Source organism: Lepisosteus oculatus, chromosome 14, assembly GCF_040954835.1.
Source record: "Lepisosteus oculatus isolate fLepOcu1 chromosome 14, fLepOcu1.hap2, whole genome shotgun sequence".
In the NCBI taxonomy this organism is placed as follows: Eukaryota; Metazoa; Chordata; class Actinopteri; order Semionotiformes; family Lepisosteidae; genus Lepisosteus; species Lepisosteus oculatus.
This window is the reverse complement of record NC_090709.1, coordinates 26522839-26657199: the sequence shown is the minus strand read 5'-3', so window position 1 is coordinate 26657199 and position 134361 is coordinate 26522839. Positions and strand designations below refer to the sequence as shown.

At 45.0% G+C, this 134361-nt stretch overlaps 1 protein-coding gene, 18 non-coding genes and 2 pseudogenes across 19 annotated transcripts; 2 read left to right on the top strand and 19 right to left on the bottom strand.

Moving 5' to 3' along the window:
- Positions 1 to 10454: 10454 nt before the first annotated feature.
- On the bottom strand, positions 10455 to 10526 carry trnat-cgu (transfer RNA threonine (anticodon CGU)). The gene has a single exon. It is a non-coding gene; the product is annotated as a tRNA-Thr (tRNA).
- A 2436-nt stretch (positions 10527 to 12962) lies between these two features.
- Positions 12963 to 13035, bottom strand: trnak-uuu (transfer RNA lysine (anticodon UUU)). Its single transcript has one exon. It is a non-coding gene; the product is annotated as a tRNA-Lys (tRNA).
- Positions 13036 to 24642: 11607 nt separating this feature from the next.
- Positions 24643 to 24714, bottom strand: trnaw-cca (transfer RNA tryptophan (anticodon CCA)). Its single transcript has one exon. It is a non-coding gene; the product is annotated as a tRNA-Trp (tRNA).
- A 1440-nt stretch (positions 24715 to 26154) lies between these two features.
- Positions 26155 to 26228, bottom strand: trnan-guu (transfer RNA asparagine (anticodon GUU)). Its single transcript has one exon. It is a non-coding gene; the product is annotated as a tRNA-Asn (tRNA).
- A 1609-nt stretch (positions 26229 to 27837) lies between these two features.
- Positions 27838 to 27909, bottom strand: trnaw-cca (transfer RNA tryptophan (anticodon CCA)). Its single transcript has one exon. It is a non-coding gene; the product is annotated as a tRNA-Trp (tRNA).
- A 6753-nt stretch (positions 27910 to 34662) lies between these two features.
- trnaw-cca (transfer RNA tryptophan (anticodon CCA)) lies at positions 34663 to 34734 on the top strand. The gene has a single exon. It is a non-coding gene; the product is annotated as a tRNA-Trp (tRNA).
- Positions 34735 to 54514: 19780 nt separating this feature from the next.
- trnan-guu (transfer RNA asparagine (anticodon GUU)) lies at positions 54515 to 54588 on the bottom strand. The gene has a single exon. It is a non-coding gene; the product is annotated as a tRNA-Asn (tRNA).
- A 12196-nt stretch (positions 54589 to 66784) lies between these two features.
- On the bottom strand, positions 66785 to 66857 carry trnaf-gaa (transfer RNA phenylalanine (anticodon GAA)). The gene has a single exon. It is a non-coding gene; the product is annotated as a tRNA-Phe (tRNA).
- A 1727-nt stretch (positions 66858 to 68584) lies between these two features.
- On the bottom strand, positions 68585 to 68657 carry trnav-cac (transfer RNA valine (anticodon CAC)). The gene has a single exon. It is a non-coding gene; the product is annotated as a tRNA-Val (tRNA).
- A 447-nt stretch (positions 68658 to 69104) lies between these two features.
- On the bottom strand, positions 69105 to 69176 carry trnae-uuc (transfer RNA glutamic acid (anticodon UUC)). The gene has a single exon. It is a non-coding gene; the product is annotated as a tRNA-Glu (tRNA).
- A 477-nt stretch (positions 69177 to 69653) lies between these two features.
- On the bottom strand, positions 69654 to 69726 carry trnaf-gaa (transfer RNA phenylalanine (anticodon GAA)). The gene has a single exon. It is a non-coding gene; the product is annotated as a tRNA-Phe (tRNA).
- Positions 69727 to 89113: 19387 nt separating this feature from the next.
- LOC138244216 (5S ribosomal RNA) lies at positions 89114 to 89232 on the bottom strand. The gene has a single exon (XR_011192829.1). It is a non-coding gene; the product is annotated as a 5S ribosomal RNA (ribosomal RNA).
- A 537-nt stretch (positions 89233 to 89769) lies between these two features.
- On the bottom strand, positions 89770 to 89888 carry LOC138216752 (5S ribosomal RNA). Its single transcript, XR_011180464.1, has one exon. It is a non-coding gene; the product is annotated as a 5S ribosomal RNA (ribosomal RNA).
- A 537-nt stretch (positions 89889 to 90425) lies between these two features.
- Positions 90426 to 90544, bottom strand: LOC138217472 (5S ribosomal RNA). Its single transcript, XR_011181184.1, has one exon. It is a non-coding gene; the product is annotated as a 5S ribosomal RNA (ribosomal RNA).
- Positions 90545 to 91081: 537 nt separating this feature from the next.
- Positions 91082 to 91200, bottom strand: LOC138244215 (5S ribosomal RNA). Its single transcript, XR_011192828.1, has one exon. It is a non-coding gene; the product is annotated as a 5S ribosomal RNA (ribosomal RNA).
- Positions 91201 to 91737: 537 nt separating this feature from the next.
- LOC138217471 (5S ribosomal RNA) lies at positions 91738 to 91856 on the bottom strand. Its single transcript, XR_011181183.1, has one exon. It is a non-coding gene; the product is annotated as a 5S ribosomal RNA (ribosomal RNA).
- Positions 91857 to 92393: 537 nt separating this feature from the next.
- LOC138219036 (5S ribosomal RNA) lies at positions 92394 to 92507 on the bottom strand (annotated as a pseudogene).
- Positions 92508 to 93989: 1482 nt separating this feature from the next.
- Positions 93990 to 94154, top strand: LOC138243532 (U1 spliceosomal RNA). Its single transcript, XR_011192187.1, has one exon. It is a non-coding gene; the product is annotated as a U1 spliceosomal RNA (small nuclear RNA).
- Positions 94155 to 94753: 599 nt separating this feature from the next.
- On the bottom strand, positions 94754 to 94872 carry LOC138245254 (5S ribosomal RNA). The gene has a single exon (XR_011193865.1). It is a non-coding gene; the product is annotated as a 5S ribosomal RNA (ribosomal RNA).
- A 6765-nt stretch (positions 94873 to 101637) lies between these two features.
- On the bottom strand, positions 101638 to 101746 carry LOC138219211 (5S ribosomal RNA; annotated as a pseudogene).
- A 1674-nt stretch (positions 101747 to 103420) lies between these two features.
- On the bottom strand, positions 103421 to 104523 carry LOC138242536 (zinc finger protein 211-like). The gene has a single exon (XM_069198069.1). The coding sequence runs from the start codon at positions 104521 to 104523 to the stop codon at positions 103714 to 103716; it is 810 nt and encodes a 269-aa protein (XP_069054170.1). The 3' UTR covers positions 103421 to 103713.
- Positions 104524 to 134361: the final 29838 nt, after the last annotated feature.

Here is a 134361-nt window from a genome sequence, read left to right as displayed (position 1 = left end):
TTGGACACACCGCTCTGAGACATCTGCGTTCAGTAAGCGTTTAACCTGAGCTCAGAGCAAATTGCCTCTTTTACATAGCAGCCCCGACACTGAGAAACGAAGAGAACTGGCTTTTATCTGGCATTTCCATGTCCAATGCGTTTGACATCTCCCAAGGGCGACAGAGTTCTTTTGCCACACTATTTCTTCTTCTTTTTTATTTCTGTACGCTTTGATAAAAAACGAGAAATCATGCAAGGGAAAAATGTCTTTTTTTTCATAGAGAAAACGTGCACCAGGAAATGTTGTGTTGAGAAGAAATGATTTAACATGATACGTGACCTAATTTATCGGAGCAATTGCTCAACCAGCAAGGTCTGGAGAGGTTGGAGAGTCTGGTGGATGTGATAATTATACGGTGTTGTGAAAGAAAACAGTCTTTCTTTGAATTCTCAGTCAATCGGAATTTCAGTGCGAAACATAAACCCCTTGTCTGATTTAAAGAGATTATATTTTAAAACTCATAAAAAATCAGAAAACACGTTTCTCACTTTGAAATTTTAGACGGAGCGGTGCATTACTAGTAGCGACGCTGAGCATCCTATGGGGGAATTCAGGTCATGTGAAATGCCAGCGGTTTAATAAACAACGCGTCTGGTTTCGGATCATAAGATTGTAGGTTCGACTTCTACCTGGCTCGTGTAAATTTTTTTCAAGCTCCTCAGTAATAATGTATATTATGTAATGAACCGCACCTGAAAGCAAACGTTGGGTCTGTTTCCTTTGTTTTCCAGCATGAAATAGCAAATCGTTACAAAAAGCAGCTGCTAATGTCCAATAGCGGTTTTTTTTTTTCAAATTACATTTTCAGGCTTCAGACACTTTTTAATAAAACAAAAGTGTCCGGAAACACATTAACTTTCAGGTTTGCTTGAACCTGTATTAAAAAAAGTTATCTGAAACTTCCGGGATTCCATTATCTGATGTAGCTGTCTCTAAAGTTGGACGTGATGTTAAGCAGATGTGAACTGTGCCTTTTCACTTAAAAAAAAAAACAAAGTTCTTTTTTTCCCCTTCACTCCAATGCTGGAGACTGTAAGCCTGTGTGAGCTCCACACTGCGTGTCCTGTACTGCTCTATTTTGTTTAGATTATCTATGTGGTGTACAGATAGAACTCAACTGCATGGTGTGAATTCCGTGTTCAGGACCAGCAGAACCTGAAAAAGTAACAGCTGACCTCGACATGATTTGAACACACAGCCTCCTGATCTGGCGTCAGACACGCTACCATTGGGCCATGAAGTCACGGCTGTCTGTGCCTTTGAATTCCCCAAAGGAGACAAATGAGCTTCACAAAGAAAAATCTGTGAAGAGCGCAGCTCTTCCGAAGAGAGTCTTTTCTTCCCAGACCACATTTTATTCTTCCTGCGCAGCTCTTGTGTAGGTGTTGTTCTCAATTACAGATCCAGGAACACTGATTGTTTTTTCTATTTTTTTAAATTAAGTACCCCATGGTGCAACGGTAGCACGTCTGACTCTAAATCCCCAAGTTCATTTTCAAAGTATATCGGAGTCAACTGATACTGATCAGGTTCTGCTGCTACTGAACCCGCAGTCTTCACCTTAAAGTTCAATTCCCCAAGCCTTTTGACCTTATATGTCCATCCCTTCTCGTCAAAACTCGTATTTTCACAGGGTACCCTTCAGAAATCGCAGTATAGAATGAAAAAACTCCAGTAGATCTCGGCCGCTGTTGGTGATTTTCCTTTTAAAATAAATGAATCTCTGTAAATTTTACGGAGTGTATCACTTTCACTGAGACCGAGAAGTATTAAGCTGTACATGCGTCTTTGTGGCTCAGTTGTTAACAAAAAGGGTGGTGGTTTGAGCCCCTCCAGGGACGCTATGAGCCTTTTAATGTACACACCCTCCTCACTTCATTTCTCCACGGCCGGTCTTGTATCGCTAACAAATACAGAGCCCGTAGGAGGCAGTAAGCTCGCATATTTTTTTTCTTATAAAATATACTTTATTCCGAAAAAAACACATCTCAAAAAGAAAACATCTCACACATGTCCATTCTGCCCCACACCGCCTTCGCGAAGGGGCAGCTCCAGAACACGTGCTCCTGAGTCTCCTCGACGAAACACGTGTCCCGGGGGCAATGCGGGTTCCTGGTAAGCGAGTGTCTGTAGAGGACCTCTCTGGTAGCCAGTCTCTTGTGTACGGCCATCCAGTTGAGGTCCTTCAGTTCGTTGTCCAGTTCTTTAGGCTGCGTCCTTTCCCAGACTTGTCTGGGAACTTGCAGCCTTTCGTCGGCGACCAGATGCCCCCTCACCTCTTTGTACAGAGCTCTGTGGTTGGTGCAGAGCTCTGGCCGTCTCGTGGCCTCGTACCTCCTGCTCCACTTGACAGCGTGGGTGTAGAACTTTGGTCGCCTCTCTGCCTTGGGCCCAGTGTTTGACCACTGGACCAAGTGCCTCATCGGGATGGAGAGCCACAGCCTGACAAAGTACTGGTACTTGTGGCCGATGGGCTCCCGCAGCACCCGACAGAGGTTGCAGTAAAAGATGCAGTCGAGTTTCAGGGGGAAATGTGGGACATCTCGACCCCCTTTCTCGACCGGCTGACACATCCGGTTTCTCGTGATGTACTCGTACCTGCCGCCCCAGACGAAGTCGAAGATCATCCCTTGCAGCGCTCGTCTGAATCTAGCCGGCAGCGGGTACACCACCGCCAGGTAAACCAAAGCCGGCAGGACGTCTGCTTTCAACACCATCACTTTCCCTGTGTAGGACAGCGACCGCGTTTTCCACAGACCCAGCTTGGCGTTCACCCTGGAGATCCTCTCGGTCCAGTTGTTGGTCTCGTTGTCCCGGCTCTGGAAGGAAACCCCCAGTATTCTGAGGGGCTCCGTGCAGAGCTCGAGACCCTCCGGCGCCATCGTCCTGTGCTTCCAGGGCCCGAAGAACTTCAGTTTGCTCTTTCGGCGGTAGAGCTTCGACACCGAGGCTCTGGAGTATTGCTCCATGACCTGCAGGGCCCTCCTCAACCCCCTGTCTGACATCAGGAACAGCGTTGTGTCGTCGGCGTACTGGGAGATCTTCAGGGTTTCCCCCGCGCCTCCCGGTATCTCCAGGCCGTCGATGATGGGGTCCCGTTTCACCGCCTCTGCTAAGGGCTCTGTGAAGAGAACATAGAGAAGGGGTGAAAGGGGGCAGCCCTGTCGTACTCTGGATTCCTGGGGAATGAAATCCCCCAGGATTCCGTTCACGTTCACTCTGCTGCCCACGTCAGAGTACAGAATCTGAATCCAGCGGCTGAAACTCTCTCCGAAACCGAAGCGTTCCAGCACCCTGAACAGATAGCTGTGGTTCACTCTGTCGAAGGCTTTCTCCTGGTCCAGGCTGACCACCATCATGGGTACGTTCCGGTCCTCGGCCCAGGCGATGGCGTCTCTGGTCAGCTGGAGGTTCCAGCTGACGGATCGCCCCTCCACACGTCTGGTCGCTGTGGATGATGTGGGGGAGGGTGGTTCTCAGTCTGCCGGTCAGGAGCTTGGACAGGATCTTTACGTCCACGCAGAGCATCGTGATCGGCCTCCAGTTTTTGAGGTCGGCGGCGTCTCCTCCCTTGAAGAGCAGGGAGATGATGCCCTCCCTCATGGTGTCTCCGAGTTTCCCCCGGCGGAAGATCTCCTGCACCACTTCCACCAGATCTGCCGCCAGGGTGTCCCAGAAGCAGGTGTAGAATTCCTTGGGGAGTCCGTCCGGCCCCGGCACCTTGCCATTCTCCATGGACAAGAACGCCGCCTTCAGCTCCTCGGCCGTTATCGGACCCTCCAAGTCCTCCCTCACCTCCTCCGGTACTCGTGCCTTCAGCCCCTCCAGAAAAGCATCGCCTGCCTCCACCTCCGTCTGCTTTTCTGAAAAGAGCTCCGTGTAGAAAGCGGTGGCTGCTTCTACTTTGTCGCTCTCGTCCAGCACTTCCTCTCCATCTCCCCGTCTCAGGCTGTGGATCACCCTCTTTTTCTGGGCTCCCCGGACCTGGTTGAAGAAATAGGAGGAACAGGTTTCATTATTTTCATAATGCTCCCTTTGTGCCTTGACCAGGAAAGCCTTGGCTTTCTCGGTGTGCAGTTTGCGGAGCCTCTCCTTCAGGTCCCGTGCCCGGGCTGAATTGAAGGCTCCTCCCCCGTTAGCCGAGCTGTACTCCTCCTCGAGTTGCCTCTGGAGACGTGCAGCTTCAGTCCTCTCCCTGGCCGCCTTCCGTCTGCAGTACGTCTGCGCCAGGGTTCGGGTCCCGTCCTTCACCGACTCCCACCATTCCACCACGGAGCTGTAGCCGTCTCTCAGATCAACCCAGCTCGCGTAGTCTTTCCGGAACAGTGCCCTGAAGTCGTCTTCCTCCAGTATCTCCCAGTTCAGCTTCCAGTACCCACGACCGAATGCCGGCAGGCTGGTGTTAGCCACCACCGTCAAGCGACCGTGGTCGGAATACCACGCCGGGGACACCGTCGCCGATTCCAGGGAGCAGGTCGTGTGCAGGAAGATGTAGTCCAGGCGGGTGCACACTCCCAGGGAGTTTTTCCAGGTCGTTCCGGCGTCGTTAGGGCGGCACCGTCTGAAGCCGTCTACCAGGGAGAACTGCTTGAGTAGCGACTCCAGCTCTGCCGAGCTAGCGTCGCTCCCCTTCTCCCGGTCGACGTTGAAGTCCCCGCCGAGCACCATCTGTCTGTTGGTGGTGCAGCAGCTGGCCAGGTCAGCAAACACTTCCTTCAGGATAGAGGGTTCTGTTGGAGCATAGACGTTAATTGCTCTCAACTTCTGCCCCCTCCAGTCGATGTCTGCGACCAGGATCTGGCCCTGCACCACCGAGAAGGAGGAAACCAGCGTCATCTCTGGGTTTCCGAGGAGAATTCCCACTCTGGAAGAGTGGACCCCTCCTACGCTCCAGCATGATTCTCCCTTCGTCCATTCCCTGGTGAATGTCAGCTTGTCGCTTTCATCCTTCAGGTGGACCTCCTGTAAGAAACAAACTGAGAAAGACTTTGAGGCCAGATCATGAAAGACTCCCCGTCTTTTCACGGGGTCTCTCAGCCCTCTCACGTTAGTTGTTAGGAAGGTTAGTTTCACAGTCATGGTTAAACTAGTGAAAGTTAAACCTCCTCTCTGTACTTACAGTTGAAACTTGGGAGTCTACATCTGGGCACTGTTTAGCCTAGATGTAACTCCTCTCGTTCGGGTCCTGGGGGGAATATGCTGGGCTCCCTCCAGGTTTCGCTGGGGACTGAAATGTAAACATGCTGGACAGGTCCAGCCCTACCATCAGTCCGGGCTCCAGGCCGGCTTCGAAATAATCCTCGTCGTCCTCGAGGATACTCTCCGCCACCGCTTCGGGAAGGCTCCTTTCTTCCCTTTCTCCGGGAGTTTCGGGGGCCTCAAGTTTCTCCTGGGCCTCGGGGGAAGGGGGCTCCAATTTCTGGGCTGCCTCTTCCTGTTGTTCCTGGGCCTCGGGGGAGGGGGTTCCAACTTCCTGTGATGCCTCTTCCTGTTGTCCCTGGGCCTCGGGGGAGGGGGTTACCTCTTCCTGGGCTGCCTCCTCCTTTTGTCCGTGGGACTCGGGGGAGGGGGGTTCCGTTTCCTGGGGAGCCTCCTCCGGTTGTTCCTGGGCCTCGAGGGAAGAAAGTTCTGTTTCCTCTAGGACGAGGAAACGGTTTTCCCTTACCACTCTTTTTTTCTGTCCTTCCGAAAGTGGGTCCACCCTGGGTCTCTTCTCCCGCTATCGCTTTCCCTTTTTGCTGGGAGTTATCCAGGACCCTTACTCCGGTCGGCCGTCTTGTCCCTCTTCCTGGCGGCCATCTTGTGGCACCGATGCGGCTGGGGGTGTGGCCTCGGCAGTTTCGGTTCTCAGCGGGGGAGGTGCGGGTTCTTTGTTCTCAGCCCTCTCCCTTTGTCTGGAGACCGGTTTCTGCCTGCCGGCTTCCACCACCTGCGCAAACGAAGGTTTGCTTACCTTACATTGGCGAAGGAGGTGTCCCTCGGCGCCGCATCCGTCGCACTTTTTGGCTGCCCGGCAGGTTTTTGCCAGGTGCCCGTCCTCATTGCAGTTGTGACATCTGATGATGTCACATGTGTTTGTCTTGTGGCCGGACTGTCTGCACTTGCTGCAAAAATCCGGCATCTTGGGGTAGTAGAGGTACCCCCTGTCGGCTCCGATGTTGAAGCGAGCCGGGGGGTGCTGGAAACCGTCAACGCCCTCTGGGTCCTCCTTCAGGAGGACTCGGTACTGGCGTTTGCCGTACCAGACGCCTTTGTCCCTGATCTCTGTCGGTTTTCCCACCACGGTTACATACCTCCCTAGGTACGCTGTTACCCGTTCCGCTGGTACGTAGGGATTGTATGTGCAAACCGTGATGGTCCTCTGATTCGTCTTCCTCATCGGCTCCGGCCTGTAATCAGAGAAACCAGGGTGCTTACCTTTCTCCCTGATCAGTCTCGTTGCCTTTTCGTACGATGCATCCGTAGCCATTTAGGCCTCCATGTATCTCTCTGCCTTGTTGTCCTGGAGGCAGTAGAGATCTCCGGCCACCAACTGCAAGATTCCTCGCAGGAAGGTCATAAAGAAGGCCTTTGCAGTCGGCATCGGCTCCGTCTTCTTTGTCCAGTGGAACCGGATCAATGTCCTCTTGTCTGCCATCTTTGAGGGAGAAAAAAAAAAGGAGGGAAAGAGAGAGAGCAAAGGGAGCAGCGAGGGAGCCCTGGCCTTTGTCCTTGTGGGCAAAGCCCAGCTAGGTGCAGGCGCAGGAGGAGAGAGAGAGAGGAGAGCGGAAAGTGCTTCCGGGTCTCAAGGAAGAAAGCAAGCACCGCGGGCAGGCCACGTGTACCTGCTCCCAGCCAAGAGGCCAAGGAGGCAGAGAGAGAGAGAGCGAGAGAGAGAGGGAGCGGATAGCGCTTCCGAGCCTCGAGGTGGAAAGCAAGCACCGCGGGCAGGCCACGTGTACCTGCTCCCAGCCAAGAGGCCAAGGAGGCAGAGAGAGAGAGAGCGAGAGAGAGAGGGAACGGATAGCGCTTCCGAGCCTCGAGGTGGAAAGCAAGCACCGCGGGCAGGCCACGTGTACCTACTCCCAGCCAAGAGGCCAAGGAGGCAGAGAGAGAGGCAGAGAGAGAGGGAGAGAGAGAGAGCGAGAGAGAGAGGGAGCGGATAGCGCTTCCGAGTCTCGAGGAAGAAAGCAAGCACCGCGGGCAGGCCACGTGTACCCACTTCCAGGCAAGAGGCCAAGGAGGCGGAGCAAGAGAAAGGGGGAGGGGAGAGGAGAGGAGAGAGCAGAGAGAGAGAACGTTGATGCCGGATTCCACCCAGCTCAGCTGCTGCTTGGCCTTAACCCCCTAGGCTCAACCTAGAGCGATACCAGCTCAAGCACTCTTCAGAATCTTCGATCGCCTTCTAGACCTTTGGAAAGACAAGAACTGCGGGCATGCCACTTGAACTTGATCTTAGCCAAAAGGCCGAGAAGGCATAGGTTTCTTTACGGCATTCCTGAACTCTTTGCACTAATGAGCCCGGGCCTTTTTCCCGTCTCGCCGCTACGCATATGGGTCTTTTTCCGCTCTCCTACTCCCCATGGCTAGTCCCTTTGGACGTCCGTGACAGGTGCCCCTTTGGAATAGTTTTCAGAAAATGTGAGAAAAGGAAAGTTATGTACAGTAAGCTCTCACACACAGCTCTCAAACACAGCATTAGAGATTGGAATCTGATTGTAAAAAAAAACTGCCCGTCTCCTTGGCATTTAACGTTGCTGTTGTTTTTATTTTACATATTGTTAGCATTTTAATGAATTGTTAAAAGATTTATACACAAATCGCTAAATACAAAACGAAAAAAACCCAACTGTATGCAATTGACCATTCATATTCCTGAATTTTAAATCCCTGTGTTTATCTGTGTCCAAGTGCCTGGTGCAGCTATTTTGAAAGCATACCTCAAGGAGGACTTTACACGCAGTCTGGGGTATTTAGCTTGTACTGTGTGCCCTGTTTGCCTTTGTAAGCATTTGTTTAAAAAATAAGTTCACAATACGATAAAAACAGAGAAAGCACAAACTTAATAATATAACGATTCAAAATCAAAACCAAATCATATGAAGAAAAATCATATGACCAAATCATAAAGAAAAAGAGTCAATTTCCGCCTGCACTGATATCCCTTCAAATGTTTTAGAAGAACTCTTGATGTTAATAGAGTAGAAGCCTGCATTTCTTCTACTAAACGAGACTATGGGGAGTGAGTATTTTGATGTCGAACTGGGATTTAAATAAAGAGGAACACTACACTACATTGGGCTACGCGTGTGACAAAACGTTTATTTTAGACCTCTCGATAGCTCAGTTGCTAGCTCTTAAAACTGTAGAAAAAACAGCGAGTATGTCTTATGTCCCTGGTCTGAATCCAGTTTGAAGGATGGTGTTTTCTTGTTCCTTAATCAAAAAGTGAAAATTGCGAATTTGTCTTTCACTTTGACGTTCACCCGAAAGCTCAGTATACAAAGAAGTAGAGGCTCCTGTTCTGAATAATTCCGCTCTGAGACACCTGCGTTAGGTTAGCGCTGAGTCGGCTGGCTGAGCATGTTGCCTCCTTTACATTCAATAGGAGCCCCGACACTAAGAGAAACGTACAGAAATGGGTTTTATCGGGAACTTTTCATGTCCAATGCACTTGACATCTCCCACGGGCGACAAAGTTCATTTAGGACACCTTTCTTTCTTTCTTCTTTCAGCAGGAGTACAATAATGGCAACAACATGTTTGGAGTTCGGCATTTCATTTAGTCTGCGGAAACATCGTATCGGAATGAACTACCTGAGATAAAAGAGTAATTGCGGCTTCAGATCGTTTTTACAGAGCATTGCGTTGTTCTGTTCATGCTGACTACACGCTTTAGATATGTCATTTACTGCAAGCGTTGCTTTTCCAGGTTTTTCTGAAATTCCTCGCATTTGAGCCAGCACTAAAATATTTCATTCCCGTCGCTGAATACATCGTGGAAACGGTATTTGCAACGGAATGCTGTCACACATGAAACCTTTTTGTTATTCGGTTCTGAAGTTTGAAAATGAAAATAAAACGGGGGTCACCTCATAGGCTTGAAAGAAGTCCAAGCAGCATAAAAACCCATGAATTCTCACAAATTGCATTGTGCTGCAACTTTCTTCTGCTGCTGTTATAAATCAGCCTTAAACATTTGAATGCATACCTTACTGCTGCTAATCACATTCACATGTTTATGAAGCTTTTTTCTGTCCGTTATGTTTTTGCTAAGCAGTTTCTCCGTTTTCCTCGTACTGTGATTGTCAGCGAGCACAACAAGACTGAAACAGTGTAAAAGCAGGCAAAAAAGACAGGGTAAAACGCCTGACTGTCGGGAGTGGGATTTGAACCCCTGCCTCTATTTGGAGAGTGAAACACAAAGCTTAAAAGACACGAAGCTGTGAATTTGCTGTTTTAAACTGCTCGACTATCCTGAAAAAATGTGTGCTGATTGCACCAGTCGCATCCAATTTTCTGTAACTTTAGGATGATTGATACGACTGGACAAACACAATTTGTGGCGTTTAGCATGACATGGAAAACGGTACCAGAGCATTCGGGTCCGGACTACCAGACTCAGAAACAGTTTTTACCCCGCACTATCAAACTATTAAACTCCCAGCCTCTCTCACTCTCTCCTCACTTCTCACCTATGATCTGAACCTCACGGTGCCTTCTTTCTTACCAAAAACCCAAACACACATTGAAAATCTACCTCTACCATACATGTCAAAAGCTCACTCCCCATCATTTCTATCCCTTTATTTCATTCTTTTGATGCATGTTTTTGCACATAACCTGTTACCTTTTTGTTGTTTTGCACGCTGCCTGTTGTTTTTTGCACATCGGCTGTTGTCTCTGTCTTTCTTTTGTTATACAATTGTATTGTTGTTGTGTTTTCTTCTTTGTACTACTTATGTCCGAGAGCTTGCTAAATAGCATTTCGTTATACCATATACCTGTGTATGAGTATAATGAAAATAAACTTGAACTTGAACTTTAAACTTGAACTTGAACTTGACATAGTCTTGCAGGCAGTATATTATTTTATCGTTTACTCGTTTAAAAAAACACGGTCTTCTCGTTTCTAAGTCAGATTTTTAGTGCTTTCGAACGTTCCTTCCAACCTGGACTGACAGCTCACCCGATCTGTTTGTGATCAGACCATGGAGTCGGGGGCTGTACAAAGCGCACGTTCCTTCCCAATGCTGAGGCGATCATTCAGAAGATGGGTGTGAAGAGAAACAAGCTTTGTCGACTAAAAAACAAGGCAGGATATGCAAGAATACTAATCACTGGCGAAAGTTATGTTCTCTTACTATTGAGATCCCTACATTGCGAGTTTTTTTAAGACTTTGAAACTAAAGAAAAGCGGTGACAAATGAAACAGGCACGGGTGGGGTTTGAACCCACGCTCTTTGGTTTACGAGACCGACGCCTTACCACTTGGCCACCGCGCCTTCGAGTAAGCATGGGAATAAGGTTGTTCAAATTATTTTTTTCTGAATCTGGTTTACATCGCCAAATGTAAACCGGAGGCAGCAACAACAATAAAAAGGATACTTGTCCTTAAACTTGGACGTGATGTTCTGCAGACATGTGCACAATGTCCTGTTTTCTTGCAGTGTAGACATTTTGCTGTTCACGATCCGCATTCATCTGCTTTGTGCGTTGTTAGTCCGCACCTGTAACATGTAATGTCAGCCGTCCCCTGTTCTTCTATTTCTCTAGCATGACTGTGTCCTGCTGCTCGGCTTTTGTTTGTAAAGTTTGAGCGAGTGCCCCGTTCAGTGTCACTTTGTCACTGTGGTCAGAAAGCATTCTTGATTCTGCTTGAGCTGCTTCATGAATTCTAGCGACTGTAAGAGCTCTTTTTAAAGTCAGCCCTTCCTCCTGCAGCAATTTATAGTCTCTTATGTGCACATTTTTCCACAAGTTGATCTCTTAACATGTCAGTTTCCAATACTCCAAAGTCACAAATTTAGCCAGTTCTCTTAGTGCAGTCACAAAAGCATCAACAGATTCGTCCTGAGACTAAGTTCTCTGCCTAAATTTATGCCGTTCCAAAACCACATTTCTCCGCGGTGTAAAGGAAGCGTCTAAGGCAGCTACAGTCTTTTTCTCCAGGGAGGTTGGCAAAAATCCGCTGCACGGAAGCCCCGATACAGTGCAGTAATGTAGCACGTCTCACGGCATCCTCAGCTTCTGTAGATCCACCGGCTATTTAAAAAAAATCTGTACGACTCCATCCATATCTTGTATTCCGTATACAAATCCGGAGCTCCGAGGTTCAGTAGAAGCGGTGGAAAAAGCCGGGCATAAGCAAAGCTTCTCGGCGCGGCGGCCATATCTTCCAATGCGCAAGCTAAACGAAAAGTCCGAAAATTCAGAAGTTCGTTTCTACCAGCAAGAGAACTAAAATCTGCAGTGTTCTGCTCGCTTTGAGTCCGTCAAGCACTCATCTCTCGTCGCCGTAAATGTTGTGTATCTTAATAAAGAGATGTTTTTATATTATTTTAACTATTTTGTTAACTACACAGATCACGCCCTTACACCATATATTCCCGCCTTCTACTCTCTCGTTCTGTTGTCTCGCGATGTCTACTCACTATACTACATTTAGCATGACTTCTTGTTGCAGTTGAGCTCAAAGCTGGAGATGATCTCCATATTTTACCGCAGTAACTAGTCCGAAACGTAGTACACAGTACACACTTTTTAAGTGAACTCAGGTTGTTAAAAAATTAAACCAGTGCCCTGTCACAGAAACGTACCCCAGTCTCCCGCGCAACAAGCGGGGGTACTCAGCACTATACTAACGAGGAGCGCTTGTCTGCAGCTGAGCATCAGCTCGGTTTACTGTCAGCAGTCATTTCCTCATTTCCAAATACTTTTTCACCTGCTCTCAGCTTTTAAAGACGGTCATAAACGCTCAAGAAGTAATTCATGTCAGTTTGAAGTCTGTTTCTGTTGTCTCAGCTCTTGATAAAGAAAAGCCGTGCGTGGGAGACTCCCTCTCTGAAGAAGTTTGCCGTCACCCTGCGAGGGAGAAGAGCCATCAATCACCGAGGCAACCACTGAGACAGTTAACATTAAACACGTGAAATGCGAGATGTTGTGATTTTTTTTCCAGCTTAAGGCTTCTATCGTTTCTACTCTAACGAGAAAGACCTCTTTATTAGAAGTGAGATTTTAACAAACGTCTCCAGGGTTAACTGCGACCTGAACGCAACGCCTCAGACCACCAGCCATCTTGCCTGTGGTACTTAGAGCAGCGCTCATTAAAAATGATCAGAAACCGAAAGCGCTTCTTATGCGGATCAGTATATTCCGATACCACTGGTTCTGCAGAAGAAATAAGAAAAGCCGAACTCAAAGCAGTGTGTTGCCATTACGGGTATTCTGTCTGCAGCTGCTTTAAGATCTACTCACACCGTGTTGCCATTAAGGCTACCTAGTTAAAAAAAAAACTTATCGTCATCTTTTTGAACGTGATTATTAGACACCCGTTAAATCTCCACCGAGGTTTCTTGAGAGATCGTTCAGCGAGCGAGTATTAAAACACTACGTCGCTTCCAACCTCTGCTGTCACTGTAAACTCGGACGTGATGTTCTGCAGATGTGCAGTGTGCCTTTCCTCTTGTCGTATTCAAGAGTACTCACTGTGTGAGTTCCTCACTGCGTGTTCTGTGCTCTACTGTGATTTAATTTAGATGATTACGTGGAGTAGAGTGACAAGATCTACTTGAACATTTTCGGTTTGTGAAATGAAACACTAAATACACTACTGTAAATACAAGTAATGGACATTTAAAATAACCACAGTAAAGCTAGAAGAGTGAAAGATAAAAGACTATTCAGAATGACATTCACAATAGAATTAAAAACGGCACAGCCGCCCGAACAGGGACTTGAACCCTGGGCCCTCAGATTAAAAGTCTGATGCTCTACCGACTGAGCTATCCGGGCTCTGAAAAGACGCCGACACTGTCGGGATCCTCGGAAGTCACGTGTCTCTTGTGCCGAAGAGCAGTCATACCTGACCCGTCTGGAATGACCACTGACAGACTTTATCATGAAGCGACGGCACCACTCCCAGTAGAATGAGTGAGAAATACAGCATGACATGGGTAGTTAAGGGGCTCCCACAATCCATCTTTCCTCACATTACTGATTTTTTTCAATAGCATTTTGACCTTTTTTCACATTCAGATTTTTTTCACATTTAATAAAATCTTTTAATCAACAACATTAAAAAGAAAACAAATGGAACATTTTTTGGAACAATAATTAAAAAAAAAACTTTCAATGCCTTGGTTGTATACGTTTATAAAGGGAGTTGCAACATTGCTGAAATGTAAAGAGCATTTCTGTAGAGAAAACAGCATTTTTTCTGCCTTGATGTTAAGCTTAGGGAGCCTGTCTTTTGGAAATTCTATTTTATAACACCTTGCACAGCCTCCCGGCAGACTAACAAATATTTTTTTGGAGAAATTGGCTCACACACCGGAAGACACTAACGTTTATTTACGTTAGAGTATGTAAAACTCAGGCTTTAACAGATGTTCATGATGTTTCACACGGGGTGTTACCTGTTGTAGTGTTTCAAAAGATGTGTTAGCGGACCACAAATTATCTTGAAAAGATTTGGGTTTGTACTGGCTGGGATTCAAACCCGACTCAATTATTTGGAAGGCGCCTGTACCACCAACGCACTTCCGAGAAGCACCTGCAAATTATCACAATCCTCTCTCTCACCTACAAAGTTATGGAGACACAACTAATGAAAACTAATTTTATTCACTCAAGGCTCCACTTTTGTTGTGATGTCATTTTAATTAATATTAGCTTTGATAAGGTGTCGTTTTTGCCTCTTAAAGTTAAAGTCTGCTCCTTTCTTCCTGGTATAGAAATAACATGTTCCATCTTTGTTTAAAAACACCACTAAAAGTAAATTATTCAGCTCTAACGCCTGTGTGCATTGACAAGACATCTCAAAAGGACTTATCAAATAAGAACACGATCCTTCCCGTTACCATTCCTGTGGCTGGGGCATTGTTTCACCCTTTTATTTTCTTCTACATTACTTGCAGACAGGGCTTTATCACTTGAGTTGTACAGAACAAGTGTGCATCGGTCCATGAAAATCAACCGTAGTGCTGTTTTTCTATGCATAGTTTAATCAAGAGCACTTAAAAGATGCAAAAAGCTTTCAAATAAAACAGAATTGAAAGACAGTCGAGTAAGGAGGTAGAAAAAAAGCACTTCTGGGAATTAACCACCGTCGCACGTGTGACTGGATACAAAAATAATAGATTAATTTGTTCCCAGTCTCTTGAAGCTTTAATGCGATTATTTTTCCTTCCTTATTTCTTCATTCCCATGAATTTACTCTGTAGTAGAGGAAACGCGAAAGTGGGAAACTGCAGGCATTCTTCGTGAGTGGTGGATTGTGATCAGTGAGCATCTGGACAAGTCTGTTCCATTACCTTTTCCATCGGGGATGTAGCTCAGTGGTAGAGCGCATGCTTCGCATGTACAGATGCAGCCATTCAAAATGCGCGGGGGATACTGCATTATTTTGCGGTACGCTGTACGCAGTCTACCGCAAGCTACTGGTAAATACCACGAGTTACCGTAAATTCTCCTATAATATGACAAGCAAAATAATAGTATCCGGAATTTCGGCAAGGTGGAGCTAATAAAGCTCAACCTCTCATGTTTGAGCTGTGGCCATTAAAGTCTTTAAAGAAGATATTACTAATAGTATTAATAATGAATGACCTTGGACAAGCTGTAAGTGTAAACTCAAAGTATTGCCCTGGTCAACGTTCTTTTTTTCATTGACCGTCTTGTTAAAAGTAACACCACAGCATTTCGCAATCACGCATTTGTTTCCAATCATGCAAAGTACAGTAATTTTTGAGAATCTCCGATTCACCATGCCTTTCACATGCTCATAAAAGAGATTGATTTAGGAACGTAAACATATTACAGTATGAAAACTGTACTGTATACAGTATGTATATGTATATTTAATGTCTTAACTGTGGCCGTTTAAGTATTGAATATTCATATCTAATTTTACCACTGAAGGGAAATCTTAGTAGCTGAGCATAAAAAGAATAGGAGCATACTGCAACGCGTGTGAAGGCCATAAACGATATTAATTTTGGAACATAAACATACAGTACATGGCTGGTCTCGGTACTTTAAAGAAAACATTCACGAAACATGGTTTCATTATGACCAGAATCGGTCTTGAGATATTTTTAACTTGATTTACAGTATTTGAGAGGTATGTCTTAACACCGATACTACAGTGCGTAAATACTGCTCACGTATATGTTTCTAGGTTTATATTATGTATTTCATACGGTCAAATTACTTTTGAGCAACTAATAAGAAGCGCAAAACGGTATGCATTTTAGTTTCATTTTGTGCTGGGACTCTGCTTTTAACAATGTCACCGTGCATTGATTAGAGATATCAAGTACATACAAGTCATTTTTTAAATGTTGTAGTTCGTCTTGTAAAAATGTTACGAGTACATCATCTATCAACAATTACACAGGTTCTGTTTCCATATTGCGGATTTTGCGGATTTTAGATTTCACGTTGTGAATATATGATTTGGGCAAACAGAGCCGCAAAGAAGTACATTATGGGTTGTTGGTTTTTTTTTTGCAGTTTTATCTAGAACAAGCGATGCTTAAACCTTTGTCTGATTCTTGTGAAACTATCCACACGACAGTTACAGTACCTAGGAGTTGACTTCAGTGATGTCACTGATGGGATGTTTCTAAAAATCCATCCTCTGTAAAGCGTCTTCTCTAGTTGTCCTGCATATGTATTCGCTAATGAAGCTGTGTGTTCTGAGCCTGGATCTCTACATTTCTGTATGAACCAGCTTAGAGGGCTAAAGACAGCTTGTGTTTAAATTGAGTGTAAGGCAATTTATGCTTCTGAAGTCATGGTCAGCATTTATTATTGTACTGTGCTGTAAACTTGTTTTGTGCCTAGTCACATTATTTTATAGTGTTTTTATAGCGTTATTAAATCCGGTGGTGCTGTGTGTTAGTTTCCTGACTCCCATGTCACATGGTCTGTGATTGAATCCCTTGGAACTATGACTTTATTTTTTAACAAACATTTCTTTGAAAAAATGAAACGTTTACCTTGGTCAGAGATTAAGGTCGCTGCCTTTCATCTAAAACCCTACTTGAATCCTTCTAAACTAAAAATCAGTGTTAGTGAGTTAAATAAAGAGGTATCCAGGTAACAGTGAAACGGGCAGACAGTCTGGGGAGATCGCCCGTTTTCCATGTAAATAGTTCCCTGGTTCTGCACCCCTTGGTGTTTCTCTCGCTCTCTCTCGGGTCACCTGATCATTAGCTCGAAAGATTTGAGTGCTTTGTGTATATTCTAATGGTAGTGGGGGCAGGGTGTGTGGGAACAGGTTTGGTTGAAATTGCATTGGAGATCTATGTTCTTCACACCTGAAACATTTTCTCTGAAAGCATTTTCTTCGCAGTTTAGCCGATCTTGTTACAGCATGTTACAGTTTACTATTATTAACCATATTAATTTTAAGTGCTTAATGCCATTTTTTGACCAGGCACGAATATTCTTAAGTCCATATCTTTGCAAGGGAATCAGTGCGAATTGCAATACTAATTAAATGACCGCAGGCACTTTCCACCCCCTCTGCCAGCAGGAACATTCCTATTCTTAGCTCAGCAGCTCATTACAAACCGGGTTTTTTTACACAGCAATACAGCTTTGCGTTGTGAATCTGTTTTTCCAAAGAAAGTGGAATACAGTGATACTACCTGCTATACAGATACATATGTTTAGATATTTAGACCCTTAAATTAATATCATTATTAATAATAATGATTATAATGATAATAATGATAATCGGCCAGTGAAAGCTCTCTTGTCCTTCACATCAATGCCTGAAACATTTTTTTCATAATGTCGACATACACAGTCGTGTAACTGACAGTTTGAGGTAGCCTATCGTGTAAATTTCGCTTTGTTGCTGATAGGTTAAGATTTCGAAACTCTGCCCCAAAGTCATGTGACTGATTTTTCGCCCTGTTTCGTTGGTCAAACGCAATGATCACAAGCACCACCATGGTAACTGAGATGTATAGTTTTTAATTCCGTTTGAATTATAACTGTACGTACTGTCTTCATATTTGGCCAGGGCTTTAAAGAGAAGGAGCGCCAAAAAATATTGGTGCCGTCGTCTCCGCTTTAAAGGTACCCCCTTGCTGGAAGAATTTGACCTCGGAACGTTTGCCCAGCGTAGTTATAGTGGACATAAAAACAAGAGTTTGCTGGCATTATATAATTATGCGAATTACACAAATATAATTATATCTTATTAATTTCTTGAGATACGCGATTCTTTTAATACAGTCTTTGCTGTGCTCTAGAGGATCCTTGTGATAGTCGAGCTCTAGTTGAATGATAAGTGTCGCAGTTTAAATAAATTTTGTAGTTGGCAATTATGAAACACTCTGTTAAAAGCAAGGGAGTTTTTATGTCCGTTGCAGTTCTTTTGAAACTGAACTTGTTTGAATTGACTGAGCTCCGTGCTGTACCACACAATGTCTGTTTTTTTTGTGCTGTCCTACTGTACTTCCTACTTTGAAAATACCTGTGAAACCGGTTTAATTCATCACAGCCAGCCCTCCCGCAGAGAGGGGGGTTGTACTTGTTAATGTCTTAGCACAAAGCAGAAACTTCTTGGAAAGATTACAGATTTTAATCGTCTTTTTTCTGAACCAGGGAAAATCTGATCATGTTTCTCTATAACAATAATAAAAAACTTTATTTTACATATCACCTTTAAAAGTGGCATCTCAAAATAATACAGTAGATGTAAACCACAGATTACAAAGTAAATACCCAGACAAAAGCAAACACGTTTTTAATAAGATGCTTTTATTCGTTCATAATCCGACGATCTCAGGAAGACTAATGGGGGTCTGGCTTTTTTTCTGGAAAACCATAACTCTGGTCTTGTCCAGATTGACTGTCAGCGCCCAGGTCTGACAGTGCTGCTCCAGCCTCTGTTCTGTGGGCGACAGCAGGACCAGTTCCTCTGCAAAGAGGAGGAACTCGATTTCTGTAATTAATGCTGATCAGTAAATCAGGGGATGACAAAACAGTTATTGCGCCCGGCTCCTCAATGGGCTTTGACGTGCTAATGCGTTGGTTTAACAGTCCGGGTGTGGCAATGTTTTTTTATTATTGTTATAGAGAAACATGATCAGATTTTCCCCCTGTTCAGAAAAAAAGATCTGAAGTACTGTACTGTATACTAGTTTGTCACTCTTCTCATCCCCTCTTTGCTAAATGGCTTTTGAATCGAGTCACATGAAGACAGAGGTGAAACAGCCCTGTCGCAGTACACAAATATAATTATATCTTATTAATTTCTTGAGATACGTGATTCTTTTGATACAGTCTTTGCTGTGCTCTAGAGGATCCTTGTGATATTTCGAGCTCTTGGTGAATGATAAGTGTCGCAGTTTAAATCATTTTCGTAATTAGAAATTATGGAACGCTCTGTTAAAAGCAAGGGAGTTTTTATGTCCGCTGCAGTTTTTTTGCAACATGAATATAATTATATCGTTATTAATTTCTTGAGATACGCGATTCCATATTATATTCCCTTTTAATCAAATTCTAAAAGTATGCTTGTTGTCTCCGGTATCACGTTAGTTAAAGTCTTCGATGCTTAAAATGTTTAGGGAGAAATGGAATACTGGTGTGTATGTCTTCTTTAAAGTACCGAGACCAGCCATATACTGTATGTTTAAGTTCCAAAATTAATATCGTTTATGGACTTCACACGCGTTGCAATATGCTCCTATTCTTTTTATGCTCAGGCACTAAGATTTCCCTTCAGAGGTAAAATTCCATATAAATATTAAATACTACAATGGACACAGTAAAGACGTTTACTGTAAATCTTTCTACGACAGACCAACGGACCACGAGTGCCCCTGTCAGTCAACCAATCACATACCGCGGTACCCCGCGTCATCTTGTGTCACGATGCGCGACGCCGTAGCCAATTACCTCCAGTACGTGTCTGTACCGCGCACTTTGAATGGCTGCATCTGTAGATGAATATTTTTGGCACAGCTGTTACAACAAACAGGCAAATAAACTTTTTTTATTATTCCATTCGAGCTGTAGTTTTGAAAATGTTTTTTTCCATTCATTAAATAATACAAAACACAAACCCACCATAAACGTCTGACCATTGTTATTCCTGAATTATAAGCTCGTACCCACGTACTGCGAAATTCGTGCAAGAGTCACAGCTGGTAGGCAGTTCAACGAATATGATGCTTTTCAGGGGCCGAGTATTAGACACGTGTTATCGTGCGGAGCTTAGTCTTCCTCTAACGCAGTCTTTGCCTCGGACCACCCCTCTTGGCACATTAGCCCTTTAATTTTCGATTTTCTGTATAGAACACCGAATATCTTGAGGAAGTCTGTCAAGCAATGACTGCTGGATAATTGAGGTGAAAACATTGGTTCAAAATCAACATCCTCTGCTATTGCCGTTGATTCTTTGAGAGTTTCTTCAAGTTCTTCATTTGACCTTCAATATTGAGGGATATTGAGCATAATACCGTACTATTTGTAGCTTTCTTTTGATCGCCCGTTTTATTAAAATGCCAGCCTCTTTTACAATTATTTAGATGTTTGGCAAGGTGTAATAGCCCCCCTCGCATCCTCAGCTAAAATATTTCAAAAGTACAACAAAATTACATTATATTGAACAGCATTTATGTTAACATTTATATTCAAATTAAAGTAAATATACGAAAATATTAAAATACAACTTCGGCGATCTGTCGTTTTTGCTTGTCAAGTTCTCAAACAATTTTGCGTTGTATTTTAAATTACTTTAGCTGAAGATGCAACGGGAGCATAAGTGAATTCTCCCGCCACCCACTGGAACATATAATTCCATGGGTGAATACTAACTTTCTCGCAAGTTGCCAATATCGGAAATTATTGGAAATTCCCGGTAATGTTGACTCTGGTACTCAATTGTTTACTACTACAAATATCAAAATAGTTCAGGTTTTGCGGAACAATTAAATTTTTGCGGTGATGATGTTTACTATAGGAAGAAGTGCGTCCCTGGGTGGGATCAAAAAACCCACCTTGGGGTTAATAGCTAAACACGCTAACCGATTGCACCACAGAAATGCTTACACCTTGATTTTTTTCATTTACATACTTTTGGTGAACAAAAAAATTCACTCGCATTTCATCTTTCGCAAGCTATATGATTTAAAAAAAACAAGTTGTTCTTCAAAGGAAATGAATAAACGCATTAAACCAAATCAAGACCTCTTTGAGTGTTCCAAATTACATGTTCTGTAAAACAAGACAGGAAAAAAAGGTACCGCTGGAATTCGGATCCAGGATCTCCTCTTTATGAAATAGGTGTTTTAACCAGCTTTACCACAGCACCGGCAGAACACTATTCTTATACAGGTGGGTACCCACCCTCAAACCTTTGTTCTCCCGCTACTTTACCTTTGAATACTGCCCTGTCTCTCTCACACCTGAAGAAGGCTCCACGGCCGAAACGTTGTGTTCTCTTTCTTCTTTTTTTCAGCATGGAATAAACCTATTACCTATTCTTATACAGCCGCTTGGACACACCGCTCTGAGACATCTGAGGTCGATGTGCTGAGCCTGGTCGCCGAGCAAAATCATGCCCGGGGGGGGCAGCTTTCATGATGTGGTTGCCGAGTGGTTAAGGTGATGGACTGCTAATCCGTTGTGCTTTGTACGCGTGGGTTCGAATCCCATCCTTGTCGGTTTATGTCTTCGACTTGTGATCTGTTTCTAAGTTGTACTTGCTTTCTTTAGCTACTGTAGTAGAGCAGTAATATTTCTAGCATTGGCTGAACATGGCTTACAGCTGTTAGGAATCCCTGGTGGGAAGATACACGGATCCTGTGCAGACGCAGGCACGGGTGATAGATGAGGCAGGCGAACAAACCAAAACGAGAGGCAAGGTCGTAGTCAAAAGGCGAAAGGCAAGTCGTAATCCAGGAAGTTCTCCGGTAGCAGGCAGTCCGAGGCGAGAGGCGTGGTGCAAAGTCGAAAAGGCAGAAGGGGAATCCAAAATCCAGAATAAACGAGGTACGGGGAAAAACGCCAGGTAGAGCTCTCAAGGAGTAGACTCAATACCGAGCAGAGGGAAGCAGGTGAAGATGGTTTAAATAGCAGTGCGCACCGCACAGTGAGTGTGCGCAGGTGGTTTAACTCGTACGGCGGTGTTTGTTAATAATCACCCGCTGCTGGGGCTGATTAGCTCGCTTACGCTTTGGTCTTGACTGCCTGGTGGTCGTGATAACAGCAGTAGCTGACAGATATAGTCTCTTAATATTTAGGTTAAATTTATGCTTTGTACTGCTTTCACCTGATATTAATAGTAGTCCTGATGAACGATTTAGGGACATGGCGCATCTTGAAAATGTTCTTGTTAATTTCAGTTTGGAAAAAATGCACTCACCAGAACCAGAAACTGGTCGTATCTGCAAAATGCGCAATGCAATAGCATGTCCTGTCTTGCTATGAGTCCTTATCTGTTACAGGAGGCGTTGTAGGACTTTTTAAGCTCAGAAAAAGCTATCAATTCATCTTACATTTCTACTCCATCAATATTAGCAATGTTATCTTTACTAAGCTCTAAATAAATGCAAATTTTAAAATACATTTTAAAATAAATGCTATTCCATATATTGTAACTTTTTGGTATTTAGAATTTTTATCTGAGGATGCAAGGGAAAGTATTATACAAATGTGAAAGAGGGTTGTATTTTAATACAATTTTCCATCAAAAGAAAACCAAAATCCGTATGATATTACCGTCAATATCCCTCGATACATTATTTTAAACCAGACATAATGAAAGACGTAGTAACTAGACACACCTACAAAACACATGAATAGTAGCGGCTCTGAACTCAATGTGGTGCTGGATGGGAATGCAATACAAACGCCAATGGCACAATGGATAATGTGTCTGATTACGGATCAGAAGACTGTAGGTTTGTACTCCTTCCTGGTTCGTGAAAAAGCTTTTAAACCACACTACTCAACACTGACATCGTAGGGTGTGCGGTCCTACACAACCTTACTATCGACTGGATGAGTCTTCTGTTCAATCTCCGATTCTTTCCGCACATTCCTGCTATTTCACCACCGTTATTGTAGGACAACAGCCACAGACACGAGAAGATACACTATTCCGAACAAATGTCTTAAAAAATCACGTTGACAATACGTTTTTTGTTTCTTTAAGGTAACCTAACTTTTGCCTGTAAAGTTCACATTATTTTCTGTAGCCGCAAATCCCCAATATTTCTGCTGTCTCCTGAGAAACACAAGCATGGAGTCAAATCATATTAAATAACACAACACATCTATTAATTTAATACCCAGATGTGACAGAACACATGTAAGACTTACACACAGCCTTTATTTTGCGATAGTGAATTTGCAGGTATCCTGGGGAGGGAAGAGAACTGATATTAAGGAAATACATATTTAAAGGGGATATACGTCTTAAATGTGTTTTGTCACATCTGGGTGTTAACTGAATATTTTTTTAGCATTATTTGTTGTGTTTTGACTCTATACTTGTGTTTCTCAGGAGACAGCAGAAATATTGATGTTTACATTTATATTCACATTCCCGTTGATATTGACTTAGGTACTCAACTATTTACTTGTAGTTTGACTCGTGTCAAAAGTTGAAAATCTTTGCAAACATCAAGATGGCTAAGGACGTGCAAAGAAACTCAATCACATTTAGAGAAGGTAATGTTTAGATCGGATTAATTCGAAGTGTGTCTCTGGGTGCGTTTGATCTACGAACGTTGTGTTTAACTGAAGCACACCCTGACTGAGTGTGCCATAGAAACTGACACATGTCGTATTTTTCTACATTCACAGATTTTTGGCTAAAGTAAAAAAAAATCGTTGTCATTTTCTTCCCAGCTGGCAGTAATTCTTTTGCACTGATAACAAAGATAAGCATTTTAGCTTTCGCAATGTGTGGAGTTCTTGAAAAACAAGTTGTGCCAAAAACGAAATAAACACCTCCATTAAACTTAATGCAGAAGCATGTTGTCTATAACAGTAAACGATGCAAGAAGACAGGAAGAAAGGCACCGCTGGGATTTAAACCCAGGATCTCGTGTTTATTAAAGAGGCGCTTTAACCATCTAAGCCACGACACCGGCAGAACTCTCTTCTTTTACTGCCACTTGGACACACCGCTCTGAGACACCTGCGTTTAGTAAGCACTGAGTCCGCCGGCTGAGCAAGCTGCCTCCTTTACACGGAACAGGAGCCCTGACCGTAAGAGAAATGAAGAGATATGGCTTTTATCGGGCACTTTTCATGTCCAATGCACTTGACATCTCCCAAGGGGGACAGAGTTCATTAACGACACTTTTCCTTTCTTTCTTCTTTCTGTACACTTTGATGAAACAAAACGAGAAATCATGTAAGGGAAAATGTCTTTTTTCATGGAGAAAACATGCACCGGAAAATGTTGTGTTTAGAAGAAGTGAGTTAACATGAAAAGTGACCTAATTTACCAGAGCAAATGCTCACCAAGCAAGATCTGCTTTACTACTAGAGAGAAGTAGAGTGAAAGACGTGATCATTTCACGCCGCTGTGGAACGAAACGCTTTTGTCTTGGAATTCTAAATCAATTAGAAATTCAGAGCGACACATAAAGGCTTTGTCTGCTTAAAAGTGATGATTTTTTAAAACTAAAAAAAAATGTAGAAAACACGTTTCTCACTTAGAAATTTAAGATGGGGGTGGGGTATTACTAGTAACGGCACTGAACTCACCATGGTGCAATTAATTTACGTGACGGGCTAGTGGTTTAATGGATAACGCGTCTGATTTCGGTTTATAAGATTGTCGATTCGACTTCTACCGGGGTTGTGTGATTCAAATCAGGCTCCTCAGAAATAGATGTCTGTTATGTAAATGAACCCCACCTGAAAGCAAACGTTGGGTCTGGGTTCCTTTCTTTCCTGCATGAAATAGCAAATCGTTACAAAAACAAAAACACCAACTAATGTCCAATAGTCCAATAGTTAGTCATTTAAGTAAACATGAATATACTGTAAGGTCTTGGTACATGGGAGTGGATTTCAACCACAATTAAAAGAAGGGCAAATTATAATTACAGGCTTCAGACACTTTTTCATACAAAAGTGACCAAACACTCCCTAACTTTCAGGTTTGCTTGAACCTGTAACAGAAAAGCGGTTTGAAACTTCCATTCTCTGATGTCACTGTCTCTAAAGTCGGACGTGATGTTTCGCGGATGTGCAGTGTGCCTTTTCTCTTGTCGTGTTCAAGATGAAATGCTGCATAAGCTCCTGACTGGGTGTTCTGTACTGTTCAGATTACCTAGGTGGTGTACAGCTAAAACCCAACTGCATGGTGTGAATTCCAGGTTTGGCACCAGCAGCACCTGCAAACACATCAGCTGACCTCGACATGATTTGAACACGCGACCTTCTGATCTGGAGTCAGACGCGCTACCGTTGCGCCACGAGGTCACTTGCGACACGTGCTTTTAATTCACCCAAAGAGAAATATCAGCGTCCCTGAAAAAGATTGTTTTCATTCTCTCCTGTGAGGAGCGCCGCTCTTCCAACGAGGGTCTCTTCATCCCAGACCACAGATTATTCCTCCCGCCCGGCTCTCTCACGGAGAGCAGACACACTGTCTCCACTAATGTGTTTACTACATCTATAGATCTGACCCCCTACAGCCCCGATATTCCTGGACAGGATATTTACCACCAGCCTGGTGAACTTCTCATCTTGACCTCTCCCAGGAGGAGCACAATTAACACAGAATCCTCTCTCCATTTAGCAAATAACACAAAAAACTGTTTACCTGTCAAGACAGAAAACCAGGCTGCTCCAGGTGAGGCTTAAACTCACAACCTCGGCATGAGTCCACTGAATATGTCATTTTACATGGCCTGAACCAGGAAAGAGATTGGAAGTCAAGAAGTTATGGTTTTGTTTTAATACTTGCCTACTCTTTTAATTTTTCGGTCAAATCTTTTATTTGGGAGTACTTTAAATGGATGTTAATCTTTGTCCCAATGCACGATTCTGGGCCATGGTGTATCTTGAATAATGTTCTTATAGGCTTCAGTTTGGAAAAGTGCGGTCTTCAGAAGCTACTGAAACCGCTAATGGTTTCATAACACTTAATGCAAAAGCAACGTTCGGGTTTGAAAAATAATATTTCTTGCTATGAATACAAACACTGTTACAGGAGGCGTGTTAGGGCTATTTTAGCTTAGATCATCAATTCATCTTACATTTCTTCTCCATCTATATCAACAGCGTCATCGCTACTGAGCGCTAAAGGCAGGTCCTGGCAATACAATCTTCTTTAGAAAACATTTTTAAAACTATTTCCACTACCATACATAAAGTAAAAGATACCGATTGCACACAACTCATAAAATCTCTTTTCCAGGGACGTTGTAGCTAGATGCAAATTCCAATCGAAAATGTATCAGCTTTAAAATTTTCTTTTGGATCCACAGGACGATCAGCATGAGACTCAAAATATACCTGTGTTTGATTGTACAGCATAGATTGTACAGCATTTATGTTTACATTTATGTTACAATTAAGGTAAATATATCAAAATATCAACATCCAACTTCACAGTGCTAAGGTACTGTAACAGTGCTTGTCAAATTCTCAAACAAATCTGCGTTGTATTTCTAAACTCTTTTAGCAGAGGACGCAACAGGAGTATAAATGATATCTCCTGCAAGCCATTCAAAGATACTTTTCCAAGAGTGAATATGGATTTCTGGGGAGTTGCGGTGTTGATCACTATTGGACTTCCCCGGTCTCAAGTGTTGTTGTTGGACACGGGCAAAAGACTCGCATTTTCTGCAAATATAAAGAGGGTTAAGGTTTCAGCTTTAGCGGAGACAGTGTTTACATTGACAATAATAAGAAGATCGTCCCTGGGTGGGTTTAAACCACCAACCTTTCAGTTAACAGCCGAACGCGCTCGCCAATTGCGCCACAGAGACTGATGAGAGAAGCTTTTCTCCATTCGCACCTTTCCGGTCAAAAAATAAACATTGCTTGCATTTTCTTGCCAGTTGGCAATATTCCTACTGCTCTGATAGCAAAGAATTACATTTCATTTTTCACAAGCTGTATGAATTTCTTGAAAAACAAGTTGTTGCAGAAAGGAAATAAATTCATGCTTTAAACTAAATCAAGCCCTATGTGGTTGTCCAAGATGGTAGTTTCTGCACAAAAAGACAGGAAGAAAGGCACAGCTGGGATGTGGAGCTAGGATCTCCAGTCAACGAGACAGGTACTTAAACCACCTCAGCTACGGTGCCGGCAGAATTCTCCTCTTTTATAGCCGCTTGGACACACCGCTCTGAGCCATCTGCATTCAGTAAGCCCTGAGTCTGCTGGCTGAGCAAGCTGCCTCCTTTACACGGAACAGGAGTCCTGACCGTAAGAGAAATGAAGAGAAATGGCTTTTATTGGGCACTTTTCATGTCCAATGCGCTTGACATCTTCCAAGGAGGACAGAGTTCATTAACGACACTTTTCCTTTCTTTCTTCTTTCTGTACACTTTGATGAAACAAAACGAGAAATCATGTAAGGAAAAATGTCTTTTTTCATGGAGAAAACATGCACCGGGAAATGTTGTGTTTAGAAGAAGTGAGTTAACATGAAAAATGACCTAAGTTACTGGAGCAAATGCTCACCTAGCAAGATCTGCTTTACCACTAGAGAGAAGTAGAGTGAAAGACGTGATCATTTCACGCCGTTGTGGAACGAAACGCTTTTGTCTTGGAATTCTAAATCAATTAGAAATTCAGAGCGACACATAAAGGCTTTGTCTGCTTAAAAGTGATGATTTTTTAAAACTAAAAAAAAAATGTAGAAAACACGTTTCTCACTTAGAAATTTAAGATGGGGGTGGGGTATTACTAGTAGCGGAACTGAACTCACCATGGTGCAATTAATTTACGTGATGGGCTAGTGGTTTAATGGATAACGCGTCTGATTTCGGTTTATAAGATTGTCGATTCGACTTCTACCGGGGTTTTGTGATTCAAATCAGGCTCCTCAGAAATAGATGTACGTTATGTAAATGAACCGCACCTGAAAGCAAACGTTGGGTCTGGGTTCCTTTCTTTCCTGCATGAAATAGCAAATCGTTACAAAAAAAAAACACCAACTAATGTCCAATAGTCCAAAAGTTAGTCATTTAAGTAAACATGAATATACTGTAAGGTCTTGGTACATGGGAGTGGATTTCAACCACAATTAAAAAAGGGCAAATTATAATTACAGGCTTCAGACACTTTGTCATACAAAAGTGACCAAACACTCCCTAACTTTCAGGTTTGCTTGAACCTGTAACAAAAAAGCAGTCTGAAACTTCCATTCTCTGATGTTACTGTCTCTAAAGCCAGACGTGATGTTTCACAGATGTGCAGTGTACCTTTTCTCTTGTCGTGTTCAAGATGACCTGCTGCATAAGCTCCTATCTGGGTGTTCTGTACTGCACTGTTATTTCATTCAGATTACCTATGTGGTGTACAGAGAAAACCTGACTGCATGGTATAATTTCCAGGTTCAGCACCAGCAGCACCTGCAAACACACCAGCTGACCTCGATGTGATTTGAACACACAACCTTCTGATCTGGAGTCAGACGCGCTACCGTTGCGCCACGCGGTCACTCGTGACAAGTCCTTTTAATTCCCCCAAAGAGAATAACAGTAATGCTAGAATAACTAGTATTAAAACTAATAATACTACTGTTAATTCTCTAACAGTAACACTATAATTATAAATAATATTTACATGAATATTAACATTAAAACTAAAACTATCAGTAGCGCTATCATCATTAATACTCACATGAACACTAGCATTAAAACAACCAGTTGTACTCTCATTAATATTGATATGAATACACTAGTATTAGTATTTGTTGCTACCCATGACGTTACATCGCTCTTTGTGATGAACGAGATACACCTAGACGCGCACAGTGACGTGGCGCCTGTCCCCGTGGTTACCATACTTATGATTTATAAACACGGGAAAAAATACATGTAAACTGTTACTTACAGTGCCTTGCGAAAGTATTCGGCCCTCTTGAACTTTTTAACCTTTTGCCACATTTCAGGCTTCAAACATAAAGATATAAATTTTTTATTTTATGTGAAGAATCACCAACAAGTGGGACACAATTGTGAAGTGGAACGAAATCTATTGGATTTTTGAAACTTTTTTAACTAATAAAAAAATGAAAAGTGGGGCGTGCAAAATTATTCGGCCCCCTTGCGTTAATACTTTGTAGAGCCACCTTTTGCTGCGATTACAGCTGCAAGTCGCTTGGGGTATGTCTCTATCAGTTTTGCACATCGAGAGACTGAAATTCTTGCCCATTCTTCCTTGCAAAACAGCTCGAGCTCAGTGAGGTTGGATGGAGAGCGTTTGTGAACAGCAGTTTTCAGCTCTTTCCACAGATTCTCGATTGGATTCAGGTCTGGACTTTGACTTGGCCATTCAAACACCTGGATACGTTTATTTGTGAACCATTCCTTTGTAGATTTTGCTGTATGTTTGGGATCATTGTCTTGTTGGAAGATAAATCTCCGTCCCAGTTTCAGGTCTTTTGCAGACTCCAACAGGTTTTCATTCAGAATGGTCCTGTATTTGGCTGCATCCATCTTCCCCTCAATTTTAACCATCTTCCCTGTCCCTGCTGAAGAAAAGCAGGCCCAAACCATGATGCTGCCACCACCATGTTTGACAGTGGGGATGGTGTATTGAGGGTGATGAGCTGTGTTGCTTTTACGCCAAACATATCGTTTTGCATTGTGGCCAAAAAGTTCGATTTTGGTTTCATCTGACCAGAGCACCTTCTTCCACATGTTTGGGGTGTCTCCCAGGTGGCTTGTGGCAAACTTTAGACGAGACTTTTTATGGATATCTTTGAGAAATGGCTTTCTTCTTGCCACTCTTCCATAAAGGCCAGATTTGTGCAGTGTAAGACTGATTGTTGTCCTATGGACAGACTCTCCCACCTCAGCTGTAGTTCTCTGCAGTTCATCCAGAGTGATCATGGGCCTCTTGGCTGCATCTCTGATCAGTCTTCTCCTTGTCTGAGCTGAAAGTTTAGAGGGACGGCCAGGTCTTGGTAGATTTGCAGTGGTCTGATACTCCTTCCATTTCAAGATGATCGCTTGCACAGTGCTCCTTGGGATGTTTGAAGCTTGGGAAATCTTTTTGTATCCAAATCCGGCTTTAAACTTCTCCACAACAGTATTACGGACCTGCCTGGTGTGTTCCTTGGTCTTCATGATGCTCTCTGCGCTTTCAACAGAACCTTGAGACTATCACAGAGCAGGTGCATTTATACAGAGACTTGATTACACACAGGTGGATTCTATTTATCACCATCAGTCATTTAGGAAAACATTGGATCATTCAGAGATCCTCGCTGAACTTCTGGAGTGAGTTTGCTGCACTGAAAGTAAAGGGGCCGAATAATTTTGCACGCCCCACTTTTCATTTTTTTATTAGTTAAAAAAGTTTCAAAAATCCAATAGATTTCGTTCCACTTCACAATTGTGTCCCACTTGTTGGTGATTCTTCACATAAAATAAAAAATTTATATCTTTATGTTTGAAGCTTGAAATGTGGCAAAAGGTTGAAAAGTTCAAGGGGGCCGAATACTTTCGCAAGGCACTGTACATACATTTATCAACTTGGAATATATTTTTTTAGCTCTAGGATACAGTTACCTAAATAATAATAAGAATAATCATTGTTTAATTTCGGTTTGAACATTTTTTACACTAAACACACTGTGGTAATTGATCGATACAGTCTTTATTGACTGTTTTCTAGATATTTAAAACAGGATCAAAAACAGAAAAAGAACCAGTACTCACCAATCGGTGAAGTTAATCGTTTATTCTACGGTTTTTCAATTGAATTAATTGGTTTTCGATAGATAAATGATCAATAACTCTCCTCCGTGCGCACCCTCCCGCGGTCTTGCTCTCTGATCCAGGTGCTCAGGCTGGTGTCTGTGACATTACAGCGCTCTTTCTAACAGAGCAGAGCGCGTCTCCGCTGGAGGAGACTCCTGTCCGGAGCCTGGGGGGCTTTTCTTACAGATATAACATCCCCCCCAAAAAAGAATACACCGGGCTGTGAAGAGAAGCAAATCATAACAGTTGTAAAAGGAGAGTGACAAACCAAGGAATGAAATTCATTAAACAGGAAAAAAAATAGTTTACTTCGCAGATGAATGTGTTACAAGGCGTACCTGTGTGGAGCAGTAGAGAACGAGTACAAGTCCCTGTAATAAGTGCATTTAAATGTTTTAAACGAATCATCAGAGTATAGAAGCCAGGAGGATCAGGAACCTGATCCTGGAGGTTAAAATGTGTATCCTGGTTTTATTTCCAGCCTGCTCTCAGTTCCATAGGTAGTCTGATTATTTAAATTAAATGTATAACTGTTACAATAATTCATCTAATTGTAAATTTATAAGACTGTGAGACACCTGTGAGAGACATATGAGAGCTGGTGATTCCCTGGGCTGGTGTGGAATCACACACAGACAGGTCTTCTTCTGTGTGATCTGAGTCCCACTGCTGAGAGCTACAGACTGGTCAACTGGTCACTACTGTAGACACGGTCATTGGCCCATCGGCTACTAATAATCAATATACAGTGTACTGACCAGAGTGTCACTACTTGTGTTTATTACATTAAAAGATAATTCCACACTCACGTGTGTTAGAAAACATTTATAAAACATGTTTGGAGATTGACATACAGTAAAGAAAGTAATACTGAAGGGCTGGAGGTCCTGGAAAGGGTTAATAGAAGCTTCTTGCTTCTGACCTGGAACAGAGTCCGCAGCTGACAGATCAGTGAGTCTTGAGCCCAGTTCACAGAGAGGAGAACCAGGAGCTCTTCTCTGTCTCTAAGTGGCTGTGAGGAAGGAGAAAATGGGGAGATGTGACCTGAGTCCAGGCTGTTCCAGGATTGTCTGAACGTCCTCTGGTTCTGGATTGACGGATAAAAAGAAGTATGGAGCTTCTGTCCGATTGTCTCTGAGCTGTGAATCAGACTGAGAAGAGAATAATGATTTATTATTCTGCCTCTGATAATTTTTCTGTTTGCCAAGTGGTGTTACATCCCCTTCAGAAACTCTGCACAGACTGTCAGAGTGAGAGAAAAGTAGAGAGATGGACAGATAAGAGCACACGCGGTGAGAGATACATATGTCTTGATTTACTTTGAACCAAGTGTTCATTTCCTTTGTGGAACAAGTTGTTTCTGAACTTCAAGAAATTCATACAACTTCTGAAAGATAAAATATAAGTCTTGCTAATCAGGACAGAAGAAATACCGCAAGAAAATATCAGTGATTTTTCTCCTTTTAACGAAAAGTGGAGAAAAACAACGGCAGTGCATCTCCGTCATCTTAATTTAGCTTAATACAAGTATTCACTTCCTTTTCTGTGGATTACAGACTGCGAAAGATGAAATAAAGTTATTGGTTATTCATGGTCAGTGCAGAAGATATACTGCCGGCTGGCAGGAAAATGTCAGTATTTTATAATTCTTTAATTACAAACGTGTGAATGGCAAAAAGCAACGGGAGTGTGTCTCTCTGCAGCTATTAAATGAAGGGCTGGTGGTTCAAACCCACTAAGGGACGAGCTTCAGACTGTTCCGCTGTAACCATAACCTCTGCTAAAACTTGATGGGATTTCTTCGCAAGCCCTCCTGAAATTTGCAGGAAATATGGATTTTACTCGTGTGGAACTACAAGTAAACAATTAAGTACCTGTCAATGTCCAAGAAAACCATTTTCACGTGTGGAATTTTATCTTCAACTGGCTGTCAGGAGAATTCATTTATACACCCGTTGTATCCTTAGCAAAAATATTTTAAAATTAGAACACAGATTTGTTGGAGAACTTGACAATCCTTGACAATCATTATTAAATGAGCATTATACAATTGTGTGTTGATATTTTGTATATGTACCTTAATTGTAATAAAATTAAACATAATTGCTTTGATATGGATGTTCATTTGAAGGATTTGAGGAAACTATCAAGGATCTCAGAACAACCAAAGATACATTTGGGCATCTGCTATTGGTAAAGATTAAAGAGTACTGTAAGTGTGAAGCTTGCACACACACGAGAGAAAAATCAGTTTTAATGTACTTCATTAAACTGATGGTGTGCTTATCAATCGTGCATAAAATGTACATAGCTGAGGATGGTTTCAATCAGTCGATTTCTGGATTAAGGGCCCAGCACGGTTCCGCTGCACCACTCTGCTAACAGATGTCTTAGTGTGATTCAACACAACTACTCTATCTTTGCTTTCTAAAAGTGTGCCCGAGATGGAAAAGTCTAAATGGTAAACGCAGACGTCACTTTGAGCTCTTGGTCTTTTATAGTACAAATCATCACACGCTGCCTTACATGGCGTGTCTTCAAGATCGTTGTGAACCAAACCTTCTGCCAAACTGAATCTTTCGTCGTTAATTCCCAAATCTTCAATGAGAATCAGTGAAACGAAAACCAAGCCCATGTACACACTCGCGTCCTAGCGTGAAAGAAAAATGATGTAAGCATTTGAGAAATAACGAGAGTAGTCTGAACATCTCCAGCCTGTCAACTGCTCTACAAAGAGATCGCTCCCTCTACACCCACTTTATAACGCTGAAAATGATTCAGGAAGCACAGCAAAGTTCTAGAACCAGCGAATGCATCTGCATACATAAAATGTCAATTTTTCAAAAGTAAAATCTTCAGCTTTGAAAGATTGTCATCTATATATTTTCGTTTTTCTCTTTTTTACATAACACGCTTTCGAGAAACAAACTGTCTTGTAATGAAGGCTGCATTAGAAAATGTGTATCTAGCTTTGTTAAATTAAAATCGGCACATCCCAGTGGACAAAAGATGTAGAATATATGGCTATTAAACGCATACTTTAGACGTATAAATGTGCTCTGTAACTGGTCTAGAATGAAATTCAAATATACATATATCATTATACGTCAATTAGACATCTATGATTATATGTTTATTATACATAAATGGCTGGAGTTATATTATACGGATAAATTTAGAGGACTAATATACATATATAGTTAAAGGCCTATTATACATCAAATAAATATTTTATAGGTGTAGAAACTAGTAAATAAAGCCAATGATTTGTTTTAGAAATGTATTCTTAAAATATACAATTATTCACACCTGAAAAATATGTAGTTCAAATTATACATTATATACAATATTGTAATCAACAAATGGCTAATCATCATAAAAACACAACTAGTAAACTTCAGTTACAAATTCTAGTAACATGGCAATATATATAGTAATGACAAACAAACTAATCACATGATCCCGCTAAAATTTAACTCAAAACCACATTTCGATTCAAATATAAATTTTAACATTTACAACTTCTATATTTCCACGAAAATATAATTAATGCAGCACAAACGCTACTTTCTAAAAAAGACAGAATGAAACTGTTTGTTTTTGTGTTTCATGGTGATCCTCCTCTCGATACTAATGAAATGTTTAATATGATCCCTCGAGAAACAAAAAGGAGTCCATTTCCGCCTGGAATGATTGATGCCCCGTGGTACACTACGAGTTGCGTAAGGCTCTGTAACGCGCAGATGAGAAACTAACCTCTGCTTCTTCATTATATACACAGAGAGCTATATATGCGAACCTACGGGCTCTGTATTTGTTAGCGGTACAAGACCGGACGTGGAGAAATGAAGTGAGGAGGGTGTGTACATTAAAAGGCTCATATCGTCCCTGGAAGGGCTCAAACCACCACCCTTTTGGTTAACAACCAAACCACAAAGACGCATGTACAGCTTAACACTTCTCGGTCTCAGTGAAAGTGATACTCCGTAAAATTTCCAGAGATTCATTTATTTTTAAAGGAAAATCACCAACAGCGGCCGAGATCTACTGGAGTTTTTTCATTCTATACTGCGATTTATGAAGGGTACCCTGTGAAAATACGAGTTTTGACGAGACGGGATGGACATATAAGGTCAAAAAGCTTGGGGAATTGAACTTTAAGGTGAAGACTGCGGGTTCAGTAGCAGCAGAACCTGATCAGTATCAGTTGACTCCGATATACTTTGAAAATGAACTTGGGGATTTAGAGTCAGACGTGCTACCGTTGCACCTTGGGGTACTTAATTTAAAAAAATAGAAAAAACAATCAGTGTTCCTGGATCTGTAATTGAGAACAACACCTGCACAAGAGCTGCGCAGGAAGAATAAAATGTGGTCTGGGAAGAAGAGACTCTCTTTGGAAGAGCTGCGCTCTTCATAGGAGATTTTTTTTTTGTGAAGCTGATTTGTCTCCTTTGGGGAATTCAAAGGTATGGACAGCCGTGACTTCGTGGCGCAACGGTAGCGCGTCTGACTCCAGATCAGAAGGCTGCGTGTTCAAATCACGTCGAGGTCAGCTGTTACTTTTTCAGGTTCTGCTGGTCCTGAACACGGAATTCACACAATGCAGTTGAGTTCTATCTGTACACCACATAGATAATCTAAACAAAATAGAGCAGTACAGGACACGCAGTGTGGAGCTCACACAGGCTTACAGTCCCCAGCATTGGAGTGAGGAGGAAAAAAAGAACTTTGTTTTTTTTTTAAGAGAAAAGGCACAGTTCACATCTGCTTAACATCACGTCCAACTTTAGAGACAGCTACATCAGATAATGGAATCACAGAAGTTTCAGATAACTTTTTTTTTAATACAGGTTCAAGCAAACCTGAAAGTTAATGAGTTTCCGGACACTTTTGTTTTATTAAAAAGTGTCTGAAGCCTGAAAATGTAATTTGAAAAAAAAAAACCGCTGTTGGACATTAGCAGGTGCTTTTTGTAACGATTTGCTATTTCATGCTGGAAAACAAAGGAAACAGACCCAACGTTTGCTTTCAGGTGCGGTTCATTACATAATATACATCTATTACTGAGGAGCTATAATAAAATTTACACGAGCCAGGTAGAAGTCGAACCTATAATCTTATGATCCGAAATCAGACGCGTTGTTTATTAAACCGCTGGCATTTCACATGACTTGAATTTCCCCATAGTGTGCTCAGCGCCTTCTCTTTTTCTGATTTTTTATGAGTTTTAAAATATAATCTCTTTAAATCAGACAAGGGGTTTATGTTTCGCACTGAAATTCCGATTGACTGAGAATTCAAAGAAAGACTGTTTTCTTCCACAACACCGTATAATTATCACATCCACCAGACTCCCCAACCTCTCCAGACCTTGCTGGGTGAGCAATTGCTCTGATAAATTAGGTCACGTATCATGTTAAATCATTTCTTCTCAACACAACATTTCCTGGTGCACGTTTTCTCTATGAAAAAAAAAGACATTTTTCCCTTGCACGATTTCTCGTTTTTTATCAAAGCGTACAGAAATAAAAAAGAAGAAGAAATAGTGTCGCAAAAGAACTCTGTCGCCCTTGGGAGATGTCAAACGCATTGGACATGAAAATGCCAGATAAAAGCCAGTTCTCTTCGTTTCTCAGTGTCGGGGCTGCTATGTAAAAGAGGCAATTTGCTCTGAGCGCAGGTTCAGCGCTTACTGAACGCAGATGTCTCAGAGCGGTGTGTCCAAGTGGCTGTAAAAGGTGATGGGTGTCCTGTCACCGTAGCCTAGTTGGATAAAGCGCTTCTCTATTAACCAAAAGAACCGAGATTCAAATCCCAGCCGTGTCTTTCTTCCTATCTTGTAGTACAGAACGTATCATTTCGGGCAATCACAAAGGGCTTAATTTCGTTAAATGCAGGTGTTCATTTTCTTTCTGGAAAACTTTTTTTCCGTTTTTGATGAAATTCACACAGCTTGCGAAAAATGAAATTCAATTCTTGGTTATCAGTGCAGAAGAAATATTACCGGCTGGCAAAATAAACGGTAAGATTATTATTTTTTAACCGAAAACTTGTGATTCGATAGAAGAATCCGCCAGTCAGTCTCTGTGGCGCAATCGGTTAGCGCGTTCGGCTGTTAACTGAAAGGTTGGTGGTTCGAGTCCACCCAGCGATAGGATTCTTCTGCAATGTAAATGTTGTCTGAAATCAATTGGATTTCTCGGCGAAACCATAACCATTTTAATATTTGCAGGAAATGCGAGTGTTTAACACGTGTCAGGGTCACCGGGAAATGTCCAATAATGCCCAACATTGCAACTCCCCAGAAAACCATATTCACTCAAAAAAAATTATCGTTGAATCTTCATTTATACTCCAGTTGAATCCTCTGCTGAAATATTTTAAAAATACAATGCAGGTTTGTTTGAGAACTTGACAAGCATTGTTACGATAGCACTGTGCAGTTGGATTTTGATATTTTGACATATTTACCTTAATTTTAAACATAAATACTATACAGTCTATTGTAATTTTAAAATAAATTAGCCGAGGATGCAAAGGGGTGAAAGGGAAAGGTCAGAAGGTATAGTAAAAACAAGGTTAGGATTGGTGGAGGTGGTAGGGGTGTTGATGGTTTTTCTCTGTAGAGGATGATTGAGTTTTTTATCCTTCTCTGAAGTGAGAAATTGGAAGAGTTGGGAGTTGAGGGATCTGATGAGGTTAGTTATAAAAGGAAGTTGATGTGGAGCTGTTAGCCGTAAAACTTCCTAACGTCTTTAAACTGCAGTAAGCAAAGATAAAGGAAATTATCTTTGCTTACTGCCCTGTCTTTCTCACACCTGAAGAAGGCTCTACGGCCAACACGTTATGTTTCCTTTCTTCTCTTTTCAGCATGGAATAATCCTTTACTTTTTCCTTTGCAGCCTACGCATGCTGACACAGCTACCCACCTGATATATAACATTCCTATAATCACAACTATGAATGTCCAATGTGGGTATTTTTTCCATTATTATTTATTTTGGCATTGAAGCATATTTTATGTAATACAGAAGTGTCATAATCACTGAAAAACATATTTTTTCATTTAGAAAGAATTAAAAAAATATAAATCACTATGAATTACATTTAGCCTGTTCTGATCTAGGTTTTCTATATACTTTAACATGCCATGTTCAGAATGTCACAACGCAGAAATGCAACAGTGAAGTTTTGTCATTACAAATGTTCGTGGTGAGTGATTTTGTCTCTCTTACCTTAGTGTCAGTGTTTTGGTAATGAGGAAGGAGGGAAAAAGTAATTCAGCAGAAGGGGTGCTATTTTGTTGACTATAAATCCTCACATGCCATGTTCAGAGGGTCATATTAAAAAAAGGTACAGTAAATTTTCTTATAGTTCATGATTTTCATAATTTGTTACATTGTGTCTCACACCTTTGTGTCAGAATACTGAGATGTTTTTTTTTTAAACAGGGGCCATCGCAATACAACAGAAAGAGCAATTAGCTTTTCCCTATGAATTCTCTCATGCCATATTCAGAAGGTCATATCTTAAAAATGGTACAGCAACATTTCCTGAAGTTCAGGATTTTGAGAGTCTGTTACATTGTGTCTCACACCTCATTGGCAGAATTGTGAGACAATTTTATAATCAGGAGGGAGGGTCATAGCAATACGCAGAAAGTGTCATCACCCTTTGCTCATCCTCCGTTAACCATATATTCTCATATGCCATGTTCTAAATGTCCCATTGTAAACTGCTATAATAACATTTCTTGCAAAATGCAAGATTTTAAGACTTTGAGAATTCACGTTTTGCCTTTGTCTTATTTACTTGTTGTCTAACATGCCAGTTTGTGTTATTGTGAGTTTTGAAAATTGGTTTTCGATTTTCTGAAATGTGTTTCATACAAAAATGCAATTTGGATAATCATTACTTACATATTCCCCTTTACTGAGGATATGTGCAGTAATCCACTCGGATTAGTATTTTTAAAAATGACTATAGAGAGCCATCTACAGGCGAAAGGCGGCATAACATCACAGCAGCAGCACTGGAACGAAAAACGCGAATAAGAAGCTGGCGAATAAGCAGCCAACTTCAGCCTCGTTAATACAATAGGATTGGGTGAGGTAGAAAAATATTTCTTCCTCTGAATCCTAACATTTTTGTAGGTGTTCTAGGACTTCTCGTTTCAGATAAAGCTGCCAATACATCACTTATTTCTACTCCATCAATATCAGCAGTGTTATCAGTACTGAGCCCTAAGTGTGGGTCCTGTCATCATAGAAAAACTTGAACGTATCAACTGCATTCACCTGAAAAAATCTGATAAAATTGAAAAATACATCGGAAACAAATTTACAGATCCAGAAGAGACTCATCATGAGACTCAAAACAGACCTGTTTTTAATTCTTTCCAGGAGGAAAGATTATTCAGATGCAAACATGGGTCCAAAATCAATGTACTCACCTATCTGTGTTGCTTCTTCAAATCCTTCAACTGAACGTCGGTATTAAGGGATGATATCATACAAATTTTGGTTTTCTTTTAAAGCACTTTTTAAAAAAAATATGAGCCTCTATTATAGTTGTCTTGGATGTTTCGCAAGGTATAATAGACCCCCTTGTGCCCTCTGCTAAAATATTATAAAATACAACAATCTTTATATATATATAGAACAGCATTTATGGTTACATCTATATTAAAATTAAGATAAATATACAAAAGTATTGAAATACAAATGTACAGTCCTAACATAATCATGCTGTCCAACTGTCTTTTTTGCTTTTCAAGTTCTCCAACAAATCTGTATTGTAATTTTAAATATTTTAACTAAGGGTGCAACGAGAGTATAAATGAATTCTCCCGCCAGCCATTTGAAGGTCAAAGTCCATGGCTGAATATGATTCCCTTGAATGCTGGCCATGACTGGTCATTCCCAGTGATAATGACTAATGTACTCACTTGTTTACTTGTAGTTTGACACACAAAACAACTGCATTTCCTGCAAATATCAAGTGGATTAAGGTTTTACTAAGGAATCCAATTAAGTAGAATAATGAGAAATGGGCTCGAACCACTAACCTTTCAATTAACAGCTCCCAGAGACTCACGTGCAACCCTTTTCTCCATTTGCAAGCTTTTGGTAAAAAAAAAAGACTTTATTCTTGCCGGCCTGTAATATTTGTTTTGCACTGATAAGCAAGATCTGTGTTTCATCTTTCGCAAGCTGTATGAATTTCATGAAAAGCAAGTTGTTCTAGAAAGAAAATGAAAACTTGCATTTAACAAAATCAAGCCGCACGTGATCATCCATAGTGATACATTCTATAAGACAAGACAGGAAGAGAGGCACCACTGGGATTTGAACTCAAGATCTCCTGTTTAATAGGAAAACGCATTAACTAAATCAGCCAAAGTGCTGTCAGAGTATTAACATCATGTCTGATGTCAGTGATTGCAGCTGACGAGGAGGATCGCTGGAGGACAGTTCACTGTGAACAAGTCAGCCTGCATAATGAGGGGAAGAGACCAGCCTCTGTGATGCACTATAGAGTTACACTAACCTTCTGCCCTACTGTTCTCTGCTGCATTCTACCCTAGCAGATAAATATTGGTTTCCATGCGTGTAAGGTTTCTTTTTTTTGTCAAATATTTTCAAGCATATTTTTGCTGTTGAAAATAAGTTGTTTGTGGTTTTGAGTGTTGTGTTCCTCTTCCTTTAGTGTCACCCAAAGTGATACATTGTGCTTCGGCAATTCTTCGGGCTATAGTGTTTAGAGGAGTTCAGTTGAATTAGTTTGCATAGATAAAGTATTTATTTTCCTTTTAATCCTTTAAAGCATATTACATTGTCAATACATTGTATCTTTCTTCCTACTAATTGTCATCATTTTTTTTCTGGCTTGATCTCGTAATCAGATATTTCAGAATCTTCCTTAAAAACTAGTAAAAGAAGTGGGACACATTCATGCACACTAAAAAATATGAAAGGGTAGCAGGACACAGTAACCACAAAACATCTTGTAGATTATGAATGTGCCTAAAATATTTCAGTACTTTAGAGGGTTCTGCCATTTTAGATGTTGTACTGTGCCTGTCTGATTTATCAAACGTGTCATTTAAATCTCACATCATTTCTATATCAGTCTCAGGGCCTTGCAGTAAAGATTGCAATTCATCCCAAAATGCCAAGTTTCCCACTGTTGATACGTACAAAGAAATTAATGTACATTTTCCCCCAAAATCAACCAATTTAAAAATCAAATGCATCCCTCCTCATCTGCAGTTGGAGAGAATAATGTCAGAATAAATACAGGTTTAAAAGTCAGGAGCATTGATAGTCCTATTTAAAAATTTTGCTAAAATGCTCACAATATATTAAAAAGTTCTATAAAATGCAAAAATAATTAAAACATATTAAAACAAGGTAAAAAGAAATGATACAGTTATAAAGATCAGGAATTATCAATTTGAAGTTACAAACCACTTACAATATGCCAAAAATGGCAAGAATATGTAAAACAGGTGTATATTTTTTAAAAAAACAAGTTAAAATAAATACTAAATACTTTTAAAATTCAGGAATGTGATTGGTCAGATGCTTACGATGAGTGTTGTTGGTGTTTCGTGTGATTTAGCGAATTGAAAAAATATTCCATTTTAAAACGGCAGTAGCTCGTATGAAAAAAATAGTTCGTAAGTATCTTTGTTGTAACAGCTGCGCCAGAACTAGTGTATTCATATTCAGCAGAAAAATACCTGAACTTGACTGGTTTATATTCAGTTATGTGCGTTGGGAACAAAAGGGAGACTTACTGTACGTGGATTTTATTAGGTTTTAGGAATCAGAAAATGTATTTTTACACGTTTATGCCTACGAGCAAAAATAACTTCCTGCTTTCAGCACTTTTATTGTTTCTGCTTGTAACCTCGAACAGAGAAACCCAGTACTGACTCTGGGATTTAAGAGGCATGTATGAAGACAGTAAAGGTGAGTTTGTTGTTTTTTTTCCCCCGCTGAAGAGTATGAAGGCGGTGTGACGAGTCTGGAGGGAGGAGACGCGCATTCCGCACGGGGAGCGCAGAGCAATGAGTTTCACCTGCAGCTCGCCGAGTCCTGTCCTATATAACCGCTGAGCCCGGACACACAGAGTCTCCAGCCAGTGTTGGAGACGCACTATGTTAATAGTTTTTTTTAAGAAGAAGTCGGTGTTCTTTCGCTATTATTAGTATTATAATTGTTATTATTATTATTGAATTATTTGAGTTAGTGGTTACTGTGCTAGACCGGCGCGAATACCGCTTCTGTTTCTTTTCTCTGCTCAAACACTGCTGGGCAAAGCTTAAATTAAAACCCTTTTTCTGAAACATTGAGTGTGAGGGGTAACAGGTGGAGGTAGTCCGTATCGAGGTCACCGGGGGAGGTACTCCTGTCTCCCCAGGTGACACTTTTTATATTTGAGATAACGTTTGTTTGAAACCGCTCTACAAATTTTCTCACATGCACGTATTCTCCAATATCACCACAACAAAACCATAAAGTTTGTTTCCACAGACATGACACTACTATGCAATAAACCAATAAATTAATGAACTAGCAGAATCCCAATAAAAACACCTGGCCAGCCCAGCGTGTCAGTATCAGTTTCTTATCAGTGCTCCTTTTTTTCCACACCAGAAGTTAACTGAGGTTTTGTTTTCATTGCATAACAGCAGATAAAGGCTCTCTAGCAGTGTCTAAAGGTTTTTATAGCAATTGCAATGGTTTTTATTCTTATTTTCATGATTTTGTATTAATTTATTAATGTCATTCCAGGTCCAGTCTTCACAAAACATGATGTAGAATTTTTTCTAATTGATCAATTTGTCCCAGATTTTTATCCAATCTAGTAGTTACCTAGAACAAGGTTTTCAAATCATTCCCAGGCCCTTGACATGCATATAGTTGAAAAATATGACCTCTGAAGACCAAAAAAACATGTTCACCAGCTGTTTTTTTTTCATATGTTTGTCTGCTGAGTGGGCACATTAAGAAATTTGACTATTCACACTCAAAGCCAAGGGGGCTAGCTTCAATTTAAGACCTGAACCAGGCTCCTGCTATGTTCTGCTGCAGAGATATAACAAATGTTTAAGGGGGAGGAAATTCCAGGCAGACATTGTCTAAATATGTCAATGTTGTTAAGTGTTTGAAGCCCAAATAAAGGGCTGTTTTGGATGAAAGCAGTAGATTGGGTCTGATCAAGCTCGTTACTGACCTCACTCACGCAAACTCCATACACGGTATTCGGGACTACGTGCGGTAAAGAGAAGAGTGCCCCCTTCTGATATATCAAGAATACACATAACTATGGAAGCCCGTCTCACCAGGGAGTGAAAAAAACCGTGCTATGGTATCTCATATTTGCAACTTCGAAATTATCCCCATTTAACTGTCTGCCCTTCTCTTATTGTAAGGGATTTGGTTTCTAGGGCTTGTACCCCTGCCACTCCCACCCTAGTTCATGCCTCACTGTATAGGCTCGAACCCAGGTCTTGCCCACTAAGCTAAAGACCTTCGAGTAAAAAAAGAATTGTACCAGAATTGTTTTGGATAGATTTGTGAAATGTTATTGTTAAATACATAACTCACCAGAGCTGTTTTTTAAACAAAATAAATAAAAAAGCAATAGGGCTGGAGTTTATAGACTGTGATTCAAATACGAGAGTAGGAGAGGAGGGGACTAGTTCAGGAGCACAACCGGCCCTCCCCTGCCCAATTCCACAGCAGGCTCTGTTGTACCCCAATGTGGAGTTCAGCTATTGATCACTCAGCTGAGAGATGAGCCCTGGGAATATGGGGCAAATACAGGAGATACACATGACTCGAGAGAGAGTTTTTATCCCTAAGGGATAACTTGTTTTACAATGGCAGACAATATAATGAAACAAAACCTCTGTTCTGCTGCTCCAGGCTGGTTCCACTGGGAACAAGTGGATCTAGGAGCTCATGAACAGCAATTGGCCCAGAGGGCAAAAGATGTAGAATATAAGTCTATTAAACGAATACCTTAGACGTATAAATGTGGTCCGTAATTTGTCTAGAATGAAATTCTAATATACGTATATTGTTATACGTCAATTATACATCTATGATTATATGTTCATTATATATAAATGGTTGGAGTTCTATTATACAGATAACTTTAGAGGACTATTATACATCAAAGAGATTTTAAATCAAGGCATAAATCAAGCCAATGACTTAGTGTAGGAATTTGTTAATTTTCAGAATAATCAAACACCTGAAAAATATGTAGTTCAAATTATACATGATATACAATATTGTAATCAACAAAGGCTAATTATAAAAAGACACAACTAGTGAACTTTAGCTACAAATTCTTGTAACATGGCAATATAAATAGTAAAGACAAACACAAACTAATTACCTGAACATGCTAATATTTAAGTCAAAAACACATTTCAATTCAGATGTAAATTTTGAAACGTATAACTTCTATATTTCCAAGAAAATATGATTACAATGTGAAGTTAAGACCAATTTTTACTGTTCACCATTTGCAAAGCCCTCTCTTATTGTCCTAACAGTTAGAACCAGCAACTTATCATTTTCAGTGTCCATACTTCCAGGCCCCCTGCCTTGCGTACGCAATCTTCAAACAAAGCATTTTGTGCTCCTTTATTTCATTTTCTGTTGTTGTTGGGTGGGACTTCAGCACTGCAGCTAGGAGAAAATTTTATAATATTAGTACTCAAATAAATTATGATTAATCTCAAGAAAGAACCATTAAGGTTTACTAAGCTCAAAGCTTAATCAGTGTATTAAGTTTAGCTTGCATCATAATAATGGACCAATAGTCTGTCCTAATTAAAGAGTACCCAAAGTTTGAAAGTACAACATAAAATAAGAGTACCTTTAATTACTCTATAAAGATTTGTCTCTCCCAGGCCCCTCTTTTGTCGTTGATCTTTCCAGTTTATGCCAGCGAAGTTGAATTCCATCATCAGTTCATTTGTCATTTGTCTGAAAAACAAATTCTCACTGAGCTTAGATGTTTTTCAAGTGAGTTTCCAGTCAATGTTTTTTTACTCAAATATTTAGGATCAAATGTACTACTGTAATCCTTATACTTTAAAAGACAGTTTTGCAGCTTTACACCTTGCAAATTCAGTGCTTAGCACATAGGTATCTATAAACTAAATTTTGTGCATATTTTAACTTGATCAAAGTAAAAATGTAATGTAAAAACATCTTAAAAATCAATAAGCAATACCTTGACAACACTGTGAACACTCCCTCTGACATCACTGCCACCTACTCTCCAAAGTTGGTTTATTTGGAAATAATATATTTGAAATAATATTAGAAGTTTTTTTACTACTGGATCTTCATCAATCAACTAATCAGACATACACATTACCCATGACTACTCAATGGAACTAACACATTTTTACATATTAACTGCACTTTTCTGCAGTATTTGCTTAGAATACAAAGTCACCATATTTCAAAGTTAAATTGTAGTAACGTTTTAGAACATAGAACATTATGTAAAACACTTTATTTTGGCATTAAAAGATAAGTAATATTATACATTATAAACTAAAAATAAGAAAGTATGCCAGAGATGGATCCTATTAATCAAATGTAGGCTGTCAAATTATGACCCATCTGTAACCTAGAATACTAGTGAATATTTTCTACACCAGAGAGAATATACAGTAATATCATACCAGCAGCAAGGACTCACTCGTGTGTACAGAACTCATCCATTGTGCTCAGCCTCTTGATGTGGAACTGGGAGTCTAACGGTTCTGTACACCTTCCCACACATCTCAGTTCATCTCTGATCTCCATCAGGAGACCCAATACCCACTTCTGAAGTCATTCACATTTTGTATCAACATTTGAAAGGAATTGGATCAGGATTTTCTTATACTATTGTTATATTAGCATTACTGTAGTGTTGCTAATGTGCTACATGCAATTTATAATCTTACAAGTTCCCACATTTGTAGTTGATTTTATGTGGTCTTCTCTTTCAAACTATTTTATGTGCCATTTATTGCTTATTAAAATACTATTTTTAATCAAAATAATATTAAGTAAGACCTGTAAGTAGTATAAAGCGACGCCTTTCGTCAAACTTTTTGACAGATACCATGCCCCCTTTTTCAGCCAATGGGAGGCTGTGGTGGGCGGATGTCCAGCCCCCTTTTCAACCAATGGTGTGTTGTTATGGTCAGCTGTCCCTCCCTCCACCCGAGCCAATGGTGTGTCATTGTGGAGCGGATGTCCCGCCTTCCCCCACTGAGCAGTCCTGAGCCTCAAGGTCCAAATACCCGCCACCGCATTCCCCTCGAAAAAGCACATATTAGTGACGAGGGTTGGAAGGCGATCATGTCTGCCACGGGGTTGAGCGCGCTCTATTATAACCCTAAGGAAGCGGGGAGTTACGGCAGCGTGGGGAGTCTGTTGAGGGCCATGACTTCCCCAGGTGTGAGCGCCACGTGTGGCGGCGTGTGAGCTTTAAGAGAAACAGGATGCTGGTACCTGAAATGGACTGGCAGTGGCAGGCCGACTTGGTGAACATGAGAGACTACAGTGAGTTCAACGATGGTTTGGCGACGTATATATACGTATAGACGTAATTTTGCCGTAAATATACGTATATTCGACGAATCAATGCCCACTGGGAAGACCCTTTTGACAGTCTTTAAAAGCTTATGCTTTCTCTTCAGGGTCCCAAACTGCTAAGCAGATAACGGTATGTTCCCTTTCAAGGTGTTCAAGGTGATTTTAGCTATTGCCTGTACAAGATCACCTGAAGCCCCACAGAGAATAGGTTTCCGCTGACTGGGGCTGGCTTTCACCAGAAAATGTAAGAGTCAGGTTTCACTGAACTCGTGAAGACATGTCGACGGACCGAATGTGTTTTTTTTTTACTGAGTCTATGGTTGCAAGATCACTGACTTTAATTTTTTTTTTTAAATACATAAGACGTGGGTACATCTGGGGGGGAAAGACTTGTTCGCAAGCGATAGTCTTCTGGGGTGTCGGCATTTAAATCCACCAACAAGTAACCGAAAGGTTTTTTAGTAGCGTCATTGAACGCTTCCAAATAAAATTTGGCTTTACCAGGGTACATCTGCCGGGACAGGGTTATAATCTGTAGTTTATCTCTAGGGTTTTTAAACAGCACCATGGAATTTGTATCTAACGCTACGGTTCTACTTTTCCGGCTTTGACAAAACACATTTTGGATGATATACATGATCATATACATGATGCTGAGGTTTCGGTGGTGTACGTATTTGGTTAAAGCTTTTTCTATCTCATTATTTTCACACGCAGACTCCATCAAATCATCAACTATAATCAAATTTACTCTACCCGGTGGCAGTAGCTGGTCGTCGGAAAACGACGTCGGTAGTCCTTCTATAAACTGAATGTATGGAAATTTCACAAGCAACTCAGCGGATAGAGGTTGCCAGCAGCTGTAACACCAGACTATGTTTTCGGGTTTACGAGTCATAACGGTATCACCGTTCTCCAAGAGCTGTTTTATAAAATAACTTTTACCGCAATTCGAGGGTCTGGACAAAATGCTTGAAAAAGGGTGTTTTAACCTGACATCCATCGTGTTAATATCCGTAGGGCAATGATGTCAAATTTTCTTGCAGCACCCGCTTGTCGTACACCACCTTTTGGGTTTTCTTTAAGGTCCGGCTCTCAATGTGCCAATCCTTTTTAACACGCACGATCATCGGCTGTTGAATAGAAATGTTTAAATTCCCGGCACTCAGCATAAGGGTTAACGCCATAGTCAAAAACCAAGTCCCGCAGACTCTCAAAGTTAACATTTTCACCATTATTACGCTCAATGTGAACAGGCTTTCCCACCAGACAGCTTGTACCCATACGACTTGGGCCCTGTTGATACAAACTTGATGTGTTGTCCAGCATCGATTTCGCTGGTCAGCTCATGATATGGCGTAAATAAGTACCTGAACAATTAATCGGGGTTTCTCACAATGGTGGTCTGTGGTAAATTGTCTCTTTGTCTGTACTTCCCCCCACAAACTGTTCAAGGCAATTTTTGAAAGCTGTCTTTTGGCCGGATTCTTTTTAATGTTGCCGGGGTCCAGCCGGACACCCTCTTTTTCATAATATTCGCTGATATATCTTTGTTGTTTCGCAACATCCGTACACCACTCTGGAAACCCCGAAGCTCCCTGTTTCCCTTTCAGATGCAGTTTGATGTAGTCGGTAAAAAGATCGTGTGAGGCCTTTTCGAAATGCCTAATTTCGTACATTTTACACACTCTATACCCCAGATCTAAGGCCATCTGTAATTCCGGGGTGCACCAGACACCAGTCAAGGCGCGATCTTCATCACTGTGCTCACAGGGGGTGGTCTGTTTTGTTTCACCACATGTACGACAGTGTTGACAGTTTTTTGTCAATTTTGGTTGGAAGAACTGGAAAGTACAAACGTCTGGGTGGGTAAACTTTCACCTTCACTAAACCGAAATACCGTTTTAAATCTCCAAAGTTGTTATATATTATTCGGGGGTGCCCCAGTGGGTATTTTTTATTTTTTAGTTTTGTTCACGGATACAGACTGGTGAAATCATAGTAATGAATTTTTTCACCGGGCTGCGCTGTGTAATACAAACAAATCGCATTTGTTCTCCCCCCAAAAAGCGACTCATGCGGTTGCAGAGGCTCTGGTAACTGCGCAGCTGTTAGAAATTTACCCAAGTCTCCATTTTCAACAAGCATGTCTCTGAACTCTTGCTCCCACGAAACACGCACGTTAAAACCTCATTTGAGAAAATTAATTTTAACCATCGTCTTTCTGTACAACCAACCAAAAGTAGTGTTTGTCAGCGGATTAAAATCGTTTTCACAATAACAAACGCTACAACCGTGAAAAAAACAACCGTTGAACTCAAAGGCTGTCGGCACTCCGTCAATTACAGCATAACCATCCACAAAATATGGGCCAACCTTGAACTCACCGGCCGTGGTTAACGCGTGTTGGATTTTAACGGGCTCTGTGTGTTCGATGTACATAAGCCATTGAATGCTGGGTGTAGAAAATCATTTTTGCTGCCGGTGGTAATTTTCATGGGGTAGCAACGCAATCGTCTCTTCCTGTAAAAACATAAGTCTGAACATAGCCATGCAGACACTAGCGATGGTCACAAACTGAAAGGGGTCGATGCACACAACGCAGGCGGCCCCTGACTCAGTCACGCGTGTCTGTCTGGTCATATTCATGACCTCGTCCCGAAACCTGATACAGCCTTCTCTTAGAATTGCCACATCCAACTGGCAGTAACGTTTCAACTCTCTGTAAGTTAAACACACTTCCCCTGCATTGTTCTTACCAAACCAAAAACTCGGCTTTCTTGCTCGGCAGCACGTAGTTAACGCCGTAAAGTTCTGGCGGCGGCATCGGTCCGACATAATTTTGGTTTTCTGAAGTGTTCATCAAGTGTGGAAAATTCCCCTTAGCCCCAGGGAACCCCATGGCGGCCGGCAGTTTGCTTAATTTCATAGGTAGAACGTTTAAAGAATCGACAAATCTGATGTTCAGAGCTTTTTACAGTCATACACATTATCTTGCCACCCTGATTAATTAGTTCAACGTCCATCTTTTCAGCTAACAACTGTCTGATTACTAGGTAATTGTCATATCCCTTGCCATTGTGCGATATGAACGTATGGTTTTCAAAACGTCTATCAATAAATTTACACACAAAATCCTTTAGACAAGTTTCACCATAAAATTCCCAGCTTCGTTTATTGTCAATATGAAGGGCGTGGACGTAATTTGGTATGTGTGTCCCCGTTTCTTGCTTGCATTCAAAGTCGAAAAAAATGTACTTGTTTGAAATTTAGGGGTTGTCCAAAGGCGGTATGTAGCACAAATGTGTGTCTAGGGTGTCGATCACGTTGTTACAACGCGAGCAGTTTCTCTTTACATTTGGGACTTGCGAGGTTATAAACCCCACATTTCTCACAAAAGACCCTGCGCTCACACTTACTCACACCCGTCGCAGCATTCCGCAAGTGTCTCGCCAAACACTGAGAGCTACGACAAAAGACCTTACAGGCCGGGCAATTCTGAATTTCGGCATCAATTTTGCAACAGTGGGGATCTAAACAGGTTTTACAAGCTTTAACACAGGCATGTGCGTTCTTGTGGCTATACGCCGCATGGCAGTTAGTGCAAAAATACGCCGCCCCCACAAAAGCTTTAATATTTAAAACCCCATAAAAATGCTCTTCATGCAGTAGAACAAAAAGTATTTTAGAAATTTGGTGGTGTGGGCCACGTTGTAAAATATTTCCAATCACCCTGGTCGTGGTACAAAATTTTAATGACCACCTTTAAATGTTTTTCAAAAGCGGTAATGTCTGACAAACTAATTTTCCGATTCTCTGGAAAACCCAACTCTTTGTGCATTCGTTTAGCGCCCTGTAACATTTCCCCATCGGTACAACCCTCATTCAACAAACCGTACACACACCCGGCGAAACACAGATTACCGTCCGTGTAATGTAAGTCGATAAGGTGCGCTTTTTTCTGAGCAATTACCCGGCTGTACAGAACGGATTTAAATCTTCGGCGGGCACCCCCCTGCATATTCCTAACTATCGTCACCACTAAGCGGTGGCTGTCATCGGTGAGAACCTCTGTGTGGCTCTGTAAGAGGTCCGAGATGTGGCTTAAAAAATCGGCAGCATTTAATTCTCCGGGATGTCTCCTGCGTGAGAACAAGGGCTTGTTAAAACCACCCGCAGTCAAACGCAGCTATACAAAATCATTTGCCCCGATGTTTGGAGAAAGTTCATCCAATATTCTCTGGACTGCACCATGCACAGCGTCTATAGCCTGTACATACGAGGTTATTCTGTCGAGATTAACAAAACGAAATTCTTCATGGTGCTCTGTTGCTCTAAAATTATTATAAGACCTGTTATAACTATGTATACGCTCCAGGAAAACTAAGGGGTCTCTATTCGCCCCTGCACCGCCACTAACCTGATTCAGATCGTTCAGTACAACCGGTTCTCGGTTACCGACATCCTGTTCTGCTACAACAACCTCGGGCCTTAAGTTATTTTCTACCACGGCATTCTCATTGTGTGGTTCGGGCGGCCCTTGGGAAATCTGATGCCTCTCTCTGAATCTTTGACGACGCAACAAACATGCTTTTGCCAGTTTAATTCTTTTATTTATGTACAAATGCTTGCTGTTGGCAAGTGCTCGGTCTTTTAAACACTTTTTAGACCGCATGTTTAGTCATTTATCACCGGGGTTTTGCACCAATGAAGCATGAAATATCATCATCATGGTCTGAAATCCTGAGCTTAGAGCGGCATCTTCTGTAGAAATTATATCTAAGAGGTTAGCGATGAAAACCTGGATCTGTTTTGGAAACAAGGTCTGTACACCGGCTAAAACCGCTCTTAGATGCTCTAAAGCTCGTTTTTTGGCCACCTCATTACTGATCGCCGTTGATAGTGACTGTGTAATACCGCGCACTGAATCTAGCACATCACCCAACACCAAGTCTTTAGGCGCGTTATGATTTTTCTCCGCAGGCTTGACACGTCTGGCTTTGGTCAGGGTCTAAACAGCCGTCTCCGATGCAGTCACCACCTTAGGGTCCAACGTTTCCGCCACATTTGTTTCGCCGCTCGTCGATACAGCGGCTGTGTGAAAAAATAAAAGATTTTTTATTACCACGCCAATAATCCACATCTCAAAATCAGAAAACTACACGGTGTTAAAAATAAAAGACTTTTCAACACAACAATCAATGAAATCTAAACTGTTAAAATCAGAAAACTACGATAACTATGATAAAAACGCCACACATGTGGTGCATCCTTACACACAGGGCTGCAGGTGAACGGAACAAGTTACACGGACATGTTGTTACACCGGTTTCCTTTACGGCTGTGGTGGCGCTACTGGGTCAAGCGGCGTGGTTAACGGCCTATAGACCCGCGCACAGACCAGTCGCTTTTAACTTTAAAAGCTAAGCAGTTTTAAAATAAGGTTTTTTAACACTCCCAAACAGAAAACAACACTGGGGGGTTCTACAGTGTGTATTCCAAAATACAGCGTCTTTTGCACAGAACCTGTGGTAACACCATCCCGCTGATTACGCAGGCAAATTTTTTTGCCCTGCTAGATCAGATCGCCCAGTGTGGTTCGCATGGCTTTAGACACGGGGAGCGGAAGGGGTTTATGAATGCTTTTTCAGATGCCGCAAAGTTTCTCAGCAATGTTGGGGTGGTGGTTACGTGTACCGAACTAATTTTCCGCACCAACATTTAATTGTTGAATGCAAACAGGAGCCAGTAACGCGTGTGTGCTGCGTTGTTTCAGTGTTTGAAAACCCCCACTTGAAATAAAGCGGTTCACATTTCACATACTTGCAAACTGGAGTCTGTAACTTGTGTAAAAAGTGCTGCTGCGCTGTTTCTGTGTTTGAAAACCCCCTGTTGAAATAAAGCGGTTCACATTTCACATGGTGTTTGTCCTGCGAATTCTTTCCGTGAGACTTTACGCAGTCAGTGTGTGTGTGTGTGCTTGCACCCCTGCTGCTTTTGAGACTCAGCTTGTGCAGCGTATAAGCAGCCTGGCCGGACAACCACTCGGCCACCCGGCCACGGCTAGCTAGCGCCGCTCACACCCCGGGATCTCGCAGCCCGCACCAGACTCCCTGCGCCGCCGTAACTACCCGATTTCCTAGGGTTATAATAGAGCGCACTCAACCCCACGGCAGACATGGTCCCCTTACAAACCAATACACACTTTCACACACCTAAAGCGAGGGATGCACTGCCTTGGGGCTTTGGGACCCTGAGGCTCCGGACCGACCGGCTGGGGGGGAGGCGGGAGTTCCAACAACGACACACCATTGGCTCCTGAGGGGGTGGGACATGCACAAATAACAACACGCCATTGGCTGGCAAGGGGGCGGGACAGCCAACCACCGCAGACTACCATTGGCTGGAAAAGGGGGCGTGGTACCTGTCAAAAGTTTGACGAAAGGTGTCGCTTTATACTACTAACAGGTCTGTTTTGAGTCTCATGATGATTCTCTTCTGGATCTGAAAAAAAACAAGCAAATTTGTTTCCGATGTATTTTTCAATTTTATCAGATTTTTTCAGGTGAATGCAGTCGATACATTCAAGTTTTTATATGATGACAGGACCTACACTTAGGGCTCAGTACTGATAACACTGCTGATATTGATAGAGTCGAAATAAGTGATGTATTGGCAGCTTTATCTGAGGCGAGAAGTCCTAGAACACCTACAAAAATGTTTGGATTCAGAGGAAGAAATATTTTTCTACCTCACCCAATCCTATTGCATTACCGAGGCTGAAGTTGGCTGCTTATTCGCCAGTTTCTTATTCGCGTTTTTTGTTCCACCTTAAATGCTGCTGCTGTGATGTTATGCCGCCTTTCGCCTGTAGATGGCTCTCTATAGTCATTTTTAAAAATACTAATCCGAGTGGATTACTGCACATATCCTCAGTAAAGGGGAATATGTAAGTAATGATTATCCAAATTGCATTTTTATATGAAACACATTTCAGAAAATCGAAAACCAATTTTCAAAACTCACAATAACACAAACTGGCATGTTAGACAACAAGTAAATAAGACAAAGGCAAAACGTGAAGTCTCAAAATCTTGCATTTTGCAAGAAATGTTATTATAGCAGTTTACAATGGGACATTTAGAACATGGCATATGAGAATATATGGTTAACGGAGGATGAGCAAAGGGTGATGACACTTTCTGCTTATTGCTATGACCCTCCCTCCTGATTATAAAATCGTCTCACAATTCTGCCACTGAGGTGTGAGACACAATGTAACAGACTCTCAAAATCCTGAACTTCAGGAAATGTTGCTGTACCATTTTTAAAATATGACCCTCTGAATATGGTATGAGAGAATTCATAGGGAAAAGCTAATTGCTCTTTCTGTTGTATTGCGATGGCCCCCGTTTAGAAAAAAACATCTCAGAATTCTGACACAAAGGTGTGAGACACAATGTAACAAATTATGAAAATCATGAAGTATAAGAAAATTTACTGTACCTTTTTTTAATATGACCCTCTGAAAATGGCATGTGAGGATTTATAGTCAACAAAATAGCACCCCTTCTGCTGAATTACTTTTTCCCTCCTTACTCGTTACCAAAACATCTTAGTATTCTGACACTAAGGTAAGAGAAGATTTGTAATTACAAAACTTCTGTTGCATTTCTGCGTTGTGACATTCTGAACATGGCATGGTAAAGTATATAGAAAACCTAGATCAGAACAGGTTAAATGTAATTCATAGTGATTTATATTTTTTAAATTCTTTCTAAATGAAAAAATGTTTTTCAGTGATTATGACACTTCGGTATTACATAAAATATGCTTCAATGCCAAAATAAATAATAATGGAAAAAATACCCACAGTGGACATTCATAGTTGCGATTATAGGAATGTTATATATCAGGTGAGTAGCTGTGTCAGCATGCGTAGGCTGCAAATGAACAAGTAAAAGGTTATTCCATGCTGAAAAGAGAAGAAAGGAAACATAACATGTTGGCCGTGGAGCCTTCTTCAGGTGTGAGAAAGACAGGTCAGTAAACAAAGATAATTTTCTTTATCTTTGCTTACTGCAGTTTATCTTTGATGACAACATCAAAGATGTTAGGAAGTTTTACAGCTAACAGCTCCACATCAACTTCCTTTTATAACTAACCTCATCAGATCCTTCAACTCCCAACTCTTCCAATTTCTCACTTCAGAGAAGGATAAAAAACTCAATCATCCTCTACAGAGAAAAACCATCAACACCCCTACCACCTCCACCAATCCTAACCTCGTTTTTACTATACCCTCTGACCTTTCCCTTTCACCCTTTTGCATCCTCGGCTCACATATTTTAAAATTACAATAGACTGTATAGTATTTGTTTTAAATTAAGGTAAATATGTCAAAATATCAAAATCCAACTGCACAGTGCTATCTTAACAATGCTTGTCAAGTCTCAAACAAACCTGCATTGTATTTTTAAAATATTTCAGCAGAGGATTCAACTGGAGTATAAATGAAGATTCGACGATAATTTGTTTTGGGTGAATATGGTTTTCTGGGGAGTTGCAATGTTGGGCATTATTGGACATTTCTCGGTGACCCTGACACGTGTTAAACACTCGCATTTCCTGCAAATATTAAAATGGTTATGGTTTCGCTGAAAAATCCAATCGACTAAAGACAACGTTTACATCGCAAAAGAACCCCGTCCCTGGGTGGACTCGAACCACCAACCTTTCGGTTAACAGCCGAACGCGCTAACCGATTGCGCCACAGAGACTGACTGGTGTGTTCTTTTCTCGAATCAGAAGTTTTCGGTTACAAAAAATCTCTTACCTTTTATTTTTCCAGATGGTAATATTTCTTCTGCACTGTTAAAGAATTGAATTTCATTTATCGCAAGCTGTGTGAATTTAAAAAAAAACAAGTTTTCCAGAAAGGAAATGAACACATGCATTTAACGAAATCAAGCCCTTTGTGATTGCCCGAAATGGTACGTTCTGTACTGCAAGATAGGAAGAAAGACACGGCTGGGATTTGAATCTCGGTTCTTTTGTTTAATAGAGAAGCGCTTTAACCAACTAGGCTACGGTGACAGGACACCCATCACCTTTTACAGCCACTTGGACACACCGCTCTGAGACATCTGCGTTCAGTAAGCGCTGAGCCTGCTCTCAGACCAAATTGCCTCTTTTACATAGCAGCCCCGACACTGAGAAACGAAGAGAACTGGCTTTTATCCGGCATTTTTCATGTCCAATGCGTTTGACATCTCCCAAGGGCGACAGAGTTCTTTTGCGACACTATTTCTTCTTCTTTTTTATTTCTGTACGCTTTGATAAAAAACGAGAAATCGTGCAAGGGAAAAATGTCTTTTTTTTCATGGAGAAAACGTGCACCAGGAAATGTTCTGTTGAGAAGAAATGATTTAACATGATACGTGACCTAATTTATCGGAGCAATTGCTCAACCAGCAAGGTCTGGAGAGTTTGGTGGATGTGATAATTATACGGTGTTGTGGAAGAAAACAGTCTTTCTTTGAATTCTCAGTCAATCGGAATTTCAGTGCGAAACATAAACCCCTTGTCTGATTTAAAGAGATTATATTTTAAAACTCATAAAAAATCAGAAAACACATGTTTCTCACTTTGAAATTTTAGACGGAGCGGTGCATAACTAGTAGCGACGCTGAGCACCCTATGGGGGAATTCAGGTCATGTGAAATGCCACCGGTTTAATAAACAACGCGTCTGGTTTCGGATCATAAGATTGTAGGTTCGACTTCTACCTGGCTCGTGTAAATTTTATTCAAGCTCCTCAGTAATAATGTATATTATGTAATGAACCGCACCTGAAAGCAAACGTTGGGTCTGTTTCCTTTGTTTTCCAGCATGAAATAGCAAATCGTTACTAAAAGCAGCTGCTAATGTCCAATAGCGGTTTTTTTTTTCAAATTACATTTTCAGGCTTCAGACACTTTTTAATAAAACAAAGGTGTCCGGAAACACATTAACTTTCAGGTTTGCTTGAACCTGTATTAAAAAAAGTTATCTGAAACTTCCGGGATTCCATTATCTGATGTAGCTGTCTCTAAAGTTGGACGTGATGTTAAGCAGATGTGAACTGTGCCTTTTCACTTAAAAAAAAAACAGTTCTTTTTTTCCCCCTTCACTCCAATGCTGGAGACTGTAAGCCTGTGTGAGCTCCACACTGCGTGTCCTGTACTGCTCTATTTTGTTTAGATTATCTATGTGGTGTACAGATAGAACTCAACTGCATGGTGTGAATTCCGTGTTCAGGACCAGCAGAACCTGAAAAAGTAACAGCTGACCTCGACATGATTTGAACACACAGCCTCCTGATCTGGCATCAGACACGCTACCATTGGGCCATGAAGTCACGGCTGTCTGTGCCTTTGAATTCCCCAAAGGAGACAAATCAGCTTCACAAAGAAAAATCTGTGAAGAGCGCAGCTCTTCCAAAGAGTCTTTTCTTCCCAGACCACATTTTATTCTTCATGCGCAGCTCTTGTGTAGGTGTTGTTCTCAATTACAGATCCAGGAACACTGATTGTTTTTTCTATTTTTTTAAATTAAGTACCCCATGGTGCAACGGTAGCACGTCTGACTCTAAATCCCCAAGTTCATTTTCAAAGTATATCGGAGTCAATTGATACTGATCAGGTTCTGCTGCTACTGAACCCGCAGTCTTCACCTTAAAGTTCAATTCCCCAAGCCTTTTGACCTTATATGTCCATCCCTTCTCGTCAAAACTCGTATTTTCACAGGGTACCCTTCAGAAATCGCAGTATAGAATGAAAAAAACTCCAGTAGATCTCGGCCGCTGTTAGTGATTTTCCTTTTAAAATAAATGAATCTCTGGAAATTTTACGGAGTGTATCACTTTCACTGAGACCTAGAAGTGTTAAGTTGTACATGCGTCTTTGTGGCTCAGTTGTTAACAAAAAGGGTGGTGGTTTGAGCCCTTCCAGGGACGCTATGAGCCTTTTAATGTACACACCCTCCTCACTTCATTTCTCCACGGCCGGTCTTGTATCGCTAACAAATACAGAGCCCGTAGGAGGCAGTAAGCTCGCATATTTTTTTTCTTATAAAATATACTTTATTCTGAAAAAAACACATCTCAAAAAGAAAACATCTCACACATCATCACTTCACATAATTAAAACAACGGCGGAACGGCGGTGATTGTCCGTTATCAATCTTTGCAAGGGTGGGCGGATTTGCGCTATTATGAGAGTCCCTCCAAACCCTACCGTTTGCTGTAAACCATTAATCCCTGTACAGGGTCCATAGGCCTTTCCAGCGCTCCTTTGCCGTGGGGAAACCCCATTTAGCAATGTCGCGCTTCATCCTTCTCCTGAGGTCCGCCAGGATCCTCTCCTCCAGCTCTCTCGCTCCCCACTCGATGTTGTGCCGGATGAGATTGTTCCTTGCGTCCCACAGGCCTTTTTTTGTGAGGGTCAGCAGAAGCCATATCAGGAACTGCGTCCCTCTGTCCAGTCCGGTAGGTGCCAGCCCCAGCAGAATATACTGGTAACTGAGCACCGCAACCCGTCCCCAGGAGTTGCATGGTGCTGTCCATTCTGCCCCACACCGCCTTGGCGAAGGGGCAGCTCCAGAACACGTGCTCCTGAGTCTCCTCGACGAAACACGTGTCCCGGGGGCAATGCGGGTTCCTGGTAAGCAAGTGTCTGTAGAGGACCTCTCTGGTAGCCAGTCTCTTGTGTACGGCCATCCAGTTGAGGTCCTTCAGTTCGTTGTCCAGTTCTTTAGGCTGCATCCTTTCCCAGACTTGTCTGGGAACTTGCAGCCTTTCGTCAGTGACCAGATGCCCCCTCACCTCTTTGTACAGAGCTCCACTTGACAGCGTGGGTGTAGAACTTTGGTAGCCTCTCTGCCTTGGGCCCAGTGTTTGACCACTGGACCAAGTGCCTCATCGGGATGGAGAGCCACAGCCTGACAAAGTACTGGTACTTGTGGCCGATGGGCTCCCGCAGCGCCCGGCAGAGGTTGCAGTAAAAGATGCAGTCGAGTTTCAGGGGGAAATGTGGGACATCTCGACCCCCTTCCTCGACCGGCTGACACATCCGGTTTCTCGTGATGAACTCGTACCTGCCGCCCCAGACGAAGCCACCCTGGCGATCCTCTCGGTCCAGTTGTTGGTCTCGTTGTCCCGGCTCTGGAAGGAAACCCCCAGTATTCTGAGGGGCTCCATGCAGAGCTCGAGACCGTCCGGTGCCGTCGTCCTGTGCTTCCAGGGCCCGAAGAACTTCAGTTTGCTCTTTCGGCGGTTGAGCTTCGACCCCGAGGCTCTGGAGTATTGCTCCATGACCTGCAGGGCCCTCCTCAACCCCCTGTCCGACCTCAGGAACAGCGTCGTGTCGTCGGCGTACTGGTAGATCTTCAGGGTTTCCCCCGTGCCTCCCGGTATCTCCAGGCCGTCGATGACGGGGTCCCGTTTCACCGCCTCTGCTAAGGGCTCTGTGAAGAGAACATAGAGAAGGGGTGAAAGGGGGCAGCCCTGTCGTACTCTGGATTCCTGGGGAATGAAATCCCCCAGGTTTCCGTTCACGTTCACTCTGCTGCCCACGTCAGAGTACAGAATCTGAATCCGGCGGCTGAAACTCTCTCTGAAACCGAAGCGTTCCAGCACCCTGAACAGATAGCTGTGGTTCACTCTGTCGAAGGCTTTCTCCTGGTCCAGGCTGACCACCATCATGGGCACGTTCCGGTCCTCGGCCCAGGCGATGGCGTCTCTGGTCAGCTGGAGGTTCCAGCTGACGGATCGCCCCTCCACCCCACACGTCTGGTCGCTGTGGATGATGTGGGGGAGGGCGGTTCTCAGTCTGCCGGTCAGGAGCTTGGACAGGATCTTTACGTCCACGCAGAGCATCGTGATCGGCCTCCAGTTTTTGAGGTCGGCGGCGTCTCCTCCCTTGAAGAGCAGGGAGATGACGCCCTCCCTCATGGTGTCTCCGAGTTTCCCCCGGCGGAAGATCTCCTGCGCCACTTCCACCAGATCTGCCGCCAGGGTGTCCCAGAAGCAGGTGTAGAATTCCTTGGGGAGTCCGTCCGGCCCCGGCACCTTGCACCTTGCCATTCTCCATGGACAAGAACGCCTGACAGAATTGCTGTTTTTTATGCATGCTAAGTTTCTGATTCCTCACTCTGTTTCATGTGTAGAGATGGATAAGACTTTATTGATCCCAAAGGGAAATGGACGTACATGTTCATGAACATGTTTGCATGTTCTTTTGTAATATACACTTTTTGTGATTTTTTTGTATATCTAAGCAAGTGTTCCTGCATCCCTCTTCTGCACTATGTATAGTCATGGCTTTTTTCTGTTTGCTTATTTCAAAGTAACACCTGCTCCATTTCTAAAACTTTTTGCTCTTGTGCATTTTTGTATTTTTTACACCTCTAGCACTTTAACGTCCTGAATTTATATTTGCCTTAATTTGTAGGACGAATTTTAGTTTTAGCCTTAAAAAGCTTCAGTTTTCACTATCTTTTGTTTCTTGTCCTTCAACTGTTATTATTGATCACCGAAGTATTGTACTTGACATGACTTCATTCACCCTTTCCTGAACGTCTGTGAGTGGCAGAGATAGTGCTGTCTCTGGTGCGATCTTTTGCAGCTGACATTTCACTGTTTTAAACGAATAAGAAATTAAATTGCTCATAAATCACTTATTCTAAATAAACATAGCGTAATTGCTCTCTGAAAATGTTTTCTTGTTCATTTTGGAGACCTTGATCGAAACTGATTTTAGATGTCAGAAAGGATTTATTTTCTCTGTGTGTTTCTGTGTGCGTATTTCCTACATTGTTTTGTCGAGATTTTAACTTAATATTTAGGCTCAGATTTCAACTATAAATCTCACACTAATTACTAGCGGTAAATACTGATGTTTTGCTCCCTCTTACCACAAAAATCTATATGTATTGTATCTGGGATGACCTAATTTTTGTACGTGTACCTACTGTGATTCGGAAACGGAACGGTTAAAGATGGCGACAAGTCAGGCACTCAGAGGGAGGGGGAGGGGGGGTGCGTCTTCCTGTCTCCATAACTAAAATGCCAAATAGGAGTGGCTTAAGCGATGTACACAGTCATGTAACTGACAGTTTGAGGTAGCCTATCGTATAGATTTCGCTTTGTTGCTGATAGATTAAGCTTTCGAAACTCAGCCCCAAAGTCATGTGACTGATTTTTCACCCTTCATTGGTTAAACGCAATGATCACATGCACCACCATGGTAACTGGGATGTGTAGTTTTTAATTCAGTTTGAATTATAACTGTACGTACTGTCTTCATATTTGGCAAGGGCTTTAAAGAGAGGGCGCTCCAAAAATTTTCGATGCCGTCGTCCTGGAAGAATTTGACCTCAGAACGTTTGACTAGCCTACTGTATGCTCCTAAATTAATATCATTTATGACCTTCTATCTATCTATATACCTTCTTCTGCTCCTCTTCTTTTTATGCTCAGCTACTAAAATTTCCCTTTAGCGGTAAAATTTCCTATAAATATTCAATACTAAGCGGATTAAAATGTGCACAGTAAAGAGATTAAATTATTAAATCTTTTCACTACCGACTAATGCACCATGAGTGCCTGTCGGTACCGTGCATTTTGAATGGCTGCATCTGTATAATAAAGTTTATTATTATTATTATTATTATTATAATAAAGGGCTTGTCTTCTTGTCCTGTGTTTTCAGGCTCAGAGGCCAGTGTTCTCCCTGATGCTGGGGAAAGGGCACCTCTTGAACAGCAGCACAGTGAGGAGGAGGAGTGGAGCTCCAGTCTGATGCAGGAGACAGAGATCACTGCTGCAGAAGGGAAAGAGACACTCAGTGAGCAGCACACAGAGAGCAGACAGAGTGTGGAGGATCTGGACTCTGTGCCCATGATGAAGACGGAGCCTGAGAGTGGGACACCTGGACTCTTAGTATGTGATGCTTTTACAGAGAAGATTAATAATCAGGACACGAACAATATGTCACAAGGTTGTAATGAACTTTACTGTGTCTCTGTACAAGAGCTCAAAGAAGAACTGAGTGAGTTTAATCTTACAGATAAGGACATGGAGCCCCAGTTGATTGACCCCGCAGAGCTGAAGAAGGAGCCCCAGGTGATTCAGACTGCTGAGCTGCACACTGAAGGACACTGCAGAGCACGAGACCCTCCGGCGCCGTCGTCCTGTACTTCCAGGGCCCGAAGAACTTCAGTTTGCTCTTTTGGCGGTTGAGTTTCGACCCCGAGGCTCTGGAGTATTGCTCCATGACCTGCAGGGCCCTCCTCAACCCCCTGTCCGACCTCAGGAACAGCGTCGTGTCGTCGGCGTACTGGGAGATCTTCTGGGTTTCCCCCGCGCCTCCCGGTATCTCCAGGGTCCCGTCACACCGTCTCTGCTAAGGGCTCTTGAAGAGCAGGGAGATGATGCCCTCCCTCATGGTGTCTCCGAGTTTCACCCAGCGGAAAATCTCCTGCGCCACTTCCACCAGATCTGCCGCCAGGGTGTCCCAGAAGCAGGTGTAGAATTCCTTGGGGATTCCGTCCGGCCCTGGCACCTTGCCATTCTCCATGGACAAGAGCGCCGCCTTCAGCTCCTCGGCCGCGATCGGACCCTCCAAGTCCTCCCTCACCTCCTCAGGTACTCGTGCCTTCAGCTCCTCCAGAAAAGCATCGCCTGCCTCCACCTCCGTCTGCTTTTCTGAAAAGAGCTCCGTGTAGAAAGCGGTGGCCGCTTCTACCTTGTCGCTCTCGTCCAGCACTTCCTCTCCATCTCCCCGTCTCAGGCCGTGGATCACCCTCTTTTTCTGGGCTCCTCGGACCTGAATGAGTTTGCGGAGCCTCTCCTTCAGGTCCCGTGCCCGGGCTGAATTGAAGGCTCCTCCCCCGTTAGCCGAGCTGTACTCCTCCTCTAGTTGTCTCTGGAGTCGTGCAGCTTCCTTCCTCTCCCTGGCCGCCTTCCGTCTGCAGTACGTCTGCGCCAGGGTTCGGGTCCTGTCTTTCACTGACTCCCACCATTCCACCACGGAGCTGTAGCCGTCTCTCAGATCGCCCCAGCTCGCGTAGTCTTTCCGGAACAGTGCCCTGAAGTCGTCTTCCTCCAGTATCTCCCGGTTCAGCTTCCAGTACCCACGACCAAATGCCGGCAGGCTGGTGTTAGCCACCACCGTCAAGCGCTCGTGGTCGGAATACCACGCCGGGGACACCGTCGCCGACTCCAGGGAGCAGGTCGTGTGCAGGAAGATGTAGTCCAGGCGGCTGCACACTCCCCGGGAGTTTTTCCAGGTTGTTCCGGCGTCGTTAGGGCGACACCGTCTGAAGCCGTCTACTAGGGAGAACTGCTTAAGTAGCGATTCCAGCTCTGCCGAGCTAGCGTCGCTCCCCTTCTCCCGGTCGACGTTGAAGTCCCCGCCAAGCACCACCTGTCTGTTGGTGGTGCAGCAGCTGGCCAGGTCAGCAAACACTTCCTTCAGGATAGAGGGTTCTGTTGGAGCATAGACGTTAATTGCTCTCAACTTCTGCCCCCTCCAGTCGATGTGTGCGACCAGGATCCGGCCCTGCACCACCGGGAAGGAGGAAACCAGCGTCATCTCTGGGTTTCCGAGGAGGATTCCCACTCCGGAAGAGTGGACCCCTCCTACACTCCAGCATGATTCTCCCTTCATCCATTCCCTGGTGAATGTCAGCTTGTCGCTTTCATCCTTCAGGTGGACCTCCTGTAAGAAACAAACTGAGAGGCCAGATCATGAAAGACTCCCCGTCTTTTCAACGGGTCTATTAGCCCTCTCACGTTAGTTGTTAGAAAGGTAAGTTTCACAATCATGATTAAACAAGTGAAAGTTGAACCTCCTCTCTTTGTGCTTACAGTGGAAAACTTGGGAGTCTACATCTGGGCACTGTTTAGCCTAGATGTAGCTCCTCTTGTCTGGGTCCTGGGGGGAATATGCTGGGCTCCCTCCAGGTCTCGCTGGGGACTGAAAGGTAAACATGCTGGACAGGTCCAGCCCTACCATCAGTCCCGGCTCCAGGGCGGCTTCAAAGTAATCCTCGTCTTCCTCGAGGATACTCTCCGCCACCGCTTTGGGAAGGGTTTTTTCTTCCCTTTCTCCAGGAGTTTCGGGGACCTCCAGTTGCTCCTGGGCCTCGGGGGAAGGGGGCTCCACTTCCTGGGCTGCCTCTTCCTGTTGTTCCTGGGCCTCGGGGGAGGGGGTTCCGACATCCTGGGCTGCCTCTTCCTGTTGTCCCTGGGCCTCGGGGGAGGGGGTTACCTCTTCCTGGGCTGCCTCCTCCTGTTGTCCGTGGGACTCGGGGGAGGGGGGTTCTGTTTCCTGGGCTGTCACTTCCTGTCGTCTTTGGGCCTTGGGGGGGAGGGTTTCCATTTCCTGGGCTGCCTCCTCCGGTTGTTACTGGGCCTCGGGGGAAGAAAGTTCCGTTTCCTCTAGGACGAGGAAACGGTTCTCCCTTACCACTCTTTTCTTTTGTCCTTCCGAAGGTGGATCCGCCCTGAATCTCTTCTCCCGCTTTCTCTTTCCCTTCTTGCTGGGAGTTATTAGGGCCCTTTCTCCGGTCGGCCATTTTGTCCGTCGTCCTGGCAGCCATCTTGTGGCACTGGTGCAGCTGGGGGTGTGGCCTCGGCAGTTTCGGTTCTCTGCGGGGGAGGTGCGGGTTCTTTGTTCTCACCTCTCTCCCTTTGTCTTGAGACCGGTTTCTGCCCGCCGGCTTCCACCACCTGCGCAAATGAAGGTTTGCTTACCTTGCATTGGTGAAGGAGGTGCCCCTCTTTGTTACAGTTGTGACATCTGACGATGTCACACGTGTTCTCCTTGTGGCATCCTGGGGTAGTAAAGGTACCCCCTGTCGGCTCCGATGTTGAAGCGGGCCGGGGGGTGCTGGAAACCGTCGACGCCCTCTGGGTCCTCTTTCAGGAGGACTCGGTACTGGCGTTTGCCATACCAGACGCCGCAACTGTCCCTGATCTCCGTCGGTTTGCCCACCACAGTTACATACCTCCCTAGGTACGCTGTTACCAGTTCCATTGGTTCATAGGGGTTGTATGTGAGGACTGTGATGGTCCTCTGGTTTGTCTTCCTCATAGGCTCCGGCCTGAAATCAGAGAAACCGGGGTGCTTACCTTTTTCTCTGATCATTTTCGTTGCCTTTTCATATGAGGCGTCCGTGGCCATGTAGGCCTCCATGTATCTCTCTGCCTTGTTGTCTTGCAGGCAGTAGAGATCTCCGGCCACCAACTGCAGGATCCCTCTCAGGAAGGTAATGAAAAAGGATTTCACAGTTGGCATCGTCTCTGTTTTCTTGGTCCAGTGGAACCGGATCAGTGTCTTCTTGTCTGCCATCTGGAAAGGAGAAAAAAGAAAAAGGAGAGAAAGAGAGAGAGCAAGGTCCTGTGGAGAGGAGGGTTTAGCTGCTAAAGGAGCAGCGAGGGAGCCCTGGCCTTTGTCCTTGTGGGCAAAGCCCAGCTAGGTGCAGGCGCAGGAGGAGAGAGAGAGAGGGAGCGGATAATGCTTCCGAGTCTCCAGGAAGAAACTAAGAACTGCGGGCAGGCCACGAGTACCTACTCCCCGCCAAGAGGCCAAGGAGGCAGAGAGAGAGAGAAGAAGCGGATAGCGCTTCCGAGTCTCGAGGAAGAAAGCAAGCACTGCGGGCAGGCCACGAGTACCTACTCCCAGCCAAGAGGCCAAGGAGGCGGAGCAAGAGAAAGGGGGAGGGGAGAGGAGAGAGCAGAGAGAGAGAACGTTGCTGCCGGATCCCACCCAGCTCAGCTGCTGCTTGGCCTTAACCCCCTAGGCTCAACCTAGGGCGATACCAGCTCAAGCACTCTTCAGGATCTTCGATCGCCTTCTAGAACTTTGGAAAGACAGGAACTGCGGGCATGCCACTTGAACTTGATCTTAGCCAAAAGGCCGATAAAATTGGATTCCAGCTCACTGGCCCTGCAAAACTTAGTTCAAGACTTAAAACTCTCAGACACATATAGATGTATATATCCCACAACAGCAGGATATACATGGTCAGGGAGGAATAGCAGCTCCAGAACTGACTATTGCTTTGCCTCAGAGAGAGTGAAAGTTGTTGGGGTCACTCTTCAGCCTGTCTTCTTCTCAGATCATCAAGCTTTAGGGTGTAGAGTGGAACTCCAGGGCGGGACTTTCTTTGGCCCAGGCTTCTGGAAACTCAACACAAAGCTGCTAGAGAATGACGGGGTAGTATCCTGCTACAAGGAGAAACTATCACAGTGGCTGTCCTTGCAGTGTCTGTATGGGTCAGTAGGAGGATGGTGGGAGGAGGTGAAGGTGAGGACGAGGGTCTTTTTCATGGCTGAGGGAAGGAAGGCTGCCAGACGGAGAGGAGTGTTAGCCAGGAAACAGAGGCAGCTGCAGCGTCTCTACACGATGCTGCACAGTGGCTTCGATGTGCTCGAGGATATCACCCTTTTAAAAAAGGATGTCTGGAGCATAGCGGAAGAAAGTAGTCGAGGAGTGCTGTTAAGAAGCTGAGTGCAGTTCTTGGAAGAAAATGAGAAGTGTACTCGCTTCTTTTTCAGGAAAGTGGTAGGCTCCAAGTCTGTCATGGAAAGTGTAGTTGATGAGGAGGGAAGAGAGAGTACAGAGCTGAGTGCTATCCTCTCCTGCATTGAGGCCTTCTTGTCACGGACGTCCAAGGGGCCTAACCGTAGGTAGCAGGAGGGCGGAAAAAGACCCATATGCGTAGCGGCGAGACGGGAAAAAGGCCCGGGCTCATTAGTGCAAATAGTTCAGGAATGCCGTATAGAAACCTGTGCCCTCAGGGAGCGGATGTGGGGCGCCCTGGTGCTAGGCAGGTCTCAGGACATCCAAACGTCAGTGCTGAGCGAGGACAGAGTGCAAGACCCGGAAATATTTAGCCAAAGGGAAAGAGAGGGACAGGAAAGACAGCAGACCAGAAACAAGGGACAGGACAGGGAAGGACCGCCCTCTGGCTGCATAGGGCGTGACACTTCTACACAAGACTGTACAGCTCTACAGAGGTAAAGGATGAAGAAATTCATTTTTTTACCTCAAAGCTAGAAAACATTTTGAGTGAAGAAGATAGGGAAGTACTTGAGGAGGATTTGACAGTAGAAGAGCTGAGAGGCTATTTGGAGCTTACAGAAGGGGAAAACTCCGGGTACTGACAGGCTCCCTAGAGGGGCGTCTGCTTTTACTACTTGCATGAATGAAGGCAAAAAAAAGCCAATCGATGTGAACGAACGGCGCTTTACAGAGGAGTACTGCCTGACTGGATCGTTGATGAACGACAGAGGCCACTCCGACCTCTTCTCGGTTTTCTTCAGTGACTTACTAAGGATCTTCTTCACATTCGCCCATGCAGGGGAAGCCAGTTACACCAAAGCAAACGAAGGAAAGTGCATTTCAAGCAGAGACCAGGAGGGACTTGTTTACACTGAGAGTGGTCGGAGAATGGAACAATGCGCCCAGCCCTGTTGCTGGAGCCGATTCTTGATGAGATCTTGGGCTCACTAAGAGGCCCCCGCTGGATGCTAATCTTTCTGTTGTTCTTGCAGGTCCTGCGCTGCTTTTGAGCCGACAGAGCTCGTCCTGGTCTGTCGGCACAGCCCAATTGCAAATGATCGGCTCCGCGTACAGAAGGAACGTGCGTTTGGTACAAGAGTGCATGAAGGCACCGGAAACACATTGGGAACAAATGACCGGTCGCTCAAGACCTCTGTGAAGTACAGGAGCGTGCAAAACAAGGCTGTTTCCACCCGGTCTCGAACCGGGGACTTTGCGCACGTTAGGCGAACGTGATAGCTGCTACACTACGGAAACCTGCAGGGACCGCTGCTGGTGTCTCGCTTGCGTTTCGGGCTGAGAAAGGGACGCGTCACTTTAGGCAGGGGGCGCTGGAGAGAGGAACAAAGGGCGTGATGAAACAAAATGCCGAAACCCGGGATCAAACCAGGGACCTTTAGATCTTCAGTCTAACGCTCTCCCAACTGAGCTATTTCGGCGGTGCACGGAGCCCACAGCCACCTGCTCCAGCCTTCCTGTGTTGCGGCATGAGCGCACCAAGAGGAGCGGGAGAGTGTTGCAGGAACGTCACTCAGAAGGAAAGCCACCCAGGTGCGCCCTCTGAGCTCTGTCCAGCGCATCTTCCTCGCATGGACTCCTGCCTGTGACGGGCAGGAAACAATTAGCAAGAAAGGAACGACACCCCATGGGTGTCTCATGACCACACCTTAGGTTGTGACACGTGCAGGTGTGAGGGGTTGCCGGGCTACTTTGGAGCAGAGCTCGGGCGGAGGGGGGGCGGGAAAGCAGACAAAGAGGTGACACCTCAAGGTCTGCACAATCACAGCTCTCCGCCGCCCCAGGCTTCCGCTCGATAAGCTACTGGACACACCCGCCCCTCCTCACACAGACCATGGAAAAGCCCCCGAGTGGGAGGGCTCTCTCTTCCTCCCAGGAGCTCTTGGACACGACGCACAGACATAGCGCGGGGAGCTGCCGCCTGCAAACACGGCTCCAGGCTGGACTCCACTCCGCAGGAGCCGCAGAGCAGGGGAGATGGGGGCAGCTTAGCTCCTGTGCAGAGACCTGAGCTGTTGTTGCTGCGGACGCTGTCTTTTCTGCACTCGGGGTAGGAGTGAATGTTGAGTTGCCCTTAGAAATGAAGCAGAGCACTTCAACGGCACGGGTGTGTGTGTGTGCGTGCGCCCTGGTGATTCTGGGAGACAGATCGAACCTGGGCTAAAAGAGAGGGGGCTTAGCCCTCTTCCATTTGCTAGTTCAAAGTTGTACAACCCATTTGTATCTGCTAGGCGGTGCAGTCGTCGTCCACAAAGAAGACTTTGAAAAGCCTCGAAGGCAAGTCATTCCGAGTTGGTCGTTTGTGTTTTCCGTTCAGACGCGAAATGCTGAAATGTTCTCTCGGCTCCTCGGTTGTCATTTCTGCTCCGTAGAGGAATCACAGCACGCGTCGCCTTCCAGCACGCTGGGTCGGGACACGATGCCGGGGGTCGGCGCGTGCGACGTCTTCCTCGTTAGTATAGTGGCAAGTATCCCCGCCTGTCACACTGGAGACCGGGGTTCGATTCCCCGACGGGGAGTAGCTTTTCTTTCACCTCCTTAGAGAAAGGACTGCCTTTCACTTCTCTGTTTTCTTTCACAGCGTCGTGCACCTTTTCATTGCTCTCGCTTTCAGAGCCTCCGCACGGCACACGACTCGACATCAGGAAGCACATTGAAGTGAAAGCATGAAGCGCTGCGACATGCACTGTGCAGATCCCGCCACACTAAGAGGTGAGTGGGTCTGTTCGATGCACAAAGAACGCTTTGATAAGCGTCAAAGGCAAGTCATTCCGAGTTGGTCGTTTGTGTTTTCCGTTCAGACGCGAAATGCTGAAATGATCTCTCGGCTCCTCGGTTGTCATTTCTGCTCCGTAAAGGAATCACAGCACACGTCGCCTTCCAGCACGGTGGGTCGGGACACGATACCGGGGGTTGGAGAGAGCGATGTCTTCCTCGTTAGTATAGGACCTGTCACGCGGACCTGTCACCTGTCCCCACCTGTCACGCGGAAGACCGGGGTACATCAGGACGCGCATTGAAGTGAAAGCAGGATGCGCTGTGACATGCACTGTGCAGATCCCGCCACACTAAGAGGTGAGTGGGTCTGTTCGATCACAGTGCTAGGCGAATCCCCAATCCCCTTTTGTGCGTGGCGACAAAAGAAGTCTGTTTCCGCCCGGTTTCGAACCAGGGACCTTTCGCGTGTGAGGCGAACGTGATAACCACTACACTACGGAAACGGTGGTAAGAAGTGCCCAGCGGCCCAGCACTGAGCTTCGTCAATGCGATTCAGCTGCTTCCAGTGCCTTTATTGGAGTGCGCTGATGGACCGTGCTCTCTCTCCAGAGACCAGCACGCCTGTCATGGACGGAGCAGGAAAGGAGGCGCCACATTCTACAGCCCTCTCCACGCAATCGACGAAATCGGGCTACTGAAGTGGAGAAAATCGCCTCTCCAGAAAGTGCAAATATCATCTTGTATAAAACTTATTGCCGAAGGTCAGCCCTGTCTACCAGAGTAACCTTCCCACCTCCTGCAGCGATGATCAGCTCGTCTCACACGCGAGAAGTTTCGGCTGGAAACAAGTGCCCCCTCTTCTCGCACGTTTTGCACGTTCGAGTAGTTTTAATGCGGCTCCTTCGTACACGGTGGTGATCTTTTGGAAAGCAGGATTCAAAACTGACACGTTCCCATACCGGGAGTTGAACCCAGGCCACCTGGGTGAAAACCAGGAATCCTAACCGCTAGACCATATGGGAGCGCACAACCCCGCTGTTCCGGGCATCATGCAAGCAAACTACATAAATATGAGAAAACGCAAGAGGTGTCACTCAGAGTGTCGAAGGGTCGATGTATACGAGTTGGTAGAATAGGGGCGTCTGCTTTTACTACATGCACAAATGAAGGCAAAAAAAAGCCAATCGATGTGAACGAACGGCGCTTTACAGAGGAGTACTGCCTGACTGGATTGTTGATGAACGACAGAGGCCACTCGACCTCTTCTCGGTTTTCTTCAATGACTTACTAAGGATCTCCTTCACATTCGCCCATGCAGGGGAAGCCAGTTACACCAAAGCAAATGCAGGAAAGTGCAATTCAAGCAGAGACCAGGAGGGACTTGTTTACACCGAGAGTTGTTGGAGAATGGAACAATGCGCCACAATGGAACAGTGCGCCACGCGTCACTTTAGGCAGGGGGCGCTGGAGAGAGGAACAAAGGGCGTGATGAAACAAAATGCCGAAACCCGGGATCGAACCAGGGACCTTTAGATCTTCAGTCTAACGCTCTCCCAACTGAGCTATTTCGGCGGTGCGCAGAGCCCACAGCCACCTGCTCCAGCCTTCCTGTGTTGCGGCATGAGCGCTCACTCAAGACCTCTGTGAAGTACAGGAGCGTGCAAAAAGAGGCTGTTCCCGTCCGGGTTCGAACCGGGGATTTTTCCGCGTGTGAGGCAAACGTGATAACCGCTGTACTACGGAAACAGTGAGAAAAGGGATGCCCCGGCAGTGAGTATTCAACCTTATTGCATTACTGCTCCCAACCAGTTGATATCAATTTAATTCCTAAGGGTTATGTACTTGTTTTGAGTATCTCATGTAGAAGTTGTAAACAAGTTCAATTACGAAATGGTCTAATGGTCTAAATGAATGATATACCGAACTTATGTCCTCTTGATATGTGTAACTCTTTGTAACTGAATGAATTTATATCTTTTGTATTCTGATAACCCATACGATAAGATCTGTTAGGTTTGCATGCATATTCTATATATTAACAAATGTATCCTTGTGTATTTGTACCTGTGTGTGCGTTGTTTGAGTTATGTTGCATGGTTGGATTCTAAGACCATTAAAAGAATCAATTTTGTGATTTACTGCCACAAAAATAATTGTCCCAGTTAATGCCCAAACCCCTACAGAACTGGTGCCTCGTGAGAGAACACTTCAACAGTGTGTGATATCCTGTCCCAGCCTGTGGAGTAGACAGCGAGCCTGTCTCTTAATAATACTAATAATACAGTGTGTGATTCCCTGCCCCAGCCAGAGGAACAGACAGTGAGCCTGTCTCTCAATAATAATACAGTGTGTGATCTCCTGTCCCAGCCTGGGAAACAGTGAGTCAGCCTCTCAATAATTATAATACAGTGTGATCTACTGTCCCAGCCTGAGGAACACACAGTGAGCCTGTATCTAAATAATAATAATACAGTGCGTGATCTCCTGTACTAGCCTGAGGAATAGACAGCGAGCCTGTCTCTCAATAATGATAACCTAGTGTGGAATGTCCTGTCCCAGTCTGAAGGACAAACAGTGAGCATGTCCCTCAGTAATAATAGAACAGTGTGTGATCTCCAGTCCCAGCAGGAGGAACAGACAGTGAGTCTGTATCTCAATAATAATAATACAGTGTGTGATCTCCTGTCCAAGCCTGGCAAACACTGAGGCTGTCTCTCAATACTAATAATACAGTGTGTGATATCCTGCCCCAGCCTGAGGAACAGACAGTGAGTCTGTCTCTCAATAATAATAATACAGTGTGTGATTTCCTGTCCCAGCCTGGGGAACAGTGAACCAGATACTCAATAATAATAATACAGTATTATCTCCTGTCTCAGCCTGGGGAACACTGAGCCTGTCTCTCAATACTAATTATACAGTGTGTCATTTCCTGCCCCAGTCAGAGGAACAGACAGTGAGCCCGTCTCTCAATAATAATAATACAGTGTGTGATCTCCTTTCCCAACCTGAGGAACAGACAAGAATGAGCCAGTCTCTCAATAATAATAAAGCAGATTATGATCTGCTGTCCCAGCCTAAGGAACAGTCAGGAAAGAGCAGGTCTCTCTATAACAATAATACAGTTTGTGATCTCCTGTCCCAGCCTGAGGAACAGACAGTGAGCCTGTCTCTCAATAATAATAATACAGAGTATGACCTCCTGTCCCAGCCTGGGGAACAGTGAGCTTGTCTCTCAATAATAATACAGTGTGTCATTTCCTGTCCCAGCCTGAGGAACAGTGAGCTTGTCTCTCAATAATAATAATAATAATACAGTTTGAACTCCTGTCCCAGCCTGGGGAACACTGAGGCTTTCTCTCAATACTAATAATACAGTGTGTGATATCCTACCCTAGCCTGAGGAACATACAGTGTGCCTGTCTCTCAATAATAATAATAGAGTGTGTGATTTCCTGTCCCAGCCTGAGGAACAGACTGTGAGCCTCTCTCAATAATAATAATCCAGTGTGTGATCTCCTGTTCAAGCCCAAGCGAAGACAGAGTGAGCCTATCTGTCAATAATAGTAATTCAGTGTGTGATCTCCTGTCCCAGCCTGAGAAACAGACAATGAGCCTGTCTCTCAATAATAATAATACAGCGTGTGATCTCCTGTCCCAGCCTGAGGAACAGACAGTGAGCCTGCCTCTCAATAACAAGCCAATGTGTGATCTCCTGTCCCAGCCTGAGGAACAGAGAGTGAGCCTGTCTCTCAATAATAATACAGTGTGTGATCCTCTGTCCCAGCCTGAGGAACAGACAGTGAGCCTGTCTCTCAATAATAATAATACAATGTGTGATCTCCTGTCCCATTCTGAGGAACAGACCTTCAGCCTATCTGTCAATAATAATAATACAGTGTGTGATCTCCTGTCCCAGCCTGGGGAACAGTGAGCCAGACTCTCAGTAATAATAATACAGTGTGATCTACTGTCCCAGCATGAGGAACAGTGAGCCTGTCTCTCAATAATAATAATACAGTATGTGACCAACTGTCCCAGACTGAGGAAATGACAGTGAGTCTGTCTCTCAATAATAATAATACAGTGTGAATTCCTGTCTCAGCTTGTGGAACATACAGTGAGCCTGTCTCTCTATAATAATAATATAATGTATGACCTCCTGTCCCAGCCTGGGGAATATACAGTGAGCCTGTCTCACTATAATAATAATACAGTGTCTGATCTCCTGTTCCAGCCTGAGGAACAATAAGCCTGTCAATCAATAATAATACAGTATGTGATGTTCTGTCTCCGCCTGAGGAACAGAGAGTAAGCCTGTCTCTCAATAATAATAATTCAGTGTGGGATCTCCTGTCCCAGCCTGGGGAACAGTGTGCCAGACTCTCAATAATATTAATAATAATAATACAATGTGATCTACTGTCCCAGATTGAGGAACAGACAGTGAGCCTGTCTCAATAATAATACAGTGTGTGACCATCTGTCCCAGACCGAGGAAAAGACAGTGAGTCTGTCTCTAAATAATTATAATAATACAGTGTGGGATCTCCTGTCCCAGCCTGGGGAACAGACAGTGAGCCTGTCTCTCAATAATAATAATACAGTGTGTGATCTCCTGTCCCAGACTGAGGAACAGACAGTGAGACTGTCTCTCAATAATTATAATAATACTGTGTGAGCTCCTGACCCAGCCTGGGGAACATACAGTGAGCCTGTCTCTCTATAATAATAATTCAGTGTGGGATCTCCTGTCCAACTCTGAGGAACAGACAGTGAGCCTGTCTCTAAATAATAATAATACAGTGTGTGATCCTCTGTCCCAGCCTGAGGAACAGACAGTGAGCTTGTCTCTCAATAATAATAATACAGTGTGTGATCTCCTGTCCCAGCCTGAGGAACAGTGAGCCTGTCAATCAATAATAATACAGTATGTGATGTCCTGTCTCAGCTTGAGGAACAGAGAGTAAGCCAGTCTCTCAATAATAATAAAGCAGATTATGATCTGCTGTCCCAGCCTGAGGTACAGACAGTGAGCCTGTCTCTCAATAATAATATAGTGTGTGACCACCTTCTGTGGTCTGTTTCAAATCCGCCCGCGATGAGACACCGAGGAGAAATGAAGAGCCCCAGTCGCGCTAGAAAATCACCCGGGAAAGAGACTTTCAATGTAGGAAAAAAAAGTCGTTAGTAACAGACATAATATGTTTGTTTTGTTTTTTTAATCGCTGCGATGTGTGACTAAGCTCATACGACTAAGAGTTGCCCCCTTTGTCTAGATCTGGTAACCTGCTCGTCGCTGGTGGGCCAGATCGTGTCCCCCGTCACTACACTGGGGCATTAAGACCCCTCACAGACCGCAGGCCCCCTGCTGGCCCCACTGAGAGGTCGAATCCCACCTCCTCCGCTCTCTGCGAAAAGCAGTATCTTCAGGCCCTGACATCCCACCCCTGCCACTCTCTGCGTAAATAAGTATCGTCAGGCCCTGACATCCCACCCCTGCCACTCCCTGCGTAAAGAAGTGTCGTATGGCCCTGACATCACACCCCCACCAGTCTCTGCGGAAAGCACTGTCGTATAGCCCTGACACCCAACCCTCCACTCTCTGCATTAAGCACTGTCGTATAGCCCTGACACCCACCCCTCCACTCTTTGAATAAAGCAGTGTCGTCAGGCCCTGACATCCCACCCCCACCACTGTCTACGTAAAGTAGTATCGTCAGGGCCTGACATCCCACTCCCGCCACTCTCTGTGTAAAGTAGTGTCATATGGCCCTGACACCAATCCCTCCACTCTCTGCATAAAGCAGTGTCTTATGGCCCTGAAACCCTCCCCTCCACTCTCTACATAAAGCAGTGTTGTCAAGCCCTGACATCCCTCCCCCGCCACTCTCTGCATAAAGCACTGCCGTATAACCCTGACACCCTCCCCTCCACACTCTGCGTTAAGCTGTGTTGTCAGGCCCTGATATCCCACCCCCGCCACTCTCTGCGGAAAGCACTGTCATATAGCCCTGACACCCACCCCTCCATTTTTTGCATAAAGCAGTGTCGTCAAACCCTGCCACTCTCTGCGTAAAGAAGTGTCGTATGGCCCTGACATCCCACCCCCACCACTAACTGTGTAAAGTAGTATCGTCAGGCCCTGACATCCCACCCCTGCCACTCCCTGCGTAAAGAAGTGTCGTATGGCCCTGACATCACACCCCCACCACTCTCTGCCGAAAGCACTGTCGTATAGCCCTGACACCCACCCCTCCACTCTCTGCATAAAGCAGTGTCGTCAAGCCCTGACATCCCACCCCCGTCACTCTCTGTGTAAAGCAGTGTCATATGGCCCTGACATCCCACCCCCACCACTCTCTGTGTAAGGCACTGTCGTATGGCCCTGACATCACACCCCCACCACTCTCTGCGGAAAGCACTGTCGTATAGCCTTGACACCCACCTCTCCACTCTCTGTGTAAAGCAGTGTCATCTAGCCCTGACATCCCACCCCCTCCACTCTCTGAATAAAGAAGTGTCGTATGGCCCTGACACCCACCCCTCCATTCTCTGCATAAAGCAGTGTCGTCAGGCCCTGACATCCCACCCCTCCACTCTCTGCGTAATGCGGTATCGTCAGGCCTTGACATCCAACCCCCGCCACTCTCTGCGTAAAGCAGACATGTTACAGACATTTACAACAAAGACATATTATAAAATATTGACATATACTGTAGGCGGCTGGAGCATTATTGGGAGACAGACTCACTGTTCCTCAGGCTGTGACAGGAGATCACATACTGGGCTGCCAGATCAACTGAGTTCCCTCCTCCCTCTCCCAGTAGGATTGGGACCTGTTGTGATTCTGGCAGGTGTGGGAACTCTGGGATTAGATTCCTGAATTTCGGGAAGAATGTTTCTCTAATCCCAGAGTATCTGTCACAGTGCAGTAGGAAGTGCACCTCTGTCTCTATTTCTCCCCGCTGGCAGTGGGAGCACAGCCTGTCCTCTCTGGGCAGCCAGGTCTGCCTGTGTCGCCCAGTTTCTATGGCCAGGTTGTGGTCACTGAGCCTGTACTTCGTCAGGGTCTGTTTCTGTTTGTTATTTTTTATTTTGGTCAAATATTCAGCTAGTGTGTATTGTCTGTTTAAGGTTCTGTAGCATTCCAGTTTATGTTGTGTTTGTGTGTGTGTGTCCCAGTGTGTGAGATATTGCTGTTTGATCTGTGCTGTGATGTGCTTGAGTCTGGGTTGTGGTGCTCTAGCAGTGCTGTCCTGAGGCTGGTTAGTGTCGGTGTCACTCACTGCGAGTGTGATTTCAGCAGAGTCTCTGTACTCTTGGGACACTTGACTCACCTGTCTCTCTCTTTCTCTCCCTGTGCTGTCCCTCTCCTGCCCCCTCTCTCCCTCCTCGGACTCCAGCTGGAGGAGGTCCAATCACCACCTCCTGTGAGACAGAAGAAAAATAAGGTGGGTAATGCTCTGATCCTCTCTTTACTGCTGTCCAGTGTCCAGTCAGTGTCCAGTCAGTGTGTCTGTATGAACCCCTCTCTCTCTCAGTGCAGTGTTCATGTACGGGAGTGTCCAGTCCGACTCTTAACGTGACTCTCCTGTCTCTGCTTCAGAAGCGCTGGTGCGTCTTTTTAAACTCCCTGAGCTGCGTGTCAGTGGAGACAGAAGATCAGGACGAGCCGATGGAGGCGGCGGAGACCGTGGGTCAGGAGAGGAAGAGCGAGGGAGAGGAGGAGCAGGCTGCCGGGAAGGACAAGAAGAGGAAGAGGAGGTGCAGGTGAGCAGACAGGGGGGCGCCGCCCGGTCGTGTCTGTGATTCAAGGAGGAGTCTCCTCTTGCTGTTTGATGTCATGGTGACGTCTGTGTCTGTGTCCCTCACACCTGCAATAACAATATTCTTTCCAGGTTCCTTTCCTGGTTCTGTGCCAGCTAAGATCTGGACTGGACTGGAGCTGAGGGACGCCAGACTGGACTGCACTGAAGCTGAGGGGCCCCAGACTGGACTGGACAGGAGCTGAGGGACACCAGACTGGACTGGACTGGAGCCTAGGGACACCAGACTGGACTGGACCGGAGCTGAGAGACACCAGACTGGACTGCACCGGAGCTGAGAAACACCAGACTGGACTGGACTGGAGCTGAGGGGCCCCAGACTGGACTGGACTGGAGCTGAGAGACACCAGACTGGACTGGACTGGAGCTGAGGGACCCCAGACTGTGCTGGACCGAAGCTGAGGGACCCCAGTCTGGACTGAAGCTGAGGGACCCCAGACTGTGCTGGACCGAAGCTGAGGGACCCCAGTCTGTGCTGGGCCGAAGCTGAGGGACACCAGACGGTGCTGGACCGAAGCTGAGGGACCCCAGTCTGGACTGCACTGGAGCTGAGGGACACCAGGTTGGACTGGAGAAGAGGGGCCCCAGACTGGACTGGACTGAAGCTGAGGGGCCCCATTCTGGACTGGACTGAAACTGAGGGACCCCAGACCCCGGTCTGGACTGAAGCTTGTAATTTTTGTTCTTTTGTTAAGCATCAATAAAAAATTTAAAAAAAAATCTGTTTAGCTTTTGGTTTTTTCCCTCCCCCCCCCCCCCAAAGTTGCTGCTGGGAGAGGTGTGAGTGGGGCCAGCAGGGGGCGCTCTCACTCTGCGGTCTGTGTGGGTCCTGATGCCCCAGTATAGGGACGGGGGACACTGGACTGTAAACAGGCGCCGTCCTTCGGATGAGACGTCAAACCAAGGTCCTGACTCTCTGTGCTCGTTAACAATCCCGGGGTGTTTCTGGAGAAGAGTAGGGGTGTTACCCCAGTATCCTGGCCTGATTCCCCCCCTGGTCTTGACCCATCATGGCCTCCTAATCACCCCCCTCTCTGAACTGGCTCCATCCCTCTGCTCTCCTCCCCACTGAGAGCTGCTGTGTGCTGAGCAGACTGGAGCATCATCCAGGTAGGGGCTGCACACTGGGGGGGCTGGAGGGGATCCCCCTGACCTGGGAGGAGCTCTGAGTGGAGAGTCCAGACTTATTAATTATTATTATTATTCGTGCTGCACTGGGCTTCAGTTCTGGCAGTGAGAGGGGGACTCTGTGATCAGTACAGATACTTATGACTGTATAATAATACACGATAGAAATGGAAAACAGGGTAGCGCTGTAGTCCCTTCGAAACGTTTTGAACTGCCAGAAGAAGTTTTCACAACCCGGACTCGTGAAGGTACAGGTCTTCTCCCATCGTCCGGAGCAAGGTGTATTGTGTCCTGGTGATTTCTCCCGTTTTGAACGGAGTTTAATATCTTGTTTCTACTTTATTAGAGAGAGGCACTGAACATCCTGTGATGGACTGGTGTCCTGTCCAGGGTGTGTGAGTGTGTGTGTCCTGTGATGGACTGCTGTCCTGTCCAGGGTGTGTGAGTGTGTGTGTGTCCTGTGATGGACTGCTGTCCTGTCCAGGGTTTGTGAGTGTGTGTGTGTCCTGTGATGGACTGGTGTCCTGTCCAGGGTGTGTGTGTGTACTGTGATGGACTTGTATCCTGTGAAGGACTGGTGTCCTGTCCAGGGTGTGTGTGCGTCCTGTGATGGACTGGTGGATCACAATATTAATTCTCCTCCTTGATTCCCTCCTTCATCGCCAGAGTGAAAGCGGGACACGGCAGTAAAAGCTCAGCCCTGCGGGTGGTGGTCCTCTCGGCCACACGGGGGCGCTGTGGCTCCACGGGGGGGGGGTTATGTTCAAGTCCCGCTGGGAATCGCACCGACGCGGCGGAGTTCGTGAACGTCCCAGACACCAAGAAAACGAGAGAGAGAAAAAAGGTCGTTTTCGGGGTTCAAGAAGCAACCCCGAGATTCAGGGGTTCTGAAACAGAAACGGCCGGGTGGTGTTGTAGAGAGGTCGACATGCCTGGTTTTCCTCGTCTCCGAAGCCCGTTTTTTTGGGGGGGGTCGTGAGGTCCCACGCAGCGCTCGGAAAAGAAAATGCCGTCTCTTTTCCCCGCAGGACGGGGAGGTGGGAACCCGTGTTTTTTGGACGTGGCGTGGCCCGAAATTTCCGCCCTTGGCCGCTAAAGGGGGGTGGAGGTTGGTCTTTCTTTGACTTGGGGGTAGGGGGGGTGCTAATTTCACTGAACCATACCTAACGGAAACCCGTGTTGGACGTGGGGGTGCTGAATGCGCCCTTCGACGTGATTTTGTTTTTAAATTCAAGTGCAGCTTTTGTAACGCTTGGGCCGGAAACACCTGGACCCGTTTCCTCTGCCTGTCCGATGTGGCGACTACCGGGGTCGTACAGGGACACCCGGCTGGCCGCTGAGAGTTGGAAAAATAAAATGTCCACCTAAAAAAAAACAACCGCGAAAAATGTCGGCCATTTTTGTTTCGCGGCCGAGCCGTGAGCGCGTCGGGGGCGACATCACGGGGGCGTCACAATGAGCCGCCTGACGTCACAGAGCGGCGGAATCTAGCGGGGGGCGGCGCCGGAGCCCCGTGAGCTCAGAGGAGTGAAGAGAGAGGAGGAGGAAAGGACTATATAGCGCTTTCTAAACACGTGTTTCTTCCAAAAAAGATTCGTGGGTTACTTCGACTTCAATCAAATAATAGTTCCAGCTTCAGATTCACTCTGAAGTATCCCCGTGAAATCGGCAAGTCAGTTAAAAATGCCGCTGTCGAGAAATAACAAAATAAGTTGAGAAATAAGTTGGTTTTTTTTTCCCGTTACTCCACTCTTATGGGTGTGATCGTGCTGTAAAAAGATATTGAGAGGAGGTGCACCTCTACACAGAGAGTGGTGAGGGTGGGGAACAAGCTGCCCAGCCCTGTGGTTGAAGCCGATACCCTGGCTTCTCTCCAGACACAGCTGGGTGAGCTCCTCCAGTCAGGACAGGAGGCTCTACTATACACAGAGGGGGGCGGGGGTGGGGAACAAGCCGCCCAGCTGTGTGGCTCCGCCCCCTCCCCTCCCCTCTGTGACTCTGCTTGTCTCGGCAGAGGCGATGGACCGACAGAGATGCAGCACGGCCGTGCGCGGTCGCAGCAGGACCCGGGCCCGGCGAGGCGTCGTAAGTCCACCCCTCCCGCCCGCCGCCCAGCGTCCAGCGTCCAGCCCTCCTCCGACTGGCCTCTCCGCCCCCAGCAGCGCTCGCTGTATTATAATAATAATAATAAACTTCACTGATAGAGCACCTTTCACACACATAGCAGCGCAAAGCGCTTGACAGACCAGGTCTCAAGGTAACACCTCCAGACGAGGAGAGACACTTCCAGTGGTGATCTTGACTGAGGACACGCCTCGGCTCAAGAGACAGGGTCGCGGGTCCGAGGAAAACCAAGCTGCAGGTCCATTATGGCCTTCTGAGAGCACAGATTGCCTCTGGACGTCCTACACTCTTCCTGGACACACTGTAGAGACTCACCTGTCCAGACTCTTACTGGACACACTGTACACACTCACCTGTCCAGACTCTCACTGGACACACTATAGAGACTCACCTGTCCAGACTCTTACTGGACACACTGTACACACTCACCTGTCCAGACTCTTCCTGGACACACTGTAGAGACTCACCTTTACGGACTCTCACTGGACACACTGTACACACTCACCTGTCCACACTCTCACTGGACACACTGTAGAGACTCACCTGTCCGGACTCTCACTGGACACACTGTAGAGACTCACCTGTCCAGACTCTCACTGGACACACTGTACACACTCACCTGTCCAGACTCTTACTGGACACACTGGTCAGACTCACCTGTCCAGACTCTCACTGGACACATTGTAGAGACTCACCTGTCCAGACTCTTACTGGACACACTGGTAAGACTCACCTGTCCACACTCTCACTGGACACACTGTAGAGACTCACCTGTCCACACTCTCACTGGACACACTGTAGAGACTGCCCAAGGCCCCTAGTCTCGACACGACTGGGCTGGGCTATTTGGTCAGAGCTGTCTCGGAGATGGGCTGTTTGGCGTCTTCACAGGTCACACCGGTCAGGCCGAACCCGGACTGGCAGCGGGAGAGGTCCCGGCCCAAGTCCCGGTGCTTTTCCGTAAGTCTGACCCGGTCGCCTTCCGCGAGACTGGACCGGCCGCCCTGTGGTGGGCCCGGTGCCCCACATCTACCCTACAGCTCCCCCCACTGACCCCTAAACTCCCGATACCCTACAGCTCCCACCACTGACCCCTAAACTCCCGATACCCTACAGCTCCCCACACTGACCCCTAAACTCCCGATACCCTACAGCTCCCCCCACTGACCCCTAAACTCCCGATACCCTACAGCTCCCCACACTGACCCCTAAACCCCCGATACCCTACAGCTCCCCACTCTGACCCCTAAACTCCCGATACCCTACAGCTCCCCACTCTGACCCCTAAACTCCCGATACCCTACAGCTCCCCACTGACCCCTAAACTCCCGATACCCTACAGCTCCCCACTCTGACCCCTAAACTCCCGATACCCTACAGCTCCCCACTCTGACCTCTAAACTCCCGATACCCTACAGCTCCCCACACTGACCCCTAAACTCCCGATACCCTACAGCTCCCCACTCTGACCCCTAAACTCCCGATACCCTACAGCTCCCCACTCTGACCCCTAAACTCCCGATACCCTACAGCTCCCCACTCTGACCCCTAAACTCCCGATACCCTACAGCTCCCCACTCTGACCCCTAAACTCCCGATACCCTAGAGCTCCCCACTCTGGCCCCTAAACTCCCGATACCCTACAGCTCCCCACTCTGACCCCCACAGTCCTGATGGCCGAGAGGTCTCTGCTTGCTGTAGTGATTGAGTGAGCTCTGTGGACCTAACCTCTGTCTTGTGTCCTCGTTTCCAGCATCTCCTAGTGGTCCGTCATTTCACCAGAGCTGAAGGTGAGATCTGGGGAGGAGACAGAGCACCCCCTAACACCCCTGAGCTAGGTTACGGGGTAAGACAGCTTCTTACTGTTGGACACACCTGTCCACACTCTTTCTGGACACACTGGACACACTCGCCTGTCCGGACTCTTACTGGACACACTGGACACACTCGCCTGTCCGGACTCTTACTGGACACACTGTACACACCCACCTGTCCAGACTCTTACTGGACACACTGTACACAACCACCTGTCCAGACTCTCACTGGACACACTGTCCACACTCACCTGTCTGGGCTCTTATTGGACACACTGTACACACCCACCTGTCCAGACTCTCACTGGACACACTGTCCACACTCACCTGTCTGGGCTCTTATTGGACACACTGTCCACACTCACCTGTCCAGACTCTCACTGTACACACTCACCTGTCCACACTCTCACTGGACACACTGGACACACTCACCTGTCCAGACTCTTACTGGACACACTGTACACACTCACCTGTCCAGACTCTTACTGGACACACTGTACACACTCACCTGTCCAGGCGTAGTCTCTGCTCCTCATCCCCCCTGCGTTGTGTCTCCCTCTCTCCCCGCTGGACATTATCCCGTGGTGTCTTCGTGTTTCCCGAGCTCGTCCAGAAGCTGGAGAGGGCGGCCGAGCTGCAGCTGGAGCTCCCGGTGTCGCCCGGCTCGTCCCGCTCGGGCTCGCCCAGCTCGTTCGGCTCGGTGCCCCCCCCCCCTCGCCCAAGAGCCCCCCCCTCCGGCCCCCTCAGGCCCCTGCCCGCCCCGCCCCGACGCCCCCCCTTCATCCCCACCATGCCCCGCGAGCCCCCCCTGCTGCCCGGGGCGGTGCCCCTGCCCCTGCCCCCGCCCGTCCTGCCCCCCATCGCCCGCCCGGCCCCGCCACGCCCCGCCTGGGGCTCCCCAGTGCGGAGGGCAAGGAGAGAGGCTGAGATGTCTGACGAGGCAAGTGGGGCAGAGTCTGTCCGTCTATCCTTCAGTCCATCTGTCCCTCTGTCCATCTGTCCCTCTGTCCTTCTGTTCTTTTCTCTGTCCATCTGTCCATCTGTCTTTCTGTCCTTTTCTCTGCCTTTCTGTCCATCAGTCCATCTGTCCTTTTCTCTGTCTTTTTGTCCGTCTGTACTTCTCTCTTTCTGTCTTTCTGTCCTTCTGTCTGAGTCTCTCCATGTCTCCCTGCTCTCTGTCTGTCCTGCGTTGTCCCAGCTGGGCCTGTCTCCCTGTGTCTCTCCGTGTGTCTCCCTGCTCTCTGTCTGTCCTGCGTTGTCCCAGCTGGGCCTGTCTCCCTGTGTCTCTCCGTGTGTCTCCCTGCTCTCTGTCTGTCCTGCGTTGTCCCAGCTTGGTCTCTCTCCCTGTGTCTCTCCGTGTGTCTCCCTGTCTGTCTCTCTGTCTGTCCTGCGTTGTCCCAGCTGGGCCTGTCTCCTCTGCTCTTTGCCTTCAGCTCTGTTCGCCGATGTCCCGCCAGCCCGTCACTCTCTCAGCCTGTCTCTTGACTTGCAGGAGGAAGAGGAGGTGGAGACAGCTCTTCCGGCAGGAGAGAGTAAGGAGGTCAGTGCTGGTCCCACCCTGCCCCCTGTCCTGTCTGTGGTGGAGTTTTGCCGTCTTGTCTGTCCCTGGGTCTCAGTGTCTCTCTCTCTTTCAGCCCTGTCTGTCAGTGTCTCTCTCGGCCTGCTGTCTGCCTGTCCCTGCCTCTCTGTCTCTCTCTCTTTCAGCCCTGTCTGTCAGTGTCTCTCTACTCCTCCTCTCTGTCCTCAGTGTGTCTCTCTCCTCCTCTCTGTCCTGTGGTGTCCAGGCAGTGTGTCTCTCTCCTCCTCCTCCTCTCTGTCCTGTGGTGTCCTTTGGGTCAGTATTAGTGGGCTACACCCAGGCTCACTCACTGCGAGTGTGATCTCAGCAGAGTCTCTGTGCTCTTGGGACACTTGACTTACCTGTCTCTCTCTTTCTCTCCCTGTGCTGTCCCTCTCCTGCCCCCTCTCTCCCTCCACGGACTCCAGCTGGAGGAGGTCCAATCACCACCTCCTGTGAGACAGAAGAAAAAGAAGGTGGGTAATGCTCTGATCCTCTCTTTACTCCTGTCCAGTGTCAAGTCAGTGTCCAGTCAGTGTGTCTGTATGAACCCCTCTCTCTCTCAGTGCTGTGTTCATGTACTGGAGTGTCCAGTCAGTGTGTCTGTATGAACCCCTCTCTCTCTCAGTGCAGTGTTCATGTCCTGGAGTGTCCAGTCATGTGTCTGTATGAACCCCTCTATCTCTCTCAGTGCAGTGTTCATGTCCTGGAGTGTCCAGTCAGTGTGTCTGTATGAACCCCTCTCTCTCTCAGTGCAGTGTTCATGTCCTGGAGTGTCCAGTCAGTGTGTCTGTATGAACCCCTCTCTCTCTCAGTGCAGTGTTAATGTACTGGAGTGTCCAGTCAGTGTGTCTGTATGAACCCCTCTCTCTCTCAGTGCAGTGTTCATGTCCTGGAGTGTCTAGTCAGTGTGTGTGTATGAACCCCTCTCTCTCTCAGTGCAGTGTTCATGTACTGGAGTGTCCAGTCAGTGTGTCTGTGTGAACCCCTCTCTCTCTCAGTGCAGTGTTCATGTACTGGAGTGTCCAGTCCGACTCTTAACGTGACTCTCCTGTCTCTGCTTCAGAAGCGCCGATGCGTCTTTTTAAAGTCCCTGAGCTGCGTGTCAGTGGAGACAGAAGATCAGGACGAGCCGATGGAGGCGGCGGAGACCGTAGCTCAGGAGAGGAAGAGCGAGGGAGAGGAGAAGCAGGCTGCCGGGAAGGACAAGAAGAGGAAGAGGAGGTGTAGGTGAGCAGACAGGGGGGCGCCGCCCGGTCGTGTCTGTGATTCAAGGAGGAGTCTCCTCTTGCTGTTTGATGTCATGGTGACGTCTGTGTCTGTGTCCCTCACACCTGCAATAACAATATCTTTCCAGGTTCCTTTCCTGGTTCTGTGCCTGCTAAGATCTGGACTGGACTGGACTGGACTGAATTGGACTGGACCGGAGCTGAGAGACATCAGACTGGACCGAAGCTGAGGGACCCCAGACTGTGCTGGACCGAAGCTGAGGGACCCCAGACTGGACTGGACAGGAGCTGAGGGACACCAGACTGTGCTGGACCGACGCTGAGGGACCCCAGACTGTGCTGGACCGAAGCTGAGGGACCCCAGTCTATGCTGGACCGAAGCTGAGGGACCCCAGTCTGTGCTGGGCCGAAGCTGAGGGACCCAAGACTGTGCTGGTCTGAAGCTGAGGGACCCCAGACTGGACAGCACTGGAGCTGAGGGACACCAGACTGGACTGGACTGGAGCTGAGGGGCCCCAGACTGGACTAGACTGGAGCTGAGAGGCCCCAGACTGGACTGGACCAAAGCTGAGGGACCTCAGGCTGTGTTGTACCGAAGCTGAGGGACACCAGACTGTGCCGGACCGAAGCTTAGGGACCCCAGTCTGGACCGAAGCTGAGGGACCCCAGTCTGTGCTGGACCGAAGCTGAGGGACCTCAGACTGGACCGAAGCTAAGGGACCCCAGTCTGTGCTGGACCGAAGCTGAGGGACCCCAGACTGTGCTGGACCGATGCTGAAGGACCCCAGTCTGGACTGAAGCTGAGGGACCCCAGACTGCACTGGACTGAAGCTGAGGGGCCCCAGACTGTACTGAAGCTGGGGGGCCCCAGACTGGTCTGAACTGAAGCTGAGGGGCCCCAGACTGGACTGATGACCTTTTGTTAAGCATCAATAAATTTTTTTAAAAAAAAATCTGTTTAGCTTTTGGTTTTTTCCCTCCCCCCCCCCCAAGGTTGCTGCTGGGAGAGGTGTGAGTGGGGCCAGCAGGGGGCGCTCTCACCCTGCAGTCTGTGTGGGTCCTGATACCCCAGTATAGTGACGGGGGACACTAGACTGTAAACAGGCGCCGTCCTTCGGATGAGACGTAAAACCGAGGTCCTGACTCTCTGTGCTCGTTAACAATCCCGGGGTGTTTCTGGAGAAGAGTAGGGGTGTTACCCCAGTGTCCTGGCCTGATTCCCCCCCTGGTCTTGACCCATCATGGCCTCCTTATCACCCCCCTCTCTGAACTGGCTCCATCCCTCTGCTCTCCTCCCCACTGAGAGCTGCTGTGTGCTGAGCGGACTGGAGCATCATCCAGGTAGGGGCTGCACACTGGGGGGGCTGGAGGGGATCCCCCTGACCTGGGAGGAGCTCTGAGTGGAGAGTCCAGACTTATTAATTATTATTATTATTCGTGCTGCACTGGTCTTCAGTCCTGGCAGTGAGAGGGGGACTCTGTGATCAGTACAGATACTTATGACTGTCTAATAATACACGATACAAATGGAAAACAGGGTAGCGCTGTAGTCCCTTCGAAACGTTTTGAACTGCCAGAAGAAGTTTTCACAACCCGGACTCGTGAAGGTACAGGTCTTCTCCCTTTGTCCGGAGTAAGGTGAGAGGTCACCCCCTCGGGGCGCAGTATCCCCGATGCACCCCCCCACCACCACCCAAAACGACACACACTTCTGTGACGATTGGGAGACCCCGGTTCGACCAGCCCCTGCGGTGGAGGAAACGACCCGCTGGAGAGAACACGCAGACTCCACACAGAAGGGTCACCTCGGCATTTATTCCAACAGCAAAACAACACCAGAGAGAAACGGTCTCCGAAAGATAAGCGCACACCGGGAAAAACACGATGGGGTCATAACAAATGGGAATAGGAGTTCTTTTTTTTAATGTCGCGTTTCTACTTTATTAGAGAGAGGCACTGAACTTTGGGGAACGTGACATCCACCCAGTATTACTAGTAGGTTGATAAATATAAATGTTCATTTTCCCCCCGTATGATACCTCGCGAAATATAACGATGGCCAACTCCTTAAGTTGAAATTTAAACCCTTCTCACGCTACAAGACAGTCCGTCAACATCGCCGCGGCCCGAAGCGCGACCTTCGGTATGACGTTGGCCGAAGGGGGTGGGGTAAGTACGTCACAGCCGGGGGAAGCCCCTATCACGTGAGAGGGGTGCGGCGGGCGACGAGCCCCAGGGGGCGAAGAGAAGTTGATTTGCGTGGGGTGTGGAAACACTACACGACCGGGCAAGCGAGCCGTTTTTTTTTTGTTTTGTTTTTTCCAGAACATCAGAATAAAAAAAAAAAAATAAAAAAAAAAACTGGGATCCATCGTGGCGTTGCCAAATTAAAACGTCAACCACTTTTCGGGCTTTCGTGCTGTCCATGATGAAACCGTCATGGTTGTGTAAGCATACGTTACGTCACAGACCAGCGGCGCTCGGACGTGAGGAGTGTCGTTACGTTTTTGAAACGGGCATGTCAGACGGGCATGTCAGACAAGATCTCTGACAAGATCTCCGAAAAACCCAAACCTGTAAGATTCAATTTCAATTCAGTTTTTATATAGCGCCTTTCACAACAAGAATGCCCCAAGGCCCCGAACAAAGGAGTTGTTCCACACCCCCGCCACCCTCTGTGTACAGTAGAGCCCCCTGTACTGACTGGAGGAGCTCACCCAGCTGTGTCTGGAGAGAAGCCGGGGTATCGGCTTCAACCACAGGGCTGGGCGGCTTGTTCCCCACCCCCACCCCCTTCTGTGTACAGAAGAGCCTCCTGTCCTGACTCCAGTAGGAAATGTCACCTGGAGGCAACACACCGGCTTCTTTTAACAGATCACCTCGGGAATCGGGAACAACGGAGCTGTGTGCGGACGTCTGTACGGAGGGGTTCAGCGCGGGGGGGCTCCGGGCTCGGGTCTGGACCGGGGGGGTGGGGACTGTCTGTGTGGAGTCTGCATGTTCTCCCTGTGTTCTTCGGGTCCAAAGACAGGCTTTTGGGCTAATTGGCTTCTGGGAAAACTGGCCCTGGTGTGTGTGTGTCCTGTGATGGAGTGCTGTCCTGTCCAGGGTGTGTGAGTGTGTGTGTGTTTGTCATGTGATGGACTGGTTCCTGTCCAGGTTGTGTGAGTGTGTGTGTCTGAGTGTCCTGTGAGGGACTGGTGTCCTATCCAGGTTGTGTGTGTGTGTCCTGTGAGGGACTGGTGTCCTGTCCAGGGTGTGTGAGTGTGTGTGTGTCCTGTGATGGACTGGTGTCCTATCTAGGGTGTGTGTATGTCCTGTGATGGACTGGTGTCCTGTCCAGGGTGTGTGAGTGAGTGTGTGTGTCTGTGTGTCCTGTGATGGACAGATGGTACCAAGCCTGGACACCCATGAGACACTGGCTTCCTCAGAAGACTCTCACGGAGGGCACACTGTCCCTAACCCGGGTCCAGAAGAAACTACCGTGATCTATAATTCCTGCGCCTCGGAAGGGTTTATGACGTCTATGTCCGGCGCCCGCGCCCGTGGACCGGCGGTTTGGCGTCGCGCTCCGCAGCTCGAGCTTCGGTGCGAGGCAGGGCGGGAGGGAGTCGATGTGGCCTCGGCGCCATCTTTGCTGGTGAGTCAATTGTGACCGTTGCGGTACAACAAACCATCAATCAAGCTTTTCCCACCCCGTCCAGTATTTCTGTCGCGGCCCACGTCCCTTACAATCGACAAACTATAAAAAAAACAGTAGCCCTTCGCAACATTACACGCCATTTTTTTTATTTTAAACGTCCGCTAGATACGCAGGTGGCTCGATACCTGTCTTATCCTCGCCGGCATCTTTATACCGGCAAGTGAATTTTATTTGGGGTCCCTCAGAATTGTGACAGAAATGTCAGTGAACCACAATAAAAAACGAAACTTTTTTTTAAAGGCGGTGAATGGATTTTTTGAGTAACCGTGTAGCGACTAACGTAAGGAAAAAAAAAGTTGTCTTTCCCTACGAAGACGTTTTGGTACAGGACTTTCTTTAAATATCAGTTGTGCATAGCGTTTTACAAAAAGTTGATGATGATCTTGGAGATAATTGCAAAGGAACATTGAGATAACTACCAAAACATTACGTGTGAAACGACAGGACAGAACTTTGAACCCACAAAGAAACAAAGGTATGAAATATTGCCTCGTCATGGGGGGGTTGATAATTGTAGTAAGTGTTCCTAATTTTCGTAAAGAAATGTATATTATGGGAGTCACACGTGAGATTTAGTGTATATACGTTTCATATTGTGCATATATACGGGGTTAAAAAGTGGAATGAGTATGATTATAAACTCGTGTGTCCTATAATCAGATAATTTTTGAACAAGCTTTGATTAGACAGGTGAAAAACAACATCAGATCCTTTTTTTTAATATATTCTCACGTCTGAATATCAGCTTCTCCCCTCTGGCCAACATTTCAGGGCTCCCAGGTGTAGATCCCAAATTGAAACAAATATTAATTTGTTACCCAGTTAAACAGTTAATAGAAGTGAGTGACCAAGGTAAATAAAGGTGGTTCAGTGTAAACTGTTTATTCTGGACCAGACTTCGTCATGTGTGATATGTCATGACTTCTTATATTAAGTTTTATCTTTATATTTAGTTCTACATGTGTAATAGATGCGATGTGTGTCCATAAAAAGGTTTCTCCAGGGGAAAATCAAGTTCGTTTTAAAACCGTGTTTCCTTTTTAGGGTACGTTTGCATTCCAAGTGTGGGGTTTTTGCCTTTTTATCATATTTTGGATGTGAATCCGTGGTATTTTTGCTGAGACAAGTTGCCTTTCTTATACGCGGAGGGATCTGCTCGTGAGATGTCCGCTTGGTCCATTTCTGAGCTCAGTATAAGGTGTAGAAAGCATGACTGTCATCATAACCCGCATCTCACCCAGGTGTGGAATAATGTTGTGACTATTGCTTCAGCAATAACATGCTGATTGCATGTTTCTAGATGGGTATAACAGAGATCTCAACTACTGAGGGGCCTTATTAATAAAGTCTCCACAGCCGAAGCGCTGTGTCTCTTTTCAGCTGGCGATAAACCTTTCCTCGATCCTTTGCGGACTTGTAAAACTGTTCCTGATCAGAATAAAAAACGCTCACGCTAATACACAAGCACCCGTGTCTCGCCAAAGCTGACAAATAAACAGACGGACAAGCCGCACTGCACGTGTGAACAGGGGAATGAGCGAGCGAGCGGGGATAGGGCGTCTCCTGCGCTTAAAAGCTTACAGCACCTGGTATTCCCAGGCGGTCTCCCATCCAAGTACTAACCAGGCCCATCCCTGTTTAGCTTCCGAGATCAGACGAGATCAGGCGTGCTCAAGGGGGTGTGGCCGTAAGCGAGAGCAAGGCTCGCTGGCACCCTTCTTATTGAGAGGACAGCTCCGTCACCTCTTTTACGACGCTGCTTTTTTTCCCTTGCGTTTTTCTCTTCTTCCCACGTTCTCTCTCTTCACTGCCTTCGTCCCCGCTCTATTTCACTTCAGCCTTTCACTCTTGCTTCCTTCCAATGAGGACGGAGCAGCGGGAGAAAGGGCGCTATAGAGGATCGCTGTGGAGAGCTGCTGCTGTGCTTTGACATCTGAGCTCTGTGGAAAACGATCTCAATACAATTCTGAAAAACGCGACTCTCCGAACGCCAGCCGAACAAGTCTCCACAGCCGAAGCGCTGTGTCTCTTTTCAGCTGGCGATAAACCTTTCCTCGATCCTTTGCGGACTTGTAAAACTGTTCCTGATCAGAATAAAAAACGCTCACGCTAATACACAAGCACCCGTGTCTCGCCAAAGCTGACAAATAAACAGACGGACAAGCCGCACTGCACGTGTGAACAGGGGAATGAGCGAGGGAGCGGGGATAGGGCGCCTCCTGCGCTTAGAAGCTTACAGCACCTGGTATTCCCAGGCGGTCTCCCATCCAAGTACTAACCAGGCCCATCCCTGTTTAGCTTCCGAGATCAGATGAGATCAGGCGTGCTCAAGGGGGTGTGGCCGTAAGCGAGAGCAAGGCTCGCTGGCACCCTTCTTATTGAGAGGACAGCTCCGTCACCTCTTTTACGACGCTGCTTTTTTTCCCTTGCGTTTTTCTCTTCTTCCCACGTTCTCTCTCTTCACTGCCTTCGTCCCCGCTCTATTTCACTTCAGCCTTTCACTCTTGCTTCCTTCCAATGAGGACGGAGCTGCGGGAGAAAGGGCGCTATAGAGGATCGCTGTGGAGAGCTGCTGCTGTGCTTTGACATCTGAGCTCTGTGGAAAACGATCTCAATACAATTCTGAAAAACGTGACTCTCCGAACGCCAGCCGAACAAGTCTCCACAGCCGAACCGCTGTGTCTCTTTTCAGCTGGCGATAAACCTTTCCTCGATCCTTTGCGGACTTGTAAAACTGTTCCTGATCAGAATAAAAAACGCTCACGCTAATACACAAGCACCCGTGTCTCGCCAAAGCTGACAAATAAACAGACGGACAAGCCGCACTGCACGTGTGAACAGGGGAATGAGCGAGCGAGCGGGGATAGGGCGCCTCCTGCGCTTAAAAGCTTACAGCACCTGGTATTCCCAGGCGGTCTCCCATCCAAGTATTAACCAGGCCCATCCCTGTTTAGCTTCCGAGATCAGACGAGATCAGGCGTGCTCAAGGGGGTGTGGCCATAAGCAAGAACAAGGCTCGCTGGCACCCTTCTTATTGAGAGGACAGCTCCGTCACCTCTTTTACGACGCTGCTTTTTTTCCCTTGCGTTTTTCTCTTCTTCCCACGTTCTCTCTCTTCACTGCCTTCGTCCCCGCTCTATTTCACTTCAGCCTTTCACTCTTGCTTCCTTCCAATGAGGACGGAGCTGCGGGAGAAAGGGCGCTATAGAGGATCGCTGTGGAGAGCTGCTGCTGTGCTTTGACATCTGAGCTCTGTGGAAAACGATCTCAATACAATTCTGAAAAACGCGACTCTCCGAACACCAGCCGAACAAGTCTCCACAGCCGAAGCGCTGTGTCTCTTTTCAGCTGGCGATAAACCTTTCCTCGATCCTTTGCGGACTTGTAAAACTGTTCCTGATCAGAATAAAAGACGCTCACGCTAATACACAAGCACCCGTGTCTCGCCAAAGCTGACAAATAAACAGACGGACAAGCCGCACTGCACGTGTGAACAGGGGAATGAGCGAGCGAGCGGGGATAGGGCGTCTCCTGCGCTTAAAAGCTTACAGCACCTGGTATTCCCAGGCGGTCTCCCATCCAAGTACTAACCAGGCCCATCCCTGTTTAGCTTCCGAGATCAGACGAGATCAGGCGTGCTCAAGGGGGTGTGGCCGTAAGCGAGAGCAAGGCTCGCTGGCACCCTTCTTATTGAGAGGACAGCTCCGTCACCTCTTTTACGACGCTGCTTTTTTTCCCTTGCGTTTTTCTCTTCTTCCCACGTTCTCTCTCTTCACTGCCTTCGTCCCCGCTCTGTTTCACTTCAGCCTTTCACTCTTGCTTCCTTCCAATGAGGACGGAGCTGCGGGAGAAAGGGCGCTATAGAGGATCGCTGTGGAGAGCTGCTGCTGTGCTTTGACATCTGAGCTCTGTGGAAAACGATCTCAATACAATTCTGAAAAACGTGACTCTCCGAACGCCAGCCGAACAAGTCTCCACAGCCGAACCGCTGTGTCTCTTTTCAGCTGGCGATAAACCTTTCCTCGATCCTTTGCGGACTTGTAAAACTGTTCCTGATCAGAATAAAAAACGCTCACGCTAATACACAAGCACCCGTGTCTCGCCAAAGCTGACAAATAAACAGACGGACAAGCCGCACTGCACGTGTGAACAGGGGAATGAGCGAGCGAGCGGGGATAGGGCGCCTCCTGCGCTTAAAAGCTTACAGCACCTGGTATTCCCAGGCGGTCTCCCATCCAAGTATTAACCAGGCCCATCCCTGTTTAGCTTCCGAGATCAGACGAGATCAGGCGTGCTCAAGGGGGTGTGGCCATAAGCAAGAACAAGGCTCGCTGGCACCCTTCTTATTGAGAGGACAGCTCCGTCACCTCTTTTACGACGCTGCTTTTTTTCCCTTGCGTTTTTCTCTTCTTCCCACGTTCTCTCTCTTCACTGCCTTCGTCCCCGCTCTATTTCACTTCAGCCTTTCACTCTTGCTTCCTTCCAATGAGGACGGAGCTGCGGGAGAAAGGGCGCTATAGAGGATCGCTGTGGAGAGCTGCTGCTGTGCTTTGACATCTGAGCTCTGTGGAAAACGATCTCAATACAATTCTGAAAAACGCGACTCTCCGAACACCAGCCGAACAAGTCTCCACAGCCGAAGCGCTGTGTCTCTTTTCAGCTGGCGATAAACCTTTCCTCGATCCTTTGCGGACTTGTAAAACTGTTCCTGATCAGAATAAAAGACGCTCACGCTAATACACAAGCACCCGTGTCTCGCCAAAGCTGACAAATAAACAGACGGACAAGCCGCACTGCACGTGTGAACAGGGGACTGAGCGAGCGAGCGGGGATAGGGCGCCTCCTGCGCTTAAAAGGTTACAGCACCTGGTATTCCCAGGCGGTCTCCAAGTACTAACCAGGCCCATCCCTGTTTAGCTTCCGAGATCAGACGAGATCAGGCGTGCTCAAGGGGGTGTGGCCGTAAACGAGAGCGAGGCTCGCTGGCACCCTTCTTATTGAGAGGACAGCTCCGTCACCTCTTTTACGACGCTGCTTTTTTTCCCTTGCGTTTTTCTCTTCTTCCCACGTTCTCTCTCTTCACTGCCTTCGTCCCCGCTCTATTTCACTTCAGCCTTTCACTCTTGCTTCCTTCCAATGAGGACGGAGCTGCGGGAGAAAGGGCGCTATAGAGGATCGCTGTGGAGAGCTGCTGCTGTGCTTTGACATCTGAGCTCTGTGGAAAACGATCTCAATACAATTCTGAAAAACGCGACTCTCCGAACGCCAGCTGAACAAGTCTCCACAGCCGAAGCGCTGTGTCTCTTTTCAGCTGGCGATAAACCTTTCCTCGATCCTTTGCGGACTTGTAAAACTGTTCCTGATCAGAATAAAAAACGCTCACGCTAATACACAAGCACCCGTGTCTCGCCAAAGCTGACAAATAAACAGACGGACAAGCCGCACTGCACGTGTGAACAGGGGAGTGAGCGAGCGAGCGGGGATAGGGCGCCTCCTGCGCTTAAAAGCTTTCTGAATTCTGAGTACGTACAGGATCCTCGGCCTTGCGCTTATAACAAAGTTCAAGTCCCTTTGCAGACAACAGCAGTTGTCACATGATTGTCTCTGAGGATGTGCGACAATGGCCAAGGAGAGCCCCGATCTGAGCTTGCGCTCACTTTTTGACCAAGACACAGGTGTGTGCTGATTGGTTGAGAGTTTGGCGGGCATTGGAGACCCACGTGGTATTACCACGCCCTGCGTGAGATATGAGTCACTTACTCTTAACACTTTGGAATGCAGTCCAGATGTCCATTTGGCACTCCCTAGACAGATAGGCGCCAATGGATGACCATTGATCATGATAGCCAGGCTTAGCTAAGTGCATCCCCATCTGGGAGCTGTCCCTTATCAAAAGAAAACATCTTAAATCAGCCTGCATGAATACTTTCTCTGTGGCTGCACCACAGAGATGGAAGGTGAGATGGGGCCTCATTTAGGACAGCATACCACCGCTTAATTCTGTCTTATTAACAAGCATTGCCGCTACAACGGCATCTCTCCTGTCAAACTTCCTCCTGACTTGTTTGACAGGATCTGGGCCGTGGTGAAGAGTGGGAAAGACGCCCTGTGGAGAGTGAGGAACATGGGGCTGTTCAAAGGCATCGAGGTCCCAGTCAAGGCAGCAGGTAGCCTGGCCCTGTTCATCACCCAAGAGAACTATTACCTCAGAGATCTGTGGAGAGAAAGGAGGGAGGAAGCAGAAAATCTGTGGGAAATAGAGAGCATAGGTCAATATCTCAAGAAACTGTGAAAAACATTATCATGTTTAAGTAAAGAATGTGATTTACACCAGAAAAAAAGAAATTGTTGCTATGTAACTGGTACCGTGTCAAAATGTAATGAGATGTGATCATATATACTGTTTTAAGTATGTATATTAATGTAAAGCTTTCTAATTTGTGATGTCCTGTATTTTTTTGTGAAAAGAAAATAAAGTTCTTAAAAAATCAATTCACCCAGGGCGAGGCTCGGCCATTGCACTCCGGCTGTGCTGACCCCTGCGAATTCCCCAAATGTGGGAATCTCGACTGCATAATTTCTGGTAGTGGGGGACTGCGTTCGCGCTCTCCCCTGATGTGCTTGGTCCAATATCGGATACGGAAGAGTTATGACACCACGTGCTGCGATAGGATCCCAGTTCGAAAGCCACTGCTGGTTCCCAGTTTCTTTTAGTTAGAGGTCCGGAGAAGCATTTCAAGCTGGTTACACTACTCCTTCCGGACATTCATTCCCTTTTCAAAGTCAGTCGTTTTGCTGTAGTCTGCATTATTAAGGCCAATTTATTTGGTCATGGGGGCCTCGGTACTGTATGCTAATTCTAAAGACAGTTTCACCCCTTTTCTGATTGCTAGGTTCTGTACCAGTGCAGACATGTCAAACAGTGAATTGCTGTACCTCTATTGTATCTGTGCTCAATGAATGAAATCAGTAATAAATGAATATATGTATAGTTATACGATAAACAAGTGGTTTATCGACTCTTCTTCATTTGCAGATTTAGAGGCAGCTTCGATATTCGTTTTACAAACGGGTTTTTTTTTATATGGGTCACACACATGCCATAGCAACAAAACATCTCTAGAGATGAGGCTATAGATCACCTTTCCATCCTCCAGGTTTTCTTCCCAAATCCTACGGCACCAACGGCGACCCCTGCTGGCCGAGAGAGCAAAAGCTTGCAGCACCTGGTATTCCCAGGAAGTCTCCCATCCAAGTACTATTCAGGCCCAACCCTGCTTAGCTTCCAAGATCAGAAGAGATTGGGCACATTCAGGGTGGTGTGGCCGCAAGCAAAAGGCTTGGCGCCTAACTCGCTACTTGAAGCTGTGTGTGGCTGGGGCTCTGTGCCCCCCGAGCGGGACTGAAGGATCGTTCGTGTGCAACTCTTTGGAAAGGAGCCTCTTTCCAAATCGCATTGCGTACCTGGATGTTGGCGAATGTGCTCCCTTGTGTTGGCTTGTCCCGTACTGGAGGAGAACAAACAAACTGCACGGAGGAGCACAAGGCAAGTCTTCACAAGACAAAAACCTCCAGTGCACAGCACTCTGAAAACATTTCTGGGCTGTCGCATGTTTATTTCAGCACATAAAGCGCACCAGTCCAACACATCGGCCGGGCGCGCGGCGCCTCCGCCCTCTTGTGGCCTTGCGGCGTCAGAGCAAGAGGCTCCTTCTCGCTGCCTTTCCGCTGTGTTGCAGAGCCCCGAGAGGGAACCTGGAGCGCACACTTTGTGGGGGGCGGGGAACCGCGTTCGCGCTCTGCCCCCGGTCTCTTGCGCGAGTACTAAATCTCACGGCGCCAGCCAGCGGCCAGGAGACAAATACAATATCGCGGGACAGGGGGGCCTCGTCATTGATTGTTACATATGAGACGGGGATTAGGAGGAGACCCCGACTGATTGGTAAAGGGGAACACTAACACCAGAGAGACACCCCCGGAGTCTCTTTTTGAGAGATGCCCTCGGATTTCTTAATGGCCAAGGAGGGTCAGAACCTCGGTTTTATGCCTCCCCCGAAGGACGGCGCCTGTTTGTGCAGCAGAGTGTCGCCATCAGGATGCTGGGGCATAAGAAAGCCACACAGACCGCAGGGTGAGCGCTCCCTACTGGTCCCAGTCAGATCTAGTGATCTAGTCACCGGGGAGAAACGATACAAGCGAAGGATTACTCGGCTCCCAGCACTTGAAAAGACCAACAAATGACTCATTCCCGCCGGAGCTGAATGTACCTGAATTCCCCCGCCCCGCTGTGTTTGCTGTATTGTCTTTGAAGCCGGCCCCCGAGACGAGACGGGCTGTTCCTGTGCCCCAATTAACACTTTACAGGTGCCATTCCCCGGCATTGTGGCCATTGTCGGTGGTCACACTTGATAAGATAAGGTGGAGGAGAGCGGGGCATGCCCAGCGCCAGACATTCAAGGAGGTCTGCAGATGTGTAGGAAACGGCGCGCTCGTTTTCTCATTTTGCCCACCCTTTTGAGTGTTAGTGTGGCGTGTGAGTGTGCGAAAGAGTGGGCCCAGCAGGAGGCGGTGGTGTGCGGGGGGAGGAGCAGGCGTAGGCTGCGCGCTTTGTGCTGTGGGTGCGGGCCGCTTGCAGGGGCTTGTACAGCTCATACTTACCTGGCAGGGGTGGTACCTTGATCAGCCTGTAGGTGGAGTAGTTGGATTGTTTTCTTGTTTTGTGGAAGCAGTGTTTGTTTTTCAGTTTTCGAAATGGCAACCTTTGGATCCCACAAGAATGCTGTGCGTTTTGAGCTTTTGGATGACCTCTTCATGGACCGTATGCAGTTCAGCAGAAAAGTGTTGCAGAAGGAACCTCGGCACTTGGATTTCATCTTCGCTCTCCCAGGTCAGAAAGCATTTGAGATTGTTTTTGCTACCTATTCTCTGTTTGAACAATGTGTGGATGTGTTTGAGGTAAAAAGAGGGAAAGTTCCTGCCCTTGAGAAGATCAACTTGCAGCCTCTGACACAGAGAGAGAGGAAAACGGTGCATGTTATTATGTTCTCGGAACTGGCAAAGACGGAGGACATTCACACCTGGCTTAACCAGTACTGCACCGTCCACCATGGAACTGAGGTTAGAGATGTTGACGGTATAAAAACAGGAGCAAGGAAATTCGAGGTTCGCTTGCTACCGGACAATGTAAATGGAGGCTTAAGGCACCTGCCCTCTACAATCCGGCTGGGCGCCTGCAATGGCTATGTTTTTTATGTGGGACAACCAAAGGTGTGTCGGCGCTGTGGTGCTGTGGGACTCCTGGCATCGTCCTGCACTGTGAAATGCTGCAAGACCTGTGGCAAACAGGGACATTTAGCCTCTGACAGTTCAATGCTGCCAAAGTGCAATTTATGTGGCTCGGAAGGACACGTTTTTAAGAACTGCCCTCACGCCTACGCCAATAAACTCAAAATGAGAAAGGATGAGGCAGTGCTTGTTTCAGCCAAACCGGCCCGAAAAGCCAAAGCAAACAACAAGTCAAACAAAGAACCCTTGTTGGACAAAGGCTTTCAGCCTCCAGCCAGGATCAGTCCTGCTGTGGCTCCAGGGCCGGTGGAAGAGAAAAGCACTACGCCCCTACAACCGCAGACTGCACCAGACAAGAACGAGGGTTTGAAAACCCCCGAGAACAGCGAGGACCCCTCCCCCACTCCTGCTCCTCAGAACGAGGGCCAGTGTGGGGCCCCCCGGTGGAGCGGGTCCAGCGAGGATACCCAGGATTCAGCAGAGCTGCTATTCTCAGACTCTGCAAGTGCTACAGATGCCCTCCTCTCCTCCATCCAGTCCATCACGGAGGATCTGCAACAGCTGGTGGGTGAGGGGGAAGAGGAGACTGGTGCATCGGCTGCACCCCTTTCCCCTCAGTGCTCCCAGGAGCTGGACTTGAGGAAAAGGAAAAATGACTCTGTTTTCTCCCCGAGCGAGGAGGAAGGAGAGCATGGCGATGGGGACAGCTGGAACCCCTCCACCCCTCCCTCTACCCCCTTCCTTGAAATGGACTCCGTGAACGCTTTTACTGCTGCCGCCCTGATGAAGGCTCATTCAGAGGATGGCTGGCAGGAAATTGGTAAGAAGAAAAAGAAAAAGAGAAGGTAACAGGTGAGACAGAAGAGAAATGTGTTTTGTAAAGACTGGTTCCACCTTCTTATGTAATATGGCTCTAAACATAATTTCTCTTAACACCAGAGGTATCAATGACAGAGTTAAATGCCAGTCTGTCTTTGATTACCTCCAGCAGAGAGAGGGGGATGTGTTCATGTTGCAGGAGTGTGCATTAGCCTATCAAGAGAGGTTCAAAAGCTTTGAAGATAGGTGGGATAAAGGGCCTTCTGTTTGGACAGGGGACAATAACAACAGAGCCTCTGGCATGGCCATTCTTTTCAAAGGATGGGCATTCAAATTGAAAAGTATTCAGAGGGTCATAGATGGCAGGTTGCTGTGTGTGGATGTTGAATGGGGGACCATTAACCTGCATCTAATCAATGTGTATTGTCCTACTGACGTGGGAGGAAGGGTGGAGCTACTCAAGGCACTCTCTCCCCTATTGTTATGTAGCACAGACGTGATAGTGGGAGGGGATTTTAATTGTATCTTAGAGCACACAGATAGGCAGTCTAGCTTTCCGATAAAATTGGATTCCAGCTCACTGGCCCTGCAAAACTTAGTTCTAGACTTTAAACTCTCTGACACATATAGATCTATATATCCCACAACAGCAGGATATACATGGTCAGGGAGGAATATCAGTTCCAGAATTGACTATTGCTTTGTCTCGGAGAGAGTGAAAGTTGTTGGGGTCACTCTTCAGCCTGTCTTCTTCTCAGATCATCAGGCTTTAGGGTGTAGAGTGGAACTCCAGGGCGGGACTGTCTTTGGCCCAGGCCTCTGGAAACTCAACACAAAGCTGCTAGAGAACGAGGGGGTAGTATCCCGCTACAAGGAGAAACCATCAAAGTGGCTGTCCTTGCAGTTTCTGTATGGGTCAGTAGGAGAGTGGTGGGAGGAGGTGAAGGTGAAGACAAGGGCCTTTTTCATGGCTGAGGGAAGGAAGCCTGCTGCCAGACGGAGAGGAGTGCTAGCCAGGAAACAGGCAGCTGCAGCGTCTCTACACGATGCTGCACAGTGGCTTCGATGTGCTTGAGGATATCACCCTTTTAAAAAAGGACATCCGGAGCATAGCCGAAGAAAGTAGTCGAGGAGTGCTGTTAAGAAGCAGAGTGCAGTTCTTGGAAGGAAATGAGAAGTGTACTCGCTTCTTTTTCAGGAAAGTGGTAGGCTCCAAGTCTGTCATGGAAAGTGTAGTTGATGAGGAGGGACGAGAGAGAACAGAGCCGAGTGCTATCCTCTCCTGCACCGAGGCCTTCTACTCAAGACTGTACAGCACTACAGAGGTAAAGGATGAAGAAATTCATTTTTTTACCTCAAAGCTAGAAAACGTTTTGAGTGAAGAAGATAGGGAAGTACTTGAGAGGGTTTTGACAGTAGAAGAGCTGAGACAGGCTATGGAGAGCTTACAGAAGGGAAAAACTCCGGGTGCTGACGGGCTCCCTAAAGAATTTTATTGCACCTTTTGGGATCTGCTTCAGGATCCGCTACTGCTCCTATTCGAGGAAAGCTATAAGACAGAATTGCTGCCTGACTCCTTAAGAGAAGGCACTATCTCTCTCTTGTTTAAGAAAGGAGCAAAGAATGACATAAAGAACTGGAGACCCCTCAGCCTGTTAGGCGTGGACACTAAGATCCTGTCCAAAGCCCTTTTCCTGCGCCTACAAAATGTAGTGGCCTCACTGGTAGGGAAAGAACAGACTTGTGGGATAGCAGGACGCCTGATGAGCGACAACCTGGTCTTGTTGAGGGATGTCTGTCTGTACTCAGAGGATCGCTCCCTCCCTCTGTGCATTTTAGGTGTAGACCTAGAAAAGGCCTTTGACCGCCTAAACCGGCAGTACTTAATATCGGTACTTGAGCACATGAAGTTTGGCCCCATCATGAGAAAGTGGATTAACCTGCTGTACACAGGTAGCAACAGCAGAGTAATGGTTAATGGCAATAGATCACGCCCCTTTGAAGTCTGTTCAGGGGTGAGGCAGGGCTGCCCATTATCCCCCTTGTTATTCGTTTTGGCTATGGAGCCCTTAGCCTGTGCCTTGCGCCAGGATCAGGCCATTAATGGGATACCAGTGCCTGGAAGTGGGGGAGGAGAGGTAAACACATCTCTATACATGGATGACGTCACCCTGATCCTCTCTGACAATGCCTCAATTAGCAGAGCTCTGCAGTGCTGTGATCGTTTCTCTTTGGCTTCCTCTGCAAAAATTAACAAATCTAAGAGTGAGATTTTTTATCAGAACTGGAGGGAGCCAAAAGAAGGACATGATCTCAGCCTGCAAGAGAACAGAATTAAGGTGTATTTTGGAGAAGAGATGGGAACAGTAAATTGGCAGAACAAATTGCCAATCTTAAACAAAAAACTGATGCAATGGAAGGACCGAGACCTCACCATGACAGGGAAGGTGCTGGTCATCAAAGCCGAGCTCTTGCCTGTCTTGAATTTTCTGGCTTCTACCTTCCCAATCCCACACCGTGTTGCGGCGGTGCTGAGGAGATTGATGTTTCAATTTCTATGGGGTGGGAAGCAGGAAAGACTCAGAAGAGAAATAATGTACAGGCCGCTACTCTCAGGGGGGAAGTCAGTCCCAGATATTGCTATGAAGCTGCTGTGCATTTTCCTGGCCTCTGTGCTGAGAGGCTTTGCAACAGCGCCTGGAGAGTACCTGGACTTATTTTGCCAGGCTCTGGGTAGGTAGGGAGGTGTTCAGAGTGTGGGGTGTCAGACCCAAGCTGGATGTCACACTCTCTGACACATGCCCTGCAATTTATGGGACAGTTAAAAGTTTTGTAAGATCTCACCCAATTGGCCATATTCCCCTCCGAGATGTCAGCGTCCAAAAACTGGAAGATTTCATTGCACCCCAGAAGAATAGGCAGACCCATGTGAGCATTTTAACATCAGCCCAAACAAGGAAGGTGTGGAAACACTTCTCTAAGTTTCTGTGCAACATTCACAGAGACGTAGCCTGAAATGTCATCCACCAGTGCTTACCGGTGCGAACTTTCTTGTACCGTAGGGCCTCACCCCCAGCCCTCGCTGCGTTTGGGTGGGCTGCGGTGAGGAGGAGACTGTGACCCATCTCCTGTGGTCCTGCTTTTTTGCTAAGACCTTCTGGGCCCAGTTTGAACACTGGTTGCAAGTTCTCTCGCCCCAATTTTCCCTGACCGCTGCTTTCGTTATATACGGCATCTCTCCTGACAAACTTCCTCCTGACGTGTTTGCACGAAAGCAGAAAATCTGTGGGAAATAGAGGGCATAGGACAGTATCTCAAGATGCTTGTGGTTGTGGGGGACTGCGTTCGCACTCTCCCCTGATGTGCTTGGTCCAACATCAGATACAGAAGATTTACGACACCACGAATCATGTGCTTGCTAAAGCACCAGTTTGAAAGGAATCGATGACGCTACTAGTTCTCTGTTTCTTTTACTTATAGGTCCAGAGAAGCAATTCAAGCTGGTTACACTACTCCTTCCGGACATTCATTCCCTTTTCAAAGTGAGTCTTTTTGCTGTAGTTTGCATTATTTAGGATGATTATCGAGATTAGCCTTTATTTGGTCATGGGGGGCCTCGGTACTGTATGCTAATTCTAAAGACAGTTTCACCCGTTTTCTGATTGCTAGGTTCTGTACCAGTACAGACATGTCAAACAGTGAATGGCTGTACCTCTATTGCATCCGTGCTCAATTAATGAAATCAGTAATAAGTGAATATATGTATAGTTATACATAAACAAGTGGTTTATTGACTGATCTTCATTTGCAGATTTAGAGGCAGCTTCGATATTCGTTTTACAAACTTTTTTTTTATATGTATGAGTCACACACAAAACATCTCAAAAATGAGGCTATAGATCACTTTTCTTGTAAGTGTTAAATGTCCATACTTCAGGGTTTCCTCCCAAAGCCTACGGCACCAATGGCGACCTCTGCTGGCTGAGAGAGCAAGAGCTTACAGCACCTGGTATTCCCAGGTGGTCTCCCATCCAAGTACTAATCAGACCTGACCCTGCTTAGCTTCTAAGATCAGACATGTTCAGGGTGGTGTGGCCATAAGCTAAAGCAATGGCACCTGACACGCTACTTGAAGCTGTTTGGCGGGGGTTCCGTGTCCCCTGAGCGGGATCGTTCATTTGCAATTCTTTGGAAAGGAGCTTCTTTCGAAATCAATGCGTGGCTGGATGTTCACAAATGTGCTCCCTTGTGTTGGCTTGTCCTGCACTGGATAAGGACAAACAGGTATCAGCTTGTTCCCTTCTCCCGCCCCTCTCTGTTTACAGTAGAACCTCCTGTCCTGACTGGAGGACCTCATCCAGCTGTGTCTGAAGAGATGCCAAAGTACCAGCTTGATCCACACCCCGGTACTTCTCTGTGTACAGCAGAGCCTCCTGTCCTGACTTGAGGAGCTCACCCAGCTGTGCCTGGAGAGAAGCCAGGGTATCGGCTTGTTTCCCCCTCCCACCCCTCTCTGTGTACAGAAGAGGTTCCTGTCCTTACTGGAGGAGCTCACACAGCTGTGTCTGGAGAGAAGCCAGGGTATCGGCTTAATCCACACCCCCACCCCTCTCTGTGTACAGTAGAGCCTACTGTCCTGACTGGAGGAACTTAAAAGGCATCCTCTCACGAGGCACCAATAAATGTAGGTGTCTTGTGCATTTACCAGGACAATTATTAATTGTAGCAGTAAGTCACAAAATGATTCTTTGATGGTTATTAGAAGACCGACCCAGCAGGATAACTCAGCAACGCACATACACATGGATACTAATACACGAGAGTACATTTATTATTACATAAAATGTGCATAGATCTTATAGTGAGGGTTAGCAGAATACAAAAGGTATGTATTCAATCACAAAGAGTTACAAACCAAGATGGACATACATTCCATATATCATTCATTTAGACCGTTTTGTAAATGAACTTTGTTACAACTTGTACATTAGATACTCAAAAGCAAGTACATGACTCATAGGAATTAAATTGATATCAACTCAGGTTGAGGTAACAATTGAATTCTCGAGCTGTAATGCAGAATGTTGAATACTCGTCTGCTCTGTGGGGGTTCAGATCTCCCGCAGACGCAAAGAAGCAGTAGCAGGCTGTTGCTGCGTCCAATCGGTGCTCTCTGGCCCTCTCTGGCTCGGCCGGTGCCAGGCAGTGCTGGTTCGACTTGAGAGAAGAAGAAGAAGAGAGATTTCTGCTGCTGTGCGCTGCTGATGCTCTCTGAAGACCGGCTAGTTAGTGTTGGCTGAAACAAAGGAGAGATTGCACACAGAAAAGTGACTACAGATCCGAGCAAGTCGCACTCTTTAGACAGGAAGAAGACCGGTTCGTTCCTGATGTAGCGCTAGTCCTGAATACTGATATTCAGCTGTCCACAGCTCCGACCGTAGTTCACTCGTTGATCAGGTGAGCGTTCGCGGTGGGTTCACGAGGCTTGCTGCTGGGCTAACCTCGGGTGGATCCTTTGGTTATGGGCGGGCAACCTCCGTTCTTGACTCTTAGAACAAGGAAAAGTCCTGACACTCGGACACATTGGCGTTTACGTGACTGTCTGAGCTGAGTCTGAGGATGTCCAGGAGGAGCTGGAGTTTTACCTGGAGGTACTATGGTCGCTCATTGGTTGAAAGCTCCATGGGCATTCGAGAATCATTTTGTGACTTACTGCAACAATTAACAATTGGCCCAGTAAATGCACAAACACCTACATTTATTGGTGCCTCGTGAGAGGATGCCTACATTTATTGGTGCCCAGTGTGAGGATGAGTAACCATGCACTCATCCTTGGGTGTAAACCACTTGGGATGAGACTCTCCCTTGGAATCTCCCAGACAGTGAGGCACCAGAGATGACCATTAATTAGGGTGGTTGATGTGTCTCAGCTTTGGGAATTGTTCCTTATCAGAACACTCTATCAGCTAGAAAAACACCTTAAATGTGAACCAAATGGAATGGCCTCTCTGTGTCCAGCACCACTTGAGACGAGGGAGAGAGAGACTGGCAAAGGAGCAGCAAACTCAAGCTACAACGGTCTCTGTCCTGTGTGAATGCGCTGGTGGACTATTAAGCTACTTGAGTGACTAAAACTCTTCCCACATTGACTACAGCTGAAAGGTCTCTCTCCTGTGTGAATGCGCTGGTGTGACTGTAAGTGGCTTTTCAGACTAAAACTCTTCCCACACTGATTGCAGCTGAACGGTCTCTCTCCTGTGTGAATGCGCTGGTGGGTTTTTAAGCTACTTGACTGACTAAAACTCTTCCCACACTGATTGCAGCTGAACGGTCTCTCTCCTGTGTGAATGCGCTGGTGGGTTTTTAAGTGACTTGACTTACTAAAACTCTTCCCACACTGATTGCAGCTGAACGGTCTCTCTCCTGTGTGAATGCGCTGGTGGGTTTTTAAGTGACTTGACTTACTAAAACTCTTCCCACACTGACTGCAGCTGAACGGTCTCTCTCCTGTGTGAATGCGCTGGTGGGTAATTAAGTTACTTGACTGACTAAAACTCTTCCCACACTCACTGCAGCTGAATGGTCTCTCTCCTGTGTGAATGTGCTGATGTCGTTTTAAGAGGTGCGAGTGACTAAAACTCTTCCCACACTGACTACAGCTGAAAGGTCTCTCTCCTGTGTGAATGCGCTGGTGGGTTTTTAAGTGGCTTGACTGACTAAAACTCTTCCCACACTGACTACAGCTGAACGGTCTCTCTCCTGTGTGAAGGTGCTGATAGGGTTTTGAAATGCTAGACTGACAGAAACGCTGCTTCTCCCTGTGCCATAATGGCAGTTTGTCCACTCCATCTGAGCAAGGCCTTGAGTGATTCTTCTTCATCCCCTGATCGTGCTGGGGTCTCTTATTCTGCAAATGCTCCATGGAATGGCCTTGCTCTGTGTGATGAAACTGAGATTTGTTTTCATCATTATGTCCCTCAGTGTGCTGCACAGCACTGTGAATCATCTGGGGCTCCTTCTCCAGCTCTCTGAGGCTAAAACCGTCCAGTTCATTCAGTTGATCCTCTCTTTGCCCAAGAACAGACATACTCTCCAGTTCATTAAAACTTTCAACGATTTTCTCAGTAACCAGATTATTAAACCTGTGTGTAAAGTCATCAGATACTAAGGGATCATATGATTGTTTGAGACTCTGCAATGACAGTCTCTCAACTTGAACAGAACAAGGCCTAATTATTATCAAGCCCTGTAGGAGCTGCTGTTGCTCCTCCCTGTACTGACTCTTCTCAGTGTGCTGTGACTCAGTACTGTTCTCTTCACCAGGTACATCAGTCTGCTGCTCTGCAGGGTCAATCAACTTGGGCTCCATGTCCTGCTCTGTAAGATTTAAAACATCCAGTTTTTCACTGTGCTCTTGTATAGAGATGCAGCCCAGTTCATTACAGCCTTGTGTAATATTGATTGTGTCCAGATTATTAATATTCTCTGTAAAATCATCACATACTAAGAGCCCAGGTGTCTCACTCTCAGGCTCTGTCTTCATCATGGGCACAGAGTCCAGTGCCTCTTTCCCTTCTGCGGCAGTGACCTCTGTTTCCTGCATCAGCCTGTGCATCTCCACACTGTGCTGCAGTTCAAGAGGAGCCCTTTCCCCAGCTTCAATAAGAGCACTGGCCTCTGAATCTGTAAACACAAGACAAGACCTTTATAAGAATAAACTTTATTTTATAGTTTTATACCTTTAGAGGTGGCTTCTCAAAGCATTTTACAGAATGCCAACAACAAAAAATACACAAACTTAGCATGACGAGAATACACAGTTAGAGGAGACAGTAGACAGTGGTACTAAGTAAAGTAGGAACAGAGGGGTACAGAACAGTTAAATAAAGGCTCTTCTGAAGAAAATGTTTTTGAGTCTGGATTTGGAGTTTAGAGAAGGTGACTCTCTGATATCCTTGGGGAGAGAGTTCCAGAGCTTGGGGCATAAAATTAGAAGGCCCTGTCACCCATACAATGTAGACAGCCTTGGGGGACAGATAGGAGAACAGAATTAGAAGAGCGAAGATTGCAAGGTAGGGAGTAGGGTGATAATATCAGACCAGCATGGAGGTGTCAAGCCAAGCCAAGACAAGACATGGAGAGTCTTATAGGTGAGCAGGAGGATTTTTAAGCCGATATGAAACTTGACAGGAAGCCAGTGCAAGGACTCCGGGATAGGAGTAATGTGATCATTTGTACTAGACCTGGTCAGGATTCTGGCTGCTGAATTTTAGACATACTGCAGTTTGTTCAATGTGGATTTAGAAACCCCAGAGAGTAGAGCGTTACAGTAGTCAATTTGGGAGAAGACAAAAATTTTCAGTCAAAGTTAGTGATAACACAGGGCATAGTCGAGCAATATTTATGAGGTGAATGAAAGATGTTCTGACAACATGCTGCACATGTGGGTCGAACGTCAAATATCATCCCCAAGTTTTTCAATTTAGACTGAAGCTCAAGTACAAGACCATCTACAGATAGGGTTACACATTGGTTGTACAAAGTTGATGGGTGGTGCCAATAAGCATGACTTCAGTCTTGTCACAGTTAAAGGAAGGAAATTTTGAGTCACCCAAGTTTTTATATCGGGGATGCAAATTAATAGAATAGAGACAGCCACATCAGCGTCAGGTTTGGTATGGATGTATGTTTGAGTATCATCAGCATAGTAGTGTTGTAACAGAAAGAATAAGGTTCTGGATCCCGAGATGAAGTAAAACAGATTAGTTTATTGCATGCAAGGAACAATAAAGCCGAAGTCTTGTTTCCCGCAAGAAACAACAAAACCGAAGTATTGTTCCATGTGCCGGTACAAACTTTTAGGTTATATAGTCCTTCCTTGCTGCTTCGGACGTCAATCGGTGTTATGGTAAGGGGGGGGGGGGGGTCATGGTATTTGGCCAGTTAAGAGGTCCTGGCCAAATGGTCAGTTTAAGATTATGCCCCCAGGGGGTTCCTTGCTCGCATCTGGAATCCTTATCAGTTAACCCCCTTTCCTGCCATAAACCCCTGTTGCTTAGAAGTCTAATTTTCAGGCAGAACTGACTTAAGTTATTAACCCTTTTTACATCTTGTCTCTTTCTTCAGTAGTGAAAGCTGAGGCCATGTGATCTTAAAAGCCTTAAACTACACACATGTATACTAGTACACTCACAATCAATTTGGGTTGTTTTAACATAGTGGAATAAGTGGGTATAAGGGCGTGTTCTGATTTAGCTCTGTCAGAAACATAACTACCATGTAAAAAGTAAGTCTACTGTAATAATATCACAATTACATTACATTTACATTAACAGTGCACTGAGAGAGAGAGAGGGGTTAATACAGACACACTGACTGGACACTACAGCACATTAACACTGCACTGAGAAAGAGGGGTTAATAGATACATACTGACTGGACACTACAGCACATTAACATTGCTCTTAGAGAGAGAGGGGTTAATAGATACATACTGCCTGGACACTACAGTACTTTAACACTGCACTGAGAGAGGGGGGTTAATACTGACACTGACTGGACACTACAGGACATTAACACTGTACTGAGAGAGAGAGGTGAATACAGACACATTGATTGACTGGACACTACAGTACATTAACACTAGACTGAGACAGGGGGCTTATACAGACATGGACAAACTGAAACTTAGATCATATTACCACTGCACGGAGAGAGGGGTTAATACAGACACTGACTGGACACTACAGGACATAAAGTCTGCACTGACAGAGAAGGGTGAATACAGACACATTAACACTGCATTGAGAGAGGGCTTAACACAGGCACTGCGACTGGATAATACAGCACATTAACACTGCAACCAGAGAGAAGGATTAATACAGACACTCTAAGTCTACACTCTAAGCTCTAAGTCCCACACCTGAAGAAGGCTCCACAGCCGAAATGTTGTGTTTTCTTTCTTCTTTTGTTCAGCATGAAATAAACCTATTACTTGTTCCTAAATTAAAAATGGATGACTAGAAGGTGACTATGACAGACACTTGACTTGACTAAGACTATGACTAAATCAAAAACTGGAAACTAAATTAACACTGCAAACAAGTACACAGAAAAGTAACACTCAGAATTAACAACTTTTCTAAGCACGCATTACATTTGTTGGTATCATACACCTCTATTGACAGCAACAATCAGCATCGACCAGCAAATTCTTAATAACCACGTCAAGGTTTAAATGTGAAAACAGCATGTTGATTGGTCAAAGCCCAAGCACAGTCCCCAGTGTGCTGTTTATGGTTGAACTCTAGAAGCAGTGAATGGTTTAGAAAGTGAATTCAGAGGGAGACAGTCTGATACAGAACTGTTTAATTACAGAGAGGCTCCCAGGTGGATCAGAAAGAGGTAAGATGGTGATTCAGAAAAAAAAAACCAAAGAGGGGAAAAAAGGCAAAAAGGCACAGAGATAACCAGTGGGAGAAAATGAGATCGGGGATGATTTTCCACTAATTCATTACTTGATATGATAAGAGGGGAAAAGGGTTGTTCTGAATACACTTTACTGAAGATAACGCTAACACGAGTGAGTGACACTTATTAACAACAGCGGATTGAATCATAATAATAAATAAAAAACTTTATTCTATATAGCACCTTTAAAAGGGGCTTTTCAAAGCTCTTTACAGAGGGAAAAAAAGCTACACAGTAGGAGGAGGCAGCAGAATTAGGTACAGTGTTCGGGTAAAGTGAGGTTTCAGAAAGGGCAATAAGGAGTTTGATTAAACAGATTGAGATCTAGATTGAGATGCTCATTGAAAAACTGGCCATCTGATAGTCAGATCTGTTTGAGTGGCAGGGTGAGATGGTGAGATTGCTTATGTTGCTCCTTGCAACTGCAGGATACAGGTCGGACCCAGTCTGGACACGACAATAAAAAGGCAAGACCCCCAACAAAAGCAAAGACCCAAACACACAAATGATCTGAACCTGATTCTTTAGAAAGCAGAGAGCATAGATTCTAAAATAACCCACAAATATCAAATTTAGTAAAATAACATTGAGGTGAATTGGTTAGAAACACCTTCTCCTGATTAGTGGGTGGATTCTGAGAATAAGCAGATAAATTGCCATTAATCTGGTAACATCAGGGTTAAGCTTTGAAGAGAGATTTAACTGCAGGTAACATTTACAAACATTTACAGGCAGCAAGGCAGTTGATCTCTTCTTTAGGTCTTTGTAGGAGTTATTTAAGAGCTGAATACTTAGCAACACCTTCTTTATAGATTGGGTAACTTGCATGCTGTATGTTTATTGTGTGTGTAGATTAGTGTGTGTATTGTCACTGTTAATAAATATTTGTTAGCCCAGTGTCTTACTTCTGCCTCTTTCTGTGTCAGCACAAAGAACACAAGTGCTTCTCAATCTTATTATTGCTCAGTTATATAGGGGTTATAGTCATTTCGTTTAATTGTTGATTCACCCTCTGGGCCATTTCAGGTTGTTCCTCTAATTTCAAAACCCCCTATTCGTAACAGCTGGTGTCACCAATTTTCTATGATAAACTGGTATCCCGTCCATGGTGTATCCCACACTGTGCCACTTGCATGCTGGGATAGGCTCCGGCTCTACTGTACCACTGTACTGGGTAGAGCAGTGAATTCAACTGAGAGGAAATGACTGTATCTCTAGAAGACTCATACACCTTCTGCTTTGTGCTTAATCCAAAGAGGTCAGGAAGAGAACAGTGGACCTTGCAGTGCTGGTACTCAACAGTAAGAGCAGACAACACTGGCCAGACATTCAGCACAAAAACACCATGAGAAAAACCCAGGGAACAGAGTTTGTACTTTTAATTCCTTCCAAATCCACAACACTCCTTCTCCTCCAAGATCAATCAACACAGAAGAATCCCCAAACTTCAAACACCCCAATACACTGCACCTCACCAGAGACAATCCAATATTCACTTGCTCCTGCACCTCAAACCCCTGACCGCTGGAAAACATAAGAATGCATACAGCCATCGACTGATCGACCATTTTTATCCTGTTTACAATTTCACGGTTATTTCCAGATTTTATTTGCGTATGTAAATCCTAAATCACTGGAAACACGTTTGGCCAAGAATGTTAAAAATAAGGAAGATGTTCCAAAAATTAAAAAAAAAAACGAAACAAGTAAGATACGAACGTTTTTCCGTAATGATTATGTAAATACAGTAGCAATGATATGGAGTCAGTCTAAATTATGTGTTCTAAGCCCCGTTTCTGAAATAAAGATGTTTTCAGCACCATAATTAGAAAACAACAGTTCAGTACTGTACTGAGAGAGAGAGGGGTTTGTACAGACACACTGACTGGACACTCCAGTACATGAACACTGCACTGAGAGAGAGAGGGGTTCATACAGACACACTGACTGGACACTCCAGTACATGAACACTGCACTGAGAGAGAGGGGGGTTCATACAGACACACTGACTGGACACTCCAGTACATGAACACTGCACAGAGAGAGAGAGAGAGAGAGAGAGAGAGAGAGAGAGAGAGAGAGAGAGAGAGAGAGAGAGAGAGGGGGGGGTTAATACAGACACACTGACTGGACATTGCAGTATATGAAAACTACACTGAGAGTGAGAAGGGTCAATACAGACAAAGTGACTGACATAATAGTCCAAAGGAGTTAGTACAGACAGACCCTGGTGGACTGGAATGTTTAAACCTATCTATATAAATATAAAATCTAAAGATATAACACAATAATTATAATACAAATACAACATTTGTATTTTCCCGAATGACGTCGGATTGTACACTGATTCGGTGAAAGAATTATATTATAATACAAATACAGTATTATATACCGTGATATATATATATATCATAATAACGTCGGATTACACACTGATTTAGAGAAACAAATGCTGAATATGAACGAGTTATTTTTATAACCGGCCAACAGTTCAGTTTCCAGTAAAGAATCCCGTTGCTACATCACACAAGACTTTCCGACTTCACTCTGTATCTCTCCACTATATTCTCACCAGTGAGGAAGTTAAAGATACTGGTTTTAAACACAGACACTCTGACTACATACAAGTCACCACACTGACCAGACAGCTCCAGTTTCGTGTTCAATTCTTCTTTTATTTCTGCAGTGACTTCACAGGGAAGCGGGTGTCCAACACGATCTGTCCCTCCCTGATCTCCTCCTGCTCCCGACTCCTTCTCCCACAGCTGCAATCTCACCTTCAGGCTCTCGTTTTCCTTCTTCAGCTGTGCCATTTCACTCCCGACACTTTCTTCCATACACTGTGTGATTTTAAACACAGACCGTCTCGCCAGAGTCTGGGAGACGCTGCGGAGTTTGTTTTCAATCTCATCCTCAGAGTCAGACATCCTGTTTCGGAACACATGTGAAACTTCATACACGATCGATTTGAGCAAAACCTCCATGAAAGAGCGAAGTTCAGTTTCCAGATTGAACAGTAAAATTGCCATATTTAACCAAAGTTGATCACAAATACAGAGAGATTGCTGTGCTGATACTGAAATGACAAACACTAAAACTCCTACGCCCCTACGGGTCTATATTATTGCAAGGGTTTTAATTCACACCTGAAGCAGGAACTGGCGATCACTCCTACATCCTGCCACATGACGCACTTCATAGTGATTGTTGCTATGCACTTCACGTGAAGGACTTTCAGTATGTTGGATCTTGTTGAATATACAATGAAAAATAATGTAGCATTGTTTACAAATATATGTGCGTAAAATATACACATATATGTACACATACAAATATATATGTTGTATTTTCATATATGTCCAGATCCTTCGCCTGTATTGAAATAAATAACAGTACTTAAACGTGTATTGAAATAAAGAGATCAAACTTTGAATGTAATGGATTCATACAGTATCTAAACAATGTCTGCTAATAGACGGTAATGTGGACAATTCCTGTTGCCAATTGGTTGGATATCTCCAAGACATCCAAGAGATCAGGTATTGAAAATATTTTTTAAACAGAAAATGTGAAATGGAAAGTAGGTCAAAAGCCTTCTGATAACCTAAGTACACCATACTACATGTTCTGTGCATCCATTAGTTTTATGGGCTTTATGGGATTTAATTAATTAGACAAATTATATTTCTGATTACAATAGATAGTTTTATATCTCTATTCATAGTAAAGGTTGGTTTTATTATAATTTATAGTAATCCTTTGTTTCATTTTTTTTTCAGAAAAAAAGACTGCAATGTTGATGGAATAAGAAAAAAAGGTCCCTAAAAGACTGATTTGAATGAAGCATTTTTTATCCAAATTTAACATTTTGCAGCTCTCTGACAAACCAGCAGCATTCTGACAGACAGAGGAGTTGTAAACTGTCATTGTCTCAGTTGTCCAGAGGAGCAGAGTGACTGAGAGGTCAGAGCTGTTAGCTGGTATTGTCAGTGTGAGAACAGCTCTCCAGCTGTCTCATTGACTTCACACCACCTGAGTGCTGATGCTCTTTCTCTCCTGCTCTTCTCCTCTCCACTACCGTCTTTTGTTCTTTTGTTTGATTTATCAGCTGCCCCTCATACATGAAGGAGGCACCAAAGCCAAAACATTGTGTCTCTTTTCTTTTCACTATGGAATAAACCTTTACCTGCTCCTGTCTCATTCACTCTCTTTCTCACCTTGTCTGCAGTCTCACCTCCTGCTGCTCCATTGTCTGCAGTTTCTGTCCAGAGTTTCACCTCCTGCTGCTCCATTGTCAGAATGAATGATGAGTCACAGGACTGTTCTCACCTGTTAACACCCAGTAACATTTCTGCCCAGGTGGCAATTTAAATACCTGATTCTGTATTTTAATGTGTCTGTTTTGTGTTTAATGTCTTCACCCTGCTCTTTTTTGTAATGAAATTTATGTGCTTGAAGTTGTAAAACTCAAACCTTGGTTTACTATGAGATTTTAACATGATTTCTTGCTGTAATGTTCATCTGCATTTGATATGTTTATATTTCACTATATTTAATCATAATCATATGTACTCATACATAATCCATGTAGATAATGTAAAATAAATCTCATGTCACAGTAAAGGCCCACACAGTGAGAATTCTTGAAGAATAAAATCACACTGCACAACTTTGGGACATCACGTCCAAGTTTAGTGACAGCAACATTAGAGATTTTAAGCTAAGACATTTCAGATCACCTTTTTATTAAAAGTTCAAGCAAAATTGAATAACTTTGCAAGGAACATTTCAAAATCTCAATCAAATCCAGTACAATCCCAATGGATTAATCTGAATTTACTCTCTGCGATCCCGACAAGTTGGGAAACAATTTTATGGTTCTTACGGTAAGAAAAATAGCACGAGACCACACAGATTCTTTAATGCTTACATCATAATGTTATTAGACTAGGACACCAATGTGAATATGTGTTTGGGTTTCGATGAGCTGATTCTTGTTGAAGAATTGGTGATTTAAGATTAAAGAATCAGTAGTGTCGGAAAGCAGGAGCTCTGTTTCTCAGCGATCTTGAAGGCATGTCTATGTAGAGCACAGTGTGAAGATCTGTACTAAAGAACACCAAGTGCTTAATATGACATCTTTTACCATTGCAACTTTTCATCTCAGGTATACTTTTAGAAGGCATAGAAAGAATAGTTGTGTTGACACTCTCATCACACAGCAGAGTGGCGCATCTGACGCGTGCTGGGCCCATAACCCAGAAGTTGATGCAGCAAAACCCTTCTCTTCTATGGACGTTTTATGGAAGACTTAAGCACACCATCGGGTCAATGTAGAATAAGAAAAAAAACATAAACAAAGTCTCTTCGTATAAGTCCCGTTCTAAGTTTCTTGCTTTTGTGAGCAAACTTACCCAGATCTGCAATATTTTAAAATATATGGAATAATTAATTGGAAATAACTAAATTATCGACAATATCCAGTTATATACTTGGACAGACAAAAAAATGATTATGATATTACATATAACCACATACTTCATATCCTACAGATTAACATACTGACCAGAATAATTGAAAAGCTTTGATTCTGAACCCCTGCAGTTAGTGTTAATTAGAAAAACAAGTGCTGAAACCTGAGCATAAATTCAGCTGCTCTCCAGGTTTGTTCCACATGGTTTTTCGTTGCAATTGAGCTCAGAGCTGGAGATGATCTCTAGATAGAACCGTGTTAACTAGTCTGCAGCTGTGTGCTCCTTTCGAAACTTTGTTGCAATTGACTCAATGTGTGGTTCAATAGTTCTCAGGTGCAGTTCACTTACACAGAGGACATGTTTTGGGTTGTAAAACCCAAAACAGTAGCAGCAGTTAGAAGTTTGCTGTGCTTCCAGGATCATTTTCAGCCTTATAAACTGGTTATCACACTGCTGATCACTATATTAAGCAGTTAATAGCCTGGAGCTGTTTAGACTGCTCTTGTCATTTCTTTTAATAAGAAGCACCGAACAATTTTAGAAAGCTTTTCAAGTTCTGACATAAATTTGTTTATTTCTGGCTATCAAATGAGAGACTCCAGAATATTAAAAAGTGCTTCGACCTTTAAGTCGGGGTTTTACAAACTAGGGTACTGAGGGAGTGCCCATACATGCTCTGCAATGGGGAAGAAATCGAAATTCTCATCTGTGCTGTGAAGGAGATTCTCAAATGCTTCCATCATATTGCTTTCATGCTAGGATACAAGTGTGTATAAATGTTTGGTTTTCACTGATTCTTGTTGAAGAATTGGGGATTTACGGTGAAAGAATCAGTATCCTCGGAATGCAGAAGCTTTGTTTCTCAGCAATCGTAAGGATCCCGAAGACAGGTCTATGTAGAGCAGTGTGATGATTTGTATTAAAAAGACAATGTCAGCAATTCAAAGCATGTAGGCAGCATGAATAAAACAATGCAGAGCTCAGTAAAAACAATCTGAAGCCTTAATTCCCTTCATATCCCGAGCAGTGCATTCTGACACGGTGGCTGTGTAGAAGAAAATGAGAAATGCCAAACTTTACCCACCTCATTGCGGTTACTGCTACTCCTGCGTCAGTAGCTTTAAGATTCTCCTGACATCTGATTGTCTTGCATCTAACATTAAGAGGATTTCTCTGCTGGCCACGAGACACGAACTGGCAACTTTCCAGCCACAGGCACAGATCCCTACCCACCACACCACCCCATATACTATGGATGGTACTACTGCGCTGAGCTCACTCTGGTGCAGTTCAGCAATGTGAGAGGAAGGGCAGTAACGCAATGGATAACGCATATCAGAAGATTGTAGGTTCATCTCCTGCTTGACTCGTGTTGGCTCCTCAGTAATAAATGTCCTCTGTGTAAGTGAACTGCACCTGAGAGCTATAGAACCACACATTGGGTCAATTGCAACAAAGTTTCGAAAGGAGCACACAGCTGTGGACTAGTTAACACGATTCTATCTAGAGATCATCTCCAGCTCTGAGCTCAATTTCAACAAAAAACCATGTGGAACAAACCTGGAGAGCAGCTGAATTTATGCTCAGGTTTCAGCACTGTTGTTTTTTCTAATTAACATTAACTGCAGGGATTCAGAATCAAAACTTTTCAATTATTCTGATCAATGTGTTAATATGTAGGTCATAATTGTTATTTTTTCTGTCTCGTTCAAGTATATAACTGGAAATCGATAATTTAATTTAGTTATTTCCAATTCAACAATGTTAAATATTTTAAAATATTGCAGATCTGGGTAAGTTTGCTCTCTAAAGCAGGAAAGATAGAACAGGACTTAACTTCCACATTCAATTTATTGGTGATTCTTTGTTACGCACTGAACCTTTTTATTTTTAGCTTAAACAGAGAAAGCTATAAAGGGTCCTGAATCAAGTGTTCAGAATCATGCGGATCAGAAAATTGTAGATCTGACTCCTGCCTGGCTTGTCAATCAGGCTCCTGTCACGATCGCTAACCCCTCCTCTTAAGGGAGCTCCAGCCCTTCCTCGTTCCTTCCCATTGTCTGCACCTGTTCCCTATTCCCGTTCCCCCTTAAAAGCCAGACGCTGACCTCACTCCTGGCTTCTCATTGATTTCCGTGTCGTGAGAGCCCGGGGTCCTGCTGCATCTGGCTCCGTTATGATTTTAGTTTCCTGGTCCTGATTCCCTGCCCCGCCGGTCCCGACCCGGTTCTGGTTTTAACTACGGATGGATCCCCTGGTCTTGGACTAAACCTCTCGTCTTGGATTCCTCCTCTGGATTTACCCTTGGATTGTTCGCCCTGGATTCACTCCCCCCGGACACTAGCACTGCATGGACACGCCCCCCTGTCTCCCGACCGACTCCTGCATGATATTTTTCCCCTTGTGTCTTCACTATTCTGGATTGCGTCGTCCGCATAGGGCCCGGAAAGAACTGTTCGTGACAGAATGAGAAGCCAACACCCGGGCCCCGCGGACGGCGTATTGGTACCTGGACTCCATCCTTTTTATTTTTGTTTTGTTTAGGGCTTCGGAGCCGCCCTGGAAAGGAGGGGCGTACTGTCACGATCGCTAACCCCTCCTCTTAAGGGAGCTCCAGCCCTTCCTCGTTCCTTCCCATTGTCTGCACCTGTTCCCTATTCCCGTTCCCCCTTAAAAGCCAGACGCTGACCTCACACCTGGCTTCTCAATGATTTCCGTGTCGTGAGAGCCCGGGGTCCTGCTGCGTCTGGCTCCGTTATGGTTTTAGTTTCCTGGTCCTGATTCCCTGCCCCGCCGGTCCCGACCCGGTTCTGGTTTTAACTACGGATGGATCCCCTGGTCTTGGACTAAACCTCTCGTCTTGGATTCCTCCTCTGGATTTACCCTTGGATTGTTCGCCCTGGATTCACTCCCCCCGGACACTAGCACTGCATGGACACGCCCCCCTGTCTCCTGACCGACTCCTGCATGATATTTTTCCCCTTGTGTCTTCACTATTCTGGATTGCGTCGTCCGCATAGGGCCCGGAAAGAACTGTTCGTGACATACGCATGCTGACGCAGCTACTCACCTGATATTTAACATTCCTATAATCACAACTATGAATGTCCACTGTGGGTATTTTTTCCATGATTATTTATTCTGTCATTGAAGCATATTTTACCTCATACCGAAGTGTCATAATCACTGAAAAAATAGAAAATGATAAATCACTATGAATTGCATTTAGCCTGTTCTGATCTAGATATTCTATATACTTTAACATGCCATGTTCACAATGTCAAAACTCAGAAATGCAACAGTGAAGTGTTGTAATTACAAATATACATAGTGTTGGAATATTGAGATGTTTTGGTAATGAGGAAGGAGAGACATGCCATGTTCACAGGGTCATATTTAAAAAAATGGTACAGTACAATTTCTTGTACTTCAGGATTAAGAGAGCCTGTTACATTGTGTCTCACACCTCAGTGTCAGAATTTTGAGATGTTTTTATAACCAGGGGGTAGGTTTATAGCAATAAACAGAAAGTGCCATCACCCTTTGCTCATCCTCGGTTAACTATATATTATCATATGCCATGTTCTAAATGTCCCATTTATATTAAAATTTCTTGTAAAATGCAAGATTTTAAGACTTTTTATGATCAGAAGGCAAGGTTGTGGTAAATATGCAGAAAGTGCCTGTGAACTTATGTTTTGCCTTTGTTTTTTTTACTTATTGTGTTTGTGTTATTGTGAGTTTTGAAAATTGGTTTACAATTTTCTGAAATGTGTTTCACACAAAAATGCTATTTGGATAGTCACAACTTACATATTCCCCTTTACTGAGAATAAGTATAGTAATCCATCCCGATTAGTACTTTTAAAAATTACTGTAGAGAGCCATCTACAGGCGAAAGGCGGCATAACATCACAGCAGCAGCATTTAAGGCAGAAGAAGAAGCTGGCGAATAAGAACCCATCTTCAGCCTCGTTAATGCAATACCATTGGGTGAAGTGGAAAAATATTTCTTGCTCTGAATCCTAACATTTTTATAGGAGGTGTTCTAGTACTTCTTGCCTCAGATAAAACTGCCAATACATCACTTATTTCTACTCCATCAATAGCAGCAGTGTTATCGGTACTGAGTCCTAAATGTATGTCCTGTCATCATATAAAATGTTGAAAGTTTCAACTGCATTCAACTGATCAAATTTCTCTTCGATGACTGTTATAATGTTATCCAAAATACATCCAAAACAAATTTGCACTGTTTTTTTTATCCAGAAGAGCATCATGAGACTCAAAACATACCTGTTTTTTCTTCTTTCCAGGAGGAAGGATTGTTCAGATGCAAGCATTGGTCCAAAATCAATGTGCTCTCCTATCGCTGTTGCTTCTTTAAATCCTTCATTTGAACGTCAATATTGAGGGATGATATCATACACATTTTGGTTTTCTTTTAAAGCAATTTTCTTAAAATATGAGCCTCTGTTATAGTTGTCTTGGAAGTTTCGCAAGGTATAATAGACCCCCTTGTGCCCTCAGCTAAAATATGATCAAATACAACAAAATTAATTTACACAGAACAGCATTTATGGTTGCATGTATATTAAAATTAAGATAAATATACAAAAGTATTAAAAAAAACAAATGTACAGTCCTAACATAATCATGCTGTCCAACTGTCTTTTTTGCTTGTCAAGTTCTCCAACAAATCTGTGTCGTAATTTTAAATATTCTAACTAAGGGTGCAACAAGAGCATACATGAATTCTTCTGCCAGCCGTTTGAAGATCAAAGTCCATGGCTGAATATGATGTCCTTGAATGTTGGTCATTATTGGCCATTCCCAGTGATATTGACTTATGTACTTCATTGTTTAACAAAAACATTCACATTTCCTGCAAATATCAAGTGGGTTAAGGTTTTGCTAAGAAATCCAAATAAGTAGAGATGAGGTTTACATTGCAATAATGAGAAGTGTATTTCTGGGAGGGCTCAAACCACTAACCTTTCAATTAACAGAGACTCATGTGTGTCCCTTTTCTCCATTTGCAAGCCTGCAATATACAAGGCAAGATTTGTATTTCATCATACACAAGCTGTATGAATTTCATGAAAAGAAAGTTGTTCCAGAAAGAAAATGAAAACTTGCATTAAACAAAATCAAGCTGCACGTAATCATCCATAGTGATACATTTTGTAAGACAAGACAGGAAGAAAGGCACTGCTGGGATTTGAACTCAGGATCTTTTGTTTAAAAGGAAAGCATGGTAACCAAATCAGCAAAAGTGCATCAACACCATGTCTGACTCAGTGATTGCAGCTGACTGTCGCTGGAGGACAGTTCATTGTGAACAAGTCAGCCTACATAACAAGGGGGAAGAGACTGACCTCTGTGATGCAGTATCCACAAATACTAACCTTCTGTCCAAATGTTCTCTGCTGCATTCTGGATTAGCAGGTAAATATTGGTTTCCATGAATGTGTAGGGTTTTGTGTATTTACTGGGACAATTATTAATTGTAGTAGTAAGTCACAAAATGATTCTTTGATGGCTATTAGAAAACCGACCTTGCGGGATAACTCAGCAACGCACACACACAGATACTAATACACTTATTAATACGTAAAATGTGCATATAAACATAACAGATCTTAAGAGTGTGGGTTAGCAGAATACAAAAGGTATATATTAAATCACGAAGAGTTCCAAACCAAGAGGGACATACATTCAGTATACCATTCTTTTAGACTGTTTCGTAAATGAACTGGGATTACAACTTCTACACTAGATACTCAAAAGCAAGTACATCACTCATAGGTATTAGATTGATATCAATGGTGGTTGAGGTAACAATTGAATTCTCGAGCTGTAATGCAGAATGTTTAATACTCATCCAATCTATGTGGATTCAGATCTCCCGCGGACACAAAGAAGCAGTGGCAGGCTGTTACTGTGTCCAATCGGCACTCTCTGGCTCGGTGCCAGGCAGTGGCCAGTGCGGCTGGCGAGAAGGAGAAGAGGGAGAAATTCCTGCTGAGATGCGCTGCTGATGCTCTTTGAAGACCGGCTAGTTAATGTTGGTTGAAACTAGCAGAGCTTGTGCATATGGAAAGTGACTGAGGGTCCAAGCAAGTCACACTCTTTAGATGGGAAGAAGACCAGTTCTGAATCCTGAGATTCAGCTGTCGACTGTTCCGACCATAGTTCACTCATTGATCAGCCGAGCTTTGGCGGTGGAGTACCGGCGGTTCATGAGGCTTGCTGCTGGGCTAACCTCGGGCCGATCCTTTTGTTATGTGCGGGCAACCTCCGTTCTCGACTCTTAGAACAAAGTAAAGTCCCGGCACTCGGACACACTGGCCATCACGTGATTGTCCGAGCTGAGTCTGAGAACGTCCTGGAGGGGCCTCTTCTGGGCGTTGTGTTTTATCTGGAGGAACTACGGTAGTTTATTGGTTTTAAGTTCCACGGGCATTCAAGACCCACGTTGGGTTACCCTGCCCTACCAGTTCCTGATTGCCTGATTGAGGTGGAGGATGAGTAACAATGCACTTTGACCTTAGGGTTGTAAACCTTGGGATGAGCCCCATAGAATCTCCCAGACAGTAAGGCGCCAGAGATGACCATTTATTAGGGTGCCTGGTGAATCTCAGCCTTGGGAGCTGTTCCTTATCAGGAAACTCTATCAGCTAGAAAAACACCTTAAATGTGAACTAGATGGAATGGCCTCTCTGTATCCAGCTCCACTGAGATGAGGGAGAGAGGGACTGGCAAGGGAGCAGCAAACTTAATTCCCGTATTTTAAATAAGCCTTGCCGCTACAGAAGTGTCCTTAGAAGAAAAACATCTTCTATGATAGTGGTACAGTCCATCCCGCCCCTCCTATAGCCTTTCAAAGAGAAAAAAAATTGAAAACAAAGTATGTCTATGTGTGGTAATCAACCAAGTCTTACAAACATTCTAAACCCTTCCACCTCCTTTCATTGCAAATGATTTGTACATGTTAGAAGGTTAATTTTGGCTTCTGATATTATGGTGGATTAAGAGTCCTGGAATCTTTGTAGAAGGACAAAGATGAAAGAAAGGGCAGTGTAATCATGGCCAAGAGAAGGCAAATGTTGGACTATCTGCTTGGATTGAATGGAGCAAAACGTAGGCAACTCCTTGAGCAGAACCTGCTTCATCCTTCAGACTGGGGTTTCTGAAGATCTGTACATTTGAACTTTCAAAGTGACTAAAGTAAAGGAGTCTTCCGTTTTTACCACATAATTCCCACAGATCAACACTAACAGAGAGTCTAATTCCAGCCAGGATTCAATCACTGTCTCTCAGGCATCCCAGCAGTGGATTTCATGACTTCAGAAAGCCATCTTCACCAGTGGAGAACTCAATGCTCTGAGGTTTACTGGCAGAGTCTCACACTGGGTAATGTTAGATGTTGATAAATAATGTCCTATGGAATTCTACTATTGATAAATCCTACCATGGAACTGTGATGTGTCCTGAAAAAAATCTACTATGATAGTGGTACAGTCCAGCACAGCCTTTAAAATAGAAAAGAAAACCGGACAGCAACAAAGTAAGTCTGTGGTGTAATCAACTAGGTCTTGCAAACATACTTAACCTCTTCCAGCTACCAACATTACAAATGCTGTTTACACATTAGATGGTTATTTTTGGCTTCTGATATTATGGTGGAAAAAGAGCCCTGGAATCTTCGTAGAAGGACAAAAGACGGAAAGAAAGGGCAGTGTAACCATGGCCAAGAGAAGGGAAATGTTGGAGAGATCTCATTCACTTTTTATCATTGTTTTTCCAGCCCAACAAAGATCAACATATATGAGCAGGCGTCCTGTGTCAAATCCAATCTGCCTTCCTTACAAGCATACAGGAATGTCAGTGAATTAAATATTGACATATGAAAATACACAAAAATATGCAATCACAAATATCCAGTTTGAGCAAATATAAGACAATAACAAAGTACCACAAACTACCAGGCATCTAGTACATTACCAGTTCAGGTGGGGAGCTGCGTCAGCATGTGTAGGCTTCAAAGGAACAAGTAATAGCTCTATTCCATGCTTAAAAGAGAAGAAAGAAAACACAACATTTCAGCCGTGGAGCCCTCACACCTGAAGAAGGCTCAACAGCTGAAACGTTGTGTTTTCTTTCCTCTCTTTTCATATAGTGTCATTAGCCTTTTAACAGTTCCTGTCAAAATAAAATAGAAATGGATAACATTCTAGAGAGAGTTTGAAATACCAAGGTACAATTTAAACCATATTTCTTCCACTACAACCACAATATTTTGGAGAGATTGTTGAACCTCACTGTTCTGACATGTCCGTTAGCCTCCGTCCTGCTTCAGCAATGAATGTGGCGGGGCACATTCTGAGGGAGATGAGGTCAATCAGGTGGCAGGAAAACCACGCTATGCTTTTTTTTTGAAATCCTGAAAAGGACAGAGGGGCCATCTATATGTGTGCAGCTGGATATGTAATTGCAGTTGGCGTAGCAAATTCTGCTGAAGCCCCACTGCCTGGTGTGGACAGTAGCTGTGCATGTTGCAGCAGAATTGTGCATGCGAGATCAAGGGGGCATGTCATGTGTTAGAACACTTCACTCCCTTCAGTAGCGCATGATTCCCTGAGTTCTTTAGATAACCTGTGGACCGATCTTTCATGATGAAGAATTCCTTAAGAAGAATAGATCTCGGCCCACCATCCCAATGCCTCCATCTCACAACAACAACCTCCCACTGCCCTTAGTCTGCAAGGCAGTCCTTTCAAGTGTGATGACGATGCCCGGACCTTCGTTGCCTATTGTACGAGCTGAACTTTTGTGCTCATCAATTCAACGCTCTTTCCATCAACTCATCTTGTCTTTTGACGCTTCGTGTTTTGCGCTCCTTTGCCTATCGGCATATCGGGTGACTGCAAACACTGAAGTTTTTGCTTATGGAGTGTGGAACATTGTTTTGAAGTGATGGCTGTTCTGTCATGTTGACGCTGAGTGAATCTTTCTTTGGCAACATGGGCAGGCTGACAGCAGTGCGAGCGAAAGTAATGGCAAATTTCTTGACTTATTTCTGAATGTGAATGTTCTTTAGAAAAGGGATGTGGCGTTGCTTTTCCCCTTGGAAAGGTCACACATTCCAGACGTGGTTATGAGCGAACAGTTGCCGCAAGTGTTTGAAAAGAGCAAGAGAGGAAGCAGCCCTGCCCCGTGTGAGGATCAAACTCAGGACCTTCAGATGATGAGACTGACGCACTACCATTTACGCCAACAAGCCCAGCTGCAGTACATACACCGGAAAGTTTGCCTCACATGGATTTCAGTCGCCCGTTCCCTAATCTTTATACGCCCTCTGCTGGATGTTGCATTTGCCTTTTGATCTCACCGATACTTTTTTGGTCTGTTTCTGTTGCGAGTCCGTCTTTCAGATCTCACCTAGCACAAGTCTCTCTGGCTGAAGTGGCCTCTCTGCTTCAGCATCGTGCCCTCACTCAGCCATTAAAAACGTCACTCGGACTTCTGACATGCTGACATGAAATGTCAAGAGAGAGTGGCGGAGACGCTTAAGGCAGAGAGAAGATGAAAAGGGGGCGTGGCTGCGAAACACCTGACAGCTGCACGACGCTCTCCACAGGCTAAAGGACACCTTTCGGCACATCAAGCTCTAAGCACACACCTGGAGGATGCGGGAATTGATCCCGCTACCTCTTGCATGCAAAGCGAGCACTGTACCATGCAAGCTAACCCCCCTCATGGGGGTTATGCCTCGGCGTCACCTAGTGCCACTTGTTCCCCTCTTACCGGGCACAGTTCACTGCCCTTCGTCTGCAAGGCAGTCGTGTAATTGCGGCTTTCTTGACTTATTGATGAAGGTCTGACTGGACAAGCGAATGACGCCTCTCCCCTGTCCTCAAGCTCGCTGACAGATTGAAATGGAAAGTGCTGCCATGGCTCATTGGTTTAGGGGTATGATTCTTGCTTAGGGTGCGGGAGGTCCCAGGTTCAACTCCCAGATGAGCCCTTGTGTGCTCTTTTTGTCCTCGTACACAAGACTGGGAACTGATATCCACATCACCTTGCAGCGTCTGCTTATGGCAAACGATGGAATGTGACTAATGACTGAACGAGCCTGGTGAATACTCATCACGTGGCACAATGAGAGCGTGCAGTCAGCTGTCTGAGGCGGCAACCTCATTGCTCGTTCAAAAGAACACATACTGAAAACTCATCACCACTATGTCGTAAATGAGCACTGCGATCGCTTGTTGTCATGCGTCCTAACTTGGGAAATGCAGAAGCAAAAGTTGCCCTCTCTCAGCCACCGAAACGTGTGCGGCTCGCCTTGCACGCTCTGCGCCTCGCATATTTATGGAGCTGTCTGCTCTTCTTTCTGTTGAAGTATGCAAGTTACGGGGCTGCAGACTATGATGTGCTCACTGACCGCTTTCAAGATTTGAAAACTATGAGCTTGATGGCTCAAGTCGAACGGATGTGGTTGTTACGCAATCGATGATCAAACGCACGTATTCTAACGATTCGTGAGAGTATGTTCTAAAGGTCCCTGGATCGATCCCGGGTTTCGGCATTTTGTTTCATCGCTCCCTTTGTTCCTCTCTCCATCGCCCCCTGCCTAAAATGACACGTCCCTTTCTCAGCCCGAAACGCAATCGATACACCAGCAGCAACCCTTACAGGTTTCCGTAGTGTAGTGGTTATCACGTGCGCCTAACATCCGAAAGGTCCCAGGTTCGAGACCGGGTGAAAACAGCCTCTTCTTGCACGCTCCTGCACTTCACAGATGTCTTGAGCCACCGGTCATTTGTTCCCGATGTGTTTCCGGTGCCCTCATGCACCAAACGCACGTTCCTTCTGTACCTGGAGCCAATCATTTGCAATTGGGGCTGTGCTGACAGACCAAGACGAACTGTTGGCTCAAAAGCAGCGCAACACCTGCAAGAACAACAGAAAGATTAGCATCCAGCGGGGGCCTCTTAGTGAGCCCAAGATCTCATCAAGAATTGACTCCAGCAACAGGGCTGGGCGCATTGTTCCATACTATGACCACTCTCGGTGTAAACAGGTCCCTCCTGGTCTCTGCTTGAAATGCACTTTCCTGTTTGCTTTGGTGTAATTGGCTTCCCCTGCATGGGTGAATGTGAAGAAGATCCTTTGTAAGTCATTGAAGAAAATAGAGAAGAGGTCGGAGTGGCTTCTGTTGTTCATCAACGATCCAGTCAGGCAGTACTCCTCTGTAAAGCGCAGTTTGTTCACATCGATTGGCTTTTTTTGCCTTCATTCGTGCATGTAGTAAAAGCAGATGCCCCTATTCTGCAGTGACCCGGATTCAAAACGAGGTTGTTGCCACAACGCAAAATACTGACCACTATACGATCATGGCGAGTTACCGAGACACACACGGCTCCACCCTTTTCCACCCCTGAATAGCATTGGCGAGTTGAATAGCATTCAATTCACATCGAATAGCATTGGCCCCTGAATAGCATTCACTTTGTCGTTTTTATAACATTTTTTTTACCACGCTCGAATATTGTTTTGTCCATATCTTTGCAATGGAAGCACAGAACACCGTCAAACCAAATGCATTTTAAAGACCACGACTTGTGGATATTTCTACAGCCTTTACATCAAACTATCAGTGAGCTAATTATCTTTTTTTAAACCTCCGGTTTTTCATCGATGCGTAATTACGCACGAACTGGAACCCGGGGGACCGCTGTGTGCACACGTTCACAAAGCGAGAAATACTGTTCAATACGGCTTCATGCGAAAAACCCGTATATGACCATAGGAAGCAGAACAGCGCGGTCTCCAATTACCCAGACTGTAAGCACGGGAATAAAGCTTTGTTTGATTTCTGAAACCCTTCCTTTACGCCCTGTTTTCGTTCAGGTAAGGGTCAACTATATTCACAATACTACTGACAGCAGGAAGATTAAAATATTCTTTACTCAGCAGCTTATTAAAAACAGCTCCCATGATGTTCAAACTGACTTTTTACACAGAACACTGACACAGCTTTGTGTTCTGAATCACTTTTTCTCGTGCTTTTATTTAATGTGGCACAATGCACTGGGATAGGGGTATTCTGTTCACAAACCAATAGCATTTAAACCACAGCACCCACAATGCTGCAAGTAAGTGTTTTGCACACTAAGCAGGTCCTCTGACTTTTCCCAGCTTTGTTTTGGGCTGTGGAACCTTTCTTTATTTTTTAAATGATTTTCTGAAGATAACACTACAGGTAATACACTGGGATAGGTGGGTCTTCTTCGTGGCTCAATAGCATTTCAAGTACAACAGCCACACTGCTGAAACCAAGTGTTTTACACACCAGGCAGGGCCCCTAACCTTAGACAACCTTGCTGTGGCTGTGGCCCCTTTCTTTATTTTTTATGATTTTTTCAAAATGGCACCATTAGACAGGCGATAGGGCGGTGCTATTTACAAGTCAATAGATGTGGAGCACAGCGACAAGAACAACATTGAACTTTTTCTATAAGTGAAGGAAAATTCAAAAGAGCATGAAAAGAATGGATCGTATAAAATATCCATGGTAGAACTCGAGAAAAAAACTATACAAGGTATAATAGTCGCCGTGCATCCTCAGCTAAAATGTTTTAAAAAGTACGACAAAAGTACAATATGCTTAACAACATTTATGGTTATATCTATATCAAAATGAATGTAAATATACCAAGATATTAAAATACAATTTTAAAGTCCTAACCTAATAATGCTTGTGAAGTTTTCCAATAAATCCGAACTGTAATTTTGAAATATTATTGCTGAGAATGCAAAGAGAGTACAAATATCAAATTCAATGAGTGAAAATACAAAAGTAGTTCACTAAACTGAGTTTCTTCCCTGAAATGATTTGCTTGCGAAACACTAAGCAGCTTTGAATGGATCGCGGGAATCAAATATACAGATAGGTTCAGAGTGTGCTTTCCAACTTTTGAGTAACATTTTTCGTTGATAGGAGGGAGTTGTCTTCACAATCTGGGTTAAATAAAAAGGAGTGACGTCAGTACAAAACAGCTTTCCTTCTTGGGGAACAATGGTTGTGCTCCATATTTCTAAATATTTTGGTTTCAAGATCTCAATTTAGTGAGATAAATAAAAGCCAGCTGGCTAAATGGTCTTTCAACTAATCGCCCGTGCAGGGATCAAACCCCAGTTGCTGGTACGAGTAGCATAAGGCTCTGCAACATGCAGATGAGGAACTAATCTCTGCTTCTTCATTATATACACAGTGAGCTATATTTGCGAGCCTACTGCCCCCTACGGGCTCTGTATTTCATTGCGGTACAAGACTGGTCGTGAAGACTTCTCGGTCTCTATGAAAGTGATACACTCCGTAAAATTTCCGGACATTTATTTAATCACCAACAGCGGCTGAGATCGAGTTTTTTTTTTCATTCTGTACTGCGATTTCTGAAGGTTACCCTGTAAAAATACGAGTTTTGACGAGAAGGGATGGACATATGTGGTCAGCAGGCTTGGGGAATTGGACCTTATGGTGAAGGGTGAGGGCTCAGCAGCAGCAGAACCTGATCAGTATCGGTTGACTCCGATATTTACCTTAGTGTCGGTATATTAAGATGTATTGGTAACGAGGAAGGAGTGACAAAGCAAATTGGCAGAATCTCTGCTATTTTGTTGACTATAAATCCCCACATGCTGTGTTCAGAGGGTCATTATTAAAAAAAAACGTAACAGTAAAATCTCTTGTACTTCACAATTATGAGTGCCTGTTACATTGTGTCTCACACCTCAGTGTCAGAATTGTGAGACGATTTTGTAATCAGCAGAAATTGCATTCACCTTTTCCCAATGCATTCTCACATGCCATTTTCTCACATGCCATGTTCAGAGGGTCATATTTTTAAAATGGTACAGTAAAATGTCCTGAAGTTCAGGATTTTGATAGTCTTTTCCATTGTCTCTCACACATCTGTGTCAGAATTTTTAGACATTTTTATAACCAGGAGGTAGGTTCACAGCAATAAGCAGAAAGTGCGATCACGCCCTGCTCATCCTCAGTTAACCATATATTCTCATATGCCATGTTCTAAATGTCCCATTTAAAACTGCTATATTAAAATTTCTTGCAAAATGCAAGAGTTTGAGACTTTTTATGATCAGAAGCCAAGGTCGTGGAAAATATCCAGAAAGTGCCAGTGAACTTCTGTTTTGCCTTTGTCTTTTTTACTCGTTGTATAACATGCCAGATTGTTTTATTGTGAGTTGTGTTTCTGAAATGTGTTTCATACAAAAATGCAATTTGGACAGTCTCTACTTACATATTCCCCTTTACTGAGGATATGTTCAGTAATACATCCGGATAAGTATTTTTAAAAATGACTGTAGAGAGCCATCTACAGGCGAAAGGCGGCATAACATCACAACAGCAGCATTTAAGATGGAACGAAAAACGCGAAGAAGCCAACTTCAGCCTCGTTAATGCAATAACATTAGGTGAGGTGAGGTAAAAAATAAAAGCAAATTTTATGCTTCAAATTAAATTAATTTTATTTATTATGAATGTGCCTGAAATTTTTCAGTACTTTAGAGGGTTCTGCCATTTTAGATGTTATGCTGTTCCTGTCTGATTTGTCAAATGTGTCATTTAAATCTCTCGTCATTTCTATATCAGTCTGAAGGCCTTGAAGTAAAGATTGCAATTCATCCAAAAATACAATTCATCCAAAAAAAGTTTCCCACTGGTGATACATACAAGGAAATGAATGTACATTTTCCCCCAAAATCAACAAATTTAAAATCAAATAAATCCCTCATCTGCAGGTGGAGAGAATAATGTCAGAATAAATACAGGTTTAAAAGTCAGGAGCATTGATAGTCCTATTTTAAAATGACACTAAAATGCTCACAATATATTAAAAAGCTCTATTAAATAATGAAAAAATTAAAACAAGGTAAAAAGAAATAATACACAGTTATATAGCTCAGGAATTATCAATGGGAAGTTACAATGGGTTGATATGATTTAAAAAATAAAATGTTTGAAAAAAATCTGTAAAACTACAATATGCTAAAAATGGCATGAATACTTAAAACAGGTGTGTAAAATTAAAAAAAAATAAAACAAGTTAAAATAAATACTAAATGGGTTTAAAATTCAGGAAAGTGATTGGTCAGATGCTTACGATGAGTGTTGCTGGTGTTTCGTGTGATTTACTTAAATGAAAAAAAATATTCAATTTAAAAACGGCAAGAGCTCGTATGAAAAAAAAGTTCTTAAGTATCTTTGTTGTAACAGCTGCGCCAGAACTAGTGTATTCATATACATCAGAAAAGTAGCTGAACGTGACTGGTTTATATTCAGTTATGTGCATTGGGGACGAAAAGGAGACTTACATGGATTTTATTAGGTTTTAGGAATCAGAAAATTTATTTGTATATGTTTATGCCTACGAGCAGAAATAACTTCCTGCTTTCAGCGCTTTTATTGTTTCTGCTTGTAACCTCGAACAGAGAAACCCAGTACTGACTCACAGAAACGCCCCAGAGTTTCTGTGTTTCTAGGATTTAAGAGGGACGTACTGTATGAAGACAGTAAAGGGAGTTTGATGAGTCTGGAGGGAGGAGATACGCATTCCGCACGGGGAGCGCAGAACAACGAGTTTCACCTGCAGCTCGCTGAGTCCTGTCCTATATAACTGCTGAGCCTGGGACACACTGAGTCTCTAACCAGTGTTGGAGATGTAAAGGGTTAAACCCAGAAGTCGGGAGTGGAGTTTTTGTATAAGTGTAAGATTAAGGGAATAGGGTTTCGGGGGCTTTGGTGCACAGAAGAGGTTTCGGTTTAGGTTTAGTTTGCTTTTGACACATTTGTAACGGCCATGGCGGCCTGTAGAGTCGGCATGCGCCGTTACTTTTGCGCACGTTTGGTGTATAAGGGTGGTGAGGTTTCGGCTCACTCGGGTGATATTTCACGGTTGGACTTCTCAAGGAAGGTGTTACAGAAAGGATTAAGGCATTAGATGTCAAATGCTTAATCACTTTGCTGAAGGGAATTGGTTTTGACATTAGTTTCAATCGGCAAAGTTACTGGAACAATTTTGGATGAAAATAGAGGAGAAAAAAAGATGTGGGCCTGATTAGAATGTTTGAATGGCAGAAGCTGATGGATCTTTCTAATGTGGTGTGAGCCTGGTCAGTACCTGGATGGGAGACCTCCTGGGAAAAACCAAGGTTGCTGCTGGAAGAGGTGTTAGTGGGGCCAGCAGGGGGCGCTCACCCTGTGGTCTGTGTGGGTCCTAATGCCCCAGTATAGTGACGGGGACACTATACTGTAAACAAGCGCCGTCCTTCGGATGAGATGTAAAACCGAGGTCCTGACTCTCTGTGGTCATTAAAAATCCCACGGCGTTTCTTGAAAAGAGTAGGGGTATAACCCCGGCATCCTGACCAAATTTCCCATTGGCCCTTACCAATCATGGCCTCCTAATAATCCCCCTCTATGAATTGGCTACATTACTCTGCTCTCCTCCCCACTGATAGCTGATGTGTGGTGAGCGTTCTGGTGCACTATGGCTGCCAACGCATCATCCAGGTGGATGCTGCACATTGGTGGTGGTGGAGGGGAGTCCCCATTACCTGTAAAGCGCTTTGAGTGGAGTGTCCAGAAAGCGCTATATAAGTGTAAGCAATTATTATTAATTAATAGGACTGTGATTGTTTGCATGTTTAATGAGATGGTGATGAAGGAAGATGTTGTGACATGGTTGTCTAAGTATTGTTTAGTGAAAGGTGAGCTTCAGAAAGTCTTGGATGATGATGGCATCTGGAACTGTGCATGGAGAGTACCTGTTTCATTGCATGAAGACAAAAAATGGTTATGGTGGATTTAAACACATTCCTTCTTTGATTGGATTAGGTGAAAATACAGGCCTTGTGTTCTACCAAGGGCAGCCAAAACCGTGCAGGAGATGTGGGGAGATGGGTCACTTTGTGGATGCCTGTACAAAGGTGGTGTGTGGTAAGTGCAAGGAAATTGGACATGCATATACTGAATGTACAAGCGTGAGGAAATGTAATCTCTGTGAGTGTGAAGGTCATGTGTTTAAAGACTGTCCAAATTCCTTTGCAAATAGAACAAAACTGGGAAGACCAATGCTCTTCCAATAGCCTGCCACCTGTGGAGACTGAAAGTGCTCAAATGAAATGTACAGAACAGAGGGTGCAGTCTAAAAGAGACATTGGATTTAGAAAATAATTGAACTCAGAGCAGAAGAGTGAGGGAAGATCATTTTCCAAGTCCTCAGGTAGGTTCTCCCATGGGTTTAGATGTCTCCAATATATGTGATCTTACTGACCAAGCTTTAGAACCAAAGACTCAAGGAGGGCAGGTGGTGAAATATCCTATGGATTGTGGGGGTGGTAGAGGAGGAGACAATTAAAGCAAAAGGGGGGGGGGGCTGTATAGTAGGTGTCACCTACTGAATGATTGTAGCCAGAGCTTTTAGTCTCCCCTGGTCCTACTTTAAGTATGGCTCTTAATATTGTGTCAATAAATGTAAGAAGCATTCGCTCTAAGTTAAGGGCAAGGACTATACTATCATTTGTGAGGAAGGTAAATGCTGATATTGTGTTGTTACAGGAGTGGGGGTTACCCTTTAAAAACTGCTATAAGGATACGGAAGAACTGTGGACATTGGGCCCATCAATCTGGAGTGGGTCCAAAGAAAATAAATCTGATGGTATAGCTGTTCTAATTAAAAATAAGATGATAGAGGTACGTCAACACCTTGTAATGAAACCAGGGAGAGCACTGGTGGTGTATCTGGGTTTCATGAATGTCTAATTTAAACTCTTAAATATATATTGTCTGAGTTGCTCACATGACAGATATGTCCTAATTCAGGAACTGAGTAAATTGATTGGGATGGGATTTGAATTCTCTTTTAGAAAGAGAAGGCAGAATGAGGGGCTAGAGACGGGTCCAATTTGATAAATCATCAATATTATTGCAAACATTATGTAAAGATTTTAAACTGAAAGATGGCTTCAAACTTCATAGTCAGGGGAGGGCAGGTTTCACATGGCACTAGTCTCATGGGACCCAAGCCTCACACATTTTGTTTTGATACGTGATTTTACTTGCAAGACCACAGGCCTAACTATCTATTCCAACAGCTGTTACTGTGGGGAAGGGTGTGTGGAAGCTCGATATTTTGCTTTTGGAAGGTGAGGAAGTGACGCAGAGGTTCAGGGAAAGATATAAGGAATGGCAGTCTTTGTATGACCTGTTTGGCACAAGAGCACAGTGGCTGACCCTGCGCTCTGACCCCCAGCTTCTCTCCCTGTCTGTGTGTCTCATGGAGTTAGAAAGGAGTTACAAGCTGGACAAACTTCCAAATCTGTAACATCATTTCAAGGGTGTATGATAGATCATTCACAAGATCAAATGGCTGTTTATTATTGTAAGATTGTAGTTCACTACTGTTCTTTTGACTCTTGAGCTTGCATTATACAGCCGTTGAGTGCATTTTGAATCTAAGAGATATCCAACTGATTCAACCTGTCTGATGAATGTCTGATGAATGTTAAATGGGTTGTGACTTTTGGCAAAGTTTTTTGCAATATTATTTGTTTCATGAATACCATTCATCTCTAAAACAATAAAACAACTTAAAACAACTTTCCTGTCCCCTGAACATATGTTTTACATTGCTTGATCCCATTGGGTGCAACCTTTCCATTGTACTCATAATGTGTTTGCATTAGGAGTGTGTTAAATAAGCAGAAAAGAGCCCTTTTCTTCAACTGCTTCTGATCTTATACAGTGGTCAGAATCTGTCATCCAAAAGCTGATGAGTGGGGGGGGGGGAATTAGTACAGATGCACAATCCATAAAAAAACATTAAAGAGCATAAGGGTTTTCATCACATGGACTTGTTTGACTGTTGAGGATTAATGTTTTGGTGGCAGATCAATTAAAGGACAATAACCAGAAACATTGGTTCTCACACTGAACGCATTCTCCTTCAATCTTTTTTAACAACAGGTGAGTGGAGTTGCCATGGGCACCAGAATGGGACCCAGCTATGCCAATCTCTTTGTTGGCTGGGTAGAAGAATGCTTATTCGCTTCCTACACTGGCTATGTCCCTGACCTCTACAAGCGATATATTGATGACTGCGTCGGTGCCGCCATATGCTCCGACGATCAGCTTAAGTGCTTCCTGCACCATTTCACCAACTTCCACCCGTCCCTCAAATATACGGTTAACATATATTCCACTACTCTTCCGATCTAGACATCAACTACCCCAGACTCTCCACTTCAGTTTATTGCAAACCCATGGATTCACACAGCTATCTCTTGTATAACTAATTTCACCCCAAACATACTAAAAACTCTCTCCCTTTTTCACAGTTCCTTCGGCTACAATGACTATGCAGGGACGACATTGACTTTGAGAACCAAGCCCTCAAAATGTACTCCCTTTTGATCAACAGAGGATACCCCAGCAATGTTATTGACGGGGCCCTTGTCCGAGCCAAAAACACCCCTCGGACCATCAACCGAATCAGGAACTCCTGCAGTAACAACCGCATTCCTTTGGTACCACCCTAACACACTTCCTATCCCCAGGACTGTAAACGACAACTTTTCCATCCTACACGATGATCCCTCCATTGGGGCCCTCTTTTCTGACCGCCCCATCATCTCATATCGCTGATCACCTAATCTGCGCAACCTTCTTGTTCACAGCTCCCTTGACCACCCTCAGCAACCATCCACACCAGCTACTTTCCCTTGCAACAGAGCTCACTGTATCACATGCAAGTACACATCCAACACCACACTCATTCAAGGCCCCTCAGGACAATTCTGGATCACCCAGATGGCATCTTGTACCTCCAGCAACCTTATTTACTGTATCTCTTGTAGTAAATACCCAGTTTCTCTCTACATTGGAGAAACATGAAGGAGACTTGGAGACCGCTTCAGAGAACATGTCAGGGCTGTGAAGATTAAAGATCTCTCCAAGCCCATTGTTTCTCATTTCACCTCTGATGGCCACGACCACTACAATCTCTCCATCTGTTTTCTCAAAAATGGTTTTCTAAACTCATACATTAGAAAGACTACCGAAACCAAACTTATCCTGCAGCTAGGATCACACCTCCCCCTTCTCTAAACGACAGACTGTTCTACTAAATTTTCTCCATTCATTGGTAGTTTCATTTCACACCTCTCAACACCTATTCTGACTTCACATCTCTTGATCGGCCTCTCTTTCTGTCCCCTGCTCCTCCCTCTCACCACTCCTCCCTCCCAGCCTTTGTTCTCCCACTATATTACCTTTGCCTACTGCCTTGTCTCTCTCACACCTGAAGAAGGCTCCACGGCTGAAACGTTTTCTCTCTTTTTTTCAGCATGGAATAAATCTATTACTTGATCCTTAACAACCGGAAACACTATCTTCGGTCTTTCCAGAGCTGTAAGTAGTCATTCCAAGTTTATTAACTTGTCTCTGTTTTGTATGTACTCTTCAATAGCCACTGATGTTATTTACAACAGCTATTTTTAAAAATAAATTTGCATTTTTTTGGACTTTTTAAAGAATTGGCACATTAGGTGGAGCGGTGGCTCTGTGGCTAAGGATCTGCAACTGTGCCTGGAAGGTTGCTGGTTTACATCCCACGGTCGGCAGAGGAGTCCTACTCCGTTGGGCTTCTGAACAAGGCCCTTAACCCCAACTGCTCCAGGGG

Bases quoted from the DNA above. Each gene is read 5' to 3' on its own strand.
- LOC138242536 (XM_069198069.1), bottom strand. From the start codon at position 104,523: ATGAAGAAGAATCACTCAAGGCCTTGCTCAGATGGAGTGGACAAACTG.